Below are 125,000 nucleotides of genomic sequence, written 5' to 3'. Positions count from 1 at the left end.
TCCCCAGGTTAACCTACTTTCTGAGGTGTTCACCATCTTACAGTAGCCAAAAACTAAGTGAGTATGACCGGTTACTGAAATCAATGCTAGAAAAAGCCCTTAACCTCTCTCTCGATGACCTACAGTGGAAACAAGCCTCTCTTCCCGTAAGACTTGGGGGCCTCGGAGTTCGAACAGCAACGCAAATCGCTGTTCCAGCCTTCCTGTCCTCCTTATCAGCATCCGACGACCTTGTGAAGGAAATTCTACCTGCCCACTTACATCAGCTGGCAGGTGTACATGATCCCAATTTTACACGCTGTGCCACAGAGTGGGCCTCTCGTGCAGGCCAATCACCTCAACCACCATCCCCAAAATCCCACAAGCAATCCAGCTAGGATGGTCCCATTGTAGACCAAGTTGCTGCAGAGTGCCTGGGTGCTGCAACAACACAACACGACATTGCTCGCCTCACAGCAGTAGCAGCACCACATGCAGGGGATTTCCTGTTAGCAACCCCAATGTCGGCAACTGGCACGCGTCTCACACCACACGCCCTCCGAATTGCTGTGGCCCTCCGCCTTGCTGCCCCAACCCACACCAGATATAGGTGTATTTGCGGCGAGGTGGTGGCTGACAGGTACGGTCACCATGGCCTACTCTGCCAAAGCACAGGGGGATGGCACTCGAGGCACAGCGAAGTTAACGACATCATCAAGAGGAGCCTCACCACAGCTGGATGCCCAGCTGAAAGAGAGCCCCGTTACCTAACGCCCCGTAACTCTGATGCTCTTATTGGTCGCCCAGATGGTATCACAGTGAACCCCTGGAAGAATGGCAAGCAGTTGGTATGGGACTACACGTGCGTATCAACCCTGGCTAACACCTACATTAACCTCAGTGTTGCACAACCAGGTGGCGCTGCCACCCACAGGGAAGCAGCCAAATCCCGTAAGTATAGAGAACTGGATCACCACTACAATTTTGTCCCCATTGCTTCTGAGACGCTCGGCGCCTGGGGTAAAAGTGCTACCAGTTTTTTGAAGGAACTGGGTTCTAGGCTCATTGAAACAACAAGGGACCCGAGAGCTGCAAGCTTTCTTTTCCAGCGCCTCAGTGTGGCGATACAGAGGGGAAATGCGCACTGCATCCAGGGTTCCTGCCCGCCATCTGAGGAGCTGGAGGAACTCGACAACCTATGACAACCATCTTTGTAACCTATATGTAACTCCTTTTTTGTAACAAAGTTCAAATAAAGTAAATATATATGTGTACATACAAAAGAATGGGGGTGGTAGGAGAAGATAATATTAGTGTTCAGTGAGAAACCACAAGGTCTCCTCTGAATACTTTTTATTTTCTTCTCCGAGGCTATGGGTCCCCACATTGGCACCAGAGGTGGTACCCTCACAAACTTTTATATATATATATATATATATATATATATATATATATAAATATATATATATATATATATATATATATATATATATATATATATATTTATATATATATCTAGTAGGCATCCTTCAGTCTCGGGAGACTATGGAGTTGCGCCCTAGTTGTCAATCCTGGTGTAGCGTCTGGTGTGACTGATGAGGCCAATCCGAGAGTGGCAGTCCATCCCACACCGAGCACAAACGAAGTTCGATTCTGGTCTGTTTTCCTGGCTACCGGCTTTCCTTCACTGTCTCTTTGCCTCCGATTCCTTGGCAAGTGACTCCTCGAACTTGAAGAGACCTCTTTGAACAGACTGCCTCCAGGCTGAACGGTCTGCAGCCAGTGTCTCCCATATAGCAAGATCGACGTCCATGGCTTTCAGGTCCCTCTTGCATACTTCTTTGTACCGTAGCTGGGGCTTGCCTGTTGAACGCTTTCCCTGCATCAGCTCTCCGTACAGGAGATCCTTGGGGATCCTGCCATCGCCCATTCGCACAACGTGCCCGAGCCAGCGCAATCGTCTCTGTTTCAGCATTGTGTACATGCTGGTGATTCTTGCTCTCCCCAAGGCGTTGTTGTTTGTCACCTTGTCCTGCCAGGTGATGTCCAAGATGTGTCGAAGGCAGCGCATGTGGTAGGCATTCAGCTGTCTTTCCTGACGGGCGCGGAGTGTCCAAGACTCACGTCCATAAAGGAGAGTGCTCAGGACATAGGCTCTGTAAACCTGAATCTTAGTATACTCAGTTAGCCTATTGTTGGCCCACACTCTCTTTGTCAGTCTGGACATGGTAGTAGATGCCTTACCGATGCGTTTGTTTAGCTCCGCATCAAGAGAGAGGGAGTCAGAGATTGTGGAGCCCAGGTACACAATGTCGTGAACGACTTCCAGTTTGGAATCAGAGATGCCGATGTCAGGTGGGGAGTCCACTCCTTGTCCCATGATTTGTGTTTTCTTCAGACTGATGGTGAGTCCGAAAGCCTGAGAGGCCTCGCTGAAGCGGGTTACGAGCCGTTGGAGGTCTTCAGCTGAGTGGGCAGTGACTGCTGCGTCGTCGGCAAAAAGGAAGTCGCGCAGACACCTCAGCCGAACCTTCATCTTGGCTCTCAACCTGGCGAGGTTAAAGAGCCTTCCATCCGACCTGGTCCGGAGGTAAATGCCTTCCGTGACAGATCCGAAGGCGTGCCGCAGCATAACTGCGATGAATATCCCGAATAGGGTTGGAGCCAGTACGCAGCCCTGCTTTACTCCACTTCGGATGTCAAAGGCGTCTGATGTTAGGCCATCAAAGACCACGGTGCTCCTCATGTTCTCATGGAAAGATCTGATGATGCTGAGGAGCCTGGGTGGGTATCCGATCTTGGGGAGGATCTTGAACAGGCCATCCCTGCTAACGAGGTCGAAGGCCTTCGTCAGATCTATGAAGGCTACGAAGAGTGGCTGCTTCTGTTCCCTGCATTTCTCCTGCAGGGTCTGAGGGAAAAGACCATGTCGATGGTGGACCTGCCAGCTCTGAATCCGCATTGTGATTCTGGATAGACTCTCTCTGCAAGTACTTGGAGCCTCTTCAATGCGACTCCAGCAAACAGCTTTCCGACAATACTGAGGAGGGAGATTCCACGGTAGTTGTTGCAGTCGCACCTGTCACCTTTATTCTTATACAGCGTGACGATGTTGGCATCCCTCATGTCCTGTGGCACCCCTACTTCTTCCCAGCAGAGGCAGAGAATTTCATGCAGCTCCATGAGCAGGCTACCTCTGCAGCACTTCAAGGTCTCAGCAGGAATGCCATCTTTGCCAGGAGCTTTACCAGAAGCAAGGGAGTCTAGGGCATCGCTGAGTTCTTCCAGGGTCGGTTCGCTGTCGAGCTCCATTAACACAGGCAGACACTCAATGGCGCTCAGGGCATCTTCGGTGACCGCATTGTCCCTGGCGTATAGCTTAGAGTAGTGCTCGACCCAGCGCTTCAGCTGCAGTGTCTGGTCCTGAATCACCTCGCCAGTGGCAGATTTCAGAGGAGCGGTCTTCCTCTGGATTGGGCCGAGGGCCTGCTTGATGCCGTTATACATTCCCCTTACATTGCCTGTATCCGCTGCAGTCTGTATCTGGGAGCAGAGCTGGAGCCAATAGTTGTTGGCACATCGCCTGGCGCTCTGCTGCACTTTGTAGCGGACGGCCAGAAGGATCTGTAAGTTGCGCTGATTTGGGCAGGCTTTGTAGGCTGCCAAGGCGTTTCTCTTCTCTTCGATGACAGGTGTCATCTCTTCCGAGTGAGCCTCGAACCAGCCTGCCGACCTGCTGGTCTTCTTGCCAAAGGTGGAGATGGCAGCGTTGAACACAGAGTCTCTGAAGTGCTCCCATCTTTTACAGGCAGTGACCCCAGCTGGGCCCGGGAGAGCTTCCTCGAGCACGCGTGTAAAATCTTCCACCATAAAATCTTCTAGGTACGACATATATATATGTCGACATATATATATATCTCCATATATATATGTCGTACCTAGTAGCCAGAACGCACTTCTCAGCCTACTATGCAAGGCCCGATTTGCCCAATAAGCCAAGTTTTCATGAATTAATATATTTTCTCTAATTTGTTTCTTATGAAATGATAAAGCTACCCATTTCATTATGTATGAGGTCAATTTTTTTTTTTAGTTAAAATTATCGTAGATATATGACCGAACCTAACCAACCCTTCCTAACCTAACCTAACCTATCTTTATAGGTTAGGTTAGGTTAGGTAGCCGAAAAAATTAGGTTAGGTTAGGTTAGGTAGGTTAGGTAGTCGAAAAAACATTAATTCATTAAAACTTAGCTTATTAGGCAAATCGGGCCTTGCATAGAAGGCTGAGAAGTGCGTTCTGGCTACTAGGTACGATATATATATATATATATATATATATATATATATATATATATATATATATATATATATATATATATATATATATATATATATATATATGTCGTACCTAGTAGCCAGAATGCACTTCTCGGCCTTCTATGCAAGGCCCGATTTGCCTAATAAGCCAAGTTTTCCTGAATAAATATATTTTCTCTAATTTTTTTCTTATGAAATGATAAAACAACCTATTTCATTATGTATGAGGTCAATTTTTTTTATTGGAGTTAAAATTAACGTAGATATATGACCGAACCTAATCAACCCTACCTAACCTAACCTAACTTATCTTTATAGGTTAGGTTAGGTTAGGTAGCCGAAAAAGTTAGGTTAGGTTAGGTTAGGTAGGTTAGGTGGTCGAAAAACAATTAATTCATGAAAACTTGTCTTATTAGGCAAATTGGGCCTTGCATAGTAGGCTGAGAAGTGCGTTCTGGCTACTAGGTACGACATATATATATATATATATATATATATATATATATATATATATATATATATATATATATATATATATATAAATATATATATATATATATATATATATATATATAAATATATATATATATATATATATATATAAATATATATATATATATATATATATATATATATATATATATATATATATATATATATATGTCGTACCTAGTAGCCAGAACGCACTTCTCAGCCTACTATGCAAGGCCAAATTTGCCTAATAAGCCAAGTTTTCATGAATTATTAATTTTTCGACTACCTAACCTACCTAACCTAACCTAACCTAACATTTTCGGCTACCTAACCTAACCTAACCTATAAAGATAGGTTAGGTTAGGTTAGGTAGGGTTGGTTAGGTTTGGTCATATATCTACGTTAATTTTAACTCCAATAAAAAGAAATTGACCTCATACATAATGAAATGGGTAGCTTTACCATTTCATGAGAAAAAAATTAGAGAAAATATATTAATTCAGGAAAACTTGGCTTATTAGGCAAATTGGGCCCTGCATAGTAGGCCAAAAAGTGCATTCTGGCTACTAGGTACGACATATATATATATATATATATATATATATATATATGTCGTACCTAGTAGCCAGAACGCACTTCTCAGCCTACTATGCAAGGCCCAATTTGCCTAATAAGCCAAGTTTTCATGAATTAATTGTTTTTCGACTACCTAACCTACCTAACCTAACCTAACCTAACTTTTTCGGCTACCTAACCTAACCTAACCTATAAAGATAGGTTAGGTTAGGTTAGGTAGGGTTGATTAGGTTCGGTCATATATCTACGTTAATTTTAACTCCAATAAAAAAAAATTGACCTCATACATAATGAAATAGGTAGCTTTATCATTTCATAAGAAAAAAAATAGAGAAAATGTATTAATTCAGTAAAACTTGGCTTATTAGGCAAATCGGGCCTTGCATAGTAGGCTGAGAAGTGAGTTCTGGCTACTTGGTACGACATATATATATATATGTCGTACCTAGTAGCCAGAACGCACTTCTCTGCCTACTATGCAAGGCCCGATTTGCCTAATAAGCCAAGTTTTCATGAATTATTTGTTTTTCGACGACCTAACCTACCTAACCTAACCTAACCTAACTTTTTTGGGTACCTAACCTAACCTAACCTATAAAGATAGGTTAGGTTAGGTTAGGTAGGGTTGGTTAGGTTCGGTCATATATCTACGTCAATTTTAACTACAATAAAAAAAAATTGACCTCATACATAATGAAATGGGTAGCTTTATCTTTTCATAAGAAAAGAATTTGAGAAAATATATTAATTCAGGAAAACTTGGCTTATTAGGCAAATTTGGCCTTGCATAGTAGGCTGACAAGTGCGTTCTGGCTACTAGGTACGACATATATATATATATATATATATATATATATATATATAATGTATATATACTGTATGTTGTACCTAGTAGCCAGAACACTTGTCGGCCTACTATGCAAGACTCGATTTGCCTAATAAGCCAATTAAGTTTTCTTGAATTTAAAGTTTTTTCTAAATTTGTTCCAATGAAATGATAAAGCTATTCATTTCATGATGTATGAGTCAATTTTGTTTAATTTGAGTTAAAACTAATGTTGATATATGACCGAACCTAACCAACCCTACCTAACCTAACCTAACCTATCTTAACCTAACCTAAATTAACATAATTAAGTCAATAATTTATGTTCTTTAAATATTATATAAATATTAATTCAAATAAACCAACTGGAAACAATTTATTAAAAATAAAGAATAATGCAGCATTATGCCGGAATTACAAAGTGTAAATAAAAAACTGGCTAAAAATTTATCTAATACCCACACCTCACAGGCTTCACGAAAAAATTAACACGTAATGAATAGTATGACAATGTATAACCACAAAGGAAAATTAAAACAGGAAATTACTTAAGAACTTCCTTGTTAAACAACACATCAACCAAAGTATATTATGACGTGTTGATTATTACGAAAGTGCTTAAGTAAGTTCCTGTTTGATTTTTCCTTTGTTCAACAAGCGGCAGTATAAAGTAGAGAACAGGCGATTGTTTTCACTCATAGCGTAATAAACTCATGGACCCACCCACCCGCTGAAGCCATAAATGCCAAGACATGACTTCCGTCTACAATTAAGCCGGAAAAATCCTCAGGTTTATCGGGGATGGGGGAGGCCTTTGAGCAACCGCCGACTTCCTGCTCCTTCGAGGCCATCAGAGATGGTCGCCCTCAGGCAAATTCATGTAAAACATGTATGTGTGCGTATTAAATATTTTTATTTATTATTTGCAGAATTTAGGATGCAGGATTTAGCTGTTAGCTCTTGGATCCCGCCTTTCTAAGTGTCGGTTGTCTAATGTACCAACTCACGACCTCATTTCCTCCATCATATCTAAGCAACATATATTTTTATCTAACACACACACATCCCCAGGATGCAGCTTTCTAACTTCCAGATTACAATTTACTGCTAGGTCAATAGAGGCATTAGTGTGTGTGTGTGTACTTACCTAGTTGTGCTTGCGGGGGTGTTACGGCCCTATTGGGTCGCAACTGGGTTCTCCTCTGATGTTATTAGAGTTTGGGTATCCGGCTCCAAGTTAGTAGTGGCTTTCAAGGGGTGTGTTCCGTAACGCAAGTAAATTAAAGGGGAAGGGATACAAATGCTCAGATATCTATATATAATCACCACCACCATAAATAAATATATAAACTGTCACACGGGGGGTATAAATACACAATGTACAGAATCGTCTTCCTCTGAAGACACGGGATGCTCCACGGTGCTCACGATGAGTAGCCCTGGTTCTCTTCGTCGTGGCCCACGATGAATCCTCTGATTCTTTCGGCAAATCTACCCCGGCCACAGGCCAGCCAAATCACAGTCCCACTGGGTGCACCGTCGTGGAGGCCTTCAACCACAAATCCAGCCTGTAGCTGGCAGGTTCCGATCAGCTCCGCTGTGTAGGCCACTCCACGACCGATACTAGGGTTGCGAGCCCTAGGCAGGAGCCTCGTGTGATTCCGCAGATCACTCTCCTCTCCGCACCACAGTGGGTAGTCTCTTCCACCAGCCAGCCCCCAGATAAAACGATTCCTGGTACTGCCATGTCACAGGAAGGCTAACACACTCAACAGTGTTCGTCCGGGGGTGACTCACAGCTTCTGCAGCAAACATGTGGAGAGACTTTGGCTGCCATGGGTAGACTGCCCCATCGTCGAATACAGCAGTCCCAGGTCGACTCTGTAATCAGACACGTCATTAGTGTTGGGGACACACTAGGGCACCTCACTTACAGGCTTAGACACAAACGTCCACCTATCCTGTTGGGATTGAGTACTACAGATGTTGGAGGTAGCATGTTTGGAGTAGATGCTCTTTTGTTTATGATCTTGTTAATAATATTTCATGTACCTGATAATGTTTTGTTGTTGTTACTGGCGGAGAATAAAAACCATGTGGACGAAGATTGTTTGTCTGACCAAAACCATAACAGTGGCGACGAGAATTAAACATCGCTGGCAGAGAGCCTGGGTACGAGACGTGGTATGAGGATCAAGACAGTGCAGGGTACGTCGTGTGGATGAGTGGACGCTTCGCATATAACAGTGGAGTGTGCTACACTGTGGCCATGGCTACCATGTCAATCGAGCCGTTAAACACGGCCAAGATCTCGTTGGACCTGTGGCTCAGCCTGCTGGAAGCAAACTTTCAGTACCGGGAGATTAAGGAGGACGCCACCAAGAAAGCGGTACTCTTAGTTTCACTGGGTTCTGAAGCATTTAGTGTTCTCGGAAATTTGTGTGCACCTGAGCTACCGCACACAAAGACCTATGTAGACTTGATTGCTTTGCTTAAACGTCAGTATGTGGTGAAACCATCATATCACAGGAGTTTGATGGATTTCCAGAAGAGGACGAAAAAGCAGCAGGAATCCGTACAGGATTTATTTGCGGAATTGAAGGCTTTGGCTAACCACTGCAACTTCGGAGCACAGTTGGACGGCAGGGTTAGGGACCAGTTGTTCATGGCAGTGGAAAAGGAGAATTATTTCCCTAACCTGGTGGCAGAAAATTTGGATCTACAATCGATGACTTCATGGACGGTGCTCGAGAAGATATTGAACCTGGAAAGGGCTTTTGGAAGTAAGACTTCTACTCAGGAAATTATGGTCGTACAGAGCCAGACCAGATGTACACACTGTGGATACAAGCACATAAGTAGCAAGTGCAAGTTTCGTGCATATATATGCAACTTTTGTAACAAGGAGGGACACTTGCAGAGAGTGTGTAGGGAATATCTGAACAGGAACAACAAGGCCTGGGAGAGGAGACGACCAGGAAATGCAGGAAGAAGAGGTAGTGGTACTGTGGTCAAGGCAGTAGAGGAAGGTAACCAGTCTGAAGAAGCTGCTGGTGAGGAAAACCGACTATATTCGGTGAAAGAAAAGGTATGTTCAGTGAAGTCGCAAGTGGTGAATTTTGTAATTAATGGGAAGTTAGTTCCCTTGGAACTGGACACTGGTGCTGCAGTGTCAACGTTGTCTAGAGATTGGGCAGATACCTTGCAATTGAATGTAAAACAAGGTAAAAAATCTTTAAGTGCTTATGATAATGTACCGATTAAGGTCTATGGCAAGGTGTCGGCAAAAGTAGGTTATAATGGAAAAGAAATTAACCAGGATTTTTATGTAGTGGATTCACATAATCCTAGCCTATGTGGTAAAGATCTCATGGAAAAAGTGGGAATTTTCTTGGCGGGCCTAGATGAATTGTCAATAGTTAAAACAATTAAAAGTGCCGAACAAATGTTAGACAAATATTCAGTGGAGGCAGATAAGCCAATTAATAGCATGGTGGCAAAAATTCACCTGAAAAGTGGGGCTTCACCTAAATTTTTCAAGGCAAGAACAGTGCCGTTTCATTACAAGCAATTGGTAAAATCAGCCCTGGAAAAGCATGTGGCAGAAGGCATCTTAGAGCCAATTACACATAGTGAGTGGGCAGCCCCAATTGTACCAGTGTTGAAGGCAGATCGGAAATCCTTGAGAATCTGTGCAGACTTCAAGGAACTGAACAACCGCATACACTGTGAGAAGTACCATTTACCTAAGATAGATGAGTTGTTGTCAGTGGTCTGCAAGCGAGCAATTTTTTCTAAGATTGACCTGAAAGATGCTTACTTGCAAATTCCTGTAGAGGAGGAGAGCCAGAAATTGTTAGTGATTAATACCCACAAGGGGTTATTTAAGTATAAAAGACTTCCTTTTGGACTCTCCTCGTCTCCAGCAATTTTTCAGAGATTCATGTCCCAATTGTTAGTTAACATTGAAGGTGTGGCTAGTTTTTTAGATGACATTATTGTATGTGGGGAGAATGAGGAAGTGCATGATGCTAGATTAGAACAAGTTTTGAATCTTTTGCAAAAGCACAATGTGAAGATTAATAAGGAAAAAACAACGTTGAAGACCAAGGCCATTGAATATCTGGGGTACCATATTTCAGGTAAGGGCTTTACTCCTTCTCACAAAAATGTAGCTGCTATAATAGATGCCCCAGCCCCAACATCAGTTGGGGAAGTACAGTCTTTTGTTGGGATGGTTACATATTTTTGTAAGTTCGTGAAGAACTTTTCAACAAAATTAGCACCCTTGTATGAATCGTTGAAAAAAGGGGCTAGATTTAAGTGGGCAGCAAGAGAGGAAAATGCATTCAGGAATATTAAGCAGGAATTGATCAATTCTCCAGTGCTCACTAATTTTACAGGTAGACTCCCGTTAAAACTGGAGGTAGATGCTTCCCCAGTAGGAGTGGGGTGTGTATTATTACAGGAAGTAGATGGTCAGGACTTCCAGTTGAGGAAATCAGGAAGAGTCATACGACCGCCTGATAGACTTAACCTGTAGGGATATAGTTTATTTAAAAGGGGAGGAATGTTGGGATTGAGTACTACAGATGTTGGAGGTAGCATGTTTGGAGCAGATGCTCTTTTGTTTATGATCTTGTTAATAATATTTCATGTACCTGATAATGTTTTGTTGTTGTTACTGGCGGAGAATAAAAACCATGTGGACGAAGATTGTTTGTCTGACCAAAACCATAACATATCCACTCCATAGATGGCGTTGCTGTCTAAGCGCCACCTCACCAGAGGTCAGCAGCGGCTATGTCACGAGCTGATTAAGACGGGAAACCAGCCCCTGTGGCCGGTATATCCCGTCCTCACTAGATGGCGTCGTCCATTTGGAGGGGGTTTCGGGAGCAGACTGGCAGATTGCGTTGTCGTCACTGCTCCGTGCTAGGACGCTGGACTCGGGTCCGTAACAGGGGGTTTGAGCTCTTGCTCTTTAGTCCAGCCTCTCAACTGTAAATCATCAGATGTACAGGTTCCTGAGCCTACTGGGCTTTGTCATATCTACACTTGAAGCTGAGTATGAAGTGAGCCTCCACCACATCACTTCCTAATGCATTCCATTTGTCTACTACTCTGACACTGAAAAAATTCTCTCGAACGTCTCTATGGCTCATTTGGGCACTCAGTTTCCACCTGTGTCCCCTAGTGCATGTGCCCCCATGTGTTAAATAGTCTGACTTTATCTACCCTATCAATTCCTCCGAGAATATTGTATGTGGTGATCATGTACCCTTTAACTCTTCTGTCTTCCAGTGATGTGAGGTTTAATTCCAATAGTCTCTCCTCGTAATTAATTATATTTGTCAATTTAGCTTCATTAACCCATTAACTGCGCGGCCTATAAATATGACGCCCCCTCAGTGCGCAAGAAATAAGTTCTCGGGAAAAAATTATTTTTTGTTCTGAAAGTGCCAAAAGCTCCTCCCTGTATATGGGGTATAGCAACGGAATTTCGAAATTGTACTTACTTTGGCTGCTATGGGGTCCGTAAGGTGGCGCATGACGCCACCTTAAGGGACCAGTAGGGCGCCCGGGGCGGAGCGCGCGAGTTGTCGCGAATATATTTTAGTTCACTTTTTGCGCACAGTTCCAAATACATTTTATTTGTTTTTACGTGCTAATCCCTAACCTAATCCTTAATTAATCCAAGGATTAATCCTTAATCCTTGCAATAATATAGTGAACATGTACACTATATTATGGTAGTAAAACATTCGTACTGTCCAAGGACACTGTGTACATGCATGACACATGTGTACACATATGTTGCACATATTTACTATGTATGATGCTAATTTATGCATCTTGGCCGGGGAGGATTAACTAGGCGCCTATCCTTAACTGTCCAGCTTTGTTCACCCAGCAGTGAATGGGTACCTGGTTGTTAAACGATTTGGCAGTTGTATTCTTGGAAAAATTAAGATTAAGGACCTGCCTGAAATGCTATGTGTGTTAGTGGCTTTACTAGAATGAAAGAACTCTTTTATATAAATATATAAAAAATATATATATATGTTTTTCTACCACAAATGTGGTCATACATTTTCAGTGCATATATATATATTCTTCTGTCCTCCATGGACAGGGTTAGAGATCTGTTAAACATATAGTTCGGTGATTTATTGAACAATCAACCACAGAAGGTGATTACAGTGCTTTTAATTAAAATACTAATCTAACCTACGAACACAAATACACAGATTTACGTCTGTCCTACATAAATAGTGTTCAAGATGTCTTTTTACATTGCGTCCTTAACGTGCGTTTATAAAGATGAAATTCAATTCTGACCAGTTTCCACATCTTGTATACAAAAACACATACATATATACACGTATACATACACATATCCGCATATATATATACATACACATATCCACATATATATACATACACCTATGTCTCTCCTACTTTGACAGGGTAAGATAGTTTCTACAGAAACTAGTGTGTTATTGAAAACTTTTACCACTGAAGGTGATTAAGATGCTTTTACAAGCTCAGGTTACAGGTACATACATTGTATAACAGATGAATTACATATTGTACAGGTACAATACATTTTATAACAGATATATTTCATAGTCAGTCTTGGGAACAAGTCCAATATATCATCAAGTGTTCCAGTATTCATATAGTATTTACAGAGTTCAGCATACCTCAGCCCAGGAGGGCGAAGGTCAGTCAGTATGAGACATTCTACAATATAATGATCAAGGGCGTGCATGTTTTCTCATTCACAAAGTTGACACATGGTGTATTCGACATATGGGTTTTTAAAAAAAAGCTGCCAGATACGTCGATATCCTAGGCGTATTCTGGCCGCTATAACATCACATTGCCGAGTTCTTGCTCTATTAGTTCCATATTTGAATGTCTTCTCACGATATTTATCATAATGCTTAATGCAACAACTTTCAGGCCTTTGTGAATTTGATAGGTCAGAAAGATTTTCATTAGATATTTGTTTAAGTATTCTCTTTGTCACTGCTAATGAAACACCATATCAATTTCTACTACTGGTTTTCTACAGTCTATCTTTGCAAGCTTGTCAACTGTGTTAGGCCTTAAGATGCCAACATGTGATGGTATCCAAAGGAATTTAACCTCAAATCTATTTTCTTTAGCAGCTGAAACATTCATTCGTATATCACTGACTATTTTTTGGGTGTTACTACTATGTGAGTTCACTGCCAGAAGTGCACTCTGCAAGTCACAGCATATAAGTCCACTTCCTTTGTCTTTTAAAAATTCAGTGCCGAAAAGAGGCAGAGAGAGCTGTACCAAGCCGCACTCGAAAGGAACGACAAGAGAGGAATCTCTGGAGGAAGAGAGGGAGATTACCAAGAAGGCAAAAAGAACGGAGTTAGGATAGAATTTGATATCTCCAGGTTGTGTTATACACTTTTTCCAGGTCAAAAAGGACAGCAACAACGGATATCTTCGCAGCAAAGACAATACGAATATAGACCTCCAAGTTCATGAGAACATCAGTCGTGCTACGACACTTGCGAAAGCCAAATTGAAAAGGGAAGAGGTGATAGCGTTCCAAGAACCACATCATGAGACGCACATTGATCATACGTTTAAAGACTTTGCAGACGCAACTCCTTAGAGCAAAGGGACGGAAGCCTTTAGGGGATGACCCTAGAGACCCTGGTTTCCGAATAGGAAGAACAACCACCTGAAGCCAGTCCTTGTGGACTGATGACGACTCCCAAACACGATTATAAACATTCAATAAATACTGGAACGTGCATGAAGCTCGATGGTGAAGAATCTCATAATGAATATCAAATGAGCCCGCCACTTAGAACTGCAGAGAGTCAGGGCAGACTGGAGCTTTGAGAGAGAAGGGATTGTTATTGGGAAGCTGAAGATGAGTGCGAAAATCTAAGGGACAAGATTCAAGAAGAGGCTTATGAGTAAGGAAAGGAGGAGGAAGATGAGAACCGGATCTAACAGTCGAAACGTGTGAACCCAGTACGGTCACAACCGACACCGGATCCGCCTCAATAGAACCACGGAGGTAAAGGACTGGCCAGACATCTGGAACAAACTTATCCACATCTTGCGGATTTTCGTTCAGATCAGGGGCAGAGGATTGTCAGACATAATGGTGGAAACGAAAGTTCTCCAATCCTCCCGGTTAGCCATACAGATGGCCCTAGGGACCACCGCACAGGCCTTCGGAAACAAAATAAAAGAATCGGGCGTCCGTTGGCGACGGAGTTTCTTCCATGCTGCACGCTTACAGCGGACAGCCCGAGCACAGCCTGCATTCCACCAGGGAACGCACTTCCAAGCACCCCGGGAGGTAGAAAGAGGAACAGAGCAGAGGGCAACATAAAAAACAGTGTCACGAAAGAGGAGGAGGGCTCGGGGAACAGGCAGATCAGAGAGGTCGGAAAGAGTAATGCCAAGGTGAAGAGGTTCCAGTCAGCCTTGGCAAACTGCCACCTAGGGAAGGAGAGGGGAGGGTGAAAAGAGAAGGTGACAAGGATCGGGAAATGATCACTGCTATGTAGGTCATCATGAACCCGCCAGGTGAATTACAAATAAAGAGAAGACGAGCAAAGAGAAAAGGTGTGAGTGCAGGAGTCAACTGGAGTAGGTTCACCAGAATTCAGAAGAGACAGAGAAGAAAGATGACAAATAGTTGAAGAAGGTCGCCCTGGGTGTCTGTTAGAACATCGCCCCAGAGGGTATGCCGACAGCTAACATCACCCAAAAGGAGCACAGGCTCTGGTAAGGAGTCCAAGAGGTGTTTAAGATCAGGAAGAGATATTGAGACATTTGGGGGGAGATAAATGGAACAGACTGTATACCATTTACTTACAAAAATACAGGCCGCAGAACACTGAATGTGCGACTGAAAAAGTAGGGGGACGATGGGAATATCATGACGGATCAAGAGAGCAGTTGACGTATCGGTCCCAGAAAAAGCTGGAGGGGGGGGGAGAGGGGAGAAAAAGGAATAACCACGGAAGTGACCAAGACGAGCAACAAGCATCGGCTCCTGGAGACAAACACAAAGCGTGAAAACTGCACAATCAAAAGTTAGAGTTCATGGAAGTTAGCATAAAAACCACGAATATTCCACTGAAGAACATACATATACGAAAAGAGAGAACAGAAACAAAGATAACAAGGAAGAAACAAAGACAAAGAAGAACAGAGTAGATTAAGGAAGATCAGGACCAGGATCGGTGAAATCAGGGTGATGGGACATAGGCAAAGCTAGCAAAGATGATGGAGTCAAGGGAGCACGAGGACGGACCAGAGGTGAACTGACAGAGTCCGGAGCGAGAGAAGGGATTGGCGAGGACGCTCAACAGAATCGGGGCCAGGAAGAACAGAAACAGAAGAGGGGCAGCATCCAAGAGAGGATGAAGGACCAAGGGAACCTACATAACGGGCAGATGACTCCGCCACTTAAATGGGAGGGAAAGCAAGGATAGTGTCAGACTCGGAAGGTGAGGAATATATTGAAGCCTTCTTACCCGCCGGGAAGGAAGGAGAGGAGCCAGGTTTACGCTTCTGACATAAAGAGACAGACATACCATCAGCAATGTACTGGGCGACCGCCTCGACAGTTTCAACAATGGAAAGAAAACGGAAACGGTCAATAACATGAAGAACACTGGGAAACACAACATGAAGATGGACAAAGTTCCGAACAGACAGGCGGTGAGGAGGGCCAAGAGATAGACGAGAGGGCTGAGAAGGAGTGTGGTGGGAAGGGAAAGAGGGCACAGTAGACAAGGAAGATCGGGAAGGAAGGAAACACCAGACGGAGAACCAGGAGGAAGATTCCTCTGGCTCAGAACGTAAAAGAGCAGACGAGATGGTGGTAGAGGTGTCGGGGTCCAAGGCCTCGAAACGGTTGTGAAACTGAGAAAGCGGGAGAAGACCAGACGAAAGGGGAACGCAACACACGAGCATAAGACATGCAAGAGAAAGAAGGGAAGACGGCGAACTTGGCGTCTTGCCTCAGGAAAAGACAAATGATCACGATGTTTCAAATTGAGAATGGCTTCTCAAATTTGTAGTGCACACATGAGCGGGAGAAGGCAAGGTGGGCATCACTGCAATTGATGAATAGTCTGGGAAGAAGGACACTCCGTCCTAGAATGACCCGAGGCTCCACACAAGGGGCTTAGAGACACCTCACTTGTATACCTGAAGGGATCATGCCCATATCTCTAGCACCTTCTGTAGAGGTGAGGAGAGGAGATGTATTCCTGAACGGAGCATCTGGCATCAGAAAGAATGACGGAAGATAGAAGGGACCTACCATCAAATGTAACCTTACAACGTGAAGAGGCTGACGATGACGAACGCGATGGGGTCGAGTGAAGGTAATTATCTGGAGGATAGAATGGCCTTGGGCCTCAAGGATATACGTAATATCCTCGTGGCAGTCTATCAGTTCCCCGTCACCAGTCGCAACATGGTGTAGGAGAAGAACTGTGCAAATGCTGGCATTCAACCGGTCATTTTTGGAGATTCGAACAGGGGTCTCCCCAATGCAGGACAACGAAGCCAAGCGGTCAGCCGCTTCCCGAGAAGGGGCTGCAACAACACGGGTACCAATATGGGTGGAGTTAAAGGTAAAAATCGTATCTACTGAATCAACAAGGCGCTTAAGGAGGAATTAACCATCAGGACGAATATGGTCAATATGACTAAGATCAAAATACTTAGTCCATGTAGCAGGACCAAACAAAGCCTGGAAAGAAGGAGAATGGGAAGGAATCGTGAGTGTGGCGGTGACGGCGCCGAGCACCCCTGGTAAGAGATGGGGGTAAAAGGTTCAGTTGTGACAACGAGAGACGGAGCCATGCAAGGTGATGAGGAGGTCACCTCTGGGGGCTTGGAGCTCAACCCTGCCACAGAGGTGGGAGGGTAGCAGAGAGAGCCAGTCAGGAGAGTCAGAGAGGCAGCTTGGTCAGGCTGCAGTTCCAATGTAGCGGGGGCTACAGAGCCCGGCCTTCCAGCATAGTCCGACTCGGGGGCCTGGTCATCCCTCCCATGAGTCTGAGACGTTACTGGAGGGTCAGAAAAAGATATAAAAATGAACAGAACAAAATTCATCCATGAATAAGCCCCCATATGCACCATGGAGTCACAATTAGAGGATAGGACACCCGACTAGACGGAGCCCCCCAGGGGTGCATCATGGGTATACGCCCTGCAATCGCCACCTTAACCACTGAACTGCACAACACACTTGCAGGCGCTTGACGGGGGGTGTGCAACGCGCCTCCGGGATCGTATAGGTATAGCGTATGATTCAAAACTCCCGCGCCTACGTGGGGTTCACATCAGCTTCCTCATGGCTCTTGTAAACAGACGCCTTTTAAAAAAAATGGTGGGGAACATTCCAGGGTGTGAGAACCTCAGTAATGAGTGAGCAACCAAGGCTGGTGTATGCAGCATGAGCTCACAGCACTGTAGTTCAGTTTGTGACCACAGCATCGCCTAATAATGTCAAAATGTATATGTAACTAGTATTATTTAGCGATTATAGTATTACAGAAGAGCCCGAGTGTGATAATGACTGTGTACAATGTTCAAATATCAGTGAATCAATGCTGTTCACGATGTTCAAAGCGCTAGCCACAGCACCACAGCATTATTCCGTCCATCTAGGAAACTTCAAACGACTTCTTATGTTCCTTTACAAAATAAACTTGTGGTCAGTTATTCATTTGCAGGATTTAGTGACCAGGATTGTGATAATAGCAGGATTGTGGTGATAATTAGTGCTGTGCGTAGTATTATGGGAGGAGGAATTTTGGCGAGGGAGGGAAGGAATCCAGGTAGCGTCACTGTGTGTGGCAGCCACTCCTGTTAATGCTCACCATACTAGCTTAGTGGCTCGCTATGATGGACACATATGTACATGGGTATATACAATGTGTGTATATAGTGTAATAACAGCAACAGGAGTTTGTTGGGAGGAGCCATTTTGGTGAGGGAAGTGGCGACGGACTCGTAGCGTCAGTGTTGGAGGAGTGAGGGAGGGCAGGCTGAGCGTGGCAGCTCACACTTGCGGAGTTTTGGGTGTGTTGATGGTGAATGTATATAGTGTGTGATAGTGTGTAGTGTGTAAATATGTTGTAAATATTCATAAATGACCATGAAACATTGAATATATGAGCAATATATGCTGCCAAAGTAAGTACAATTTTTATTTTTTAACATATGTGATCAGGGAAGGGCATTTAACATTTAAAAAAAAAAAAATTTGCCAAGAATTTATTCATAGGGGGGGGGGGGTGCCATCTTTGGAGCCTGAGTAGCACAGTGGTTAAGAACCGTCAATCCGTCGAGATCGGGCTCAGCAACGAAGGCAAAGCTTTCACAATAAAACATCTCCTCGCTCGACAACGTCGGGTACCATAGTTTTACTGATGAAAGAGTGTGCCTTCCCAAACATCCGTTCTCAAAACAGAAGAAGTCGGCGGGAAATAACTCAGAAAGAAAAGGGGGGGGGGAGGGGAATAAAAAATAAGGAAGAGGAATAGGCATCCAGCACAATTAGTGAAGACGGCAGCAGGAGTATAAGGCTTCAGAAGGATAGAACTGTTCCACGGAGCATCACACTCCGGCAGCCCCCCACCCCGTTTACTACGACAACGGGATGGAAAGAGAAAGGGGTACCGTTTTCAGAAATGTGAACAGGTTTGTAAGGCATGATAAATATTTACCAAACTTATGTTGCGTTGATTTTTCAGGATTGTTCTCTATGAAATGGATGATTCCCTCCCTTAGGATTCTCTCCATGAGCTTGCAGATGTGTTATGTCAAGCTGATCGGACGGTAGTTTTTTTACAGAGCTTTTTTTTGCCTTTTTTGGAAACCAGGGTAACATTTGCATATTTGCAATCTAGAGGAACTATCCATTGGTCCAGAATTTTTTTGAAAAGGAATTTCAGTAGTATGCATATCTGCCAGTTCCTTTACGACTTTGGATTGAAATCCATCCACACCTGGGGCTTTTGAGTCATTTAGTTTATCATGTTATGGGTATATTCCCCAATTAACTATCTTCACCTTCAAACATTTGAGTGGGTGATGGGATATTTTTCAATCTTACTAGTGTGAACACTGATGTAAAGTATTAATTCAGAGTGTTTGCTGCCCTTTTATCGTCCAATAATTTGGTTAGTCTCATCTTTTTGGGGTCCTACAGAGAACTTAGTTTTGGTTTTACTTCGTATATAGGCATAGAATGGTTTTGGACCTTTCTTTATGTTTTGGGCAAGATTTCTTTTGGCTAATCTTATTTTCTGCGTAGCTGAATTTAATGCCCTTTTATATATCTCATAATCCGTGATAATTTACATATTAATTAATGTATCACATAATATATTAATTTATATATCTCATAATCCGTGATAATTTACATATTAATTAATGTATCACATAATATATTAATTTATATATCTCATAATGCGTGAACAAGCATCTCCTGTTTTCAATCCGGCATTGTGGCTCGTTGAGCTTGAAACCGTTGCTCCTTACATAAGAACATAAGAACTTTAGAATTAAGGAAACTGTAGGCGGCCTATTGACCCATACTTGGCAGCTCCTATTTATATCCATTCAAACATTTCCCACTTTACCACCCATGGTAAAGTGAGAAAGGATAATGATATTAAAGCCTTTCATAAAGTTCTGAATGTACCTGAGGGCGTCTAATGCTAGCTGCCTCGACGAGGACAGGAAGCCAGCAGCTGGTCAAAGATCCCCCCCATTTGTCATGATGATATTTTCCCGTTGTATTTTAAAACCCAACAGAGTTTCGGCATTCACGGCTTCGGCGGGTATGAGGCTCCATGGGTTTATAACCCTGTGGGTTAAAAAGCATCTCCTGTTCTCAGTCCTACACTGTGGCTTGTTGAGCTCGAAACCGTTGCTCCTTGAATGTGTTACATCCGACATTTTGAAGAAATTGTCCGGATCAACATTCTCCAAATTGTTCAGTATTTTAAATGTTTCGATGAAGTTTCTTACCTTTAGGTTACACAGTGAAGCAGCAATAGGCAATCTCACAAATGCCTTCCACAATATAAACTGGGAATCTGAATTTAATAATACTCAGGATATAAATTCATTAACTAACCTCTTCCTTTCCAAAATTCTAAGCCTTAACAACACTCATTGTCCTCTCCTCACCAAGCAAGTAACTGATAAAAGGTTAAACAATCCCTGGCTCACAAATGGCATACTCAAAGCAATCGACAAGAAACATGTATATGAAAACAAACTTAGGATTAGCATAGTTGCAAAGGAAGTAGTTAAAAGTTTCTCGTCAGTGCTTACCAGCATAATAAGAAAAGCAAAACTTTCCTATTATGAGAGTAGATTTAAAGAAGCAAAATGCAACATGAAAAGCACATGGAGAGCCATCACTAACATCCTAGGATCTAAACAACATTTACATAATCAGATAAAACTCATCAAGGATGGTTATACACCTGCAACAGATCTAGAATCGGCAACTGAATTTAATAGTTTTTTCATCGGTTGTGCTATTATTGCCAGATAAATCTCACAGACTCAAACACATGTTCCCACATATCTTTCAGGCAGCTACCCAAACTCTCTTCTCCTTACACCAATCAGCACTACAGATGTTGTGTTTATCATTCACTCACTTAAAACCAAAGCTGGGAACATTAGTGAAATACATCCATGGTATAAAAGAGAGTCTCCTATACCTTTGCGCCACCCATAGCTTTGCTGTTCAACAAATCTCTAGCATGTCATACCTTCCCAGATATCCTTAAAAAAGCAGGAGTAACGGCAGTTCATAATAAAGGCAATCCGGCAGATATTAATAATTTCAGACCAATATCAAGTCTAACTATATTATAAAAAATATTAGATAAAATTATTTACAAACAGCTCTACTCCTACCTAGTAAAATTCAGGAATTTTAGTAACGCCAGGAATCACTGGCGTTACACATACCTGAGCGCTCAGTGTTGGAATTCCACACCTGCAAGACCACACATGGAAATGATATCACTCCGTCCCACGGACGATCAAAAATGATTACCACAATGAAATAATATAATTATTACATGGACATCCTCTCAGTCCTTGGCTAATCTATGTATACTCTGTTCCCGTGTGTACCCACACACACACTGTACGTCTGTGTGCACCAGACGTAAGTCACTCTGGACTGACAAGATGACAACGAAGGGTGATTATCTCCTCGTCTACACTCCACTCCACTTGAACAGGTGCTGCGTGACAATGTGAAGGAACACTTGACCTCGAATTCAAGCTTTAGAGACTACTAATCACCAGAAATACACACATAGGTACTTACTCATTCACACTGCCGGCTATACACCATTCTCATACATCAGGCACCCCGCTATAGGTGGCTGGCTGCTCAGGGTGGCGTAGGCGGCGGTAATACCTTACGTGGTATTTATTCGTAAAATTGGCGCACACTCGAACCCCTCCCACTCAACACGGCTGAGTTCGCACCCTCGACCCACCGGTGAAGTGAAGCGTTCGTACCCAGGTGACGCGCACAACGATAGCGTCTCACACAAACATGGGAAATTTGCCTTGACACCGACAAGAGTTTCCACGTTCCCATCGACTGCTACAGAGCACTAGCAAGTCTAATAATCACTGGTATGGGATCTACGAGTCTGTTACTGCTCGTATGCACATTCCCCATGATCCCAGATCACTGTACCTCTACCCCCTGTACACAATGTCTTAAACCCCTCCAATCGACGACTTCGGCCGGATTCTGTGACGACCGGTGTCGTTGGTGAAGCAGGAAGCATCAGCAGTTGAGTAGTCCAGCCACCACGACGCCCTATACTTCAATTTGGCCGAATTGAGTACAGGAAGCGTCTTGACAAAGTGGCAGCTGGGTTCAGAATGCTGCTCACACCGACGCTCCCCGCGTCCTTCTCGAAATAACCAATGAGAGGAAGGCATACAGCGGCCTACCCCTCTCATCCAATCAGCGACGGTGTAGCATAGCCCCTAGGGCAACTCCAAGATGGCCGACCAACATGGCGGCTCAAGATGTTTACTAAGATGGCGGCTGTTTCCATGACAACGACTCAAGTAGCCAGCGAGCGCGGGAGGCCCACAGCTCACCCCACGCCTGGGCCTAGCTGTTCACGCGCAAAGTCGAGTCTGGCCTCAAAGCCATACAATGAGATGATGCTATCAGCTCTAGGACTGTCCACAGACATGCCACCCCGGCCAGGGTAACATTTATGAACTGCTGATGACTGGGGCTCTCACATGAGCCCAAACACTAGATGTTTCGGTTGCTCGTTACCAAACTTAAGTCCGCCCACTTAACAAGTGCACTTAACAAGTGTACTGGCTCCCACAGGCATAAGAGCACTATTGTAAGTGAGCTGGTGAACCATCTCCTCACAGTAAGAGTTCGTCTTGGATGCCAATGTCCATGAAGATATGGGATGGAAGCAACATCTGAGCAGCGGAGGTTCAGAGTCTGTGGTGTGAGTGACGGACTACGCCTTGACCACTACCTGAGAGAATGTGTATCTAAGAGACATTAGATAAGAGGCGTCTAAGAGACATTAGAAATGTGTGTATCATAGTAAACACCACATTGTTTGAGTTAAGAAAATATTATCTCTCAAGTGTAAGTGCTGTTGTCATAAAATTCCCCCATTTTGCACCCTCAAGATAACGTTAGTTTGTAAGTTTTGAGAAATTTTAATCATCTTGTTTGGTGGGCTGTTCACTTGAGACAGTTAATTAAGCAAGTTCCAGCTGTGTCTGGGTACAAGTGACAGGATGAACAACCCAGCGGGTTTCTTACTATTGGGGAGTGTTGTACATGCTGCTATGGCGGTGTGTCCACTCACAGGATGAGTGACGCTGCCCAATACTGTCACTATGGCGGTGTGTCCACTCACAGGATGAGTGACGCTGCCCAATACTGTCACTATCGCGGTGTGTCCACTCACAGGATGAGTGACGCTGCCCAATACTGTCACTAATGCGGTGTCCACTCACAGGATGAGTGACGCTGCCCTATACTGTCACTATGGCGGTGTGTCCACTCGCAGGATGAGTGACGCTGCCCAATACTGTCACTAATGCGGTGTCCACTCACAGGATGAGTGACGCTGCCCAATACTGTCACTATGGCGGTGTGTCCACTCACAGGATGAGTGACGCTGTCCAATACTGTCACTAATGGTGTGTCCACTCACAGGATGAGTGACGCTGCCCAATACTGTCACTAATGCGGTGTGTCCACTCACAGGATGAGTGACGCTGCCCAATACTGTCACTAATGGTGTCTCCACTCACAGGATGAGTGACGCCGCCCAATACTTTCACTAATGCGGTGTGTCCACTCACAGGATGAGTGACGCTGCCCAATACTTTCACTAATGCGGTGTGTCCACTCACAGGATGAGTGACGCTGCCCAATAGTGTCACTATAGCGGTGTGTCCCCTCACAGGATGAGTGACGCTGCCCAATACTGTCACTATGGCGGTGTGTCCACTCACAGGATGAGTGGCGCTGCCCAATACTGTCACTATGGCGGTGTGTCCACTCACAGGATGAGTGACGCTGCCCAATACTGTCACTATGGCGGTGTGTCCACTCACAGGATGAGTGACGCTGCCCAATACTGTCACTAACGGTGTGTCCACTCACAGGATGAGTGACGCTGCCCAATACTGTCACTAACGGTGTGTCCACTCACAGGATGAGTGACGCTGCCCAATAGTGTCACTATGGCGGCGTGTCCACTCACAGGATGAGTGACGCTGCCCAGTACTGTCATTAACGGTGTGTCCACTCACAGGATGAGTGACGCTGCCCAATAGTGTCACTATGGCGGTGTGTCCACTCACAGGATGAGTGACGCTGCCCAATACTGTCACTGACGGTGTGTCCACTCACAGGATGACTGACGCTGCCCAATAGTGTCACTATGGCGGCGTGTCCACTCCCAGGATGAGTGACGCCGCCCAATACTGTCACTATGGTGGTTTGTCCACTCACAGGATGAGTGACGCTGCCCAATAGTGTCACTATGGCGGTGTGTCCACTCACAGGATGAGTGACGCTGCCCAATACTGTCACTATGGCGGTGTGTCCACTCACAGGATGAGTGACGCTGCCCAATACTGTCACTATGGCGGTGTGTCCACTCACAGGATGAGTGACGCTGCCCAATACTGTCACTAATGCGGTGTCCACTCACAGGATGAGTGACGCTCCCCAATACTGTCACTATGGCGGTGTGTCCACTCACAGGATGAGTGAGGCTGCCCAATACTGTCACTAATGCGGTGTCCACTCACAGGATGAGTGACGCTGCCCAATACTGTCACTATGGCGGTGTGTCCACTCACAGGATGAGTGACGCTGTCCAATACTGTCACTAATGGTGTGTCCACTCACAGGATGAGTGACGCTGCCCAATACTGTCACTAATGCGGTGTGTCCACTCACAGGATGAGTGACGCTGCCCAATACTTTCACTAATGCGGTGTGTCCACTCACAGGATGAGTGACGCTGCCCAATACTGTCACTAACGGTGTGTCCACTTACAGGATGAGTGACGCTGCCCAATAGTGTCACTATAGCGGTGTGTCCACTCACAGGATGAGTGACGCTGCCCAATAGTGTCACTATGGCGGCGTGTCCACTCACAGGATGAGTGACGCTGCCCAGTACTGTCACTAACGGTGTGTCCTCTCACAGGATGAGTGACGCTGCCCAATACTGTCACTGACGGTGTGTCCACTCACAGGATGAGTGACGCTGCCCAATAGTGTCACTATGGCGGCGTGTCCACTCACAGGATGAGTGACGCTGCCCAGTACTGTCACTAATGCGGCGTGTCCACTCACAGGATGAGTGACGCCGCCCAATACTGTCACTATGGTGGTGTGTCCCCTCACAGGATGAGTGACGCTGCCCAATAGTGTCACTATGGCGGTGTGTCCACTCACAGGATGAGTGACGCTGCCCAATAGTGTCACTATGGCGGTGTGTCCACTCACAGGATGAGTGGCGCTGCCCAATACTGTCACTATGGCGGTGTGTCCACTCACAGGATGAGTGGCGCTGCCCAATACTGTCACTATGGCGGTGTGTCCACTCACAGGATGAGTGACGCTGCCCAATACTGTCACTATGGCGGTGTGTCCACTCACAGGATGAGTGACGCTGCCCAATACTGTCACTAACGGTGTGTCCACTCACAGGATGAGTGACGCTGCCCAATACTGTCACTAACGGTGTGTCCACTCACAGGATGAGTGACGCTGCCCAATAGTGTCACTATGGCGGCGTGTCCACTCACAGGATGAGTGACGCTGCCCAGTACTGTCACTAACGGTGTGTCCACTTACAGGATGAGTGACGCTGCCCAATAGTGTCACTATGGCGGTGTGTCCACTCACAGGATGAGTGACGCTGCCCAATACTGTCACTGACGGTGTGTCCACTCACAGGATGAGTGACGCTGCCCAATAGTGTCACTATGGCGGCGTGTCCACTCCCAGGGTGAGTGACGCCGCCCAATACTGTCACTATGGTGGTTTGTCCACTCACAGGATGAGTGACGCTGCCCAATAGTGTCACTATGGCGGTGTGTCCACTCACAGGATGAGTGACGCTGCCCAATACTGTCACTATGGCGGTGTGTCCACTCACAGGATGAGTGACGCTGCCCAATACTGTCACTATGGCGGTGTGTCCACTCACAGGATGAGTGACGCTGCCCAATACTGTCACTAATGCGGTGTCCACTCACAGGATGAGTGACGCTCCCCAATACTGTCACTATGGCGGTGTGTCCACTCACAGGATGAGTGACGCTGCCCAATACTGTCACTAATGCGGTGTCCACTCACAGGATGAGTGACGCTGCCCAATACTGTCACTATGGCGGTGTGTCCACTCACAGGATGAGTGACGCTGTCCAATACTGTCACTAATGGTGTGTCCACTCACAGGATGAGTGACGCTGCCCAATACTGTCACTAATGCGGTGTGTCCACTCACAGGATGAGTGACGCTGCCCAATACTGTCACTAATGGTGTCTCCACTCACAGGATGAGTGACGCTGCCCAATACTTTCACTAATGCGGTGTGTCCACTCACAGGATGAGTGACGCTGCCCAATACTGTCACTAACGGTGTGTCCACTTACAGGATGAGTGACGCTGCCCAATAGTGTCACTATAGCGGTGTGTCCACTCACAGGATGAGTGACGCTGCCCAATAGTGTCACTATGGCGGCGTGTCCACTCACAGGATGAGTGACGCTGCCCAGTACTGTCACTAACGGTGTGTCCACTCACAGGATGAGTGACGCTGCCTAATAGTGTCACTATGGCGGTGTGTCCACTCACAGGATGAGTGACGCTGCCCAATACTGTCACTGACGGTGTGTCCACTCACAGGATGAGTGACGCTGCCCAATAGTGTCACTATGGCGGCGTGTCCACTCACAGGATGAGTGACGCTGCCCAGTACTGTCACTAATGCGGCGTGTCCACTCACAGGATGAGTGACGCCGCCCAATACTGTCACTATGGTGGTGTGTCCCCTCACAGGATGAGTGACGCTGCCCAATAGTGTCACTATGGCGGTGTGTCCACTCACAGGATGAGTGACGCTGCCCAATAGTGTCACTATGGCGGTGTGTCCACTCACAGGATGAGTGGCGCTGCCCAATAGTGTCACTATGGCGGTGTGTCCACTCACAGGATGAATGTCGCTGCCCAATACTGTCACTATGGCGGTGTGTCCACTCACAGGATGAGTGACGCTGCCCAATAGTGTCACTAATGGTGTGTCCACTCACAGGATGAGTGACGCTGCCCAATTCTGTCACTATGGCGGTGTGTCCACTCACAGGATGAATGTCGCTGCCCAATAAACCCGCCTCTCGGGGCAAAACGTAAACAAAAAAGTAGGATAATTTAAGCTTGGGGAAGCCAGAGAGGGAGGAGTCAGGAGATGCTCTATCAGTGAGACACCAGGCCTGGGGGAAGCCAGGGTGGGAGGAGTCAGGAGATGCTCTATCAGTGAGACACCAGGCCTGGGGGAAGCCAGAGTGGGAGGAGTCAGGAGATGCTCTATCAGTGAGACACCAGGCCTGGGGGAAGCCAGGGTGGGAGGAGTCAGGTGTGGGTATATAAGGGGGAGACTTGGGTATTTATGCTTCATACCTCCTGACTACAGTGACGACTCCCATATTTGTACTTCTTTGAAAGGTAATATTATATTATAAATATTGGACTTACTAGCGGTTATATTCTTAACGAACTCTATGCTCAGCATCAGCATGGTCTAGGATCAGTGCGTTGACCACACCCAGTACAACCCGTTCTCGCACTTGCTTATAGTCAATATCTTGCTTATGAATAAGTGCATAAGTGACATACTAATTATTGCGAATATTTGAGTTTACCTTGAAAATCTGAATAGAAAACCACAACCTAACCTAACCTTCTTAGTATGTTAAGATATTACAATTATAACTGAACCTATTCCTAAATTGATATAACAGCTTTATAAAAGTAATAAAACAAAACGAAAATATATAAATAAATTGTAAATTAACTCAGGATATTGTCAAATTTTGTATGAAATCTCTAATGTTTAATAAAACTGGAGGAAAAATTAGTGCCTTGAAAAAAATATGGCTTGGAATATGTCACATATATACTATTTATAGGCGAAATAGTGACTATAAGCAATAAGTCATATATGTGTTGTCTTGTGCGAGAGGAGGTTGCCCAGCACCATATATGCTCTCATCTGTTCCCTATATGTTACCCCTCGTTGTTGTCCACACCCAGCACCATATATGCTCTCATCTGTTCCCTATATGTTACCCCTCGTTGTTGTCCACACCCAGCACCATATATGCTCTCATCTGTTCCCTATATGTTACCCCTCGTTGTTGTCCACACCCAGCACCATATATGCTCTCATCTGTTCCCTATATGTTACCCCTCGTTGTTGACCCACACCCAGCACCATATATGCTCTCATCTGTTCCCTATATGTTACCCCTCGTTATGGACCCACACCAAACTCTATTTGTAAAGACTTGCAATGAAAATTGCTCCTTATATATGTGTTACGTATGACTTTATTATAAGAAGTGGTCTGGATTAATGTCCTCCAATCTGTTCAGTATTCTTACAAAATTGTGTGAAATCCGTCCAGTTATGTCTGGTTTGCATTGTTGTTAGTCCTGTGGTTGTAAACTTTTCCTGGTGAGAGTTCACTTAGTTCTGGGATGGATTTAGTCGCTGTGTATATCACCAAGCCCGACATGTCCGTCTGGTGGTGTGGGCTCCATGCTTACATACACAAGTCCAATTGTGGGTGATTTCTACAGCACGACTACCACATTTTTAAGTCAAAGGTTTAAATTATTACTGGATTTGATAGGCTTCTTTTTACTGCAGCTTCTACTCGTCCAACTTTCAATGACTGATGGATCCTGACTCCTTGGTCTTATTTTCTTCAATATTGTGTATGGTATTGTTGTTGAATTGATAGTTGTGACGTATATATATGGCCTAGATACTTGGTCGTTCATTTGTCAATATTAAAGAGCATTTGCCGGTCTTCCTACTTTACAATAGATCTTAAGTGTCATCTGCAAATTTTATAAGGTGGTTTGTAATATTCTCATCCATGTCTTTGTTGGATATGGAAAAATGGGTTAGCCATTTTGCCATTTACATTGGGTTGACCTCACGGGTCAAATGGGTTGTCCTCACCCCCCCTCCCCACACACACCACATACCACACACACACACACAAAACACACACACAAAACACACACACATACACACACACATACACACACACATACACACACAAATCACACACACAAATCACACACACAAATCACACACACACACACACGGAGGACTTCAATCACGGAAGGATAGACTGGGAGAACAAGGAACCGCATGGAGGCGAGGGTACGTGGAGAGCCAAACTATTAGAGGTGGGGACTAGAAACATTCTCAGCCAGCATGTCGGGGAACCCACAAGGATGAGAGGAAACGATGAACCAGCGAGACTCGACCTAGTCTTCACGCTGAACGACTCAGACATAAGGGAAATCGGTTTTGAGGCCCCAGTAGGAATGAGGATACTGTGTGAGGAAAGTGTGTGAGGAACTGAATAAGAAATTCCGTGAGGTCTTCATCTTAGAGCAAGGAGAAATTCCAGAGATAAGAGAGGGAATAATTAACTAGGAACCACTAGAAAAGTTTGAGATTACCAGTGGGAAAGTAAGGAAGTTTTTACTAAAGTTGGATGTGACAAAGGCTATAGCCCCAGATGGAATATCCCATTTTATACTAAAGGAAGGAGCAGAAGCACTGTGCCTGTCACTCTCCATAGTGTATAACAAATCACCGGCAACAGAACTGCCAGAAATTTGGAAAGCAGCTAACGTAGTCCCGATATACAAGAAAGGGGATAGACAGGAGGCACTGAACTACAGGCCAGTGTCCCTAACCTGCATACCATGCAAGCTGATGGAGAAGATTGTGCGAAGAAAGCTAGTGGAACATCTGGAGCGAAAGAACTATGTAATGCAGCATCAACATGGGTTCAGAGATGGCAAGTCCTGCCTCACAGGGTTAATTGAATTCTATGACCAGGCAACAAAAATCAGGCAAGAGAGGAGTGGGCAGACTGCATATTTTTGGATTCCCAGAAAGCCTTTGATACGGTACCACACAAGAGGCTAGTGAAAAAAAATGGATATGCAGGCTGGAGTGAAAGGGAAGGTACGCCATTGGATAAGGGAGTACCTAAGCAACAGAAGACAACGAGTCATTGTAAGAAGTGAGGTCTCAGATTGGCGAGACGTCACAAGTGGAGTCCCGCAGGGGTCAGTTCTAGGACCTATACTGTTTCTGATAAATGTAAATGATCTCCCAGATGGTATAGACTCGTTTCTCTCAATGTTTGCTGACGATGCAAAAATTATGAGGAGGATTGAAACAGAGGATGATAGTAGGAGGCTACAAGATGACCTAGACAGACTGAATGAATGGTCCAGCAAATGGCTGCTAAAGTTTAACCCGAGTAAATGCAAAGTAATGAAGCTAGGCAGTGGAAACAGGAGGCGAGACACAGGATACAGAATAGGAGATGAAGTACTTTATGAAACGGACAGAGACAAAGATCTAGGAGATGATATCACACCAAACCTGTCTCCTGAAACCCACATAAAATGAATTACGTCTGCAGCATATGCGAGGCTGGCTAACATCAGAACCGCCTTCAGGAAACTGTAAGGAGTCATTCAGAATCTTATATACCACATATGTAAAACTAGTCCTGGAGTATGCGGCCCCAGCATGGAGCCCGTACCTTGTCAAGAACAAGACGAAGCTGGAAAAAGTTCAGAGGTATGCAACTAGACTAGTCCCAGAACTAAGAGTTATGAGTTACGAGGAAAGGCTGCGGGAAATACACGTAACGACACTGGAAGACAGAAGAGTAAGGGGAGTCATGATCACTACCTACAAAATCCTCAGGGGGAATTGACAGGGTAGACAAGGATAAACTATTTTACAATGGTGGTACGCGAACAAGGGGACACAGGTGGAAACTGAGTACCCAAATGAGCCACAGGGACGTTAGAAAGAACTTTTTCAGTGTCAGTAGTTAGCAAGTGGAATGCATTAGGCAGTGATGTGGTGGAGGCAGACTCCATACACAGTTTCAAATGTCGATATGATAGAGCCCAGTAGGCTCAGGAACTTGTACATCAGTTCATTGACTGTTGAGAGGCGGGACCAAAGAGCCAGAGCTCAATCCCCGTAAGCACAAATAGAAGAGTATACACACACACAGAGCCACCGGGGGCCGGTGGCTGACTGGACAGCACGCTAGACGCTTGATACTGTGGTCCCGGGTTCGATTCCCGGCGCCGGCGAGAAACAATGGGCAGAGTTTCTTTCACCCTACCTGGGAGTTATACAGCTGTTACGGGCTGCTTCCTGTGAGTGTGTGTGTGTGTGTGTGTGTGTGTGTGTGGGAAAAAATATAGTTAATAGTTAGTAACAGTTGATTGATTGACAGTTGAGAGGCGGGCTGATAGAGCAGAGCTCATTCCCCGCAAGCACAACTAGGTGAATACTCACGAAAGATACTCACCTAGTTGTGCTTGCGGAGATGGAGCTCTGGCTTTTTGGTCCCCGCCTCTCCACTGTCAATCAACTGGACAATCAACTGTGTATGTACTTACCTAGTTGTGCTTGCTGGGGATGAGCTCTGGCTCTTTGGTCTCACCTCCCAACTGTCAATGAACTAATGTACAGGTTCCTGAGCCTATTGGACTCTGTCATATTTACATTTGAAACTTTGTATGGATTCAGCCTCCACCACATCACTGCCTAATACATTCCATTTGTCAACAATTCTGACACTTAAAAAAATCTAATGTCTTAATGGCTCATTTGGGTACTCAATTTTAACCTGTGTCCACTAGTGCGTGTGCCCCTTGTGTTAAATAGTCTTTCTTTATCTACCCTATTAATTCCTCTGAGAATATTGTATGTGGTGGTCATGTCCCTTCTAACTCTTCTTTCTCCCAGTGATGGGATGTTTAATTCCCCGTAGTCTCTCCTCGTAGCTCATACCCCTCAGTTCGGGTACTAGTCTGGTGGCGAACCTTAGAACCTTTTCCAGTTTAGTCTTATGCTTGACTAAATATGGACTTCATGCTGGAGCCGCATACTCTAGGATTGGTCTGATATATGTGTATTCAACGTTCTGAATGATTCCTTACACAAGTTTCTAAAGGCTTTTCTTATGTTGGCCAATCTGGCATATGCCGCTGGTGTTATCCTCCTGATATAGGCTTCAGGGAACAGGTCTGGCGTGATATCAACCCCCAGGTCTTTCTTTCTCTGACTAAGTTTTTCATCTCCCAAATGATACCATGTATCTGGTCTTCTGCTCCCTACACCTATCTTCGTTACATTACATTTGCTTGGTTAAACTCTAACAACCATTTGTTCGACCATTCCTGCAGCTTGTCCAGGTCTTCTTGAAGCCTCAAGCTGTCCTCCTCTGTCTTAATCCTTCTCATAATTTTGGCTTCGTCAGCAAACATTAAGGGGAATGAATCTATACCCTCTGGGAGATCATTTACATATATCAGAAACAGGATAAGTCCGAGTACAGAGCCATGTGAAACTCTACTGGTGACTTCACGCCAGTCTGAGGTCTCACCCCTCACTGTAACTCTCTGCTTCCTATTGCTTAGGTACTCCCTTATTCACTGGAGCGCCCTACCAGTTACTTCTGCCTGTTTCTACAGCTTATGCATCAGCCTTTTATGGGGTACTGTGTCAAACGCTTTCCGACAAAAAAAAAAATGCAGTCCGGCCATCCTTCTCTTTCTTGCTTAATCTTCGTTACCTGATCGTAGAATTCTATTAAGCCTCTAAGACAAGATTTTCCCTCCCAGAACCCATGTTGATGGGATGTCAAGAAGTCCCTTCTCTCCAGATGTGTTACTAGATTATTTCTCGCGATCTTCTCCATCACCTTGCATGGTATACAAGTTAAGGACACTGGCCTGTAGTTCAGTGCTTCTTGTCTGTCACCCTTTTGTATTGGGACCATTATCCGTCTTCCATACTTCTGGTAGGTCTCCCGTCCTACACAGTGTGTTTGTGTGTGCGCGCGCGCGTGCTTGCGGAACCTGCGGTGGATCGAGCTCTGATCTTTCGGCCCGCCTCTCAACTGACAATCACCTGTTACTACTATTTTTGTCCACACCACCATCCCCCCCAGGAAGCAGCTCGTAACAGCTGTGTAACTCCTAGGTACCTATTTACTGCTAGGTAACAGGGGCATTAAGGGCGAAAGAAATTTTGCCCATTTGTTTCTGCCTGGTCCAGGAATCGAACCCTGGCCACAGAATTACGAGCCCCGAGTGCTGTCCACTCAGCTACCAGACCCCTATGTGTGTGTGTGTATGTGTTTACTCACCTATTTGTTCTCACCTATTTGTGCTTGCCGGATCGAGCATCGGCTCTTAGGATCCCGCCTTTCCAGCTTTCGGTTGTTTACAGCAATGACTCCTGTCCCATATCCCTATCATACCTAATTTTAAAACTATAAATAGAGTTTGCTTCCACAACCTGCTCCTTAAGTGCATTCCATTTTTCCGCTACTCTCCCTCTTAAAGAATACTTCCTAACATCTCTCTGACTCATCTGAGTTTCCAGCTTCCACCCATGTCCCCTCGTTCTGTTACTATTACGTGTGAACATTTCATCTATTTCCACTTTGTCAATTCCCCATGAGTATTTTATACGTTCCTATCATATCCCCCCTCTCCCTTCTTTTTTCTTGTGTCGTAAGGTTCAGTTCCTACAGGCGCTCTTCATATCCCATTTCTCGTAACTCTGGGACAAGCCTGGTCGCAAACTTCCGAACCTTTTCCAGTTTCCTTATGTGTTTCTTCAGGTGGTGACTCCATGATGGCGCGGCATACTCTAAGACTGGCCTCAAGTAGGCAGTGTAAAGCGCCTTAAAAGCCTCCTCACTTAGGTTTCTAAATGATGTTCTAACTTTTGCCAGTGTAGAATACGCTGCTGTCGTTATCCTGTTTATATGTGCCTCAGGAGTTAGATTAGGTGTTACGTCCACTCCCAGGTCTCATTCTCGAATCGTTACAGGTAGGCAGTTCCCCTTCATTGTGTACTGTCCCTTTGGTCTCCTATCACCTGACACCATTTCCATAACTTTACATTTACTCGTGTTGAACTCCAGTAGCCATTTATCTGACCATCTCTGCAACCTGTTCAGGTCCTCTTGGAAGATCCTGCAATCCTCATCTGTCACAACTCTTCTCATCAACTTTGCTTCATCGGCGAACATCGACACGTAGAACTCTACTCCTGTAAACATGTCGTTAACATATATTAGAAATAGAATTGGTCCCAGCACCCATCCTTGAGGTACTCCACTCGTTACTGTTCGCCAGTCAGACTTCTCGCCCCTTATCGTAACTCATTGACTCCTTCCTGTTAGGTACTTCCTGATCCATGCTAGGACCTTTCCCCCCACCCTCGCCTGCCTCTCGAGTTTGAACAGCAGTCTCATGTGCGGTACTGTATCAAAGGCTTTTTGGCAGTCCAGAAATATGCAGTCTGCCCAACCATCTCTGTCCTCTCCTTTCCTAGTTATTTTATCATAGAATTCCAAAAGGTTTGTTAGGCACGACTTCCCTTTCCAGAACCCAGAACTTTCCAGTTGATGTTTGTTCACAAACCTAACGTTCTCCAGGTGTGCAACCAGTCGTAGCCTAATTATTCTTTCAAGTATTTTACAGGGGATGCTTGCTCTGTGTGTGTGTGTGTGTGTGTGTGTGTATAGGGCTCTATCATATCTACATTTGAATCTGTGTATGAAGTCAGCCTCCACCACATCACTGCCTAATGCTTCCATTTATTAATTATTCTGACACTGAACAAGTTTTTTCTAACGTCCCTGTGGCTGATTTGGGTATTAAGTTACCATCTCTCTCCTCTCGTTTGCATACCACCTATGCTAAACTGTTTATCTATATCTTCCCTGTCAATACCTCTGAGAATTTTGTAGGCAGTGATCATGTCTCCCCTAACTCTTCTGTCTTCCAGTGTTGTGAGGTTCAGTTCCAGCAAACTTTCCTCGTAGCTCATACCTCTCAGCTCGGGGACTAGTCTGGTGGCATACCTCTGAACCTTTTCGTTTTGTTTATGACTAGATGTGGACACCAGGTTGGAGCCGCATATTCCTGTATTGGTCTCACATATGAGGTATACAAGGTTCTCAATTATTCTTTACACAAATTACTGAAGGCAGTCCATATATTTGCCAGCCTTGCATACGCCGCTGATATTATCTTTTTGATGTGAGCTTCAGGAGACAGGTCTGGTGTGACATCAACTCTTAGATCTTTCTCTCTTCCTGACTCCTGAAGGATTTCCTCTCCCATCTGTACCTTATGTTTGGCCTCATGCTCACTACGCCTATCTTCATTACGTTGCACTTGCTCGAGTTAAACTCTAGTAGCCATATGCTGGACCATTCCTTCCGTCTGTCCAGGTCATCTTGTAGCCTCTTGCAGTCGTCCTCTGTCTTAATTCTTTGCATAATTTTAGCCTCATTTGCAAACATTGAGAAGAATGAGTTTATACCCTCTGGAAGATCACTCACTTGTATCAGAAACAAGTGAGGGCCGAGTACAGAGCCCTGTAGGACTTCACTGGTGACATCACACCAATCTGAGGTCTCACCCTTCACAGTAACTCTCTGCTTCCTGTTGTTGAGGTACTCTCTTATCCAATGGATCACCCTACCATTTACTCCAGCTTTGGCAACAGCCTCTTATTGGGGTACTGTTTCAAACGCTTTCTGACTGTCCAAGAAAATGCAGTCTGCTCATCCTTCTCTTTCTTGCCTAATGCTTGTTGCTTGGTCATAGACTTCTATTAAAGCTGCGAGACTTCTTGCCATCCCTGAACGCATGCTGGTGACGTGTTACGAAGTCCATTCTCTCCAGATGTGCTACCAGGTTTTTTCTCACGATCTTCATCATCTTGCATGGTACACAAGTTAAAGACACAGGCCTGTAATTTAGGGCTTCCTGCCTATGCCCCTTTTTTGTATATTGAGACTACATTAGCTGTCTTCCAACTCTCTGGTAGGTCTCCAGTTTCCAATGACTTGTTATACACCATAGATAGTGGCATGCAAAGTGCTTCTGCACCCTCTTTTAGCATCCATGGTGAGATTCCATCAGGTCGAACAGCTTTAAATCACATCTAGATCGAGCTGCCCCCCCCCCTAATCTCATCTCTGGTATTTTCAATATCTTCCAAGTCCGCTTGGTTTATCGCCATCCTCTTAGTTCAAGAGCGTTTCCCTGCTCTATTGTGAAGACCTCCTAGAATCTCTTGTCGAGTTCTTCACACACCTTTTGTCATTCTCTGTGTACCAACTTCTCCCTTTTTCCGTTTTAATACCTATTCTTTCACCGTTGTTTTCCTCCCGATATGGCTGTACAGCAGTTTTCGTTGGGTCTTGGCTTTATTTGTTATGCGATTTTCAAACTGACTCTCTGCTTCTCTCCTTACACTGAAGTACCCATTTCGTGCCCTTTGGTATCTCCCTCCGCTTTATGGTCTCTTACATGCCTGACTGAACCACGGATTCCCACTTTGGGTTTTTGTTTTTTCCTTTGTGGGCCGGGGTAAACCTGTTTCCTGCCTCCTGACACTTCTGGGTGATGTTGTCCATCATGCCTTGTACACTTTCCGCCGAGTTCTGTATTCCTATTAGAATGTTTCTAATCTCATAATAGTTTCTCATTCGGTATTCCAACCTTTTACTTTTTTATCCTTTCCTTTGATGGGTTATTCCTACTACCATCAGATACTCAAATGTTAGGACACTGGTCACTAATGCCAATGGGAAGGCAATTATCAAAAGAAGGCACCAAACCGGGAAGGCTATGTAGCACCATCAAAGTGCGAAATAATCAGAGGGCGCTAAATATCACCAAGAATGCCAATACGAGAACAAAAACGCATAAGGCGAACGATATCAAAAGTATCCGATTCGCCTAGAATTCTATCGAGGGACAAGTGACCGCGAGGGACGGTCGGAAAGCAAGACACACGCTCGCCCTGGAAGTCAGGACATTCAATAAGGATATGTACAACTGTAAGAGGGACAACGCAATTCGGACAATAAGGAGTAGGGCGGCGCTCCATTAAGTGACCGTGATTCCAATGGGAAGGGAGGGTTTCTGATTTGACTTCCCTTATGTCTGGCGTGTTCAGGGTGAATATCAGATCAAGTCTGGCTGGTTCATCATTACCCCTCATTCTTGTTGGCCCGTTGGCAAAGAAAGTTTCTTGCTGAAACGTCCAATAATTTAGCTCGCCATGTTACTGTCCCTCCTTGTGGTTCTCTATTTTCCCAATTGAATGTGTGTGTGTGTGTACTCAACTATTTATGCCTGCAGGATCGAGCTCTAGCTCTTGGACACCGCTTTTCTAGCCGTTGATTGTCTAATGTAATGACTCCTGGCCTATTCCTATATCATACCTGCTTTTAAAGTTATGGAGTTAGCCTCTACAATCTGCTTCTTTAGGTCATTCCATTTACTCACTACCCTTACGCTACAAGAAAACTTTAACATCTCTATGACACATTTGAGTCTCAAGCTTCCATCCGTGCTCTCCTGTTCTGCTGATATTCATTGTAAACATTTCCTCTCTTTCCACCTTTCCATCCTCTAGGTATTTGATACGTCTGTATCATGTCCCTCTCCCCTTCCTCCCTTCTAACGTCGTGAGGTTTAGTTCTTTTAGTCTGTCTTCGTGTCTCATCCCTCGAAGCTCTGGGACGAGTCTCGTTGCAAACTTCTGCACCTTTTTGAGCTTCCCAATGTGTTTTTTTAGATAGGGGCTCCACGATGAGGCGGCATACTCTAAGACTGGTCTCACATATGCGGTATACAGTGATCTAAAAAGCCTCCTTATTCAAGTTTCTGAAGTATGTTCTAACTTTTGCCAGAGTAGAGCATGCGGTTGACGTTATTATATTTATATGAGCCTCTGGAGTTTGGTTTGGTGTTATGTCCATTCCCAGGTCTTTTTCTTTAGACGTTATAGGGAGGTAGTTTCCTTTCATCGTATATTTGGCCTTTCGGTCTCCTGGCTCCTGTCTGCATTTCCATCACCTTGCACTTGTTAGTGTTGAACACTAGCAGTCATTTCTCGGACCATCTCTGCAAACTGTTCAAGTCATCCAGGAGAATCTTACAATCCTCATCTGTCTCAACCCTCATTAGTTTTTTATCACCTGCAAACATTGACATAAAAGATACAACTCCTGCAGACAAGTCATTTACACAAATGACAAATTGTATAGGACCCAGCACAGATCCTCGAGGCACCCCGCTTGATACTCTACGCCAGTCCGACTCCTCGCCCCCTCACTGTCAATCTCTGACACCTATCTATCTGGTAATTCCATACCCATGATAGTGCGTTTCCGTCTACTCCCGCCTGCCTCTCAGGTTTGTGTATTAGCCTTCTTGTGTGTGCGCGCGTGTGTGTGTGTGTGTGTGTGTATTTACTCTTTGTATTTACTAGTGTCGGCATAATCGAGCTATTAGTTCTTGGACCCCGCTTTTCAAACCAATCTAATTTTCCTCTAATATAGCTACTACATATATTTATCTCTAACACAAGCACGCGCACACACACGCACACTGTGTGTGTGTGTGTGTGTGTGTGTGTGTGTGTGTGTGTGTGTGTGACTGCACATTTTGTGGGCGGGCATTTGGTGGGCGAATATTTGGTGGGAAGACTGCATATTTTTGGATTACCAGAAAGTCTTTGACGTAGTACCACATAAGAGACTAGTGCACAAGCTGGAGATGCAGGCAGGAGTGAAAGGGAAGGTACTCCATTGGATAAGGAAGAACCTACGCAACAGAAAATAGAGAGTCACGGTGAGGTCTCGGAGTGGCAAACCGGGACATATGCCGCTGATGTTATCCTCTTGATATGGGCTGCAGGGGACAGGTCTGGCATGATATCAACCCCTAAATCATTTTTTCTCTTTCTGACTCTTGAAGAATTTCATCTCCCAAATGATACTTTGTATCTGGCCTCCTGCTCCCTATACCTATCTTCATTACATTGCATTTGCTTGGGTTAAACTCTAACAACCATATGTTCGACCATTCCTTCAGTTTGTCTGGTCTTTTTGAAGCCTCAAGCAGTCCTTCTCTGTTTTATTCCTTCTCATAATTTTGGCATCGTCAGCAAACATTGAGAGAAATGAGTCTGTACCCTTTGGGAGATCATTTACATATATCAGAAACAGGATAGGACCGAGTACAGAGCCCTGTGGGACTCCACTGGTGACTTCATGCCAATCTGAGGTCTCACCGCTCACTGTAACTCCCTATTGCTTAGGTACTTCCTTATCAACTGGAGCACCTTATAAGCTACACCTGCCTGTCTCTCCAGCTTATGTACCAGCCACTTATGGGGTACCGTGTCAAAGGCTTTCCGACAGTCCAAGAAAATGCAGTCCGCCCATCCTTCTCTTTCTTGCTTAATCTTTGTCACATGATCGTAAAATTCTATTATGCCAGTGAGAAAAGATTTACCCTCCCTGAACCCATGTTGGTGGTTTGTCACGAAGTCCCTTCTCTCCAGATGTGTTACTAGGTTTTTTCTCACGATCTTCTCCATCACCTTGCATGGTAAACAATTTTAGGACACTGGCCTGTAGTTCAGTTCCTTCTTGCCCGTCACCCTTTTTGTATATTGGGACTACATTAGCCATCTTCCATATTTCTGGTAGGTCTCCAGTCACCTACTATACACTATGGAGAGTAGCAAGCAAAGCGCTCCTGCACACTCTCAATACCCATGGTGAGATTCCGTCCGGGCCAACAGCCTTTCTCACGTCCAGATCCAACAGATGCCTCTTGACCTCATCTTTTGTAATTTCGAACCCTTCTAAGGCCATCTGGTTTATGGCCACCTCTCCTAGCACAGTGACCTCACCTCGTTCTGTTATGAAGACCTCCTGGAACCTCTTGTTGAATTCTTCACACACACCTCTGTCTTTCTCTGTATGCCTGTCCTCACCCATTTTAGGTTTCATCACCTGTTCTTTCACTGTTGTTTTCCTCCTGAAGTGACTGGAGTAGCTTTGGTTCGATCTTGGCTTTATTTGCTATATGTTTTCAAACTTTTTCTCTGCTTCTCTTCTCACACTAACACTCATTCCTGGTTGTCTGATATCTCTCCCTGCTTTCTGGTGTTTTGTTATTTCCAAAGTTCCTCCATACCCTTTTGTTCAATTCCTTTGCTTCCATTCATGCCCTATTAAACCACGGATTCTTCTTTTGCTTCTCAGATTTTTCCTTTTGGGCCGGGATAATCCTGTTTACTGCCTCCTGACCATTTTGGGTGACAGTTCATTATGTATTGTACAGACTTCGCTCCGAGTTCTGTATCCCATGATGTATCCCGTAGGAAACTTCTTATCTCCTCATAATTCTCCTTCTGGTACACCAGCCCATTGTTTCCTAGTTCTATTTTGTGGGAGATAAATCCTAGCTCTACCAGGTACTCATAGATCAATACACTGCGATTACTCATTCTCAAGAGTGCTTCCAACTTAACTTCCCTTATATCCCACTCATTTAGGGTTAATATCAGATGGCTGGTTTATCTTCCCTCTCAAATGCTCAGCCAACCCTCCTCCCCCCTCCCTATTCCCACCCTACTACCCCTCTCCCACTAAAACTTTGTCTCCTCTCTCTCTCGCCCCTTTCCCTCCCTATCCCCCCCCTCCTTCTTCATTCCATACCTTCCCTGTCCGCCCTTCCCTTGGTCCTCCACCCCTCACCCCAGTATCCTCTGAGACCCTGTTAACCACCTCACAAATCCTCACACCAATGGAACAGCTTCCTCCATCAGCAGAACACTCACCAAGAAGGGGATATCAGAAGAGTCTCAAGGCAATGTCCACTAACATAGATGGGAATACAAATATAACAAATGAACTTTGAGAATACATACTAGAAGAAAACCCAGACATAATAGGACTCGCAGAAACAAAGCTAACGAAAACCGTGACAAATAGAGTGTTTCCACAAAACTATTGTGTTGTGAGGAAAGAGAGAGAAGGAAGAGGTAGTGGTGGGGGTGAATTCATTGTTTCCTAGTTCTATTTTGTGGGAGATAAATCCTAGCTCTACCAGGTACTCATAGATCTATACACTGTGATTACTCATTCTCAAGTAAGTAAGTAATTATCAAAAGAAGGCACCAAACCGGGAAGGCTATGTAGCACCATCAAATACGCAAAATAATCAGAGGGCGCTAAATATCACCAAGGATGCCAATACGAGAACAAAAACGCATAAGGCGAACGATATCAAAAGTATCCGAGTCACCAAGAATTCTATCGAGGGACAGGTGACCGCGAGGGGCGGTCGGAAAGCAAGACACACGCTCGTCCTGGAAGTCAGGACATTCAAGAAGGACATGCACGACCGTAAGAGGGACAATGCAACTAGGACAATAAGGGTCAGGGCGGCGCTCCATCAAGTGACCATGGGTTAAGCGAGTATGGCCAATACGCAACCTCGCCAGAGCTGTTTCCCACCTCCGGTTACGGTGGAAGGAGGACGGCCACGAGGAAACACAACATTTAAGAGTACTTAGCTTGTTACCAGTAACAGACAACCAAGAAGCCTGCCAACGGGTAAGGACTGAGGAATGGATAACCGGGTAAAAGTCGGAATACGGAATGCCTTTACGAGAGATGGGACAAGAGCGGACAGCTTCCTTGGCGGCAGCATCCGCACGCTCATTTAAAGACACACCAATATGGCTGGGAACCCAACAAAACTCAACCGACTTAAATTTACTGTGAACGAGAAACAGCCAATGCTGGATCTCGACAACCACTGGATGAACCGGATTAAAGGACCCGAGAGCCATGAGGGCACTACGAGAGTCAACAACAACTACAAAGGAAGACTGACAACGAGAAAGCAGGAGACGAAGAGCATAGAGAATAGCATAAAGTTCCGCTGTAAAGATGCTAGTCTCCGGAGGCAAGCGACACATATAAGTGCGATCAGGAAAAACAACAGAGTAGCCAACACCGTCCGCTGACTTAGACCCATCGGTGAAGACAGAAACGGAGCGGGAGTGAGAAGAAAAGTGCTCGAGGAAAAGGCGTTTTAGAACCGTAGGAGGGGTAAAAGCTTTAGTGATACGGGTCAAGGATGTACAAAACCGCGGAAGAGGGACCCTCCACGGGGGCAAAGAAGGAACAACACGAGGAGAAACATCAGAAATACGAACGGAAAGAGAATCCTGTAGGCGAGATAACCGGACAGAAAGAGGGAGGTGGTGAAGAGGAACAGGAACCGCAGGAGGGGTAAAAGTTAAAGCACGACAGAGGCGAGAGGAAGGATGCTGCAAGGTCCGCGCAAGATAGCGAAGACAGTAGCGATCACGGCGGTCCTGGAGAGACAGGAAGCCAGTGTCAACATACAAGCTAAGGATGGGAGTCGAACGAAAGGCACCAGAACTGAGGCGCAACCCAGTATGGTGCAAAGCATCAAGACAGCGAAGAGTAGAAGGAGAAGCAGACGAGTAAGCAGGGCAACCATAATCGAGCTTAGACAGGACGAGAGAGGAATGTAAAGCAAGGAGAGTGCGCCTATCTGCCCCCCCCAAGAAGTATGGGACAAGACCCGAAGGAGGGTAAGGGCCTTAGAGCACTCAACACGGAGGTAAGAGATATGGGGAGACCAAGACAAACGAGTGTCAAGGAATAACCCCAAAAGCTTCGCGGAATCTTTGTATTCAAGGGGATGACCATAAAGCGACAAAGAGGGACGAAGAACAACCTGTTTCCGCGTAAAAGTCATGGCACAAGTCTTAGAAGTAGAGAACTTGAAGCCATGATCTGTGGCCCAAGACGACACGGCATCAATTGCAAGTTGAAGCCGGCGTTGAAGGAGAGGCGAAACATCACCCTGACAACAAAGGGTAAGATCATCGACATAGAGAGTGGAGAAGACACCAGAAGGAAGAGAGGAAAGAAGACCATTGAGGGCAACCAGAAAAAGAGTAGTGCTCAGAACACTACCCTGGGGCACACCTTCGTATTGCTGAAAAGAGGGAGAGAGAGCGGTACCAAGGCGCACCCGAAAGGAACGACGAGAGAGGAAGCTGCGGAGAAAGAGAGGGAGATGACCACGAAGGCCAAAAGAATGAAGTTGAGATAGGATATGATAACGCCAAGTGGTGCCGTAAGCCTTTTTCAGGTCAAAAAGGACGGCAACAACGGAGGTCTTCGCAGCAAAGCAGTACGAATATAGACCAAGTTCATCAGGACATCTGTCGTGCTGCGGCACTTGCGGAAACCAAATTGAGAAGGGGAGAGGATGTGATGGTGTTCCAGGAACCACATCAGACGAACGTTAACCATACGTTCAAAGAGTTTGCAGACAACTTGTGAGAGCAATGGGGCGAAAGTCCTTAGGGGAAGTACCCAGAGACCCCGGTTTGCGAACAGGGAGGACAACGGCATCGAGCCAGTCCTCAGGGACTGACGACGACTCCCAGATCCGATTATACAGACTCGGTAAATACTGAGACGTGCTCGGAGGGAGATGGCGAAGCATCTCATAATGAATACCATCGGAGCCCGCCGCCATAGAACCGCAGAGGGCCAGGGCAGAACGAAGTTCAGATAGAGAGAAGGGATCATTATAGGGAAGCTGAAGATGAGTGCAGAAATCTAAAGGACGAGACTCAAGGACAGGTTTACGAAGAAGGAAAGATTGGGGAAGATGAAGACCAGAGCTAACAGAAGAAAAGTGGGAACCCAGTTCGGAAGCGACCTGCAACGGGTCCGCCACAAGAGTATCTTGGAGGTGAAGGACCGGTGAAACATCGGGAACGAACTTACCCGCTATCTTGCGGATACTCTTCCAGATCTGGGCCAGAGGGGTTTCGGACGTAATTGTTGAGACATAAGATGCCCAACATTCATGTTTAGCCGTACGGATGGCCCTACGGGCCACCGCACTCGCTTTCCGAAAGAAAAGAATCGGTCGTCTGCCTACGGCGGTGCCTCTTCCAGGCTGCACGCTTACAGCGGACAGCCCGAGCACAGTCCGCATTCCACCAGGGAACGCACTTCCGTGGACCCCGAGAGGAAGAGCGAGGAATAGAGCGGAGGGCAGCGGTGAAGACAGTGTCATGAAAAAGGAGGAGAGCGCGAGAGTGAGGCAGAAGGGAGAGGTCAGAGAGAGCAGCACTGAGGGTAAATAGGGGCCAGTCTGCCTTAGCAAACTGCCACCTAGGGAAAGAGAGGGAAGGGCGAAAAGAGAAAAAGGAAACAAGGATGGGGAAATGATCACTTCCATGGAGGTCATCAAGAACCTGCCACGTGAAATCCAAGTAAAGAGAAGAAGAGCAGAGAGAAAGATCAAGACAAGAAAGGGTGCGAGTCCGAGAGTCCAAATGAGTGGGCTCACCAGAATTCAGAAGAGACAGGGAAGAAGAGGAGAAACGGCTCAAGGAGGCGACCCCGGGTATTCGTCAGAACGTCACCCCAAAGAGAATGACGACAATTGAAGTCACTCAGCAGGAGCACAGGCTCCGGCAAGGAGTCTAGGAGGTGTTTCAAATCAGGAAGAGAGAGCGGGACACTCGGGGGGAGATAAATGGAACAAACTGTGTACCATTTCCCCACAAAGATACGAGCAGCAGAACAATGGAGAGGCGAAGGAAAAAGCAAAGGAACAAAGGGAACATCAGCACAAATCAAGAGAGCAGAAGAATTAGAAGGCCCGGCAATGGCTGGGGGGGGGGGGGGGGGAGAGAGAAAGGAATAGCCACGAAAACGACCAGGACGAGCACCAAGCATTGGCTCCTGGAGACAGACACAAAGGGGCGAAAACCGCGAAATCAGAAGTTGGAGTTCGAGGAAATTGGCGTAATAACCTCGAACGTTCCATTGAAGAATGGACAACGACGAGAAGAGAAAGGACAAAAACAGAGAACAAGGAAGAAACAAAGGCGAAAGAGCAACAGAGCACGTTAAAGAATATCAGGGTCGGGATCAGGGTCAGCAAAGTCAGGGTTAGGGGGCCATGGGTAAACAGAGCAAAGACGGAGGGAAGGAAACGGGAGAACAGATCAGAGGAGGGCGGGCGGGGTCCGGAGGAGGAATAAGAGGAGGAGACAACGGAGAGGAGCAGTCAAGGACAGCAGCAGGAAGAGGGGGAGTAGAAAGAGGGGAGTGCACCCCAGCAAGAGCAGCAACCGAAAGGGAAGCAGGGGCCAAAGAAACCTCCATAGCAGGAACAGGGGGCGTAACCACTGAAACGGGAGGGGAAGGAGCAACAGAGCCAGAAGTAGGAGCTGAGGAAGAAAGCGAAGCCTTCTTACCTGCCGGGGAAGAGGAAGGAGAGGAGCCAGGCTTACGCTTCTGACTTAAAGAGACCGGTGTCCCAGCAACTACGTACTGGGCAACGGATTCCAGTGTCTCAACAGGAGAAGCCGAACGAGAGCACACACGACGGCCGTTAGGAGAGCGATGGACATCCGCCCGCACCGACAGGCGGTGGGGAGAGCCGATAGATGGAGGAAGAGGATGGGAAGGAGGATCGGAGGGGGACGAGGAAGAAGACACAGGAGACACGACAGACCGGGTAGAAGGAAGGGGAACCCCAGACAGAGGACCAGGAGGAGGATCCTTCGGGAGAGAACCCAAAGGAACAAAGGAGGGGGCAGTGGGCGCATCAGGGTCCAAGGCCCGGAAACGGTTGCAAGTCTGAGGAAGGCGGGAAGGACGAGGAGAGGAAGAGCGCAACACGCGAGCATAAGAGATATTAGCATAAGGCGGGAGCCGGCGAACCTGGCGTCTCGCCTCAGGAAAAGATAAACGCTCCCGGTGCTTCAAGTTGAGGACGGCTGCCTCAAGCTTGTAATGGACACACGCACGGGAGAAGGTAGGATGGGCCTCACCGCAGTTGAGGCAACGAGCCTGGGGAGAAGTGCACTCCAACTTAGAGTGACCTTCGCCACCACACAAAGAACAGAGAGAGAGAGTCCCGGAGCAACGGAGGGCACCAGGCCCAAACCTCCAGCACTTGTTGCAGAGCCGAGGAGAAGGAATGTACTCCTGGACAGAGCACCTGGCACCAGCAAGAATGACAGAGGGTGGAAGGGTCCTACCATCAAAGGTAATCTTCACAACCCGGAGGGGTTGACGACGACTACCACGAGGGGGACGAGTAAACGTGTCCACCTGGAGAATAGAATGGCCCTGGGCAGCAAGGATATGTTGAATATCGTCGTGGCAGTCGCGCAGGTCCCGAACACTGGTCGCAACATGGGGCGGGAGCAAAATAGTGCCAACACTGGCATTCAACTGAGCGTTCTTCGAGACCTGAATAGGGGTCTCGCCAAGGCAGGATAAGGCAGCCAAGCGGGAAGCAGCATCCTGAGAAGGAGCAGCAACGACACGTGCACCGAGACGAGTGGGGTGGAAAGTAATGGAGGCATCCACGGAATCAACGAGACGTCGATGGAGGGAGAAATCGTCAGGAGGAGCAGAATCAAGAGGGAGGAGATCAAAATATTTGGCCCACGAAGCGGGACCAAACAAGGCTTGATAGGTAGCAGAACTGGAAGGAATCGAGCGAGGGCGGCCGTGACGAGGACGGCGGTGAGAACCCCCAGAGAGAGAGGGGTTAAAAGGCGCAGTAGTTACAACTAGAGAAGGAGCCGCGCCAGGGGACGAGGTCGTCACCACTGGTGGCTTGGGGCTCGACCCAACCACAGAGGAGGGAGGGGAGCCAGGGGATGGAGTCAGAGAGGCCAAAGGAGGAGCAAGGTCGGGGCCCAATGCAGCGGAGGCTACAGAGCCCGGTCTTCCAATACGGACCAACTCGGGGGCTTGGTCGCCCACCCCACGAGCCTGAGAAGGTAAACCAGAAGCAGCCGAAACAGGGTTTATCATCATGACGAAAAGAAGAATTCATTCACGAATGTGCCCCCCACACCCACCACGGAGCCACAATTAGAGGCAGGACACCCAACAAGAAGCTATCGCCGATCTTGCCGGGGCCTCCTAGGGGTGCGTCGTGAGTATACGCCCCACAAACTCCACCTTAAGAAACCGACAGTCCGTCGAGATCGGGTTCAGTGACGAAAGGGGGATTGACAATAAAAGGTTCCCCTCGCTCTCGACGTCGGGTACTGCAGTTCTACGGGTGCAAGAGTATGCCTCCTCAAGCACCCGGGCGTCAAAATAGAAGAAGTCCAAGGGAAGAACCAGAACGAGCAAAAGGTCGGCAGGAAACGGCAAGCAGATAGAAGAGGGGGGAGAAAAACGAAACAGAAGGAAAAGGAAAAGATGCCCAGCAGAATTGGAGAGGACAGCAGCAGGAGCACAAGGCTAGAATAGGACAGAGGACTGTCCCAAGGAGCATCACACTCCGGCAGCCGCCCACTAAGCCCCCACACGGCGACAACGAGCTGAGCGGGGAGGGGGTACTCAATCTCAAGAGTGCTTCCAACTTAACTTCCCTTATATCCCACTCATTTAGGGTTAATATCAGATGGCTGGTTTATCTTTCCTCTCATTCTTGTCAGTCCCTTGATGTGTTGGCTTAGAAAGTTTCTTGTTGCAACGTCCAGCATCTTAGCTCTCCATGTGTCTGGTTCTCCATGAGGGTCTCTGTTCTCCCAATCTATCTTCCTGTGGCTGATGTCTCCCATGATTAGTAGTCCAAATCCATTCTTGCGACAGAAGCTGTTCCATTAACGGTGGCCACGTTGCTTTTATCATATTACTCTCTGGGGTCTGTTATTTGGTGTGGGGGGGGGGTTATATATATGACTACGACTAAGTTTTAGTCCTCTAATTGCTATAGTTCATGTTATGTAGTCACCGAATTCTTCACAGCCCTGAAAATCAATCTCAAAACACTTGCCTTTTCTTACTAGCAGAGCTGCACCCCCACCTCTTCCTTCTCTCTCTTTCCTCACAACACAATAGTTTTGTGGAAACACTATTTGTCACGGTTTTCGTTAGCTTTGTTTCTGCGAGTTCTATTATGTCTGGGTTTTCTTCTAGTATCTATTCTCCAAGTTCATTTGTTATATTTGTATTCCCATCTATGTTAGTGGACATTGCCTTGAGACTCTTCTGATATCCCTAGGTATACTGTTACCTAGCAGTAAATAGGTACCTGGGTGTTAGTCAGCTGTCACGGGCTGCTTCCTGGGGGTGGAGGCCTGGTCGAGGACCGGGCCGCGGGGACACTAAAAAAGCGCCGAAATCATCTCAAGATAACCTCAAGATCCCCTTCTTGGTGAGTGTTCTGCTGATGGAGGAAGCTGTTCCATTGGTGTGAGGATTTGTGAGGTGGTTAACAGGGTCTCAGAGGATACTGGGGTGAGGGGTGGAGGACCAAGGGAAGGGTGGACAGGGAAGGTATGGAATGAAGAGGGAGGGGGGGGGGGGGATAGGGAGGGAAAGGGGCGAGAGAGAGGAGACAAAGTTTTAGTGGGAGAGGGGTAGTAGGGTGGGAATAGGGAGGGGGGGGGGAGGAGGGTTGGCTGAGCATTTGAGTGGAGGCAGGGAGGGTTCAGGGTAAGGAGGGTTTCTATGCAGAGGAGGGTGGTAGTGTTGCCCTCCTCTCCAGTGTTACTGGTTGTGGGTTCCCCCTTCACTCTGGAGATATTGTGTTGGGGGCTGTGATTTCTTGGTTTTCTCCTCTCACTAAGCGTCTTACCTGCGTATGCCACCATGGCCCTCTCCTCTCTCGTCATGTCTCTCTGGTGGACATATGCGTGTGTTTATGTGTGTCTGTAGGTTCTGTGTGTGTGGGGTGAGGGGAGGGGGGTGAGTATAGGCTAGGAATTACATCGTAGGTCACAAGGAAGAGAGTGTAGCCCCTTCACATGACACATGCTCACCATGAACCGAGATATGGAGATCACGTGTTGAGTGACTCGACCAGTATAAATCTACCTTGTTTGCCAGGCCGTCAGTCAGGTGTGTGGGGTCGGACTTGGTTGCCAGGCCGTCAGTCAGGTGTGTGGGGTCGGTGACTTGGTGGCACGTCCCGTCCCTTGGGAACGCGTCAGAAGTGTTATGGCCGCAAATGTGGCAAGGAGTTCCTCCGTCCAACGTCCTGTGTTTCCTCGCCTGTGCCATCAAGCGCGTTGAAGAGAGAGAGAGAGAGAGAGAGAGAGAGAGAGAGAGAGAGAGAGAGAGAGAGATGTCGCCGGGCGTCATGATAACTTGATGAAGTACTGCTCCTTCAGCAGTGTTGGAGACGTCCTTGTAGAGGTCAGTTGGCACATGGAACACTGGGTGAGCAAGCCAAGTGAGACGAGGTAGCTCCTGGTTAACATTGGCGAATGTCACCTCTGCCTCTGCTGACCCAGGCAGGAGCATCATGGCCTGCTTACACCCGCACAGGACAAACTTGTGGTAAACACTATCCCCACTAAGGAATTCCAGAAGCTTCTTAGTTGTGGTGGGTTTCGGAAACTCTTGGAGATCCTCGATCTTCTCCTCCAGTGGCAGAGTACCTGTGGAGGACACCGGGGTTCAGAGCAGTCATGTTACTGCTGACAGTATGTCAGAGCAGTCAGTGATCCAAGAAGTTAGGTTTGGGCACGTCGAAAATACATTTTCATGGGTTAATCAATAGGCTATATCTGCGGAGACAAGCAAAAGGTATTCAAAGATGCTGCAGAATATCAGCCGCGGGACGACTCATTACGAGGTCATCACTGTAAGCATAGAAAAAAAGAGCCGGTCTCCGATGACCTGAAGCGTTACAATATCTGCAGTTCACCATGGAGACAGAGGCATCCCAATGCATTTAAACAGACCAAAAGTATTGCAATTGATGTTTATATCGCCTTGTTCCAGCGGAATTTGGTGACATGTTCGCACCTAATCTATTTTTGAGAATGTGATTGTTGTATGCAGTATGTTAGAGCAGTCTAGAGTGTGGGGGAGTGGGCAACTGTGGGCTGAAGCTCTGTAGTCCACACAGGGACGTCCTTCTCCTGGAGTCGTCTTGGGAACCTCATGCAGTAAAGAAACATAGATGGGTAGATAGTTGAATATATATGCATGGATGGGTAGACATATGCACACATTAATTAACAAATGGGTGTACCTATTAAGTAGGAGGGCGGAGGGTCACAAACGTACCTAAGGTGAACCGCCATGTCTTGTGAACATACAGCACCAGAGGCATGGTAATAACATGGAGCACCACCAGAGGCATAGTGCCTGACAGTTGAGTGGACAGCGCTTCGGATTCCTAGTCCTGAGGTTCCGGGTTCGATCCCCGGTGGAGGCGGAGACAAATGGGCAAAATATTTCTTTCCCGATGGTTCCCCTGTAACCTAGTAGTAAATAGGTACCTGGGAGTTAGACGGCTGTTACGGACAGCTCCCGGGGGTGGAGGCCTGGTCGAGGACCGGGCCGCGGGGACACTAAGCCCCAAAATCCACTCAAGATAACCTCAAGATGGTAATAAACATGGAGCACTTCCAGAGCACCTCCTTCACCTTCCTCAACATGGGCCACACCATATTGTCACAGTGTCCCAATACCCCCACATCTACGCTCCAGAAACACCCTGACAGAGGGCTTCAGCAACGCGCTGACAGGGGTCACAAATAATCACTTCCAGGGGTTTCCAACAACTATGCAGAAGTCTCTAGCAACACATTAACAGCACTTCTGATTTCCCGAGACCTGGAACTTCAAGAACAAGAGGTCATAGATTTAAACTAGCTAAACAAAGATGCCGAAGAAATACAAGAAAATTCACTTCCGCAAACAGAGTGGTAGACGGTTGGAACAAGTTAAGTTAGAAGGTGGTAGAGGCTAAAACCGTCAGTAGTTTCAAAGCGTTATATGACAAAGCTTGCTAGGTCGACGGGACACCACGAGCGTAGCTCTCATCCTGTAACTACACTTTGGTAATTATACTTTAGCAATTACTTCTCAGCAGACGGCCACTAATGTCTTCTTGTAACTCCTCTTGGCCAAACCCCGGGTACATCGGTCCTCACAATAACACTGCTGAAGTACAACAGCTAACACACTGTCTACTACGACGGCGACCACTTGTACTCTCACAGGAGACAAGTCAGGAGTTCTGGACTGCCCGAGGTGAACTGATTTCCACAGAGCAATAGACGCTTCACGTCACCTCTGCGGACATAAAAGTCATTAACCAGATAGAAAGTATACAGGGAGAACATAGGATGCCTACCTTTCACTGGGGAACTGAAATTGTAATCGAATGCACAATCTAGATGGCGTTGATCTCGTTACTTGACTCACCAGAGGTCGTCATCATCGATCTCACTTCCTAACTGAGGTATGAAATAGGAACTTTTCACAGACGCCTCACCACCGCCAACAGATGGCGTTGTCTGTGTATCACCTAATACCTGGGAGATGGAGTGCGGGTCAATAGATGGCGTTGATATCACCACACCTCACTCCACAGAAAGCGTTGATATCGTAACACATGGTAATAAGCGGGTAATAATGGGACCGAATGAATAACTAAAGTGCATATTAAGAAGAAAATGGCCTACTTTGTCTCAAACTACAATATTAATCAACATAATAATGCATGTTTAACATATAGAGAATCAGAGAAAATGGAACACCATGGTATACACGAGAAACCCAAGCACAGTGTTGACACTTTACAACCTACTTTCAATATTTTATTTATTTAGCTGATATTTTATCTAACCAACAAACATCATGTTCATTAAATAAGTCATAGAAGCTTACATAAGCAGTTTGAAACACATAGAAAACGGATATTTCAAACAAGTAAACTGGTATACCAAATTATTCCTTCAGGGGGACGTATCCCTGACAAATATTTCAGAAACTCTACCTCCACTAGGTAGGGAAAGATCACACACCACTCTACAAGCTATGATAAACTCTACCTCCACGTAGGTAGGGAAAAGTCACATACAAGCTATGATAAACTCTACCTCCACGTAGGTAGGGAAAAGTCACATACAATCTATGATAAACTCTACCTCCACGTAGGTAGGGAAAGGTAACATACTACTCCACAAGCTATGATACCTGGATTATCTAACAAAAACAGCCAAGGGCTGGGAAATTACACAAGCCTAGCTGAGAAAACACAGGTGTTTACCATAGGGACGGAAACTGATTATCTAACTTTGAATCTTTGAACAATATAAAAAATCATAAAAGATCCAGTTTATACAGACCAGAACTAACGTTTATGGAATTAGGGAAGTGAATAATTAAAACAGAATCAATCAAATTACGCTCCACAAACTACCTGCAAATTAAGATGAATTTGATTCACTCCAGTTTGTGGAGTGGGTGCACAGGCTACCATAATGACGAGTGCACTAGACTGTTGTGCAGTCCTGATCTAATTATGGTGCTTAAACAGACGTCAAACTAATTGTTAACCTGTCTGATGTACATGTGTATTTGCAGTCCTTACAAGGACTCGAATACACACGACCTGCTGCAGAAGTGGGGAATTGTTAATAAGAATAGATTTAAGAGTGATAATTATTAATTATTTATATTATTATAATAATAATTATTATAATAATAATAGTTGTATTTAATAATTATCACTCTTCCTTCTGCATGGTCTTGAAGGAGGCCGGCCTCGGGTGAAAGGGGGCAGTGACGATCTCTGTCTGGAACCCGTAGGTGCTGGACCGGGACGTCCACCTCCCGAGGGTCGTGCGGCCCAGACTCTGCTTCAGGAGGCTGGGGTCGTTCATACCCTTGATGAGGTGGTTCTTCTCCGGCCGCGTCCACGGCGGTCTCCGGGGATGGAGTACCTGTGCCCTTTTTCACCAACTTCGGGATCAGCCCCGGAACTCACAGTTCCTGCCCACCGGTAGCCCCTGGTTGGGCACCACCAGTAGCCCCTGGTTGGGCATTACCAGTAGCCCCTGGTTGGGCACCACCAGTAGCCTCTGGTTGGGCATTACCAGTAGCCCCTGGTTGGGCACCACCAGTAGCCCCTGGTTGGGCATTACCAGTAGCCCCTGGTTGGGTACCACCGGTAGCCCCTGGTTGGGCACCACCGGTAGCCCCTGGTTGGGTACCACCAGTAGCCCCTGGTTGGGCACCACCAGTAGCCCCTGGTTGGGTACCACCGGTAGCCCCTGGTTGGGCATTACCAGTAGCCCCTGGTTGGGTACCACCGGTAGCCCCTGGTTGGGCACCACCGGTAGCCCCTGGTTGGGTACCACCAGTAGCCCCTGGTTGGGCACCACCAGTAGCCCCTGGTTGGGTACCACCGGTAGCCCCTGGTTGGGCACCACCGGTAGCCCCTGGTTGGGTACCACCAGTAGGCCCTGGTTGGGCACCACCAGTAGCCCCTGGTTGGGTACCACCAGTAGCCCCTGGTTGGGCACCACCAGTAGCCCCTGGTTGGGTCCCACCGGTAGCCCCTGGTTGGGCACCACCGGTAGCCCCTGGTTGGGCACCACCAGTAGCCCCTGGTTGGGCACCACCGGTAGCCCCTGGTTGGGCACCACCAGTAGCCCCTGGTTGGGCACCACCGGTAGCCCCTGGTTGGGCACCACCAGTAGCCCCTGGTTGAGCACCACCGGTAGCCCTTGGTTGGGCACCACCGGTAGCCCCTGGTTGGGCACCACCGGTAGCCCCTGGTTGGGCACCACCGGTAGCCCCTGGTTGGGCACCACCAGTAGCCCCTGGTTGAGCACCACCGGTAGCCCTTGGTTGGGCACCACCGGTAGCCCCTGGTTGGGCACCACCGGTAGCCCCTGGTTGGGTACCACCAGTAGCCCCTGGTTAGGTACCACCAGTAGCCCCTGGTTGGGTACCACCGGTAGCCCCTGGGTGGGCACCACCGGTAGCCCCTGGTTGGGTACCACCGGTAGCCCCTGGTTGGGTACCACCGGTAGCCCCTGGTTGGGTACCACCGGTAGCCCCTGGTTGGGTACCACCGGTAGCCCCTGGTTGGGCACCACCAGTAGCCCCTGGTTGGGTACCACCGGTAGCCCCTGGTTGGGCACCACCAGTAGCCCCTGGTTGGGCACCACCGGTAGCCCCTGGTTGGGTACCACCGGTAGCCCCTGGTTGGGCACCACCAGTAGCCCCTGGTTGGGTACCACCGGTAGCCCCTGGTTGGGCACCACCAGTAGCCCCTGGTTGGGCACCACCGGTAGCCCCTGGTTGGGCATCACCGGTATGGCACAACCGGTAGCCCCTAGTTGGGCACCACCGGTTTGGCACCACCAGTAGCCCGTGGTAGGGCACCACCGGTAAAACCCTAGTGGTGTTTTAGTAGGTATGGATACCTACCATGTGGATACCCACGTCGGCCACCGTGTTACCAATGGACTCCTGATGACGAGAGCTATCACAGGATACCCTACAAGGCAAGGTCAAATATCGTTTTAAAGAAACTTGACTGAGTGCATGCACTCTGGTGCACTGTGAGGACTTCTAAATGGCACTGTGCCCTCTCTGTTGCCCATTTAAGATAGCTAGTGAATCTGTCCTTTCACAGTGATACATATAAATGAGAAAATCCACTTGGATTATAGGTGTGCACGAACCTATGACCCCGACATTCCCAGTCGATTACTTTACCACTAAACCACCGGAACATAAAAGTCACAACAACTGGATTTCTACTGAAATAACAAGACGTCTATAGGCGCCTCCTGAAGCCAGTCCAAGTGTTGACGTCTGACCCACCAGCACTTGGGTGGAAGAGCAGAGTGGTCCCCCACCTTACGTCTGACCCACCAGCACTCGGGTGGAGGGCAAAGAGAGTCCCCCACCTTACGTCTGACCCACCAGCACTCGGGTGGAAGGGCAGAGTGGTCCCTCATCTTACGTCTGACCCACCAGCACTCGGGTGGAAGAGTAGAGTGGTCCCCCACCTTACGTCTGACCCACCAGCACTCGGGTGGAAGGGCAGAGTGGTCCCCCACCTTACGTCTGACCCACCAGCACTCGGGTGGAGGGCAAAGAGAGTCCCCCTCCTTACTCCCCAACTTCAGAAACACACAGTGTGTTTCTGAAGTTTCTCCACCGACATTATAGAGGGTTGCCATGGGAGCAGAACCGCCATAAAGGGAGACATTGGGGCCTGCACAGTTTAATGAGACTATCCCCAACCATCTGTCCTGCAATATGTCAAACCTGCCTGAAGTGTCTGAATCTGCGTTCGCTAAAGAGGCACAGGAAAAAGCCACATATGATCAAGGTTTTAAAGCTGATTATAGGCATAAAAAAGACAATTTAAACAGGGGTTCTAAACAAATCCACAAGGGCCGTGACGAGGACTCGAACCTACGTCCGAGGTCATCCCAGACGCTGCCTTAATCGACTGAGCTACGATATGGTCAAAAGAGTTGCAACCAGAAGTTTTACTGCCCTTACTTGGATCCTGCAGCCTCTCCGAGACACAAACCTGGGTTTTACACAACTCTCCCATGCACCCCCTTGTGGATTTGTTCATTGATGCATCACCTTATTGTGATTTCTGTGTGTAGGGGTTCTAAAACCGAGAGAACCTGTCAAAACTTGGAATAGTAGGAGCAAGCTGTAGACATTTCGTTTGAGAAGGGATATAGTGACGTACATGTTTGGAAACAAGATTGTTGAGTAGAATGGGTTGCTGGCATGCACTCTTGAGACAAGCAGTTACCTGGTTTAAATTATAGATTAGATAGGCACATTGGTGAGAGGGAGCTGGAGGGGAATGTGATCATCCAAGTATTGGCCATTAGGTCTGCTGCGCTGCTTCTTAATTCTAATGTTCTTATACTATGTTCCAGAGGATGAGGAAGCTGTGGTGTGCAGCAGTGTTGGTGGTGACGCTGGTGAGTGTGGTGAGGCCTCAGTGTATCTCCAACAATGACAAGCTGGTGGTGACCTCCCCACCTGACCTGGCCCACATTACCCCCTTCAGCTTGGACCTCTTCAAGCAGCTCAATCCACCCACCGCCAAAGGAAACTTTTTCTTCTCGCCCTACAGCGTGTGGACCGCCCTGGTCCTGGCCTACTTTGGGTCTGCTGGCAGGACTCGTCAGCAGCTGCAGGACACTCTTCGTCTCAGAGACCCTTCAACCACTCTGGCTACCTACAGGGCCCTCGACCGTCTGTGAGTCCACTCACATTCCTCACTTGTCATCTTAATTACTATATGTATAATTGAATATCTGAGTCCTCTGTAACTTGTTATTTATGAGCGTTTATAAAAACATGTATTATATATAATAATTAAGATGCCCCTACAGAAACGCAGAGAGACAGAGCAACACGAGTGACTATGTGATAGACTTGGCCAACAAAGTGTATGTGAAGAGCGGCTTCCCTCTTCGGGACTGCATCAGAGATGTCCTTAAGAAAGAGGTGGAGAATATCGACTTCTCACAGGTCAGTCTATTTCTGCATATCACCTTCTGTCTATATTTATTTGTGAAATATTATTATTCACATGAAGCCTCCTGGTCTCGTCCCCAGTGTGACAGCAGGGTAGAGAACTTCAAGAGTCCCTCAAGGCCTCGTCCCCAGTGTGACAGCAGGGTACAGTACTTCTAGAGTCTCTCCTGATCTCGTCAACAGTGTGACAGCAGGGTAGAGAACTTCTAGAGTCTCTCTTGGTCTCGTCAACAGTGTGACAGCAGGGTAGAGAACTTCTAGAGTCTCTCCTGGTCTCGCCAACAGTGTGACAGCAGGGTAGAGTACATCTAGCGTGTCACCTGGTCTCGTCAACAGTGTGACAGCAGGGTAGAGAACTTCTAGAGTCTCTCCTGGTCTCGTCAACAGTGTGACAGCAGGGTAGAGTACATCTAGCGTGTCACCTGGTCTCGTCAACAGTGTGACAGCAGGGTAGAGAACTTCTAGAGTCTCCTGGTCTCGTCAACAGTGCGACAGCAGGGTAGAGAACTTCTAGAGTCTCTCCTGGTCTCGTCAACAGTGTGACAGCAGGGTAGAGAACTTCTAGAGTCTCTCCTGGTCTCGCCAAGAGTGCGACAGCAGGGTAGAGAACTTCTAGAGTCTCCTGGTCTCGTCAACGGTGTGACAGCAGGGTACAGTACTTGTAGAGTCTCTCCTGGTCTCGTCAAGAGTGCGACAGCAGGGTAGGGTAGTTCACGAGTATCTCCTGGCCCCATCACTAGTGTGACAGCAGGGCAGAGTATTTCTAGAGTGCAGACGAGGAATCAAAATAACCTGGCTGAAATATGTTGACCAAACCCACACACTAGAAAGTGAAGGGACGACGACGTTTCGGCCCGTCCAGTACTGGCGCCAGACAGCTGAGTGGACAACGCTTCGGATTCGTAGTCCTGAGGTTCCGGGTTCGATCCCCCGTGGAGGCGGAGACAAATGGGCAAAAAGTTTCTTTCACCCTGATGCCCTTTCACCCTAGAAGAAAGTGAGTTTTATGTCAAGAGGACGAAAAGTATTAGCAAACGTTTTGAGTTCAGATATGAAGGGAAAGCAGAGCACAGTGCCACTGGAGTTGGAAGCAGGTTTAGCATGAAAGAAATTTCGATAATTTGAGAGTAGGCACAGTATATAAAATACAAAGGGTAACCAAGGTGAGAGAATGATTTGTAGATAAAGGCAATTTCAGAATCAAGAAACTGAGGGTCGCTGATGAGTAGAGCGCGGAGGAAGAGAGAGACGAGGACACTTTTCTTACCAGAAGGAGGATGGTAGGAAAAGAAGTGAATGTACATGCCGCTATGCAGGGGTTTGCGGTAGACAGAGAAAGAGAACCTGGTCACAGAGCTGTGAACGTCAAGAAAAGAAAGGAGGGAATTAGATTCCCATTCAACTTTGAAATGGATGGAAGGAACCTGATTGTTAGAGAGGAGAGAAAAGGATGAAAAAGAGTAAGGTCATGAAGAAGAGTCTCGAAGTATTCCATGTAGAAATTGGCAAGAACAGGGGAGAGAGGGGAACCCATAGCGACACCGAAAGTTTGAGTCTAATATTTACTGTTGAAAGAGAAGGAGAGTCAATACAGAGTCTAATGAGTTTAAGGAAAACATCAGTGGGAAGCGGGAGAGGAAGAAGGACCTCAGTCGCCTTCTGTCTAAAGAAAGAGAGAACGTCATCGAGGGGAACATTAGTGAACAGAGAGTCGACATCAAGACCAAGCATCTTACAAAAGGGCTGCAGGCGCAGTCTCTCTATGAAGTCCTGAGAGTGACGAAGCTGGGCAGGAGAAAAAGTGCCAAGGTAAGGCGTCAGAGTTTTAGCGAGCCAGGAGGCAAGAAGATCCCGTGAATAAATGATTGGACGAAGAGGAACACCAGGTTTATGAGTCTTAGATAGACCATAGAAATAAGGAAGAGAAGGGCAGATGACACGGAAACGTTTATTGAGGTCGAAGTCAGGAGGACAAAGACAAGAGAGCTGTCTTAGTTTGCGGTTAAAGGAAGTTTTAAGGCGATCCAAACGGTTAGAAGTCAGTGGGCATAAGTGCGGGAGTCAGAGAGCAGGACATCTGCTTTCTGGAGGTAGTCCTCACGGTCAAGGACAACCACCGAATTGCCTTTGTCGGAAGGAAGGATAAGAATAGAATTGTTAGATTTCAGGGAGGCAAGGGCAAGCTGGAAGCGACGAGGAAGGTGGTGATTTTTAGAAAACAAGCTGTCAAGTGGTGCCTCGTCACCTTTGTGACAGTAGGGTAGAGTTCTGCCAGAGTCTCTCAAGACCTCGTTACCAGTGTGACAGTAGAATAGAGTACTTCAAGAGTATTGTTGTTGTTAAAGATTCGCGACTTGGAACAAAAAGTTCCAAGCAGCACGGGCTATGGTGAGCCCGTAGAGTTCAAGAGTATCTCCTGGCCTCGATACCAGTGTGACAGCAGGGTAGGGTACTTGGGCGTGGGGGATGGTAGGGTGATGATGTGAGGGGAAGGAAGGGTGACGGGGGAGGGTAGGGTGATGGTGTGAGGGGGAATGGTAGGGTGACAGTGTGAGGAGGAGGGTAGGATTGTGGGGTGAGGGGGAGGGTAGGGTGATGGTATGAGGGGGAATAGTAGGGTGATGGTGTGAGGGGGGGAGGGTAGGGTGATGGTGTGAGGGGGAGGGTAGGGTGACGGAGGGAGGGGGAGGGTAGGGTGATGGTATGAGGGGGAATGGTAGGGTGATGGTGTGAGGGGGAGGGTAGGGTGATGGTGTGAGGGGGGAGGGTAGGGTGATGGTGTGAGGGGGAGGGTAGGGTAATGGTGCGAGGGAAAGGGTAGGGTGAAGGTGTGAGGGGGAGGGTAGGGTGAGGGGGAGGGTAGGGTGACAGTGTGAGGGGAGAGGGGGAGGGTAGGGTGATGGGTGTGAGGGGGAGGGTAGGGTGATGGTGTGAGGGAGGAGGGTAGGGTGATGGTGTGAGGGGGAGGGTAGGGTGATAGTGTGAGTGGGGAGGGGTAGAGTGATGGTGTGAGGGGGAGGGTAGGGTGATAGTGTGAGTGGGGAGGGGTAGGGTGATGGTATGAGGGGGAGAGTAGGGTGATAGTATGAGGGGGAGGGTAGGTTGATTGGCGTGAGGGGGAGGGTAGGTTGATTGGGGTGAGGGGGGAGGGGAGGGTAGGGTGATGATGTGATGGAGAGGGTAGGGTGATGTTGTGAGGGGAAGGGTAGGGTGATGGTATGAGGGGGGAGGGTAGGGTGATGGTATGAGGGGGGAGGGTAGGGTGATGGTATGAGGGGGAGGGTAGGTTGATTGGGGTGAGGGGGGAGGGGAGGGTAGGGTGATGATGTGATGGAGAGGGTAGGGTGATGGTATGAGGAGGAGGGTAGGGTGATGGTATGAGGAGGAGGGTAGGGTGATGGTATGAGGAGGAGGGTAGGGTGATGGTATGAGGGGGAGGGTAGGGTTATGGTGATGGTCGTGTATCATCACCCCACCCGATGGTTGGGGAGACAAGGGTGATGGTGACACACGACACCATGTTATGGTGTCTTGTGCACCATCACTAAGGTCTTGTCTGAACACCTGAGCTGTGGTCACCACCATGTTATGGTGTCTTGTGCACCATCACTAAGGTCTTGTCTGAACACCTGAGCTGTGGCCACCACCATGTTATGGCGTCTTGTGCACCATCACTAAGGTCTTGTCTGAACACCTGAGCTGTGGTCACCACCATGTTATGGTGTCTTGTGCACCATCACTAAGGTCTTGTCTGAACACCTGAGCTGTGGTCACCACCATGTTATGGTGTCTTGTGCACCATCACTAAGGTCTTGTCTGAACACCTGAGCTTTGATTATCTACAACAGTTAACTTGCAATCTTCTGAAATTGGATTCAGAAAACTTTTTTCTTAAAATCCAAAGAACTTCTTTATGTTACTTCTCTAACTCTCCCCCTTGATAGGTCTGTAGAAACTATTGTCAGCTTAAAATGTGCTGGATTGAAGAGTCACGTAAAGGCACTGAGCTTAATCTTATCGTTATGTTGACAGGCGGCCAAAGCAGCTGCGACAATCAACCAGTTCGTGAACAAAACAACGCGAGGCAAGATCCCAACTGTGGTGACAGAGAGCGACGTGGCCAGGACACTGATGGCGCTGGTCAACGCTGTCTACTTCAAAGGTTTCTGGTTGAGTCAATTCAACCTAACCCAAACAACCAAGCAGAAGTTCTTCACCACCCCGAGCCAACACAGCCTTGTTGACATGATGACCCAACTTCAAAAATTCAGATTTGGTAAGGTTATATATACAAATGCATATATTAGTATATTTTGGTAGCAGTCTTTCCTGTAGACATATATTATTAAATATGACCGAAAAAGTAAGATTAATAATTCTAACACGAATTTTCTCTATCTTTCTTACGTTTCTTTTCACTGTTGATGGTAATTCAAAGATCAATTCTCCAAAATTCATTTTTATTTCTAGTCTGACGCGACACTTGAGCGCGTTTCGTAAAACTTATTACATTTTCAAAGACTTTTAGTTTACAAACACACAACTGAAACTGAATAGAGCTTACACATCTTCGAGTTTATATCTACATTTGAGTGAGGTGGATGAGGTGAAAACAAACTTTCAACAATGGGTATTGAATGGGTATTAAATTCAAACACAAGACAGAACACGAAACAATGGGTATTGAATGGAAGTAATTGTAGAAAGCCTATTGGTCCATATTTCTTGATGCTTCTATACTGGAGCGGAGTCTTGAAGTGGGTAGAATATAGTTGTGCATTAATTGGCTGTTGATTGCTGGTGTTGACTTCTTGATGTGTAGTGCCTCGCAGACGTCAAGTAAGTAATTATCAAAAGAAGGCACCAAACCGGGAAGGCTATGTAGCACCATCAAATACGCAAAATAATCAGAGGGCGCTAAATATCACCAAGGATGCCAATACGAGAACAAAAACGCATAAGGCGAACGATATCAAAAGTATCCAAGTCACCAAGAATTCTATCGAGGGACAGGTGACCGCGAGGGGCGGTCGGAAAGCAAGACATACGCTCGTCCTGGAAGTCAGGACATTCAAGAAGGACATGCACGACCGTAAGAGGGACAATGCAACTAGGACAATAAGGAGCAGGGCGGCGCTCCATCAAGTGACCATGGGTTAAGCGAGTATGGCCAATACGCAACCTCGCCAGAGCTGTTTCCCACCGCCGGTTACGGTGGAAGGAGGACTGCCACGAGGAAACACAACATTTAAGAGTACGTAGCTTGTTACCAGTAACAGACAACCAAGAAGCATGCCAACGGGTAAGGACTGAGGAATGGATAACCGGGTAAAAGTCGGAATACGGAATGCCCTTACGAGAGATGGGACAAGAGCGGACAGCTTCCTTGGCGGCAGCATCCGCACGCTCATTTAAAGACACACCAATATGGCTGGGAACCCAACAAAACTCAACCGACTTAAATTTACTATGAACGAGAAACAGCCAATGCTGGATCTCGACAACCACTGGATGAACTGGATTAAAGGGCCCGAGAGCCATGAGGGCACTACGAGAGTCAACAACAACTACAAAGGAAGACTGACAACGAGAAAATAGGAGACGAAGAGCATAGAGAATAGCATAAAGTTCCGCTGTAAAGATGCTAGTCTCCGGAGGCAAGCGACACATATAAGTGCGATCAGGAAAAACAACAGAGTAGCCAACACCGTCCGCTGACTTAGACCCATCGGTGAAGACAGAAACGGAGCGGGAGTGAGAAGAAAAGTGCTCGAGGAAAAGGCGTTTTAGAACCGTAGGAGGGGTAAAAGCTTTAGTGATACGGGTCAAGGAAGTACAAAACCGCGGAAGAGGGACCCTCCACGGGGGCAAAGAAGGAACAACACGAGGAGAAACATCAGAAATACGAACGGAAAGAGAATCCTGCAGGCGAGATAACCGGACAGAAAGAGGGAGGTGGTGAAGAGGAACAGGAACCGCAGGAGGGGTAAAAGTTAAAGCACGACAGAGGCGAGAGGAAGGATGTTGCAAGGACCGCGCAAGATAGCGAAGACAGTAGCGATCACGGCGGTCCTGGAGAGACAGGAAGCCAGTGTCAACATACAAGCTAAGGACGGGAGTCGAACGAAAGGCACCAGAACTGAGGCGCAACCCAGTATGGTGCAAAGCATCAAGACGGCGAAGAGTAGAAGGAGAAGCAGACGAGTAAGCAGGGCAACCATAATCGAGCTTAGACAGGACGAGAGAAGAATGTAAAGCAAGGAGAGTGCGCCTATCTGCCCACCAAGAAGTATGGGATAAGACCCGAAGGAGGGTAAGGGCCTAAGAGCACTCAACACGGAGGTAAGAGATATGGGGAGACCAAGACAAACGAGTGTCAAGGAATAACCCCAAAAGCTTAGCGGAATCTTTGTATTCAAGGGGATGACCATAAAGTGACAAAGAGGGACGAAGAACAACCCGTTTCCGCGTAAATGTCATGGCACAAGTCTTTGAAGTAGAGAACTTGAAGCCATGATCAGTGGCCCAAGACGACACGGCATCAATTGCAAGTTGAAGCCGGCGTTGAAGGAGAGGCGAATCATCACCCTGACAACAAAGGGTAAGATCATCGACATAGAGAGCGGAGAAGACACCAGAAGGAAGAGAGGAAAGAAGACCATTGAGGGCAACCAGAAAAAGAGTAGTGCTCAGAACACTACCCTGGGGCACACCTTCATATTGCTGAAAAGAGGGAGAGAGAGCAGTACCAAGGCGCACCCGAAAGGAACGACGAGAGAGGAAGCTGCGGAGAAAGAGAGGGAGATGACCACGAAGGCCAAAAGAATGAAGTTGAGATAGGATATGATAACGCCAAGTGGTGTCGTAAGCCTTTTCCAGGTCAAAAAGGACGGCAACAACGGAGGTCTTCGCAGCAAAAGCAGTACGGATATAGACCTCCAAGTTCACCAGGACATCTGCCGTGCTGCGGCACTTGCGGAAACCAAATTGAGAAGGGGAGAGGAGGTGATGGTGTTCCAGGAACCACATCAGACGAACGTTAACCATACGTTCAAAAAGTTTGCAGACACAACTTGTGAGAGCAATAGGGCGAAAGTCCTTAGGGGAAGTACCCAGAGACCCCGGTTTGCGAACAGGGAGGACAACGGCATCGAGCCAGTCCTCAGGGACTGACGACGACTCCCAGATCCGATTATACAGACTCAGTAAATACTGAGACGTGCTCGGAGGGAGATGGCGAAGCATCTCATAATGAATACCATCGGAGCCCGCCGCCGTAGAACCGCAGAGGGCCAGAGCAGAACGAAGTTCAGAGAGAGAGAAGGGATCATTATAGGGAAGCTGAAGATGAGTGCAGAAATCTAAAGGACGAGACTCAAGGACAGGTTTACGAAGAAGGAAAGATTGGGGAAGATGAAGACCAGAGCTAACAGAAGAAAAGTGGGAACCCAGTTCGGAAGCGACCTGCAACGGGTCCGCCACAAGAGTATCATGGAGGTGAAGGACCGGTGAAACATCGGGAACGAACTTACCCGCTATCTTGCGGATACGCTTCCAGATCTGGGCCAGAGGGGTTTCGGACGTAATTGTTGAGACATAAGATGCCCAACATTCACGTTTAGCCGTATGGATGGCCCTACGGGCCACCGCACTCGCTTTCCGAAAGAAAAGAAAAGAATCGGTCGTCTGCCTACGGCGGTGCCTCTTCCAGGCTGCACGCTTACAGCGGACAGCCCGAGCACAGTCCGCATTCCACCAGGGAACGCACTTCCGTGGACCCCGAGAGGAAGAGCGAGGAATAGAGCGGAGGGCAGCGTTGAAGACAGTGTCATGAAAAAGGAGGAGAGCACGAGAGAGAGGCAGAAGGGAGAGGTCAGAGAGAGCAGCACTGAGGGTAAATAGGGTCCAGTCTGCCTTAGCAAACTGCCACCTAGGGAAAGAGAGGGAAGGGCGAAAAGAGAAAAAGGAAACAAGGATGGGGAAATGATCAATTCCATGGAGGTCATCAAGAACCTGCCACGTGAAATCCAAGTAAAGAGAAGAAGAGCAGAGAGAAAGATCAAGACAAGAAAGGGCGCGAGTCCGAGAGTCCAAATGAGTGGGCTCACCAGAATTCAGAAGAGACAGGGAAGAAGATAGGAGAAACGGCTCAAGGAGGCGACCCCGGGTATTCGTCAGAACGTCACCCCAAAGAGAATGACGACAATTGAAGTCACCCAGCAGGAGCACAGGCTCCGGCAAGGAGTCTAGGAGGTGTTTCAAATCAGGAAGAGAGAGCGGGACACTCGGGGGGAGATAAATGGAACAAACTGTGTACCATTTCCCCACAAAGATACGAGCAGCAGAACAATGGAGAGGCGAAGGAAAAAGTAAAGGAACAAAGGGAACATCTGCACGAATCAAGAGAGCAGAAGAATTAGAAGCCCCAGCAATGGCTGGGGGGGGGGGAGAGAAAGGAATAGCCACGAAAACGACCAGGACGAGCACCAAGCATTGGCTCCTGGAGACAGACGCAAAGGGGCGAAAACCGCGAAATCAGAAGTTGGAGTTCGAGGAAATTGGCGTAATAACCTCGAACGTTCCATTGAAGAATGGACAACGACGGGAAGAGAAAGGACAAAAACAGAGAACAAGGAAGAAACAAAGGCGAAAGAGCAACAGAGCACGTTAAAGAATATCAGGGTCGGGATCAGGGTCAGCAAAGTCAGGGTTAGGGGGCATGGGTAAACTGAGCAAAGACGGAGGGAAGGAAACGGGAGAACAGATCAGAGGTGGGCGGGCGGGGTCCGGAGGAGGAGGAGGAAGAGGAGGAGGCAACGGAGAGGAGCAGTCAAGGACAGCAGTAGGAAGAGGGGGAGTAGGAAGAGGGGGAGTAGAAAGAGGGGAGCGCACCCCAGCAAGAGCAGCAACCGAAAGGGAAGCAGGGGCCAAAGAAACCTCCATAGCAGGAACAGGGGGCGCAACCACTGAAACGGGAGGGGAAGGAGCAACAGAGCCAGAAGTAGGAGCTAAGGAAGAAAGCGAAGCCTTCTTACCCGCCGGGGAAGAGGAAGGAGAGGAGCCAGGCTTACGCTTCTGACTTAAAGAGACAGGTGTCCCAGCAACTGCGTACCGGGCAACGGATTCCAGTGTCTCAACAGGAGAAGCCGAACGAGAGCACACACGACGGCCGTTAGGAGAGCGATGGACATCCGCCTGCACCGACAGGCGGCGGGGAGAGCCGATAGATGGAGGAAGAGGATGGGAAGGAGGATCGGAGGGGGACGAGGAAGAAGACACAGGAGACATGACAGACCGGGTTGAAAGAAGGGGAACCCCAGACAGAGGACCAGGAGGGGGACCCCTCGGGAAAGAACTCAAAGGAACAGAGGAGGGGGCAGTGGGCGTATCAGGGTCCAAGGCCCGGAAACGGTTGAGAGTCTGAGGAAGGGGGGAAGGACGAGGAGAGGAAGAGCGCAACACGCGAGCATAAGAGATGTTAGTATAAGGCGGGAGCCGGCGAACCTGGCGCCTCGCCTCAGGAAAAGACAAACGCTCCCGGTGCTTCAGGGTAAGGACGGCCGCCTCAAGCTTGTAATGGACACAGGCACGGGAGAACGTAGGATGGGCCTCACCGCAGTTGAGGCAGCGAGCTTGGGGAGAAGTGCACTCCGACTTAGAGTGACCTTCACTCCCACACAAAGGACAGAGAGAGACTGTCCCAGAGCAGCGGAGGGCACCATGCCCAAACCTCCAGCACTTATTACAAAGTCGAGGAGAAGGAACATACTCCTGGACAGAGCACCTAGCACCAGCAAGAATGACAGAGGATGGAAGGGTCCTACCATCAAAGGTGATCTTCACAACGCGAAGGGGTTGACGGCGACGACCACGAGGGGGACGAGTAAACGAGTCAACCTGGAGGACAGAATGGCCTTGGGCATCAAGGATATGCCGAATATCATCGTGGCAATCCTGCAGATTCCGAACACCGGTTGCAACATGGGGTGGGAGGAGAATAGTGCCAACACTGGAATTCATCTGAACGTTCTTGGAGACCCGAACAGGGATCTCGCCAAGGCAAGATAAGGCAGCCAAGCGGGAAGCCGCATCCTGAGAAGGAGCAGCAACGACACGTGTACCGAGACGAATGGGGTTGAAAGTAACACACGCATCCACGGAATCTACAAGATGCCGATGGAGGGAGAAATCGTCAGGAGGCGCAGAATCAAGAGGGAGGAGATCAAAGTATTTGGCCCATGAAGCAGGACCAAACAAGGCCTGATACGCATCAGCACGGGAAGGAATCGAGCGAGTGCGGTTGGGGCGCGAACGGCGTTGAGAACCCCTAGAGAGAGAGGGGTCAAAAGGCGCAGTAGTCACAACGAAAGACTTAGCCACACCAGGGGATGAAGTGGTCACCACCGGGGGCTGGAGGCTCGACCCAACCTCAGAGGAGGGAGGGGAGCTGGGGGAAGAAGTCAGGACGGTCAAAGGAGGAGCAAGGTCGGGGCCCAACGCAGCGGGAGCTACAGAGCCTGGTCTTCCAATACAGGCCGACTCGGGGGCTTGGTCGCCCACCCCACGAGCCTGAGAGGGTACAACGGAAACATTCAACGACATAGAGACGAAAAGTGACAAATTCATCCACGAATGTGCCCCCATACCCACCATGGAGCCACAATTAGAGGCAGGACACCCAACAGGAAGCTATCGCTGATCATGCCGGGGCCCCCTAGGGGTGCGTCGTGAGTATACGCCCCACAAACGCCACCTTAAGAACCGTCAGTCCGTCGAGATCGGGTTCAGCGACGAAAGGGGGATTGACAATAAAAGGTTCCCCTCGCTCGAGACGTCGGGTACTACAGTTCTACGGGTGCAAGAGTATGCCTCCTCAAGCACCCGGGCGTCAAAATAGAAGAAGTCCAAAGAAAGAATCCAAAACAAGCAAAAGGTCGGCAGGAAACGACAAGCAGATAGGAGAAGAGGGGGGAGAAAAACGAAACATAAGGAAAAGGAAAAGCGATCCGGCACAATTGGAGAAGACAGCAGCAGGAGTGCAAGGCCAGAAAAGGACAGAGGACTGCCCAACGGAGCATCACACTCCGGCAGCCGTCCACCAAGCCCCCCTCACGACGCCAACGGGCCGGAAGGGGAGGGGGTCGCAGACGTCAAGCCGCCTGCTATCGCTGTATCTATCGATGATTTCTGTGTTGTTTGCTAAGATTTCTCTGGTGATGGTTTGTTTGTGGGAAGAGATTATACGTTCCTTAATGGAGTCCTGTTGCTTATGCATCGTTAAACGCCTGGAAAGAGATGTTGTTGTCTTGCCTATATACTGGGTTTTTTGAGGCTTACAGTCCCCAAGAGGGCATTTGAAGGCATAGACGACGTTGGTCTCTTTTAAAGCGTTCTGCTTTGTGTCTGGAGAGTTTCTCATGAGCAGGCTGGCCGTTTTTCTGGTTTTATAGTAAATCGTCAGTTGTATCTTCTGGTTTTTGTCTGTAGGGATAACGTTTCTACTGACAATATCTTTCAGGACCCTTTCCTCCGTTTTATGGGCTGTGGAAAAGAAGTTCCTGTAAAATATTCTAATAGGGGGTATAGGTGTTGTGTTAGTTGTTTCTTCAGAGGTTGCATTGCGTTTCACTTTCCTTCTTATGATGTCTTCCACGAAACCATTGGAGAAGCCGTTGCTGACTAGGACCTGCCTTACCCTACAGAGTTCTTCGTCGACTTGCTTCCATTCTGAGCTGTGGCTGAGGGCACGGTCGACATAAGCGTTAACAACACTCCTCTTGTACCTGTCCGGGCAGTCACTGTTGGCATTCAGGCACATTCCTATGTTTGTTTCCTTAGTGTAGACTGCTGTGTGGAAAACTCCGCTCCTTTCCATGACTGTTACATCTAGAAAGGGCAGCTTCCCATCCTTCTCCATCTCGTAAGTGAAACGCAATACAGAATTCTGCTCAAATGCCTCCTTCAGCTCCTGCAGATGTCTGACATCAGGTACCTGTGTAAAAATGTCGTCAACATACCTGCAGTATATGGCCGGTTTCAAGTTCATGTCGACTAAGACTTTTTGCTCGATGGTACCCATGTAGAAGTTTGCAAACAGGACACCTAGGGGAGAACCCATGACGACCCCATCTACTTGCTTATACATGTGTCCATCCGGGCTCAAGAAGGGTGCTTCTATAGTTCAAGCTTGGAGTAGTTTCCTTAGACTGTTTTCTGGTATGTCAAGAGGAGTACAGGCATATATGCATATATATATATATATATATATATATATATATATATATATATATATATATATATATATATATATATATATATATATATATATAAATATATATATATATATATATATATATATATATATATATATATATATATATATATGTATATATATATATATATATATATATATATATATATATATATATATATATATATAAATATATATATATATATATATATATATGTATATATATATATATATATATATATATATATATATATATATATATATATATATATATATATATGTATATATATTGTGACGGTAACGCGTTGGTGTTCGGCTGTTCAAAGCTAGGGGTATGGCCTCGTCACATAGAATAAAAAAAAAATAGAAAATCTGGAACTTCGTCTGTGGTAAGGTAAGGAGAAGACACACAAAACACAAGTAAATTTTAACAATGAAATTTTAATTACGTTAAATAAACAAACCATACCTTGAGGCTATCTTGAGGTGCTTCCGGGGCTTAGTGTCCCCGCGGCCCGGTCGTCGACCAGGCCTCCTGGTTGCTGGACTGATCAACCAGGCTGTTAGACGCGGCTGCTCGCAGCCTGACGTATGAGTCACAGCCTGGTTGATCAGGTATCCTTTGGAGGTGCTTATCCAGTTCTCTCTTGAACACTGTGAGGGGTTTGCCAGTTATGCCCCTTATGTGTAGTGGAAGCGTGTTGAACAGTCTCGGGCCTCTGATGTTGATAGAGTTCTCTCTCAGAGTACCTGTTGCACCTCTGCTTTTCAACGGGGGTATTCTGCACATCCTGCCATGTCTTCTGGTCTCATGTGGTGTTATTTCTGTGTGCAGGTTTGGGACCAGCCCCTCAATTATTTTCCACGTGTAAATTATTATGTATCTCTCCCGCCTGCGCTCAAGGGAGTACAGATTTAGGCTCTTTAGTCGGTCCCAGTAATTTAGATGTTTTACTGAGTGGATTCTAGCAGTAAAGGATCTCTGCACGCTCTCTAGGTCAGCAATTTCTCCAGCTTTGAAAGGGGCTGTCATTGTGCAGCAGTACTCCACTCTAGATAGCACAAGCGTTTTGAAAAGTATCATCATCGGTATAGCATCTCTAGTGTGAAAAGTTCTTGTTATCCAACCTGTCATTTTTCTTGCAGTTGTGACGGCTACTTTATTGTGTTCTTTAAAGGTAAGGTCTTCCGACATGAGTACACCCAGGTCCTTTACATTGCCTTTTCGTTCTATGTTATGATTTGCCTGCGTTTTGTACGTGGTTCCTGTTTTTATGTTTTCAATTTTTCCGTAGCGCATGAGCTGAAACTTATCCTCGTTGAATACCATATTATTTTCTGTAGCCCATAGAAAGACCTGATCAACATCTGATTGGAGGTTTGCCGTGTCCTCTATGTTGCCAACTCTCATGAAAATCCTAGTGTCATCTGCAAAGGATGATACAGTGCTATAGGTTGTGTTCTGGTCTATGTCCGATATGAGGATGAGAAAAAGTACTGGAGCAAGCACAGTACCCTGGGGGACTGAGCTCTTCACGGTTGATGGGCTGGATTTTATTTCGTTGACTATTACACATTGGGTTCTGTCAGTCAGGAAATTGTAGATCCATCTGCCTATTTTCCCGGTAATTCCTTTTGAACGCATTTTATGTGCAATAACACCATGGTCACATTTATCAAAAGCTTTTGCGAAATCTGTGTAAATTACATCAGCGTTTTGTTTGTCTTCCATAGCATCTAATGCCATATCATAGTGGTCCAGCAACTGCGACAGGCAAGAGCGCCCTGTTCTGAAACCATGTTGTCCGGGGTTATGGAGATGCTGTGATTCCATGTATTTTGTGATCTTACTTCTTAGCACTCTCTCAAAAATTTTTATGATGTGCGATGTTAGTGCTATCGGTCTGTAATTTTTTGCCTCTGCCTTATTTCCTCCTTTATGGAGTGGTGCTATCTCTGCTGTTTTTAGTATGTCAGGGATAACGCCAGTATCTAGGCTTTGTCTCCACAGAATGTGAAGGGCCTGCGATAGTGGTTTTTTACAGTTCTTGATGAATATGGAGTTCCAAGAATCCGGGCCTGGTGCAGAGTGCATAGGCATACTGTTTATGGCTTCTTCAAAATCTAGTGGGGATAGGGCGACGTCTGATATGTGATTTGATGTTGGTATCATATCCATGAAAAATTCATTTGGGTTATCAATCTTTAGTGCATTTAATGGCTCACTGAAAACAGAGTCGTACTGCTTCCTCAGTAACTCGCTCATTTCTTTGTTGTCATCTGTGAAAGTTCCATCTCCCTTTCGCAGGGGCCCGATACTAGATGTGGTTTTTTATCTTGATTTTGCATAGGAGAAAAAATATTTCGGATTTCTCTCTATTTCACTGATGGCCTTTTGCTCTCTTTGCCTCTCCTGGGTTTTGTATGATTCTTGTAGCTTGAGTTCAATTGTTTCTATTTCTCTACCTAACCTTCTTCGCCGTTCTTGAGATAGGGTGCGACTCTCAAGTTGTTCCGCGATTCGTTTTCTTCGCCTATATAAGGAACGACGTTCCCGTTCCAATCTGCATCTCTTTCTCTTTTTTCTTAGGGGTATGCGGTTTGAACATATTTCTAGTGCTACTGAGCTTATTTTTTCCAGGCACCGGTTCAGGTTTGCATTTCCTAGCTGTTCTTCCCAGTTTATTTCTGTGAAGTCCTGGTTTATTTGCTCCCAGTTTATCCGTTTATTATTGAAGTTGAATTTGCTGAAATCTCCTCCACCGGGAATCTGGACTGGTTTTGGAGGTCCATTCCCCATGGTTGTCAGTACCTCAATTAAGTTGTGATCTGAGTAACAGGTATTTGTAATCATTATGTTCCCGATCAACTCATCATTATTAGTGAAAATGAGGTCCAGCGTGTTCTCTTTCCTAGTTGGTTCTACTATTTGCTGGTTTAAGGCAAACCTATCGCACATCCGTAGCAGGTCATTTGCATGTGCCTGCTCATTTAGGCTACTTCCTGGTATTCTTTCTGATATTACTGTATTAGCCAGGTGCTTCCATTTCAGGTGCCGTAGGTTGAAGTCCCCAAGCAGGATGATGTTCGGAGCTGGATTTGTGAGGTTTTCCAAGCAGTGCTCTATTTTCATTAGTTGGTCTTTAAACTGCTGAGGGTTTGCCTCCGGTGACTTATATACAAGGACAACAACTACATTTAGGATCTCTATTTTGACTATCAGCACTTCCACCATATCATTTGAGGTGTTTAGCAGCTCAGTACAGATGAGTGTGTCTTTGATGTAGAGGCTGACCCCACCCTGAAGCCGGTGTTTCCTATCACATCTGAAGAGATTGTATTCTGGGATCCATATTTCACCATCAAGGTAGTCCTTTGTGTGAGTTTCCGTTAGGGCTGCAAACATGAATCAAACATGAATAAAATGGACATACAAATTCGTATAATAAAATCAATCAATCAAAATAATAAGAATAATTAAATGAAAAAATGAAAAGTTACGTTAAGACAAGTGAGCAATAACAAGCTGTGCAATATACAAGAAAATGAGAGGTGCAGGAATATTAGCTTTAAGCTATCACCTCTCTTAGTACACGTAAGCCAAAGCTCCGTCTACTAGGAAGACGTGTTAACCGTATGAAAGCACTGAATATTCTGAAGACTGAGGTCGTGGCGGCCCCAGACATCAAGTAGTATGGTGGTTGAGTGCAGTAGCAGCTGGACCGGCGGCCAATCAGCGAGGAGCCGGCAACAAGACAGGTAGTTTGGCGGTTTGAGGTGTAGCAGGTGTTCCTGGCTGCATACGTTTGGCGCTCTGGCAAACCTTGCTGGTGTTGTCGTTGTTGGATTTTTCTTCCATAGTAGTTTTATATATTTGTAACGACGTATTTTTGGAGGGAAGAGCAGGCTCAATCTCTTGAAGGAGATTATCGTCACAATATATATATATATATGTATATATATATGTCGTACCTAGTAGCCAGAATCCACTTCTCAGCCTACTAAGCAAGGCCCGATTTGCCTAATAAGCCAAATTTTACTGAATTAATTTATTTTCTCTATTTTTTTTCTTATGAAATGATAAAGCTATCCATTTCAATATGTATGAGGTCAATTTTTTTTATTGGAGTTAAATTTAACATAGATATATGACCGAACCTAACCAACTCTACCTAACCTAACCTAACCTATCTTTATAGGTTAGGTTAGGTTAGGTAGCTGAAAAAGTTAGGTTAGGTTAGGTTAGGTAGGTTAGGTAGTCGAAAAACAATTAATTCATGAAAACTTGGCTTATTAGGCAAATCGGGCCTTGCATAATAGGCTGAGGCTGAGAAGTGCGTTCTGGCTACTAGGTACGACATATATATATATATATATATATATATATATATATATATATATATATATATATATATATATATATATATATATATATATATATATATATTTCATTGAATATGACCGCATATTCTGTATTTATTATTTTCTGGTTTAGGGCTTCTATCCCTCTAACTATTTTCTTAGCATCAGGGCTTAATTGAAATAGGAGTTCTCAAAACTCATTTTCGTACTTTTAAGGTGAAGAAAAGAAGTGATTTACTATAGAGTGTATTACACTTATTTGTATAATTTGCACGACGTTTCGAACCTCCATGGTTCATTCTCAAGTGAACAGATCTTACAATACTAGTTGATTTTATACCCGCATTAGGTCAGGTGATAATACAATGAAGGTGAAAACATGGGGGGATACATAAGGGATAAACATAGGGGCTGCAGAAGGCTTATTGGCCCATACGAGGCATCTCCATTGGCCCATGAATACATGAACAAAATTAGCGACATCCTAAGTGACGACTCCAAATTTCAACGAATCACGAGGAACCCCGTAGAAGACCTTAAGCGGAAAGTAAACAAAACAATTACAGCAATCAACGCAAAGAAAGGTAGTGTGCATTTCAATAAACTTCAAGGCGACTATGGCTTAGGATATGCCTACGGCAATGTTAAGACGCATAAACCAGGTAACCCACTACGCCCTATAATCAGCCAAATACCAACCCCAACTTATCACCTGGCAAAGAAACTCAATGAACTCCTAACTCCATACACTCCAAGTAAGTTTAGTCTACAATCATCAGCAGATTTCCTAGAATTGATCAAATCTACCCAGCCCGATGGAATCATCGCTTCCCTGGACGTTGAATCCCTTTTTACCAACGTCCCAGTCGACACAACCATAGGAATGATACTGGACAGAGTATACAGAGACGAGAGCACCCCCAAATTAGACATACCTGAGCCACACTTGAAAAGTCTTCTCGAAGCATGTACAAAGGAAGCCCCTTTCATCAGTCCACAAGGAGACATGTATTTACAAATAGACGGAGTAGCAATGGGCTCCCCTTAGGAGTTTTATTTGCTAATTTTTATATGGGAACCATCGAAGATAGGGTCTTCAGTAGCAGACAAAAACCAACTGTATACTGCCGTTATGTAGATGACATATTCGTAATAGTAAAAGACTCAGATGAACTAATTGACCTAAAAAGACACCTAGAGAGAGAGTCAGTACTCCGATTTACACATGAAAATAGTGAAAATAACAGTCTGCCATTCTTGGATGTACTAATAACAAAAACAGGAACCTCTTTAAGCACCAACGTATATACCAAGCCCACCAACATAGGATTATGCCTGAACGGTAGAAGTGAGTGCCCCCAAAGATACAAAGCCAGTGTTCTCAATACTTATATTCGTCGAGCGCTTACCCACTGCTCTGAATGGAGCAACGTGAGTAGAGAGTTTGAAAGAGTAACTCAGGTATTGGTGAACAACGGATATAGCAACGCGGAAATAAACGCTGCTATAAGAAGACACTTGGACCGTTGGTATAATTCAGAACCTAGAACAGAAACCACAACACCCCCAATAAAATTATATTACAAATCAACCATGCACAGTGAACATATAAAAGAGGAAAGAATAATGAAAGAAATAATCCGTAAAGGAGTAAAAAGCACTACTCCTAACCAAAACATAAACCTGATAATATTCTACAAAACCAAGAAGACTTCCGAACTCCTTATCAAAAACAGCCCGAAGCCGATGGAGAACCCTCTACAGCAGTCAAGCGTTGTATACATGTACACTTGCCCCCACGAAGGATGTAACCTTCAATGTAAGTACATAGGTATGACGTCGACCAAGCTGACGAGGCGTTTGACATGCCATCTTCAATCTGGTGCCCCTAGGAATCACATGAGACAAGCCCATGACATTACTCTAACAAGAGAAATGTTGAACAAGAATACTTGCATAATAGACAAAACCCAAGATTCAAGAAGATTACAAATTCTTGAGGCAATTCACATAAGAATAGAGCGACCTACCATGAACACCCAAATCACGGAACTATTTACTCTACCCACCATGAGAGTAAGGACAAGACAAGAACATATCGATGCCAACACAGAAGACAATGTCCAACATAACAGGCCAATTACACTGGATTAATCTTTGTGTTTAGATAGGAGATGCCTCGTATGGGCCAATAAGCCTTCTGCAGCCCCTATGTTTATCCCTTATGTATCCCCCATGTTTTCACCTTCATTGTATTATCACCTGACCTAATGCGGGTATAAAATCAACTAGTATTGTAAGATCTGTTCACTTGAGAATGAACCATGGAGGTTCGAAACGTCGTGCAAATTATACAAATAAGTGAAATACACTCTATAGTAAATCACTTCTTTTCTTCACCTTAAAAGTACGAAAATGAGTTTTGGAGAACTCCTATTTCAATTAAGCCCTGATGCTAAGAAAATAGTTAGAGGGATAGAAGCCCTAAACCAGAAAATAATAAATACAGAATATGCGGTCATATTCAATGAAACATGTTTGAAAGAAAACATGCTGCCAGTATACACCAATATATATATATATATATATATATATATATATATATATATATATATATATATATATATATATATATATATATATATATATATATATATATATATATATATATATATATATATATATATATATATATATATATATATATATATATATATATATATATATATATATATATATATATATATATATGTCGTACCTAGTAGCCAGAACTCACTTCTCAGCCTACTATGCGTGGCCCGATTTGCCTAATAAGCCAAGTTTTCATGAATTAATATATTTTCTCTAAATTTTTTCTTTTGAAATGATAAAGCTACCCATTTCATTATGTATGAGGTCAATTTTTTTTCATTGGAGCTAAAATTAATGTAGATATATGACCTAACCTAACCAACCCCACCTAACCTAACCTACCCTATCTCTATAGGTTAGGTTGGGTTATGTAGCCGAAAAACTTAGGTTAGGTTAGGTTAGGTAGGTTAGGTAGTCGAAAAACAATTAATTCATGAAAACTTGGCTTATTAGGCAAATCGGGCCTTGCATAGTAGGCTGAGAAGTGAGTTCTGGCTACTAGGTACGACATATATATATATATATATATATATATATATATATATATATATATATATATATATATATATATATATATATATATATATATATAAATATATATATGTATAGATATATATATATATATAGATATATATATGTATAGATATATATATATATATGTATATATATATATATATATATATATATATATATATATATATGTCGTACCTAATAGCCAGAACGCACTTCTCAGCCTACTATTCAAGGCCCGATTTGCCTAATAAGCCAAGTTTTCATGAATTAATGTTTTTTCGTCTACCTAACCTACCTAACCTAACCTAACCTAGCTTTTTTTGGCTACCTAACCTAACCTTACCTATAAATATAGGTTAGGTTAGGTTAGGTAGGGTTGGTTAGGTTCGGTCAAATATCTACGTTAATTTTAACTCCAATAAAAAAAAATTTACCTCATACATAGAGAAAAGGGTTGCTTTATCATTTCATAAGAAAAAAATTATAGTAAATATATTAATTCAGGAAAACTTGGCTTATTAGGCAAATCGGGCCTTGAATAGTAGGCTGAGAAGTGAGTTCTGGCTACTAGGTACGACATATATATATATATATATATATATATATATAGATATATATATGTATAGATATATATATGTATGTATATATATGTATATATATATGTCGTACCTAGTAGCCAGAACGCACTTCTCAGCCTACTATGCAAGGCCCAATTTGCCTAATAAGCCAAGTTTGCATGAATTAATTGCTTTTCGACTACCTAACCTACCTAACCTAACCTAACTTTTTCGGCTACCTAACCTAACCTAACCTATAAAGCTAGGTTAGGTTAGGTTAGGTATGGTTGGTTAGGTTCGGTCATATATCTACGTTAATTTTAACTCCAATAAAAAAAAATTACCTCATATATAATGAAATGGGTAGCTTTATCATTTCATAAGAAAAAAATTTGAGAAAATATATTAATTCAGGAAAACTAGCCCTATTAGGCAAATCGGGCCTTGCATAGTAGGCCGAGAAGTGCGTTCTGGGTACTAGGTACGACATATATATATATATATATATATATGTGTATATGTCCCCTGGAAACACAAACCGAAACTGTCTCTATTTTCCGCTTATTAAAACTTGTAATAAAGTTGTTACATCTTGGCTTAACGTGTTTATGACGTATTAGAACGTTGTTACAACTTGTTATATTGATTATTATAACTGGTTAGGTGGTGGTAAAACTTGTTCGAACGTTGTACCAACGTCGTAGTTTCGGTGTGTGTTTGGCGGGTCGTACCTAGTAGCCAGAACGCACTTCTCAGCCTACTATGCAATGCCCGATTTGCCTAATAAGCCAAGTTTTCCTGAATTAATATATTTTCTCTAATTTTTTTCTTATGAAATGATAAAGCTACCCATTTCAATATGTATGAGGTCAATTTTTTTTTATTGGAGTTAAAATTAACGTAGATATATGACCGAACTTAACCAACTCTACCTAACCTAAATTAACCTATCTTTATAGGTTAGGTTAGGTTAGGTAGCCGAAAAAGTTAGGTTAGGTTAGGTTAAGTAGGTTAGGAAGTCGAAAAAACATTAATTCATGAAAACTTGGCTTATTAGGCAAATCGGGCCTTGCATAGTAGGCTGAGAAGTGCGTTCTGGCTACTAGGTACAATATATATATATATATATATATATATATATATATATATATATATATATATATATATATACATATATATATGCGAACAAGCCTGAATGGTCCCCAGGACTATATGCGAATGAAAACTCACACCCCAGAAGTGACTCGAACCCATACTCCCAGAAGCAACGCAACTGGTAACTACAGGGCGCCTTAATCCGCTTGACCATCACGGCCGTCAAAAGGAAGTGATAGCCGAGGCTATTTGAGCCACTTCCCCGACGGCAACTCGGATGGTAATCTTGGGCATAGCATTTCACCAAATCACCTCATTCTTTGGGGCACACGTGAGGAACACAAATGCGAACAAGCCTGAATGGTCCCCAGGACTATATGCGAATGAAAACTCACACCCCAGAAGTGACTCGAACCCATACTCCCAGAAGCAACGCAACTGGTAACTACAGGGCGCCTTAATCCGCTTGACCATCACGGCCGTCAAAAGGAAGTGATAGCCGAGGCTATTTGAGCCACTTCCCCGACGGCAACTCGGATGGTAATCTTGGGCATAGCATTTCACCAAATCACCTCATTCTTTGGGGCACACGTGAGGAACACAAATGCGAACAAGCCTGAATGGTCCCCAGGACTATATGCGAATGAAAACTCACACCCCAGAAGTGACTCGAACCCATACTCCCAGAAGCAACGCAACTGGTAACTACAGGGCGCCTTAATCCGCTTGACCATCACGGCCGTCAAAAGGAAGTGATAGCCGAGGCTATTTGAGCCACTTCCCCGACGGCAACTCGGATGGTAATCTTGGGCATAGCATTTCACCAAATCACCTCATTCTTTGGGGCACACGTGAGGAACACAAATGCGAACAAGCCTGAATGGTCCCCAGGACTATATGCGAATGAAAACTCACACCCCAGAAGTGACTCGAACCCATACTCCCAGAAGCAACGCAACTGGTAACTACAGGGCGCCTTAATCCGCTTGACCATCACGGCCGTCAAAAGGAAGTGATAGCCGAGGCTATTTGAGCCACTTCCCCGACGGCAACTCGGATGGTAATCTTGGGCATAGCATTTCACCAAATCACCTCATTCTTTGGGGCACACGTGAGGAACACAAATGCGAACAAGCCTGAATGGTCCCCAGGACTATATGCGAATGAAAACTCACACCCCAGAAGTGACTCGGAACCATACTCCCAGAAGCAACGCAACTGGTAACTACAGGGCGCCTTAATCCGCTTGACCATCACGGCCGTCAAAAGGAAGTGATAGCCGAGGCTATTTGAGCCACTTCCCCGACGGCAACTCGGATGGTAATCTTGGGCATAGCATTTCACCAAATCACCTCATTCTTTGGGGCACACGTGAGGAACACAAATGCGAACAAGCCTGAATGGTCCCCAGGACTATATGCGAATGAAAACTCACACCCCAGAAGTGACTCGAACCCATACTCCCAGAAGCAACGCAACTGGTAACTACAGGGCGCCTTAATCCGCTTGACCATCACGGCCGTCAAAAGGAAGTGATAGCCGAGGCTATTTGAGCCACTTCCCCGACGGCAACTCGGATGGTAATCTTGGGCATAGCATTTCACCAAATCACCTCATTCTTTGGGGCACACGTGAGGAACACACGTGTGCCAACACACGTGTGCGTGAACACACTTCCCCGATTTGCCGTCGGGGAAGTGGCTCAAATAGCCTCGGCTATCACTTCCTTTTGACGGCCGTGATGGTCAAGCGGATTAAGGCGCCCTGTAGTTACCAGTTGCGTTGCTTCTGGGAGTATGGGTTCGAGTCACTTCTGGGGTGTGAGTTTTCATTCGCATATAGTCCTGGGGACCATTCAGGCTTGTTCGCATTTGTGTTCCTCACGTGTGCCCCAAAGAATGAGGTGATTTGGTGAAATGCTATGCCCAAGATTACCATCCGAGTTGCCGTCGGGGAAGTGGCTCAAATAGCCTCGGCTATCACTTCCTTTTGACGGCCGTGATGGTCAAGCGGATTAAGGCGCCCTGTAGTTACCAGTTGCGTTGCTTCTGGGAGTATGGGTTCGAGTCACTTCTGGGGTGTGAGTTTTCATTCGCATATAGTCCTGGGGACCATTCAGGCTTGTTCGCATTTGTGTTCCTCACGTGTGCCCCAAAGAATGAGGTGATTTGGTGAAATGCTATGCCCAAGATTACCATCCAAGTTGCCGTCGGGGAAGTGGCTCAAATAGCCTCGGCTATCACTTCCTTTTGACGGCCGTGATGGTCAAGCGGATTAAGGCGCCCTGTAGTTACCAGTTGCGTTGCTTCTGGGAGTATGGGTTCGAGTCACTTCTGGGGTGTGAGTTTTCATTCGCATATAGTCCTGGGGACCATTCAGGCTTGTTCGCATTTGTGTTCCTCACGTGTGCCCCAAAGAATGAGGTGATTTGGTGAAATGCTATGCCCAAGATTACCATCCGAGTTGCCGTCGGGGAAGTGGCTCAAATAGCCTCGGCTATCACTTCCTTTTGACGGCCGTGATGGTCAAGCGGATTAAGGCGCCCTGTAGTTACCAGTTGCGTTGCTTCTGGGAGTATGGGTTCGAGTCACTTCTGGGGTGTGAGTTTTCATTCGCATATAGTCCTGGGGACCATTCAGGCTTGTTCGCATTTGTGTTCCTCACGTGTGCCCCAAAGAATGAGGTGATTTGGTGAAATGCTATGCCCAAGATTACCATCCGAGTTGCCGTCGGGGAAGTGGCTCAAATAGCCTCGGCTATCACTTCCTTTTGACGGCCGTGATGGTCAAGCGGATTAAGGCGCCCTGTAGTTACCAGTTGCGTTGCTTCTGGGAGTATGGGTTCGAGTCACTTCTGGGGTGTGAGTTTTCATTCGCATATAGTCCTGGGGACCATTCAGGCTTGTTCGCATTTGTGTTCCTCACGTGTGCCCCAAAGAATGAGGTGATTTGGTGAAATGCTATGCCCAAGATTACCATCCGAGTTGCCGTCGGGGAAGTGGCTCAAATAGCCTCGGCTATCACTTCCTTTTGACGGCCGTGATGGTCAAGCGGATTAAGGCGCCCTGTAGTTACCAGTTGCGTTGCTTCTGGGAGTATGGGTTCGAGTCACTTCTGGGGTGTGAGTTTTCATTCACATATATATATATATATATATATATATATATATATATATATATATATATATATGTATATATATATATATATATATATATATATATATATATATATATATGTATATACATATATATATATATATATATATATATATATATATATATATATATATATATATATATATATATATATATATATGTATATACATATATATGTACATATATACTATATATATACTATATATATATATATATATATATATATATATATATATATATATATATATATATATGTATATATATATATATATATATATATATATATGTATATATATATATATATATATATATATATATATATATATATATATATATAATAGAATAGAATAGAATAAGTAAACTGAAGTATGGAGAGTGAAGCAGGTGGTGGAGCGGGTTAAGGCGTACCTGTTATGGCAGTTGCTGGAAGGCTTCTGTGCTGGCTAGGGTTCGAGTCTCCTGGTGGGAAAGTGTTCTAAAGTTATATATATATATATATATATATATATATATATATATATATATATATATATATATATGTCGTACCTAGTAGCCAGAACGTATTTCTCAGCCTACTATGCAAGGCCCAATTTGCCTAATAAGCCAAGTTTTCACGAATTAATATATTTTCTCTAATTTTTTTCTTATGAAATGATAGAGCTACCCATTTCATTATGTATGAGGTCAATTTTTTTTTTATTGTAGTTAAAATTAAAGTAGATATATGACCGAACCTAACCAACCCTACCTAACCTAACCTAACCTAAATTTATAGGTAAGGTTGGGTTAGGTAGCTGAAAAAGATAGGTTAGGTTAGGTTAGGTAGGTTAGGTAGTCGAAAACAATTAATTCATGAAAACTTGGCTTATTAGGCAAATCGGGCCTTGCATAGTAGGCTGAAAAGTGCGTTCTGGCTACTAGGTACGACATATATATATATATATATATATATATATATATATATATATATATATATATATATATATATATATATATATATATATATAAATATATATATATATATATATATATATATATATATATATATACATATATATATGTATATATATATATATATATATATATATGTCGTACCTAGTAGCCAGAACGCACTTCTATGCCTACTATGCAAGGCCCGATTTGCCTAATAAGCCAAGTTTTCCTGAATTAATATATTTCCTCTAATTTTTTTCTTGTGAAATGTTAAAGCTACCCATTTCATTCCGTATGAAGTAAATTTTTTGTTATTGGAGTTAAAATTAACGTAGATATATGACCGAACCTAACCAACCCTACCTAACCTAACCTAACCTATCTTTATAGGTTAGGTTAGGTTAGGTAGCCGAAAAAGTTCGGTTAGGTTAGGTTAGGTAGGTTAGGTAGTCGAAAAACAATTAATTCATGAAAACTTGGCTTATTAGGCAAATCGGGCCTTGCATAGTAGGCATAGAAGTGCGTTCTGGCTACTAGGTACGACATATATATATATATATATATATATATATATATATATATATATATATATATATATATATATATATATATATATATATATACATATATATATATATATATATATATATATATATATATATATATATATATATATATATATATATATATATGTATATACATATATATATATACATATATATATACATATATATATGTATATATATATATATATATATATATATATATATATATATATATATATATATATATATATATATGTCGTACCTAATAGCCAGAACGCACTTCTCAGCCTACTATTCAAGGCCCGATTTGCCTAATAAGCCAAGTTTTCATGAATTAATGTTTTTTCGTCTACCTAACCTACCTAACCTAACCTAACCTAGCTTTTTTTGGCTACCTAACCTAACCTTACCTATAAATATAGGTTAGGTTAGGTTAGGTAGGGTTGGTTAGGTTCGGTCATATATCTACGTTAATTTTAACTCCAATAAAAAAAAATTGACCTCATACATAGAGAAAAGGGTTGCTTTATCATTTCATAAGAAAAAAATTATAGTAAATATATTAATTCAGAAAAACTTGGCTTATTAGGCAAATCGGGCCTTGAATAGTAGGCTGAGAAGTGAGTTCTGGCTACTAGGTACGACATATATATATATATATATATATATATATATATATATATATATATATATATATATATATATATATATATATATATATATATATATATATATATATATATATATATATATGTCGTACCTAGTAGCCAGAACGCACTTTTCGGCCTACTATGCAAGGCCCGATTTGGGTAGTAAGCCAAGTTTTCATGAACTAATGCTTTTTTCGACTACCTAACCTACCTAACCTAAGCTAACCTAACATTTTCGGCTACCTAACCTAACCTATAAAGATAGGTTAGGTTAGGTTAGGTAGGGTTGGTTAGGTTCGGTCATATATCTACGTTAATTTTAACTACAATAAAAAAAAATTGACCTCATACATAATGAAATGGGTAGCTTTATCATTTCATAAGAAAAAAAATAGAGAAAATATAATAATTCAGGAAAACTTGGCTTATTAGGCAAATCGGGCCTTGCATAGTAGGCTGAGAAGTGCGTTCTGGCTACTAGGTACGACATATATATATATATATATATATATATATATATATATATATATATATATATATATATATATATATATATATATATGTCGTACCTAATAGCCAGAACGCACTTCTCAGCCTACTATTCAAGGCCCGATTTGCCTAATAAGCCAAGTTTCCATGAATTAATGTTTTTTCGTCTACCTAACCTACCTAACCTAACCTAACCTAGCTTTTTTTGGCTACCTAACCTAACCTTACCTATAAATATAGGTTAGGTTAGGTTAGGTAGGGTTGGTTAGGTTCGGTCATATATCTACGTTAATTTTAACTCCAATAAAAAAAAATTAACCTCATACATAGAGAAATGGTTGCTTTATCATTTCATAGGAAAAAAATTATAGTAAATATATTAATTCAGGAAAACTTGGCTTATTAGGCAAATCGGGCCTTGAATAGTAGGCTGAGAAGTGAGTTCTGGCTACTAGGTACGACATATATATATATATATATATATATATATATATATATATATATATATATATATATGTCGTACCTAGTAGCCAGAACGCACTTCTCAGCCTACTATGCAAGGCCCGATTTGCCTAATAAGCCAAGTTTTCATGAATTAATTGTTTTTCGACTACCTAACCTACCTAACCTAACCTAACCTAACTTTTTCGGCTACCTAACCAAACCTAACGTATAAAGATAGGTTAGGTTAGGTTAGGTAGGGTTGGTTAGGTTCGGTCATATATCTACGTTAATTTTAACTCCAATAAAAAAAAATTGACCTCATACATAATGAAATGGGTAGCTTTATCATTTCATAAGAAAAAAATTAGAAAAAATATATTAATTCAGGAAAACTTGGCTTATTAGGCAAATCGGGCCTTGAATAGTAGGCCAAAAAGTGAGTTCTGGCTACTAGGTACGACATATATATATATATATATATATATATATATGTTGTACCTAGTAGCCAGAATGCACTACTCGGCCTACTATGCAAGACACGATATGCCTAATAAGCCAAGTTTTCTTGAATTTAATATAAATTCAATTTTTTTTCTTATGAAATGATAAAGCTATCTATTTCATTAAGAATGGATTAATTGTTTTTACTTTGAGTTAAAAGTCACATAGATATATAACCGAACCTAACCTACCCTACCTAACCTAACCTAACCTATCTTAACCAAATCTAAACGAACATAGTTAAGTCAATAATTGATGTTCCTAATATAATATAATAATAATAATTCAAATAAACTAATTGAAAACAATTTATTGAAAATAAAGAAAGTCACTCGGCCTATTAGGCAAATCGGGCCTTGCATAGTAGGCCGAGAAGTATGTTCTGGCTACTAGGTACGACATATATATATATATATATATATATATATATATATATATATATATATATATATATATATATATATATATATATATATATATATACATATATATATATATATATATATGGGTGACAGTCCTGAGAGTAAACACTGGTTACAGTGGACTGTGGTTGCAGTAGACTAGTGTGACAGTCCTGAGAGTGAACACTGGTTACAGTGGACTGTGGTTGCAGTAGGCTAGTGTGACAGTCCTGAGAGTGAACACTGGTTACATTGGACTGTGGTTGTAGGAGACTAGTGTGACAGTCCTGAGAGTGAACACTGGTTACAGTGGACTGTGGTTGCAGTAGACAAGTGTGACAGTCCTGAGAGTGAACACTGGTTACAGTGGACTGTGGTTGCAGTAGACTAGTGTGACAGTCCTGAGAGTGAACACTGGTTACAGTGGACTGTGGTTGCAGTAGACTAGTGTGACAGTCCTGAGAGTGAACACTGGTTACAGTGGACTGTGGTTGCAGCAGACTAGTGTGACAGTTCTGAGAGTGAACACTGGTTACAGTGGTCTGTGGTTGCAGGAGTCTCGAGTGAGCTGGGAGCGACGGTGTTAGAGATGCCGTACAAGGGGAAGGCGGCGTCCATGTTGGTGTTGCTGCCTCACAACACCCCCGGCGGCGCCCCTCGCAGGACCTCCACGCCCCTGGCCGCCCCTGGCAACTCCGCCACGCCTTTGGACGCCATGCTGAGGCGCCTCTCCCACGACACCCTCCGCCACGCCCTCACCAACCTGAGAGAGGAGAAAGTACATCTTCACTTCCCAAGGTTCAAACTGGAGCAGGCAATCACTGAGGAACTTAAGGCGGTGAGTTGTCAGGATGTTTTACTTGCATCTCTATATAAATGTTGTCAGTGTTAAGGTAGACATTTATGGAATGTGAGTGTGAGTGTGACACAGACAAGGAGATGACACATTGTTTTTAGCAACGCAGACTCCTGAGGCGATAGTACTTTAAGTAACGTTTTGGTCGAGAGAACTAAAGACCACCATTACACCAGGCTGTCTACTATTAATTTAAGGAGTAAATAACAAATATAAATAAAGCCAAACCTTAATTTTTCTAGGCCTAATATAGCACTTTGACTTTTTCAAAGTCCATTTAAAGACCGTAATTTGTCAGAGACTAGTTTATGACCGATTTTTTTCAGAATATTAATCCTATGTACTGTATTAGGCCTAGAATTGCTGGTGGAGGTTAGTATTGGTAAGGTCTTATACTAAGACATGAGCTGTCTTACCAGTAAGGGTTGAGGGGCCACAGGGCTATCAACACTACAGACCAGGCATCGCGAGACGGATCTCATCGACACTTAAAATACTTAACAAATTGAAAAGCTGTTTATCCAGACAATTCCTTCAAAGGTCAGATGTAAGACAAACAAGGAGCAACGGGTTCAAGCTCAATAAGTCACATTGTGGAACACAAAACTGGAGATGCGTTTTGACCCTCAGGTTATAAATCCACGGAACCGCTTACCCGCCGAAGTCGTAAATTTCAAAACTCTTTTGAACTTTAAAATCCAGCTTGAAAAATCATCAGGACAATTGTGGGTTCCTTTGACAAGTCACCGGCTTCCTGTCCTCGTCGAGGCCACTAGAGTGTTAGTGTTCCTCAAGGAAATTCAGGTAAAGTTATGTTGCGGCTAAAAAAGTTTCCGATTTGTCCAACTTCAATAATACAAAATTAACTTTCTGGTGGTCTATCACTACATATTGATACTTCCTGGTGGTCCAGCACTACATATTAGTACATCCTGGAGGTCTATAGTAGTAGGATTGACAGCTTAGGAATAATTTTTTTTTAAATCATATCTGCAGACCATGGTATTGAGCGAACTCCCAAAAAATCCTCGCTGCGAACCACCAGATTGAATGAACTCCCAAAAGTCACTGCTGCTGACCACTATATTTAGCGAACTCTGAAAAAGTCATCGCTCTTTCACATTGTTTCAGGCTGATTTTATTTTCAGAGTTCAGTTTGAGACCAAATTTTTTCAAAGTCCATTTAAAGACCGTAATTTGTCAGAGACTAGTTTATGACCGCTTTTTTCAGAGTTTTAATCCTTGCTGCAGTCACTTTATGGATATAATTAAACTCTATGGACTTGAGCAGATATTTCTTAAGTTAATCAGAAGTTAGTTGAACAGACCACACACTAGAAGGTGAAGGGACGACGACGTTTCGGTCCGTCCTGGACCATTCTCAAGTCGATTGTGATGAGGAAGATTGATTGATTGATGAAGATTAAGCCACCCAAAGGGTGGCACTGGTACGAATAGCCCGGAAATGGTGGCCCATTTGAGCCATTACCAGTATCAATAGATGATACTGGAGATCTGTGGAGGTGCGGCTGCACCCTGCGTGACGGGAGATGTCTCCCGTGAATGTGTCTAATTGATGATGAAGATTAAGCCACCCAAAAGGTGGCACGGGCATGAATAGCTCGTAAGTGGTGGCCTTTTTGAGCCATTACCAGTATCAAGAGCTGATACTGGAGATCAGTGGAGGTGCAACTGCACCCTGCGTGACGGGAGATGTCTCCCGTCGTCGTGATGAGGAAGATTGATTGATTGATAAAGATTAAGCCACCAAAGAGGTGGCACGGGCATGAATAGCCCGTAAGTGGTACAATTTTTTTTTCTCAGTATTCTGAGGTTGCATTTTAACCATCAAGCTGTTATCGTGGGGGAGGATACTGCTTCACAGTCTTTATGAGGGTGTCCAGCTGCTGGACACCTTTGTTGACCAGGAGAGTGGCTGTGTTGATGGCTTCAGGGTGGCCACTGCATGATTCAGGAACTCTTAAAGCTCTTCTAAGGTCATTGGTTGCTTCACATTCCAGAAGATAGTGAAGTAATGGCTTTTCTGTGACAGTTTGGCAGATGATGCACTCTCTCTGTCGGGGTTCACCAATCTCCCAGTTGCATCTGTAACCTAGACGTTGTCTATATAGCCTAACTGCTATTTCCCTGTGGATTCCTTTTGGGATATTTAACCTTTCTAATTTGGTTGCCTGAAGATACCATGTTGCAGATGGCGAACCTTCAGCTATTCTCTGGTGCAGGTAGGCTTTGTTGAGATGTGAGAGTTTTTTGGTGATGATGTTTTTTATGTTCTCTAGGCTGGGTTGAATTGTTTTATGTATCACTGGATGACGAGTTGCCAATTTAGCAATTTCATCAGCTTTTTCATTTAATGGGATTCCAATATGGGATGGGATCCAGTTTAAAGTTATGTTGAGGCCTTTGCCTTTAGCGACTGCTCCTTGATACAAAATGGTGGTAATTATTTCCACATTATCTTTCCACTGTTTTTGTCCTAGTATTTGAAGTGCAGCTTTTGAGTCTGTGTGAATGATTGCATTTTGAGTGTTTTGTGCAATCACATATGCGAATGCCTGTTGTATGGCAAACAGCTCAGTTTGGGTTGATGATACTAGTCCTCCCAGTCTCCAATATGCCTGAACGCTGGTCGTGCAAAGAGCACTCTCATTTTCTGTGTCCACCGATCCGTCTGTGAAGATGTGGGTGGCTCCTGCTACTGCTATGGTATACATTTGCTCTTCTATTATGCGCCTTAGGATTGTCGGATCATAGGCAGCCTTTTTCATTGGGAGACTTTCTATTACTATTTTGAAAGTAGGCTCTTCCTACGGGGCGGAAGGAGTGTAATTTGGGTGTGGATGATCACCCTCTCTATCAAGAATCATGTTTTTTAAATGTAGTCTGTTTAGGACTTTTCCTGCTCTTGCAACCCAAGAGTTTCCATTGTTTTGGCCTAGTCCAACCACCAAGGCCTGCCGTACTGGGATTGGATCAGAAGAAATAATTATCTTACTGATAATTGTAGCTGTCCTTTGTGATATTCTTTCTTGTAGAGAGGGCAAACCCGTCTCCAGTCTAAGAGTTTCAAGCCTGGTCCACATGGGGGCTCCCAGTGTAGCTCTCATAGCATTGTTTTGGGCAACTTCAAGCTTTTACCACTGTAGGTGTGATAGATTTGTGAGTGCAGGTGCGGCATAATCGATCACTGATCTGACTGCCTGTACATAGTATGTGCGAAGGACTTGCAGATTGGCTCCTCCAGAAAGGGAGGTTAGCGACCTGAGGATTGCCGTCCGGGCTGCAGTTCGCTCTCTCAAGTAAGTGACCTCAGCATTGAAATTCATGTGTGTGTCCAGGATGATTCCTAGATACTGATAGGTGTCGACCCATTCTATTGGTTGACCCTGTACTGTGAGTTGGATGTTGGGCTTCGCTATTTTTATGGGCATGGCCTTTGACTTTGAGGGGTTGAGTTTGATCCCAATCTGTTTTGCCTCTTTACTGATGCAGTCTAAGCATTTGGGTGCAAGGCGCGCCGCATCCCTTCCTTTTATGATGATGACAAAGTCGTCCGCGTAGTTTAGCAGCCTGCAGTGATGTGGGAGTTTCAACCTCATTATTCTTTCCATTAAACAGTTGAAGAGAAGAGGGCTAAGAATACCTCCTTGCGGTGTACCATTTTCATGGCTTTTGTACTCAGAGACTGTGCCATGAAGTTTTACTCTTGCTTCTCTGTTTATGAGACAGTTTTTGGTCCAGGAGAGCAGGTTGCCTCTGACCTCTTTGTCAATGAGGCAGCAGAGAATAGCTGGGGCGCTAGCCAGTTCAAAGGCTTTTTCGAGGTCCAGGAATATCAGCATTCCTGGTCTGTCATTCAAGTGGGCTAACAGAGTTGTAATACATTCCACTGTGCCAACCCCTCTTCTATAGGCATACATATCATGGTGCAGTTTAGGCATTTTCCACTCCAGTCTGTTGAGTGCCATTCTGTCAGCCGTCTTGGCTGCACAGCTTTGGAGAGAGATGGGCCTGGGATTAGCTGGATCTTTGGGTTTTGGGATCGGCACTATGTCTGCTCTATTCCAAGCAGAAGGTCTAGTTTGAGAAGTCCAGGCTAAATTAATTAACCTTAGGTATGCAGCGTCTCCCTCTGGGCCGAGGTTTCTAATCATTTTATAGGTTATTTTGTCGGCTCCAGGGGATGTATCCTTGGAGTTTTTCTTAGCCCGATTGAGCTCATCCAGTGTGAAGGGGGCATTAGTGTCAGAGACTTCTTCACATGCTGTAACGGTTCTGTGCCACCTTTCTTCCTCTAGTCCGGTCTGTACTGCTAATACATCTGGTGGAAGTTGATTGCTGGCTGCTCTCTCTGCAAACCTGGTTGCCAGTACTTCGGCTTCCTGTTGAGGATCCTTGGGGTGTGGAGCTTTAGGTGTTTTATTCCCTTTGGTCCGGTGAATTTGCTGCCACATCTCCCCGAGAGAGGTGTGTTCATTCAGGTGTGAACACCATTCCAGCCACTTTTGTTCTTTTATTTGTCTGGTCTCTCGATGTACATGTTCCTTGACCTCACAAAGTAAGATCCTGTTGCGGTCACTTGGCTGCTTTTTGTATAGCTTTCTTGTTCTATTGAGTCTATGGTTGAGTTCTTTGACACGTTCGCAATAGTACCAATGATCTTTATGGTGTCCGGTGGACTGTTTTTTCAGTGGGATTGAGTGGTTGGCTGCACTTTGAATCGCTTTGACAAATTCTTGTTCTGCCTGATTAATGTCTTCGGGAAGATCATAGTTTCTTTGCCACTCTGAAATGAGGTTTTGAAATCGGTCCCAGTTAGCTAAAGCAAAGTTCCAGGCTTCAGATGGAGGCGGAGGTGGGGTGGGTAGGTCTAACTGAAGATCAATTTGGACCCCATAGTGGTCGCTTGTGAGTGTGGGCTCAACTGACCATGTTGCTGCATCTCTTAGGGAGGCTGAAACGAAGGTTAGGTCTAATCTGCCTCCTTGGATGTGGGTAGGTTCATTCTTGTTTAGGATTTGTATTTCTGGAAGCTGGTCCAGTAGATGTGTAATGTGTATGCCGGCTTCATTTGTTCTGTTCGAGCCCAGTGTCAATCGATGATGGGCATTAAAATCTCCACAAATGATTGTGTTTGTTGTTGTCGAGTGTCCAAATAACACAGAGAGATCCATTTCGGCTTGTGGAGACCTGTACACATTGAACACTTCAAGTTTGTCGTGTCTTAGCTCAGTGGTGACTCCCATTACCTCTGTCCCTGCTCCACAATTGGGTGGGCTGGTTATGGATTTGGAGATCAGGTCACATTTTACATAGATTGCACATCCCCTGGATTGCCCATTGATCCATGGAAGGAAGAAGCCTCGATAGCCTGAGATTTTAGGTTCTAATTCGGCTCGAAGCAAGCTCTCCTGTAGTATCAGGATGTCTATGCCTTTGGTTGCCGCTATGCATTGCAAGTGTTGCAATTTAGTGCGCAGTCCTTGCGCATTCCATTGCAGGATCTTTAGAATTCTAGGTTCTTGGAATGTGCTGATAATTCCTTGGTATCCATGGAGTCTGATGAACACGCCATGGAAGTTGCAATTGGGGTATAGGTTCTTAGTGGACCTGAAATTGCCTCATCAATGTCGCTTTCCGACGAGCTGGACTCTATCTGCTTTTTATGGGGGTGCCTCCTGCCCTGCTGTCTTGACGGTGTGGATATTACATATTTTTTGAGCTTGTGCTCAATTGTCTTCCGAGTCTCTGTGGTTTGCTTGATTCCATGTGAAGACAGCAGACTTTCGATCAACTCAGTGACCAAAGTTTTGAGCATTGGCCAGAGAGCGTTCAGTTCAGTGGGAGCACTATTTAATGTTGTGCATGTTGAGGGCCTAGTGGCTTTTAGACCCTTCTCGGTGGTAACTTTGGCACTGGAATTGCTACTTCTATTGGCCCCAGTGTGCTTGCTGGATGAAATGGGAGGCCGACTGCTTTGAACATGATTCTTGTGTCCTCCATCTTTCTTTTTGTCCTGTACTGTCTTCTCACCCTTCACCATGGCCGATGGTGAAGGGCCGTGTGCCCCCTCTTCCTGAATGGGTAGACCCCACGCGGTTTTAGTGGGCATGGGAGCTGGTATTCGTTTTGGTGGGGGTTTTGGCTCCGCTGTGGGCGTGGTGGGGTTCGTTTGAAGCCTTTTGAGCCTTTCAGGGCATTTCAAGTTCCAGGCATGATGTGCCTTGGAACAATTTGGGCATTTTGCCTGAACAGGGTGGTTTGCCTTGAATTTATCAATATATGTTTTTGTATCATGGGGCTGGCTGCAGACTCCGCACCTCACTGGGCGTTGGCAGCCATCTTTGTGATGCCCAAATCTCTGACATCTAAAGCATCTTAGGGGTTCTGGGGTGTAAGGCCTGTGTTGGAACACCCCCCTGATTCCAAGGTCAAGTTTTTCCAGGATCCGTCCTCTTACTGTGAGAAGGACTTGTCGAGTTTCCTGTTTTGTGGTTCGTACTTGGCATCTCTCTGCTGACACCACATAGTTCAGCTTTTCGAGATGGCCAAGGGCCATATGCAAGGGATAGTGGAGGACAATGACTTTACTTATTTTATCCTCTGGTTTCAGTTCCTCACATTTTGCGTAATTTTTTAGAATCGTAGCGGCCGACTCGTCTTTAGGCCTCAGAATGTATTCTCCTTTGAGATTAGGTTTTGCCCTGACCTGGAGCTGGGGGTACTCTTTTTCCAGGTCCACTACAGTAGCGTAGGAAGACTTACCTTCCGTGTGCTGCACTTTGAAGACCGGAAACGTAGATCTAGTCTGAGGCGCTGGGAGAGCTGGGGAAGCTGGAGAGATTAATGGGCAATGGGTCGTCATGGAGTGGCTTGTCCTGTTAGCCTTATTCACGTGATGCCACTCGCCGTCACTTTCGGAACTGGTATCCATTATCGATGGTCTTTTCCTACTCTGAGCAGCATTGCTGGATCGATTATAAGTCAATTGGAATTCCATGATGAAATTTGAAATGATCACTTGTGGAGGGGTCTGGTGAGTGAAGGACGTGACACGACAATTGAACGGTCGAACTCGTGTGATGAGGAAGTAGATGCAGGCAATAAATAGGCTAGAAAGAGGTGAGAAGAAAAGTGAGTAGAGGGGATAGTAATAGGAAAGAACTGCAGAGGGCCCATTGGCCCATACGAAGCAGCTCCTATTATAACCACCGAATGAGAAGGAGATAGTAATAAGAATAAGAAGAGGATAGTAAGGGAACGTAAAGAAAACAATGAAGAGAAAAGAGAGAAGAGAGAAAGAAAAGGAAAGAGAAAGAAAGATTAATGGAAGGGTAAGCTTATGTTAGGTCACGTTTGTTAGAAACTATGGTCTAATCTTTCTAACAAACGGGACATAACAAAATAGATCAAAGCAATTATCGAGCTCCAGCTCTTGTCCTCTGCCTTATTTCACTACTACAACTCCGTTATTAACTGATCTATTTCCCTGAAATTAAACCTGATGTATTTTGGACATAGTAGAATAGATTAAATTAATTACCAAGCTTCAGCTCTTGTCCTCCGCTTTACTCTACTCATACAACTCCGTTATTATGAACTCAAGTTCCCTGAAATTTAAAATAGCTGTATTTCAGACATAGTAAAATACAATAATTTAGTTATCTAGCTCCACCTCTCATCCCCCACCTTAGTTCACTCTCTCAACTCCTCTATTATCCAATCAATTTCCTGGAGATTTAAAACCTAGTTATTTCAGATGTAGTAAATAAGTTAAACACAGTTACCAAACTCCAGCTCCTGTCCCCCACCTTAGCCCTCTCTCATATCTTCGAAAATAATACCTGATCAATTTCCTTGAGATATAAAACATAGATATTTTAGACTTAGAAAATAAATCAAAGCAGTTACTGAGCTCCAGCTCTTGTCCCCATCTTACTTCACCTGTACAACTTCATTAATATCAGATTAATTCCCCTGAAATTTAATCCTGCTGTATTTCAGATTTAGTAAAATAAAGAAAGACATTAACCGAGTTTCAACTCATGTCTCTGCCTTAGTTCATTCGTACAACTTTGTTACTGTCAGTCCAAATCCCCTAACATTTAAAGCATACTTCAGACGGAGAAAGTAAAGAAAAATAGAGTTATCGAGTTCTATCCTCCAGAGAGCTCCGGTTCTCTGCCTTAGTTGACTCCCGTAGATTCACTACTATTAACCCAAGTTCCTTGAAATTTAAACTCGTTACATTTCTAACGTAGTAAAATAAAGTAAAAACAAATACCGAGTTTCAGCTCTTGTCCCCCGCCCTAGTTCATTTGCACAACTCTACTATTATCAGCTCAAACCCCATCAAAATTTAAAAACTGGTATATTTCTGACCGTATATAAGATCAAAATAGTTATCAAGCACCAACTCCAGTCCTTCGCCTAAGTTCAATGTTCATCAAACTTAATTATTGCAAACATAAAACCCGCTCCCTCCCTATCAGAACACGAAACAATGGATATTGAATAGAAGTGTTTGTAGAAAGCCTATTGGTCCATATTTCTTGATGCTTCTATATTGGAGCGGAGTCTTGAGGTGGGTAGAATATAGTTGTGCAATAATTGGCTGTTGATTGCTGGTGTTGACTTCTTGATGTGTAGTGCCTCGCAAACGTCAAGCCGCCTGCTATCGCTGTATCTATCGATGATTTCTGTGTTGTTTACTAGGATTTCTCTGGCGATGGTTTGGTTGTGGAAAGAGATTATATGTTCCTTAATGGAGCCCTGTTGCTTATGCATCGTTAAACGCCTAGAAAGAGATGTTGTTGTCTTGCCTATATACTGGGTTTTTTGGAGCTTACAGTCCCCAAGAGGGCATTTGAAGGCATAGACGACGTTAGTCTCTTTTAAAGCGTTCTGTTTTGTGTCAGGAGAGTTTCTCATGAGTAGGCTGGCCGTTTTTCTGGTTTTATAGTAAATCGTCAGTTGTATCCTCTGATTTTTGTCTGTAGGGATAACGTTTCTATTAACAATATCTTTCAGGACCCTTTCCTCCGTTTTATGAGCTGTGGAAAAGAAGTTCCTGTAAAATAGTCTAATAGGGGGTATAGGTGTTGTGTTAGTTGTCTCTTCAGAGGTTGCATGGCTTTTCACTTTCCTTCTTATGATGTCTTCGACGAAACCATTGGAGAAGCTATTCAATATCCATTGTTTCGTGTTCTGTCTTGTGTTGATGAAATTAATACCCTATTAATACTCTTGTTCTGTCTTGTGTTGATGAAATTAATGCCCTATTAATACCACATCTTGTTCTGTCTTGTGTTAATGCCACATCACCCCTTCCACCTCACTCAAATGTAGATATAAAATCGGAGATGCGTAAGTTCTATTCAGTTGTGTATTTGTGAACTAAAGTCTTTGAAAATGTAATAAGTTTTACGAAACGCACTCGTGTCGCGTCAGACTAGAAATAAAAATGAATTTTGGAGAATTGATTTTTGATTTACCTCCAACAGTGAAACGAAATGTACGAAAGATTGAGAAAATTCGTGTTAGAATTATTAATCTTACTTTTTCGGCATATTTAATAATATATATATATATATATATATATATATATATATATATATATATATATATATATATATATATATGTCGTACCTAGTAGCCAGAACGTACTTCTCAGCCTACTATGCAAGACCCGATTTGCCTGATAAGCCAAGTTTTCCTAAATTAATATATTTTCTCAATTTTTTTTCTTTTGAAATGATAAAGCTACCCATTTCATTATGTATGAGGTCAATTTTTTTTTATTGGAGTTAAAATTAACGAAGATATATGACTGAACCTAACCAACCCTACCTAACCTAACCTAACCTATCTTTATAGGTTAGGTTAGGTTAGGTAGCTGAAAAAAGTTAGGTTAGTTGGGTTAGGTAGTCGAAAAAAGATTAATTCATGAAAACTTGGCTTATTAGGCAAATCGGGCCTTGCATAATAGGCTGAGAAGTGCGTTCTGGCTACTAGGTACGACATATAAATATATATATATATATATATATATATATATGTCGTACCTAATAGCCAGAACGCACTTCTCAGCCTACTATTCAAGGCCCGATTTGCCTAATAAGCCAAGTTTTCATGAATTAATGTTTTTTCGTCTACCTAACCAACCTAACCTAACCTAACCTAGCTTTTTTTGGCTACCTAACCTAACCTTACCTATAAATATAGGTTAGGTTAGGTTAGGTAGGGTTGGTTAGGTTCGGTCATATATCTACGTTAATTTTAACTCCAATAAAAAAAAATTGACCTCATACATAGAGAAAAGGGTTGCTTTATCATTTCATAAGAAAAAAATTATAGTAAATATATTAATTCAGGAAAACTTGGCTTATTAGGCAAATCGGGCCTTGAATAGTAGGCTGAGAAGTGAGTTCTGGCTACTAGGTACGACATATATATATATATATATATATATATATATATATATATATATATATATATATATATATATATATATGTCGTACCTAGTAGCCAGAACTCACTTCTCAGCCTACTATACAAGGCCTGATTTGCCTAATAAGCCTAGTTTTCATGAATTAATGTTTTTTCGACAACCTAACCTACCTAACCTAACCTAACCTAACGTTTTCGGCTACCTAACCTAACCTAACCTATAAAGATAGGTTAGGTAGGGTTGGTTAGGTTCGGTCATATATCTACGTTAATTTTAACTCCAATAAAAAAAAATTGACCTCATACATAATGAAATGGGTTGCTTTATCATTTCATAAGAAAAAAATTAGAGAAAATATATTAATTCAGTAAAATTTGGCTTATTAGGCAAATCGGGCCTCACATAGTAGGCTGAGAAGTGAGTTCTGGCTACTAGGTACGACATATATATATATATATATATATATATATATATATATATATATATATATATATATATATATATATATATATATATATATATATATATATATATATATATATATATATATATATATATGTCGTACCTAGTAGCCAGAACGCACTTTTCAGCCTACTATGCAAGGCCCGATTTGCCTAATAAGCCAAGTTTTCCTGAATTAATATATTTTCTCTAATTTTTTTCTTATGAAATGATAAAGCTATCCATTTCATTATGTATGAGGTCAATTTTTTATTATTGGAGTTAAAATTAACGTAGATATATGACCGAACCTAACCAACCCTACCTAACCTAACCTAACCTATCTTTATAGTTTAGGTTAGGTTAGGTAGCATAAAAAGTTAGGTTAGGTTAGGTTAGGTAGGTTAGGTTGTCGAAAAACAATTAATTCATGAAAACTTGGCTTATTAGGCAAATCGGGCCTTGCATAGTAGGCTCAGAAGTGTGTTCTGGCTATTAGGTACGACATATATATATATATATATATATATATATATATATATATATATATATATATATATATATATATATTTATATATATATATATATATATATATATAAGAGTTCTTACATTCTTGTACAGCCACTAGCACGCATAGTGTTTTGGGCAAGTTTAGGGCAATTCGTCTATCAACTAAAAACAGTCAAGAGTAACTTCGTTCAACACTTTTATAACTAAAATAACACTTCTTTCAACTGAAAATAGTTATGTTCATCTTTTTTTAACACTTTCTTAACTAACATTACGCTTCGTTGAGTACACAAAATAGTCAATGGTAATTTCTTCATAATATTTTCTAACTGAAGTTACTCTCTGAGACATCTTTGCGCTTCAAATGATACTTTCATATCATCTTCATTCACTAATGTCACGCTCAAAGACATCAAAATACTACTTATGTCATCAAAAGTTATTCTCAGCAACATCAAAAGTTATTCTCAGAGTCATCAAAGATAATCTCAAACTCACCTTCGTTCATCAAAGAAACTTTCTCACACAGACTCACACTCACAGCATAGTGCCTCATCCCTCTTCGTGAGGTTGCCTCAGATTCACATTAAGAAATTTGAATCGTAATTAATTCCCGCCAATCACTTCGGTTCTGAGTGGACTTAATAAGGATTGAACTGTAAAATAAACATTTTGAGACACAAAATAAAATATATATCATAATTCAACCCATCCTCCTGTTTACACAGTAGTTATTTTAACTATGTGCATCATAGTATAAATATTGACGTGCTAAGCAATTATATAGTGGAATTTGGTATTATTCACTATATAGTTATAACAAAATTAAGCTAATTTTTTTTTAAATATTCCTAAGCCTAGTATAGCACACATATGCACTATATTAGGCCTCAGTTAGCGTGTATTAGTCCTAGGAATGTTTGATAAGGTGAGTTTAGGTTGTCTTAGCAACATAAATACAAAACCTTTTCCGGTTCGTCCAAATTCAATAGAACAGATTTCTACTTTAGATTTGCGTTGTAAGTCGATATATGTACTATGGTGCTCATCGTTACTATAAGTACTACTAAAACAGGAAGAGGGGCTGCATAATTAGACTGGAAAGATGTTTTGGCCAAGCAGATGGAATGAAGCTTTAATGTTTAAACACAAACTTATACTCTGTCAAAAGTGTACAGGATTAAAAGACTCTGAGCCATCTTGACCCAAAACCTAACTTGTAATACAAGTTACTTCAACTTAGATTATATGAATAAAAGCCTAATAAATATTAAGAATACTTATAGAGACACTGACATACTTTACATGATCATACTATATTTACAATGACATACTTTACATGATCATAGTATACTTGTCGGAAAACCGATACCATTTACTAACTTTTAATACATTATGCAGATAATATTGCTGCCTTTTTTGTAATAAACAAATTAACTCATAGAAGATGTAGCACAGATTATTTTCTTCAGTAGAAAACGGGGAATATAATTGCCACATGTCGCTATTAATTTTACCACCAAATAATGGGAAACATTCTTAATACATCAGCCTTTGTACAGTAAACATCATAAAAATATTTTCATTTAATCAACTTAATTATCAGTACCAAAATAGAGTAAATGTGGGCCCTCTAACCTTTGTGAAGACATCTAGACAAAACAGAGAAAGCATCAGTGGGAGAAGGCCACAGTGAGTCGCCATTTTAAGTTAACAAGTCTCACCAGGGCAAATCGAGCTCCAATAAATTTTCCCTTGGAAAACTGTGTTATGGGCTGTAAAGTGCTCCCATTATCAACACGATCTTTGTCTACAAATCAGGGAGGTGTCCCTTACCGAAACCCACTTATTATCTCTACATTCCTGGCCAGTTATGTTAGGTAGATATAGGGTGAATTGGTTAGAATACTAGTCGAGACAAAATAGGGTGAGCAATATTCTCAGATCTTTATTTAAATAATTATAATAGTTCCCTGATATAACTGTCATATTAGGTTACTGCTATTATTTGTGAGTGCCCTATGACAGGTGTAATTGAAGAAGAAGAAGCACAATTAACAACTACTTGGCACAACCAGTACATGTGTTGATGCCAGCCTCAACCACGAGGAGTGTTCATCCATGTCCATATCTGCTTGTCTAGGCATCATCCATTAAGATAAGGCCTCCCCCATTTAGTTACTAAAATATATAGTCGAATACTGTATTGAATGCACACTTTACATGACCATACTATACTTACACTGACATACTTTACACGACCATATTATAGTTACACTGACACATTTTGCATGACCATACTATACTTACACTGACATACTTTACATGACCATACTATACTTACACTGACATACTTTACACGACCATATTATAGTTACACTGACACATTTTGCATGACCATACTATACTTACACTGACATACTTTACACGACCATATTATAGTTACACTGACACATTTTGCATGACCATACTATACTTACACTGACATACTATACTTACACTGACATACTTTACATGACCATACTATAGTTACACTGACACATTTTGCATGACCATACTATAGTTACACTGACATACTTTACATGACCATTGTGACGGGAAAAGTTGGTCGTGCAATCTCTGTAATGCCAGTCACATAAAGCAAATAAAATATAAAAAAAAAGTAAACTGCAAGTTGTCTTCACCGTGAGGTAAACTGTAGGATAAAGCAGAGGGAAAAAACATTTAAAAAATACTTTACTTTGATAGAAAAATAAGTTAAACAAATTACAAAAAATATATATCCAGGCTTGGCTCTAATACAAAGTGTGCAAAACAATCAAGATGAACAATCAAATTTACGTTACGTTAAGCTGCAAAATAAAATATGGTGCAGGAATACTGTGAGGTAGTCTGACTAAATCCGTTACCTCACCGAGATGTGTTAAATTAACCGGTCTACTCAGCTGAGCACGCAGGAGTAATCTGACTCGTGGTGGGCTAGGACGCCATATTTATACAGAATGTCGGCAAAGCAGATGGCACTGGGGCTTCTTTAACTAATAACCAGCTCTTAAACTGCTTGTTTGGCCGATGGCGTGACCTCCCAGCGACCCAGGTGTGAGGTGGGGGGTCACGGGCAGTGGTGAAGGGGGAAGACTGGTATACTGTCTAGACGTCTGGAAGTAGTTGTTGTTGTTGTTGCTGCAGTACTTGAATATATAGACGTGGTAATGGGTATAATAGGTGATAATGGAGCAGGCCGAATCTCTTCCTAGAGATTTTACCGTGACACCATACTATAGTTACACTGACATACTTTACATGACCATACTATAGTTACACTGACACACTTTACATGATCATACTATAGTTACACTGACACACTTTACTTGATCATACTATAGTTACACTGACACTTTACATGATCATACTATAGTTACACTGAAACACTTTACATGACCATACTATACTTACACTGATACACTTTACATGGCCATACTAAACTTACACTTACACTGAAAAGTGTAAGAGTTTGGGTGTACTTATGTCGGAAGACCTTACCTTTAAAGAACACAATAAAGTAGCCGTCACGACTGGAAAAAAATGACAGGTTGGATAACAAGAACCTTTCACACTAGAGGTACTATTCCGATGATGATACTTTTCAAGACGGTAGTGCTCTCTAGAGTGGAGTACTGCTGCACAATGACAGCCCCTTTCAAACCTGCAGAAATTGCTGACCTGGAGAGCGTGCAGAGATCCTTTACAGCTAGAATCTACTCAGTAAAACATCTAAACTATTGGGACCGACTAAAGAGCCTAAATCTGGATTCTCTTGAGCGCAGGCTTGTGAGATACATCATAAATTACACATGGAAAATAGTAGAGGGTCTGGTCCCAAACCCGCACAAGAAAATAACACCACATGAGACTAGGAGGTATGGTAGGATGTGCAGAATACCCCCATTGAAGAGCAGAGGTGCAACAGGTACTCTGAGGCAGAACTCAATCAACATCCGAGGCCCGAGACTGTTCAACACGCTTCCACTGTACATAAAGGGTATAACTTACCGACCCCTCACAGTGTTCAAGAGAAAACTGGATAAGCACCTCCAAAGGATACCTGATCAACCAGGCTGTGACTCATACGTCAGGCTGCGAACAGCCGCGTCCAAAAGCCTGGTTGACCAGGTCCCTGACCAGGCCTCGACCAAGAGGCCTGGTCGAGGACCGGGCCGCGGGAGTCACTAAGCCCCGAAAACACCTCAAGGTAACCTCAAGGTAAGGTAAGGTAACACTGACATACTTTACTTACACTGACACTTTACATGATCATACTATACTTACACTGACACTTTACATGACCATACTATACTTACACTGACACTTTACATGACCATACTATACTTACACTGACATTTTACATGAGCATACTATACTTACTCTGACTACCCGGACACTGAAAAAGTTCTTTCTAACGTCCCTGTGGCTCATTTGGGTACTCAGTCTCCACCTGTGTCCCCTTGTTCAAATACCACCCGTGTTAAACAGTTTATCCTTATCTACCCTGTCAATTCCCCTGAGGATTTTGTTGGTAGTGATCATGTCTCCCTTACTCTTCTGTCTTCCAGTGTCGTGAGGTGCATTTCCCGCAGCCTTTCCTCGTAACTCATGCCTCTTAGTTCTGGGACTAGTCTAGTGACATACCTCAGAACTTTTTCCAGCTTCGTCTTGTGCTAGACAAGGTACGGGCTCCATGTTGATCAGACCACACACTAGAATGTGAAAGGACGACGACGATCGGTCCGTCCTGGACCATTCTCAATCGACTTGAGAATGGTCCAGGACGGACCGAAACGTCGTCGTCCCTTCACATTCTAGTGTGTGGTCTGGTCAACATACTTTAGCCACGTTATTGTGACTCATCGCCTGCATACGGGCTCCATGCTGGAGCCGCATACTCCAGGATTGGTCTTACATATGTGGTATACAAGATTCTGAATGATTCCTTACGCAGGTTTCTGAAGGCTGTTCTGAAGTTAGCCAGCCTCGCATATGCCCCAGACGTATTTCTTTTTATGTGGGCTTCAGAGGACAGGTTTGGTGTGATATCAACTCCTAGATCTTTCTCTCTGTCCGTTTCATGAAGTATTTTATCTCCTATTCTGTATCCTGTGTCTGGCTTCCTGTTTCCATCGCCTAGTTTCATTACTTAGCATTTACTCGGGTTAAACTTTAGCAGCCATTTGTTGGAGAATTCATTCAGCCTGTGTTGGTCATCTTGTAGCCTCCTACTATCATCCTCTGTTTCAATTCTCCTCATAATTTTTGCATCGTCAGCAAACATTGAGAGAAACGAGTCTATACCCTCTGGGAGATCATTTACATATATCAGAAACAGTATGGGTCCAAGGACTGACCCTTGCGGGAATCCACTTGTGACATCTCGCCAATCTTAGACTTCACCCCTCACAGTGACTCGTTGTCTTCTGTTGCTTAGGTATTCTGAAGGTACTCCCTTATCCAATGGAGTACCTTCCCTTTCACTCCAGCCTGCATCTCCAGCTTTTTCACTAGCCTCTTGTGTGGCACTGTGTCAAAGGCTTTCTGGCAATCCAAAAATATGCAGTCTGCCCACCCCTTTCTTTCTTGCCTGATTTTTGTTGCCTGGTCGTAGAATTCAATTAACCCTGTGAGGTAGGACTTGCCATCCCTGAACCCATGTTGGTGCTGTGTTACAAAGTTCTTTCGCTCCAGATGTTCCACTAGCTTTCTTCACACAATCTTCTCCATCAGCATGCATAGTATCCAGGTTAGGGACACTGGTCTGTAGTTCAGTGCCTCCTGTCTATCCCCTTTCTTGTATATCGGGACTACATTAGCTGCTTTCCAAATTTCTGGCAGTTTCCCTGTTGCCAGTGATTTGTTCTACACTATGGAGAGTTGAAGGCACAGTGTGTCTGCTCCTTCCTTTAGTATCCAAGGGGAGATTCCATCTGGGCCTAAAGCCTTTGTCACATCCATCTCTAGTAAAAAATTCGTTACTTCCCCACTGGTAATCTCAAACTCTTCCAGTGGTTCCTGGTTAGCTATTCCCACACTTATCTCTGGATTTCTCTTTGCTCTAAGGTGAAGACCTCCTGGAATTTCTTATGTGTACATTCTTATGTGTACAACTTCTTATGTGTACATATGTGTACATTATGTGTGTGTGGTGTGTGTGTGTGTGTATGTGTGTGTGTGTACTCACCTAGTTGTGTTTGGGGGGGTTGAGCTCTGGCTCTTTGGTCCCGCCTCTCAACCGTCAATCAACAGGTGTACAGATTGCTGAGCCTATTGAGCTCTATCATATCTACATTTGAAACTGTGTATGAAATCAGCCTCCACCACATCACTTCCTAATGCATTTCATTTGTCAACCACTCTGACGCTAAAAAAGTTCTATCTAATATCTCTGTGGCTCATTTGGGCGCTCAGTTTCCACCTGTGTCCCCTAGTGCGTGTGCCCCTTGCGTTAAATAGCCTGTGTTTATCTACCCTGTCAATTCCCTTGAGAATCTTGAATGTGGTATTCATGTCCCCTCTAACTCTTCTGTCTTCCAGCGAAGTGAGGTTTAATTCCCGTAGTCTCTCCTCGTAGCTCATACCTCTCAGCTCGGGTACCAGTCTGGTGGCAAACCTTTGAACCTATTCCAGTTTAGTCTTATCATTGACTAGAAGGTTGTGTGTGTGTGTGTGTGTGTGTGTGTGTGTGTGTGTGTGTGTGTGTGTGTGTGTGTGTGTGTGTGTGTGTGTGTGTGTGTGTGTGTGTGTGTGTGTGTGTACTCACCTATTTGTACTCTTTGAGTACAAATAGGTGAGGGGGTGTACAAATTTGAGTTTTTGGCTCTTCGGTCCCACCTTTCAACTGTAAATCAACTGGTGTACAGATTCTTGAGCATACTGGGCTCTATCATATCTGCATTTGAAACTGTGTATGGAGTCAGCCTCCACCACTTCACTTCCTAGTGCATTCCGTTTACTAACTACGCTGACAATGAAAAAGTTCTTCCTAATGTCTCTGGGCCTCATTTGGGTACTCGGTTTCGACCTGTGTCCCCTTGAGCGTGTACCACCCATGTTAATTTATGCATCCTTGTCTACCCTGTCTATCACCCCGAGAATTTTGTCTGTTGGTGATCTTGTCTTCCCGAGCTCTCCTGTCTTCCAGCGCCGTAAGGTTCTGTTTGTTATCTATCTAGTACAGCAAAGCTCGTGTATCTGGCAGCACTGGAAACGTATCTAGAGGTACCGTAGCAACGTACATGTATTTGATACACCCGAATGCTCCTATAGTAAACACATTTGAAATAATGTTGGATAATCAAAACACATGTACATTATTGTAAATATATATATATATATATATATATATATATATATATATATATATATATATATATATATATATATATATATATATATATATATATATATCTATATATATATATATATATATATATATATATATATATATATATGTCGTACCTAGTAGCCAGAACTCACTTTTTGGCCTACTATTCAAGGCCCGATTTGCCTAATAAGCCAAGTTTTCCTGAATTAATATATTTTTTCTAATTTTTTTTCTTATGAAATGATAAAGCTACCCATTTCATTATGTATGAGGTCAATTTTTTTTTTATTGAAGTTAAAATTAACGTAGATATATGACCGAACCTAACCAACCCTACCTAACCTAACCTAACCTATCTTTATAGGTTAGGTTTGGTTAGGTAGCCGAAAAAGTTAGGTTAGGTTAGGTTAGGTAGGTTAGGTAGTCGAAAAACAATTAATTCATGAAAACTTGGCTTATTAGGCAAATCGGGCCATGCATAGTAGGCTGAGAAGTGTGTTCTGGCTACTAGGTACGACAGATACATACATATATGTCGTACCTAATAGCCAGAACGCACTTCTCAGCCTACTATTCAAGGCCCGATTTGCCTAATAAGCCAAGTTTTCATGAATTAATGTTTTTTCGTCTACCTAACCTACCTAACCTAACCTAACCTAGCTTTTTTTGGCTACCTAACCTAACCTTACCTATAAATATAGGTTAGGTTAGGTTAGGTAGGCTTGGTTAGGTTCGGTCATATATCTACGTTAATTTTAACTCCAATAAAAAAAAATTTACCTCATACATAGAGAAAAGGGTTGCTTTATCATTTCATAAGAAAAAAATTATAGTAAATATATTAATTCAGGAAAACTTGGCTTATTAGGCAAATCGGGCCTTAAATAGTAGGCTGAGAAGTGAGTTCTGGCTACTAGGTACGACATATATATATATACATATATATATATATATATATATATATATATGTCGTACCTAGTAGCCAGAACGCACTTCTCAGCTTACTATTCAAGGCCGGATTTGCCTAATAAGCCAAGTTTTCCTAAATTAATATATTTACTATAATTTTTTTCTTATGAAATGATAAAGCAACCCTTTTCTCTATGTATGAGGTCAATTTTTTTTTATTGGAGTTAAAATTAACGTAGATATATGACCGAACCTAACCAACCCTACCTAACCTAACCTAACCTATATTTATAGGTAAGGTTAGGTTAGGTAGCCAAAAAAAGCTAGGTTAGGTTAGGTTAGGTAGGTTAGGTAGACGAAAAAACATTAATTCATGAAAACTTGGCTTATTAGGCAAATCGGGCCTTGAATAGTAGGCTGAGAAGTGCGTTCTGGCTATTAGGTACGACATATATATATATATATATATATATATATATATATATATATATATATATATATATATATATATATGTCGTACCTAGTAGCCAGAACTCACTTCTCAGCCTACTATTCAAGGCCCGATTTGCCTAATAAGCCAAGTTTTCCTGAATTAATATATTTACTATAATTTTTTTCTTATGAAATGATAAAGCAACCCTTTTCTCTATGTATGAGGTCAATTTTTTTTTATTGGAGTTAAAATTAACGTAGATATATGACCGAACCTAACCAACCCTACCTAACCTAACCTAACCTATATTTATAGGTAAGGTTAGGTTAGGTAGCCAAAAAAAGCTAGGTTAGGTTAGGTTAGGTAGGTTAGGTAGACGAAAAAACATTAATTCATGAAAACTTGGCTTATTAGGCAAATCGGGCCTTGAATAGTAGGCTGAGAAGTGCGTTCTGGCTATTAGGTACGACATATATATATATATATATATATATATATACATATATATGTCGTACCTAGTAGCCAGAACTCACTTCTCAGCCTATTATGCAAGGCCCGATTTGCCTAATAAGCCAAGTTTTCATGTATTAATTGTTTTTCGACTACCTAACCTACCTAACCTAACCTAACCTAACTTTTTCGGGTACCTAACCTAACCTAACCTAACTTTTTCGGGTACCTAACCTAACCTAACCTATAAAGATAGGTTAGGTTAGGTTAGGTAGGGTTGGTTAGGTTCGGTCATATATCTACGTTAATTTTAACTCCAATAAAACAAAATTGACCTCATACATAATGAAATGGATAGCTTTATCATTTCATAAGAAAAAATTTAGAGAAAATATATTAATTCAGGAAAACTTGGCTTATTAGGCAAATCGGGCCTTGCATAATAGGCCGAGAAGTGCGTTCTGGCTACTAGGTACGACATATATATATACATATATATATATATATATATACATATATATATATATATACTAGTATATTTTGGTAGCAGTCTTTCCTGTAGACATATATTATTAAATATGACCGAAAAAGTAAGATTAATAATTCTAACACGAATTTTCTCGATCTTTCGTACATTTCTTTTCACTGTTGGTGGTAATTCAAAAATCAATTCTCCAAAATTCATTTTTATTTCTAGTCTGACGCGAAATTTGAGCGCGTTTCGTAAAACTTATTACATTTTCAAAGACTTTAGTTTACACATACACAACTGAATAGAACTTACACATCTCCGATTTGTTTACATCTACATTTGAGTGAGGTGGATGAGGTGAGGTTGTATTAATAGGGTATTAAATTCGTCAACACAAGACAGAACACGAAACAATGGGTATTGAATGGAAGTGATTGTAGAAAGCCTATTGGTCCATATTTCTTGATGCTTCTATATTGGAGCGGAGTCTTGAGGTGGGTAGAATATAGTTGTGCATTAATTGGCTGGTGATTGCTGGTTTTGACTTTTTAATGTGTAGTGCCTCGCAAACGTCAAGCCGCATGCTATCGCTGTATCTATCGATGATTTCTGTGTAGTTTACTAGGATTTCTCTGGCGATGGTTTGGTTGTGGGAAGAGATTATATGTTCCTTAATGGAGCCCTGTTGCTTATGCATCGTTAAACGCCTAAAAAGAGATGTTGTTGTCTTGCCTATATACTGGTTTTTTTGGAGCTTACAGTCCCCAAGAGGGCATTTGAAGGCATAGACGACGTTGGTCTCTTTTAAAGCGTTCTGCTTTGTGTCTGGAGAGTTTCTCATGAGTAGGCTGGCCGTTTTTCTGGTTTTATAGTAAATCGTCAGTTTATCCTCTGATTTTTGTCTGCAGGGATAACGTTTCTATTAACAATATTTTTCAGGACCCTTTTCTCCGTTTTATGAGCTGTGGAAAAGAAGTTTCTGTAAAATAGTCTAATAGGGGGGTATAGGTGTTGTTTTGGTTGACTCTTCAGAGGTTGCATGGCGTTTCACTTTCCTTCTTATGATGTCTTCGACGAAACCATTGGAGAAGCCGTTGTTGACTAGGACCTGCCTTACCCTACAGAGTTCTTCGTCGACTTGCTTCCATTCTGAGCTGTGGCTGAGAGCACGGTCGACATATGCGTTAACAACACTCCTCTTGTACCTATCTGGGCAGTCGCTTTTGGCATTAAGGCAAATTCCTATGTTCGTTTCCTTAGTGTAGACTGCAGTGTGGAAACCTCCGCTCTTTTCCATGACTGTTACATCTAGAAAGGGCAGCTTCCCATCCTTTTCCATATCGTAAGTGAAACGCAGCACGGAACTCCGCTCAAATGCCTCCTTCAGCTCCTGCAGATGGCTGACATCAGGTACCTGTGTAAAAATGTCGTCAACATACCTGCAGTATATGGCCGGTTTCAAGTTCATGTCGACTAAGACTTTTTGCTCGATGGTACCCATGTAGAAGTTTGCGAATAGGACACCTAGGGGAGAACCCATGGAGACCCCATCTACTTGCTTATACATGTGCCCATCCGGGCTCAAGAAGGGTGCCTCTTTAGTACAAGCTTGGAGTAGTTTCCTTAGGATATTTTCTGGTATGTCAAGAGGAGTACAGGCTGGACACGATACACTCTGTCGGCTATCATCCCGATTGTCTCGTCCACTGGTATGTTGGTGAACAGCGATTCTACGTCCAACGAGGCTCTAATTCCTGTGGCCCGTGTGCCCCGCAGTAAGTCAACAAATTCCTTTGGCGACTTCAGGCTGAAGGCGCAAGGGACATAAGGAGTCAGCAGGCAATTGAGTCGCTTCGATAGTCTGTATGTGGGTGTGGGTATCTGGCTAATGATTGGCCGAAGTGGGTTTCCAGGCTTGTGTGTCTTGACATTTCCATACGCATATCCAGGTTTATATTCCCCAATAATCTTTGGCAGGTGGAGTCCTGATTTCTTGGCGTTCACAGTTTCGATTAGTTTGTTGACCTTTGCTTTCAATTCGGCTGTAGTGTCCTTCGCTACCCTTTGGAATTTAGTTTGGTCAGATAGTATGAGGTTCATTTTCGCCAAATATTCGTCTTTTTTATGAATGACATATATTGGCGACTTGTCACCTCTCCTGACAACTATCTCCTTGTTCTCACGAAGGCTTTTGTCTGCCCCTTTGAGCTCGGGGGACAGTGTGGTGCTTCTGTAATTGCCTCGATTCTTTCCTCCTTCCGCAATAAGTTCTGCTTGTAAGGTATCTTTGGTAGTGACCTTCTTTTCTGCCCTTCACAAAAGTCGTACCTAGACGTACCAAAACTATGTCGTACCTAGTAGCCAGAACGCACTTCTCAGCCTACTATGCAAGGCCCGATTTGCCTAATAAGCCAAGATTTTCTGAATTAATATATTTGCTCTAATTTTTTTCTAATGAAATGATAAAGCTACCCATTTCATTATGTATGAGATCAATTTTTTTTTATTGGAGTTGAAATTAACGTAGATATATGACCGAACCTAACCAACCCTACCTAACCTAACCTAACCTATCTCTATAGGTTAGGTTAGGTTAGGTAGCCGAAAAAGTTAGGTTAGGTTAGGTTAGGTAGGTTAGGTAGTCGAAAAACAATTAATTCATGAAAACTTGGCTTATTAGGCAAATCGGGCCTTGCATAGAAGGCTGAGAAGTGCGTTCTGGCTACTAGGTACGACATATATATATATATAACTGAAAACTCACACCCCAGAAGTGACTCGAACCCATACTCCCAGGAGCAACGCAACTGGTATGTACAAGACGCCTTAATCCACTTGACCATCACGACCGGACATAATGAGGTGATAGCCGAGGCTATTTGAACCACCCCACCGCCGGCACTCGGATAGTAATCTTGGGCATAGCATTTTACCAAATCACCTCCTTCTTTGGGGCACACGTGAGGAACACAAATGCGAACAAGCCTGAATGGTCCCCAGGACAATATGCAACTGAAAACTCACACCCCAGAAGTGACTCGAACCCATACTCCCAGGAGCAACGCAACTCGTATGTACAAGACGCCTTAATCCACTTGACCATCACGACCGGACATAATGAGGTGATAGCCGAGGCTATTTGAACCACCCCACCGCCGGCACTCGGATAGTAATCTTGGGCATAGCATTTTACCAAATCACCTCATTCTTTGGGGCACACGTGAGGAACACAAATGCGAACAAGCCTGAATGGTCCCCAGGACAATATGCAACTGAAAACTCACACCCCAGAAGTGACTCGAACCCATACTCCCAGGAGCAACGCAACTGGTATGTACAAGACGCCTTAATCCACTTGACCATCACGGCCGGACATAATGAGGTGATAGCCGAGGCTATTTGAACCACCCCACCGCCGGCACTCGGATAGTAATCTTGGGCATAGCATTTTACCAAATCACCTCATTCTTTGGGGCACACGTGAGGAACACAAATGCGAACAAGCCTGAATGGTCCCCAGGACAATATGCAACTGAAAACTCACACCCCAGAAGTGACTCGAACCCATACTCCCAGGAGCAACGCAACTGGTATGTACAAGACGCCTTAATCCACTTGACCATCACGGCCGGACATAATGAGGTGATAGCCGAGGCTATTTGAACCACCCCACCGCCGGCACTCGGATAGTAATCTTGGGCATAGCATTTTACCAAATCACCTCATTCTTTGGGGCACACGTGAGGAACACAAATGCGAACAAGCCTGAATGGTCCCCAGGACAATATGCAACTGAAAACTCACACCCCAGAAGTGACTCGAACCCATACTCCCAGGAGCAACGCAACTGGTATGTACAAGACGCCTTAATCCACTTGACCATCACGACCGGACATAATGAGGTGATAGCCGAGGCTATTTGAACCACCCCACCGCCGGCACTCGGATAGTAATCTTGGGCATAGCATTTTACCAAATCACCTCATTCTTTGGGGCACACGTGAGGAACACAAATGCGAACAAGCCTGAATGGTCCCCAGGACAATATGCAACTGAAAACTCACACCCCAGAAGTGACTCGAACCCATACTCCCAGGAGCAACGCAACTGGTATGTACAAGACGCCTTAATCCACTTGACCATCACGACCGGACATAATGAGGTGATAGCCGAGGCTATTTGAACCACCTCACCGCCGGCACTCGGATAGTAATCTTGGGCATAGCATTTTACCAAATCACCTCATTCTGTGGGGCACACGTAAGGAACACAAATGCGACCATTCAGGCTTGTTCGCATTTGTGTTCCTCACGTGTGCCCCAAAGAATGAGGTGATTTGGTTCTGAAAAAGTTCTTTCTAACGTCCCTGTGGCTCATTTGGGTACTCAGTCTCCACCTGTGTCCCCTTGTTCAAATACCACCCGTGTTAAACAGTTTATCCTTATCTACCCTGTCAATTCCCCTGAGGATTTTGTTGGTAGTGATCATGTCTCCCTTACTCTTCTGTCTTCCAGTGTCGTGAGGTGCATTTCCCGCAGCCTTTCCTCGTAACTCATGCCTCTTAGTTCTGGGACTAGTCTAGTGACATACCTCAGAACTTTTTCCAGCTTTGTCTTGTGCTAGACAAGGTACGGGCTCCATGTTGATCAGACCACACACTAGAATGTGAAAGGACGACGACGATCGGTCCGTCCTGTACCATTCTCAATCGGCTTGAGAATGGTCCAGGACGGACCGAAACGTCGTCGTCCCTTCACATTCTAGTGTGTGGTCTGGTCAACATACTTTAGCCACGTTATTGTGACTCATCGCCTGCATACGGGCTCCATGCTGGAGCCGCATACTCCAGGATTGGTCTTACATATGTGGTATACAAGATTCTGAATGATTCCTTACGCAGGTTTCTGAAGGCTGTTCTGAAGTTAGCCAGCCTCGCATATGCCCCAGACGTATTTCTTTTTATGTGGGCTTCAGAGGACAGGTTTGGTGTGATATCAACTCCTAGATCTTTCTCTCTGTCCGTTTCATGAAGTATTTTATCTCCTATTCTGTATCCTGTGTCTGGATTCCTGTTTCCATCGCCTAGTTTCATTACTTAGCATTTACTCGGGTTAAACTTTAGCAGCCATTTGTTGGAGAATTCATTCAGCCTGTGTTGGCTATCTTGTAGCCTCCTACTATCATCCTCTGTTTCAATTCTCCTCATAATTTTTGCATCGTCAGCAAACATTGAGAGAAACGAGTCTATACCCTCTGGGAGATCATTTACATATATCAGAAACAGTATGGGTCCAAGGACTGACCCTTGCGGGAATCCACTTGTGACATCTCGCCAATCTTAGACTTCACCCCTCACAGTGACTCGTTGTCTTCTGTTGCTTAGGTATTCTGAAGGTACTCCCTTATCCAATGGAGTACCTTCCCTTTCACTCCAGCCTGCATCTCCAGCTTTTTCACTAGCCTCTTGTGTGGCACTGTGTCAAAGGCTTTCTGGCAATCCAAAAATATGCAGTCTGCCCACCCCTTTCTTTCTTGCCTGATTTTTGTTGCCTGGTCGTAGAATTCAATTAACCCTGTGAGGTAGGACTTGCCATCCCTGAACCCATGTTGGTGCTGTGTTACAAAGTTCTTTCGCTCCAGATGTTCCACTAGCTTTCTTCACACAATCTTCTCCATCAGCATGCATGGTATCCAGGTTAGGGACACTGGTCTGTAGTTCAGTGCCTCCTGTCTATCCCCTTTCTTGTATATCGGGACTACATTAGCTGCTTTCCAAATTTCTGGCAGTTTCCCTGTTGCCAGTGATTTGTTCTACACTATGGAGAGTTGAAGGCACAGTGTGTCTGCTCCTTCCTTTAGTATCCAAGGGGAGATTCCATCTGGGCCTAAAGCCTTTGTCACATCCATCTCTAGTAAAAAAATCGTTACTTCCCCACTGGTAATCTCAAACTCTTCCAGTGGTTCCTGGTTAGCTATTCCCACACTTATCTCTGGATTTCTCCTTGCTCTAAGGTGAAGACCTCCTGGAATTTCTTATGTGTACATTCTTATGTGTACAACTTCTTATGTGTACATATGTGTACATTATGTGTGTGTGGTGTGTGTGTGTGTGTGTATGTGTGTGTGTACTCACCTAGTTGTGTTTGGGGGGGTTGAGCTCTGGCTCTTTGGTCCCGCCTCTCAACCGTCAATCAACAGGTGTACAGATTGCTGAGCCTATTGAGCTCTATCATATCTACATTTGAAACTGTGTATGAAATCAGCCTCCACCACATCACTTCCTAATGAATTTCATTTGTCAACCACTCTGACGCTAAAAAAGTTCTTTCTAATATCTCTGTGGCTCATTTGGGCGCTCAGTTTCCACCTGTGTCCCCTAGTGCGTGTGCCCCTTGCGTTAAATAGCCTGTGTTTATCTACCCTGTCAATTCCCTTGAGAATCTTGAATGTGGTATTCATGTCCCCTCTAACTCTTCTGTCTTCCAGCGAAGTGAGGTTTAATTCCCGTAGTCTCTCCTCGTAGCTCATACCTCTCAGCTCGGGTACCAGTCTGGTGGCAAACCTTTGAACCTATTCCAGTTTAGTCTTATCATTGACTAGAAGGTTGTGTGTGTGTGTGTGTGTGTGTGTGTGTGTGTGTGTGTGTGTGTGTGTGTGTATGTGTGTGTGTGTGTGTGTGTGTGTGTGTGTGTGTGTGTGTACTCACCTGGTGAGGGGGTGTACAAATTTGAGTTTTTGGCTCTTTGGTCCCACCTTTCAACTGTAAATCAACAGGTGTACAGATTCCTGAGCATACTGGGCTCTATCATATCTGCATTTGAAACTGTGTATGGAGTCAGCCTCCACCACTTCACTTCCTAGTGCATTCCATTTACTAGCTACGCTGACAATGAAAAAGTTCTTCCTAATGTCTCTGGGCCTCATTTGGGTACTCGGTTTCGACCTGTGTCCCCTTGAGCGTGTACCACCCATGTTAATTTATGCATCCTTGTCTACCCTGTCTATCACCCCGAGAATTTTGTCTGTTGGTGATCTTGTCTTCCCGAGCTCTCCTGTCTTCCAGCGCCGTAAGGTTCTGTTTGTTATCTATCTAGTACAGCAAAGCTCGTATATCTGGCAGCACTGGAAACGTATCTAGAGGTACCGTAGCAATGTATATGTATTTGATACACCCGAATGCTCCTATAGTAAACACATTTGAAATAATGTTGGATAATCAAAACACATGTACATTATTGTAAATATATATATATATATATATATATATATATATATATATATATATATATATATATATATATATATATATATATATATATATATATATATATACATATATATATATACATATATATATATACATATATATATATATACATATATATATATATATACATATATATATATATACATATATATATGTATATATATATATAGATACATATATATATATACATATATATATATATACATATATATATATATATATATATATATATATATATATATATATATATATTATTTTCTGGTTTAGGGCTTCTATCCCTCTAACTATTTTCTTAGCATCAGGGCTTAATTGAAATAGGAGTTCTCCAAAACTCATTTTCGTACTTTTAAGGTGAAGAAAAGAAGTGATTTACTATAGAGTGTATTACACTTATTTGTATAATTTGCACGACGTTTCGAACCTCCATGGTTCATTCTCAAGTGAACAGATCTTACAATACTAGTTGATTTTATACCCGCATTAGGTCAGGTGATAATACAATGAAGGTGAAAACATGGGGGGATACATAAGGGATAAACATAGGGGCTGCAGAAGGCTTATTGGCCCATACGAGGCATCTCCTATCTAAACACAAAGATTAATCCAGTGTAATTGGCCTGTTATGTTGGACATTGTCTTCTGTGTTGGCATCGATATGTTCTTGTCTTGTCCTTACTCTCATGGTGGGTAGAGTAAATAGTTCCGTGATTTGGGTGTTCATGGTAGGTCGCTCTATTCTTATGTGAATTGCCTCAAGAATTTGTAATCTTCTTGAATCTTGGGTTTTGTCTATTATGCAAGTATTCTTGTTCAACATTTCTCTTGTTAGAATAATGTCATGGGCTTGTCTCATGTGATACCTAGGGGCACCAGATTGAAGATGGCATGTCAAACGCCTCGTCAGCTTGGTCGACGTCATACCTATGTACTATATATATATATATATATATATATATATATATATATATATATATATATATATATATATATATATATATATATATATATATATATATATATATATATATATATATATATATATATATATATATATAGATACATATATATATATATAGATACATATATATATATAGATACATATATATATATAAATATATATATATATATATATATATATATATATATATATATATATATATATACATATATATATATATATATATATATATATATATATATATATATATATATATATATATATATATACATATATATATATATATATATACATATATATATACTAGTATATTTTGGTAGCAGTCTTTCCTGTAGACATATATTATTAAATATGACCGAAAAAGTAAGATTAATAATTTTAACACGAATTTTCTCGATCTTTCGTACATTTCTTTTCGCTGTTGGTGGTAATTCAAAAATCAATTCTCCAAAATTCATTTTTATTTCTAGTCTGACGCGAAACTTGAGCGCGTTTCGTAAAACTTATTACATTTTCAAAGACTTTAGTTTACACATACACAACTGAATAGAACTTACACATCTCCGATTTGTTTATATATACATTTGAGTGAGGTGGATGGGGTGAGGTGGTATTAATAGGGTATTAAATTCATCAACACAAGACAGAACACGAAACAATGGGTATTGAATGGAAGTGATTGTAGAAAGCCTATTGGTCCATATTTCTTGATGCTTCTATATTGGAGCGGAGTCTTGAGGTGGGTAGAATATAGTTGTGCAATAATTGGCTGTTGATTGCTGGTGTTGACTTTTTAATGTGTAGTGCCTCGCAAACGTCAAGCCGCATGCTATCGCTGTATCTATCGATGATTTCTGTGTTGCTTACTAGGATTTCTCTGGCGATGGTTTGGTTGTGGGAAGAGATTATATGTTCCTTAATGGAGCTCTGTTGCTTATGCATCGTTAAACGCCTAAAAAGAGATGTTGTTGTCTTGCCTATATACTGTTTTTTTTTTTGGAGCTTACAGTCCCCAAGAGAGCATTTGAAGGCATAGACGACGTTGGGCTCTTTTAAAGCGTTCTGCTTTGTGTCTGGAGAGTTTCTCATGAGTAGGCTGGCCGTTTTTCTGGTTTTATAGTAAATCGTCAGTTTATCCTCTGATTTTTGTCTGTAGGGATAACGTTTCTATTAACAATATTTTTCAGGACACTTTTCTCCGTTTTATGAGCTGTGGAAAAGAAGTTTCTGTAAAATAGTCTAATAGGGGGTATAGGTGTTGTGTTGGTTGTCTCTTCAGAGGTTGCATGGCGTTTCACTTTCCTTCTTATGATGTCTTCGACGAAACCATTGGAGAAGCCGTTGTTGACTAGGACCTGCCTTACCCTACAGAGTTCTTCGTCGACTTGCTTCCATTCTGAGCTGTGGCTGAGAGCACGGTCGACATATGCGTTAACAACACTCCTCTTGTACCTATCTGGGCAGTCGCTTTTGGCATTAAGGCCAGTGCCAACGGGGAAGTGGTTCAAATAGCTTCGGCTATCACTTCCTTTTGTCCGGTCGTGATGGTCAAGCGGATTAAGGCGTCCCTGTAGATACCAGTTGTGTTGCTCCTGGGAGTATGGGTTCGAGTCACTTCTGGGGTGTGAGTTTTCAGTTGCATATAGTCCTGGGGACCATTCAGGCTTCTTCGCATTTGTGTTCCTCACGTGTGCCCCAAAGAATGAGGTGATTTGATAAAATGCTATGCCCAAGATTACCATCCGAGTGCCGGCGGGGAAGTGGTTCAAATAGCTTCGGCTATCACTTCCTTTTGTCCGGTCGTGATGGTCAAGTGGATTAAGGCGTCCCTGTAGATACCAGTTGCGTTGCTCCTGGGAGTATGGGTTCGAGTCACTTCTGGGGTGTGAGTTTTCAGTTGCATATAGTCCTGGGGACCTTTCAGGCTTCTTCGCATATATATATATATATATATATATATATATATATATATATATATATATATATATATATATATATATATATATATATATATATATATATAGTGTGTGTGTGTGTGTCACGAAAATAAACACGCGATTAAAAATGTGACAGTGTCTGACAACGGAGGAAAATTGAAACAGGAATTTCCTTAAGTTCTTTCATATATTAATACATCTTCAAAAGGAGTGATATATATGTAAATATATATATATATATATATATATATATATATATATATATATATATATATATATATATATATATATATATATATATATATATATATATATATATATATATATATATATATATATATATATATATATATATATATATATATATATATATATATATATATATATACACACAAATAGACATGCTCCCAGCAGTTGACTCGAACCCAGAGAGTACAGCTGTTCACGCAGCTGTCATAACTGGTACGCCTTAACCGACTACACCAACTCAGACCCCTTATATCAAGAAAACTGAGTTTGCTGAGTTTGTTTGAGGGGTCTGAGTTGATGTAGTGGATACAACACTACCATGATTGGTGACTGGTGGTATACTGATGGTGTAGTGGACACAAGACTACCATGACTGGTGACTGTGGTGGTATACTATTGGTGTAGTGGACATAACACTACCATGACTGTTGATATACTGTGGTGGTATACTGTTGGTGTAGTGGACACAAGACTACCATGACTGGTGATATACTGTGGTGGTATACTGTTGGTGTAGTGGACATAACACTACCATGACTGGTGATATACTGTGGTGGTATACTGTTGGTGTAGTGGACACAACACTACCATGACTGGTGACTGTGGTGGTATACTGTTGGTGTAGTGGGCACAACACTACCATGACTGGTGATACACTGTGGTGGTATACTGTTGGTGTAGTGGACACAATACTACCATGGCTGGTGACTGTGGTGGTATACTGTTGGTGTAGTGGACACAAGACTACCATGATTGGTGACACACTGTGTTAAAAATGTTTTGTATTAGTCTTAGAGAAAAATGTTGTCAGCTCCATACTGTTGGTTTGAGCCACTTCTGAGAGTTCAACAATCATCTCATGTTCTTCAAAGACGTGTTTTTTGTTTTCAACAACCTTCTGTTCTTCCTTACAGACATCTTCTTAGTGTTCAACAACCTTCTTATCTTCCACACAGACAAGTACATAGCGTTCAAGAACTTTCTTATCTTCCTCACAGACAAGTTCTTAGTGTTCAACAATATTTTCATTTTCCTCACAGACGTGTTCTTAGTGTTCAAAAACCTACTTATCTTTTTCACAGACATATGCTGAATGTTCACCCACCTTTCTCACAGACGTGTTCTTAGTATTCACCCCCCTTTCTCACAGAGGTGTTCTTAGTGTTCAAGAACCTACATATTTTTCTCACTGACGTGTTCTTAGTGTTTTAGAACCTACATATTTTTCTTACATACGTGTTCTTAGTATTCAAGGGCCTACATATCTTTCTTACAGACATGTTCTTCGTGTTCACCCACCTTTCTCACAGACGTGTTCTTCGTGTTCACCCATCTTTCTCACAGACATGTTCTTCGTGTTCACCCACCTTTCTCACAGACATGTTCTTCGTGTTCACCCACCTTTCTCTCAGACATGTTCTTAGTGTTCACCCACCTTTCTCCCAGACATGTTCTTAGTTTTCACCCACCCTTCTGACATGTTCTTAGTGTTCACCCACCCGTCTGACATGTTCTTGGTGTTCACCCACCCGTCTGACATGTCCTTAGTGTTCACCCACCCGTCTGACATGTTCTTAGTGTTCACCCACCCGTCTGACATGTTCTTAGTGTTCACCCACCCGTCTGACATGTCCTTAGTGTTCACCCACCCGTCTGACATGTTCTTAGTGTTCATCACGCTTCCTATCTTCCTGACAGGCCCTAGAAGCTCTGGGGATCGAAGACCTGTTCTCGAGCCGCAGTGATCTCACCAACTATGTTCGGGGCACCAGCCTGAGTGTGAACACCGTCATCCACAAGGCCGTGGTGGAGGTGAACGAGGAAGGCTCCGAGGCTGCTGCTGCCACAGTCATCTCGATCGAACGGGGCCCTGGACCCAGAGTGTTCAGGTGTGACCGCCCCTTCGTCTTCTTCATCAGGGACAACCACACTAACGCCATACTCTTCATGGGCGTCTACAGGAAGCCCTAACACCATACTTTTCATGGGCGTCTACAGGAAGCCCTAACACCATACTCTTCAAGGGCGTCTACAGGAAGCCCTAACACCATACTCTTCATGGGCGTCAACAGGAAGCCCTAACACCATACTCTTCATGGGCGTCTACAGGAAGCCCTAACACCATACTCTTCATGGGTGTCTACAGGAAGCCCTAACACCATACTTTTTATGGGCATCTACAGGAAGCCCTAACACCATACTCTTCATGGGCGTCTACAGCAAGCCCTAACACCATACTCTTCATGGGCGTCTACAGGAAGCCCTAACACCATACTCTTCATGGGTGTCTACAGGAAGCCCTAACACCATACTTTTTATGGGCGTCTACAGGAAGCCCTAACACCATACTCTTCATGGGCTCATGGGCGTCTACAGGAAGCCCTAACACCAGAGACCTAAACTTTGATGTCAAGGAATTATGAACAACTCGCAAACTTAAGTTTCAGACGTGTAAATGTTGCTTGAAGAAGTGAAGGATGACGTCTCTTCACAGCAACAGTCATAGACAACACATATATACACACACACACATGTATATACCTGCCTCACACATATTACTCACATTCACACTCTCGTAGGTGTATACTTCCTCTTTCTCTCATAATACATATATGCACATGTATACATCCTCTCTCTACTACAACACTTACTTGTGTCAACACTTTCAAGTGTCAACACTCACTTATGTGAACTCTAGTTAGTGTAAACCCTAGTTGTGACAAACATTAGTTAGTGTAAACACTTGCTGTGATAAACTGTAGTTTGTGTAAACACTTGCTGTGATAAACTGTAGTTAGTGTAAACACTTGCTGTGATAAACACTAGTTAGTGTAAACATTAGCTGTGATAAACACTAGTTAGTGTAAACATTAGCTGTGATAAACACTAGTTAGAGTAAACATTAGCTGTGATAAACACTAGTTAGTGTAAACAATAGCTCGAGTAAACACTCGTATGTGTAACAGTTAACCGCTGAAGAAGTTCATCTTAGTAAACGTTCACTTATTGTTGTCCTCGAGTTTCATGTTTAATAAAGTATTGTCACAAGTTATTGTTCGTATCTATTTCATCTATACTATAAGAGATTATGTCTGTCTGTTCAAAGTTGGCGGTAACAAGGTTGAGGCTACCGTTACCCAAATTAAAACTTGCAGAGGGAATGGTCTTGCGTAAGGGATGAACATAGGCTGGTCGGGGCCGCATAAGTAAAAAAAGAACAGCGTGCTAAGGCCACCTCCACTTTCACTATAGGTTTGGGCACTGCCGGACATCTACATATCTTTATTTAAAAAAAAAAAATATCCTTTCGTCCTCCAAAATATCGTAAAGTAATATTCACCATTATTCACTGATCTAGGGAAATTTACTAGAATTTTGTGCTGTCAATAACTTGGCCGCACTGGCATAAAACACACGATCCTTACACAAAGTCAGAGGTTTCTCAAGCAACGGCATTGTGGGACAGTAAGTAGTAACTATTATTGTTTTGTATTTCACACCACTGAACTCCTCTCGCTCTCGAACTCCCACACATTAGACAGTTATATTGTTTATAAGAGACAGACAGGTGGACAGAGACAGTGACACACAGCTAAAGTTAGATAAAGAGACAGAGATAGATAGATAGATAGATAGACGAATATATAGATGAACAGATAGATAGATAGATAGAAAGTAAGAAGGATAGATAGAACGCTAGAGGGATATATAGATTGAAGGATAAATGGCTGCACAGGTGGATGGACAGATAGCTGTATGGATTTATAGTTAGATATATGGATAGAAGGACAAAGTGATGGAATGATTGACAGATAGATGGATAGGTAGATAAATAGATGGATGGACAGAAGGAGGAATAGATTGATAGAGCTATGCATAGATGGATGAGTAGATAGATGGATAAATAGATCGAAATCCCCGTGGCGCGGTGTTAAAACCCTCGTCCCGCGCTTGACGAGTGATCTGGCCTGGGTTCGTATCATGGCCGGGGAGGATTGACTGGGCGCCAGTCCTTAACTGTAGCCTGTGTTCACCCAGCAGTGAATGGGTACCTGGTTGTTAAACGACTTGGCGGGTCGTACTCCAGGGAACATAAGATTAAGGACCTGCCCGAAACGCTATGGGTGCTGGTGGCTGTACAATAATAAAAGAACTCTATATATAAATAAATATGGATGAAAAGATTGGTAGAAGGATGGATAGAGGAATAGATAGATTTTTAAGTGGATGGATAGATAGTTGGATAGATGGGTGGACAGACAGTTGGATAGATAGGTGGTAAATAGGCCTTTAGGTAGACGGACAGAAAGATCGATAGCTAGATGGATACACAGATGAATGCATTGATAGATGAATAGATGTATTGATGCTGGATGGATAGATAAATGTATTGAGAAATAGATGGATGGATTGATAGATGAATATATATAGTTAAGTAGAGGTAGATGGATAGATAGATATATGGACAGATGGGAGACAGACAGACCCGGGCAACGCTGGGTACCACCCTAATATATACTTGAAGATACATTGTCTGTCGTCAAAATGTGAGGGCAGACGTTTGGGGTCAGCTTCACCCAAATTGGCAGAGACAATGGTCTGGGGTCTGGGATAAATATAGACTGGTCGGGGTCGCCATAATTAAGAAGAGAACAGCGAGCCTGGGTCACATTCAGACCCCCAAGACGATTCTTGGCACTGGCTGTCAGCTATCTCTGTAAATATTTTGAAAATAATCAATTCAAATCAATTATTTTTATTTTTATTTAGAAATATGCAATATTATTCACTGATTCTGGAAATATTTATTGAATATTTCTAATGGATATTTAGAAATACGCAATTTATTTCAGTATGTAATTATCGAAAGATGGCAACTAGCCCGGGAGACTATGTAGCATCATCAAATGATCTGGATATTCAAAAGGCGCTAAATATTACTTAGGATGCCAATACAAGAAAAAAAGGGCATAGGGCGAATGATAACAAATGTATCTGATTAAATAAGGATGCTATCTAGGGACAGGTGACGACGAGGTATAGTTGGGAAGCAAGACGAAAGCACGTCTAGGAGGACAAGACATTCAACTAGGATATGCACGACCGTAAGAGGGACAATGTGGTTTGGACAATAAGGAGCAGGGCGGCGCTCCATTAAGTGTCCGTGAGTTAAACGTGTATAGCCAAACGTAACCGTGCTGGAGCCATTTTCCACCCCCGGTTACGGAGGTAGGAGGAAGGCCATGGGGACACACTACCCTTAAGAAAACGCAGTTTGTTACCAGTAACAGAAGACCAACGACCCTGCCAACGGGCAAGGATTGAGAAGTAAATAACTGGGTAGAAGTCAGATTAAGGAGCACCTTTACGGGAGATGGGACAATTGTGGATAGCTTCCTTAGTGGCAGCATCCACACGCTCATTTAAGGACACCAATATGGCTGGGAACCTAGCAAAACTCCAGTCTTAAACCTGCTGGAGATAACGAAGAGCCAATGTGGAATTTCGACGACTACAGGATGGACAGGATTAAAGGACTCCAAAGCCATGAGGGGCACTGTGAGAATCAACAACAACAATAAAGGAAGATTGACAGTGATAAAACACTAATGAACACAGTTGGGGGATTGGTGCCAGAAACGATGCAGTCCACCTGGAACAGCTATTGCGACAGGGTCTCAACAGGTGTTCCAGGTGGGGATGATAGCATCGCTTCTGGCGCCGGGCATTGTTTCTGGCGTGGGGAAGGGGTGTTTTCGGGTGGTCCCCAGAGCTTTGGGGATGTAAAGTGTGTGGAAAGGGTTAATCTTTTTGGGTAAGTAGCTGTATGAGTTGAAAGAGTTTTTTTTTTTTTTTTTTTTTTTATTAAGTTATGAGGTACATCTGCATTAGTGCAGCTACCCTAGACTATATGAAGTGGAGTACAGTGTGTCAAAAAAAAAAGCTAACTAGGTGATGCTATAAAATCCCCATCACACAGGATGGTTAGTCATACAGAGACATGTGATAGGCGGTCTGCACTGGCAGACTCCGGATGCATTTTGAGGATATCAACAACACAAGATTGAATAAGGTAGCAGTGGTAATACAAGTCCCCATCTCGCAGGATGGTTAGTCATACAGGGCCATGTGTTTAATAGCCTGCACTGGCAAATTTTGGGTATACTGTGAGGATATCTTCAAGAATACGAGAGTGAATAAAGTAATTGCAAAGCTCCAGGTACCTCATGCCAACTGGTCTGAAAGGTCTAATAACTGGGCATTCAGTGATGTAGTGCGGGAGATCATGCCGTAGTTCCTGCTCACAGAGTTTGCAACTGGAGTGCTCAGGATTGGGAGACCCGTCACCTGCAGCCACCTGCCACAGGTAACGGTAACCCAACCTGATCCTTGCAACCACTGTGTCGCACAGTCTAGTGGACGTTTTGTGCTGTCCATAGATGTAGGTTTCAGATCTGAACAAATCATAGCTTTTTATACTAGTACTTTCAGGTCGTTGGGAGTCAGTAAGTTCTTTCCTATCAGATCTGAATGTTTGGACCAATACAGTTTTGACAGCAGAGATGGGGATACCTAGATCTAATTCAACTTCAAACTTGTTACACGCTAATTTGGCTGCAATGTCTGTCTCATTATGATGGGTTATATTTATGTGTGAAGGTATCCATACAAAGGAGATTCGAGACCCTTTACTCTGTGCATCAATTAGGTCATTTATAATTGGGAGTATTAGGTTCTTGCTGTCGATCTTCCAAGAGAAGTTTTCGATTGCTTGAAGAGCAGACTTTGAATCGCAGAATATTATTCCTCCTCCAATATTTTTTAATGTGCTGGTTGCTAAATGTAATGCTGCTAGTTCTGCTTGTGTGGAGGTCAGCCAGTTGTTTAACCTGACACTGACAGACTTTGTGCAGATATTATTTCTATAAAACCTACATGCCGCTGCAGTCCGTCCAGTAGAAGACTGGACTGAGCCGTCGGTGTAGACACAGTGCTCGTGAGATCTTAGACTCTCGATGGAGGAGGCAATTGTTTCAAGAGTGACAGCTTTGAGTAGAGCAAGATTCTCATTATCTTTCTTGGTGACAGGTGTGTATGATACTTGAATGGTGGGGTACAGATAAAGAGGAATATCAGAGACTGGTAGATTGCACTTAAAAGGAATGTTAAGTTTAATGAGATTGTAAGCATTGTTTCTCAGCCAATTATCATAAAAGGAGTGAGTTGGTATGTCGGCACCAGTCAAAAGGGTGTTAACAGCACTAAATAATTTGTCTCTGAGCAATGCAGGAGATGTAGGATCTCTCATGACTTTAAGACAGAAGGTAGTGTTAACTTGCATTATTCTCTCTAGTATGGTTGGAAACTTCAGTTCTTCCCTCATGTTGATGATTCTTGTGCATCTTGGGGCACCAAGAATTATCCTCATGGCCTCGTTCTGTATTACTTCAAGTTTGTCCAACACAGAGGAGGGGAAATTAATTAAGTGCAGAGCATTATAATCAACGAGAGATCTAACAAACATCATATAGAATAGTCTAGCATATTTAATATTGATACCAATATTCTTACCAGTAAGTGTTCTCAATGGTTTTAGTCTTTCTTTTAGCCTACGGTGTAGATCATTTACAATGTCACTGTTAATACCAACTCCAAGGTATTTGTGCTGCCCACACGTTTCAATGTTCTGGCTGTTGACCTTGAAAGCTATAGGGACATGAGTTTTCTCTTTGGGATGGAGAACTCTGGATTTAGTTATAGAGATAACAAGACCACATTCAATGCTTTTAGCAGCGA

At 43.8% G+C, this 125,000-nt stretch overlaps 2 protein-coding genes across 2 annotated transcripts; one reads left to right on the top strand and one right to left on the bottom strand.

Moving 5' to 3' along the window:
* The first annotated feature begins 27,406 nt into the window (after positions 1–27,406).
* Positions 27,407–120,255, top strand: LOC123747687 (leukocyte elastase inhibitor-like). Its single transcript, XM_069323552.1, has 6 exons — positions 27,407–27,506; positions 55,743–56,068; positions 56,205–56,343; positions 60,382–60,625; positions 85,429–85,712; positions 118,902–120,255. The coding sequence occupies exons 2-6, from the start codon at positions 55,746–55,748 to the stop codon at positions 119,172–119,174; spliced, it is 1,263 nt and encodes a 420-aa protein (XP_069179653.1). The 5' UTR covers positions 27,407–27,506; positions 55,743–55,745; the 3' UTR covers positions 119,175–120,255.
* LOC138364532 (protein FAM186A-like) lies at positions 52,788–54,134 on the bottom strand. Its single transcript, XM_069324187.1, has one exon. It carries the CDS (start codon positions 54,132–54,134, stop codon positions 52,788–52,790), a length of 1,347 nt encoding a protein of 448 aa, XP_069180288.1.
* Positions 120,256–125,000: the final 4,745 nt, after the last annotated feature.

This window comes from Procambarus clarkii, chromosome 13, assembly GCF_040958095.1.
Source record: "Procambarus clarkii isolate CNS0578487 chromosome 13, FALCON_Pclarkii_2.0, whole genome shotgun sequence".
Lineage (NCBI taxonomy): Eukaryota > Metazoa > Arthropoda > Malacostraca > Decapoda > Cambaridae > Procambarus > Procambarus clarkii.
Note: the sequence above shows the minus strand (reverse complement) of the source record. Positions and strands in the feature narration are given on the sequence as shown.

Bases quoted from the DNA above. Each gene is read 5' to 3' on its own strand.
- LOC138364532 (XM_069324187.1), bottom strand. From the start codon at position 54,134: ATGCCCAACCAGGGGCTACCGGTGGTGCCCAACCAGGGGCTACTGGTG.
- LOC123747687 (XM_069323552.1), top strand. From the start codon at position 55,746: ATGAGGAAGCTGTGGTGTGCAGCAGTGTTGGTGGTGACGCTGGTGAGT. The intron at 56,344-60,381 runs GTCAGTCTATTT...TTATGTTGACAG, and splicing joins AGAATATCGACTTCTCACAG to GCGGCCAAAGCAGCTGCGAC. The intron at 60,626-85,428 runs GTAAGGTTATAT...CTGTGGTTGCAG, and splicing joins ACTTCAAAAATTCAGATTTG to GAGTCTCGAGTGAGCTGGGA.